Raw genomic sequence first — 144,179 nt, forward strand, 5'->3', positions numbered from 1 at the left:
AATTTAATAACTTTATTATAGAAACAATTGTAATTTAAGACTTTGTTGAAATTGGAGTTTTAAATTTTGCGCCATTGCTACACATGCTGTAATTGCTCGCAGCGCCTTTCAAAACGATACTCAAATAATCGTTGTTCTGAATGGAGTTCAACTACTCGACAACAGATGGCGCCACTACTTCACTTAATTTTCAAGTTAAGGAATTGGAAAAGCCCTTATATCTTTAAAAATACGCCCTTTAAGTTAAAACGGGAACTTTCTTGTTCGAAGCGGGATAAAGGGCTATTGCACTATATAAGTCCCTTTATCGTATCGGGAATCCTTTTTAAGTTTTATCGGCACACACATTTTATCAACTTAGTTTTATTATATATATGATATAATTAAAGTACGTACAATACATTAGAAACCCTAACAGCATTTTTCTATATCGAGTAGGTACATCATTAGCTTGTCAACATTAGTTTAACTTGCATATCACTAGTGACAGATGCGACACTAGCGCTATGCGCATACAAAGGAACTAAACGGTGAACCAAGGAGTGTCCTATCTGTCTTTGGACCTATCCAAGACATATCGTAGATCGTAGATAGAGAAAACTAGGTATAATTGATCTACGCGTGTAATAATCTAATTCTAAACATTAAACGTTTGTTAGACAAACCTAAAAAAATGTTTGTTCGGTGGTTTAATGGCTTATTTGGAATAAATTTTATTCATAAACCCTAAAAAGTACATCTGGTAGAAGCAATGCCCGAAACGAGTAAGATGTTACGAAGAGAATATGTGGAAGCTTTTAGTTCTGTTAATGAACGACCTGTGGATGATATTTCATTAGAATTCTTTTATAAACCACATACGCTATCGCTATTTGCTATTTCTATTGCGTCTGTCGTTTACACTGCATTTGTGAGGTATGGCTTCTGGACTTTAATTTGTTAAATTAAACGTTTACTTTTGCGGACTTCTGGCCAAAAGGTGTCTTGTATCGGCGTTTCCGGCGAAGGTCTCCTTCGCTACGAGACACTGCGACATCTAAATCCTTAAGTTAACATGCATAATTCATGCCTTTTTCCACTTGCCACTATATTTGAAAGAAAAAAGCTTTATTTGGCGCAAAAGGTAACATTACATTATTTCTGCATACTCCTTTCGCTTCATCCACATTCATAACTATTATGCAAGTTTAGCAGTTTATTTATGTACATACATACTAACATTAGTATGAAAGGTATGTATCTATTGGCCTTTAGTCCCTAAAAATAAATAAAAAAATGTGAAATAGGACCACTGCAAATTAATTAATTCGTGGACAACATCAGAGATGGTGGAGAAAAAAAAAGAGAACTTTTTTTGTTCTTTGATTCTTTTGGGGAGTAGAAGTGAGAAAGCTAATATCCTTCTCAAATCTATAACATAGTCAACCCTTGGCTTTAAATAAAGGGTGCCACTGGGAACCCACTTTCTTATTAATGTAAGCAGTATTTTAAATTGCAGATCTTTAAGTGATCTTTAAGTAAAAAAAACCCTTGGAATCATTATTTTATTTCAATGGATATTTTTTTATTATTGCAGAAATGAAAATAATGCGCAGGAAAATATTTGGTCTGGTATTTGCTGTGTAGTGTTCTTTTTCCTCATTATATCTGTACTTACATTTCCAAATGGACCATTTACCAGACCACACCCTGCAGTATGGAGAATCGTATTTGGCCTGTCTGTTTTGTATCTACTGGCTTTAATATTTTTACTGTTTCAAAATTATTCAACCATATATGACATAATGTATTGGTATGATCCCAAGCTACGAAGCTTCCACATAGATATGGACAAGGTTTGTAAAATATTGACATATTAATTACATAGGGTTAAGTGTAGATAATCTGCTCAAGCAGAAACAATACTTTAGTCTTGACAATATCAATCAATCATTAATACATAAAGTAAAAAAAGTTTGCATGTATATTGAGTATATTATCAAAAAAATAATATATTATGATGAAGCAATAGTTACCAAGTGTTTTTGTATGTTTATGTTTGTTTGTACATGCTAATCTCCGGAACTACTGAGTGGATTTGAATGAAATTTTTTTGTTGTATAGCTCTTATGCCTGGCCAACATATAGGGTATAATTTATTTTGGAATCTGGAACAGCTGATGTTGAACCCTAACAGCTCAGCTAAACTCTAAGAAATCTCTGTAATCTGCGATTTCTCTAAGATGGCGTATGGCGCCACCGTACCATAATTTTTAAGCATTAAATAAAATGTAAAAAATTGTATAACTTAAACCTAATTATTTAGACCTAGGTACAATTATTGCATTTTACGAGCGCTGCGGTCTTCTATCAGAACGCAACTTGCGATTATCATCGCGTTCGGTGCCGCCCGCGCCCGCTCCCTCAATCGCCTATTATTGCTTATTTTATACCATGCCTGCCTTTTTTTTTTCATTTAACAATATAGATATGACAAACTGGCACTACCTTACACTTTCTTGTGTTTTGTAGGTACTTAAAAACAATGCCTGCTCAGTATGTCTGGTATAAAAAAGAGTAGTGCCACTTAAATAAATATAGGTGTGTAGATAATATTTTTTCTTGTTTCAGGAATATGCAGTAAATTGTTCTGATATTAGTCTAACTAGGATCTGGTCATATTTAGATGTGTTTGCCTGGGGTCATTTCTTAGGTTGGACATTTAAAGCTATTTTATTTAGGCATGCGGGTTTATTATGGGCAATTTCTATCATGTGGGAGATAACCGAGATTGCATTTGCTCACCTGCTTCCTAATTTCTTAGAATGTTGGTGGGATTCTATTATTTTAGATGTCCTTTTATGCAATGGTTTTGGTATTTGGTGTGGTCTTAAAATATGTAAAGCTTTAGAAATGAGGGAATACAAGTGGGTCAGCATAAGGTAATTATTTTTATTTTTATACTTTGTGGCGCATTGATTGTGAGCTTCTCTGTGACACAGTAGGTCCCAGGTTCGAATTTGTATTACCCCCTATTTATTGTTTGTATGACCCCCCCCCCAAGTATTTTTTTTTTGCCGGAAGCCCCCCCTTTTTTATATGAATTTTTGAAAATCTTAAAAATTGCACTAAACAAAACGCAATATTTTCGTTTTGTCATTATAACTGTGTTAATTTAGTATTACATAATTAGTTTGTCCATTAAACATGTACAATACATTAATTAATATATTTTAGCACCAAAAAAAATAGTCAAAAACTTTGCTTAAAAGTAAAAACAAAAAAGACACTAACTATGAACGGAACGCAATCCGCCATTTTGGTTATGTGCTATTGTCATCTTATCTGCTGACTTTGAAAGTAGCTGTCGGTAAACGGACAGCGGGGGGTACAGGGGGCCCACCGACCCCCCGATACGCGGGGTCGGTAGGCCCCCGCATTGAAAAAAACAAATAGGTCACTAATCAAACTCGGTTCGGTTATGTTAGGTTAGGCTAGGCTGGTGTAAACCACCAAAGCGGAGCGTTCAAACTGAGTCAAAAAAATCTAGTATAGGTTAGGTTAGGTTTCACTTCCCTTCACCCCTTTCATCCCTTCTTACTTCCCCCCCCCCCCCCCCCTTGCCCATCTGGCGGTTAATGACCTTTAGCACACCTTTTATATGAAAACTTTAAAAATTCGTAAAAAAAAACTATAGGCTTCCGGCAAGGGGGGTCACGGGAGGGGGGATGTTACCCCATCCCCCTCCCCTCTCCGGCGGTGGCCCGTTTCAAGAGCTTTACCCCAGAAGGAAGAAGTATCTTATAACACCAGTCATGAAATTACTTTGAGGCTATCTCAATCTGTGTGATTTGTCCCATTTATATTATCAACATCAATAAAAGTGGGCTGCTCTTGTGGACAAACCGCTGAGGTGCCTTGCTAAAATAGGTGATGCGCAGGGAAGCACCTGCATAGGTTGCAGCGGTCATCCAAGAATCTCTTTGTGTAAAAGTGATAATTCAGCTCATAATTCTGATTCAAATATCACTATTGTCGTAGCAATAACTCATCAGTGTTATTCATGTTCGTTTGCTGGAATACTAAGTGTTACTTTTGAAGAATAGTTTTTGTAGCCAAAAGTATTCTAAACAACAGTCGATAAGAGACACTCAAATTCAATTGACTTTTGCAGGGACATTTCTTCAACAACTGGAAAAATTAAAAGAGCGATTCTCCAATTTACACCCGTTCAGTGGACGCCGGTACGGTGGCTTGATCCAACGTGTACTTATATGAGATTCTTTGCACTTGCGCAACTGGTTGTTTTTTGGCAAATATCAGAACTAAACACATTTTTCTTGAAACACATATTCGAAATGCCTCCATCGCATCCTTTGGTTATAGCACGCCTCTGTCTTGTCGGGGTGATAGTTGCCCCTTCCGTAAGGTACGTAGGTATTTATTATAAAATTTAAAAATATTGCTTGGTTATTGATTTGAATGTAAGTTGGTACTTATATTAATTTATAGGTTTTGACGACCTGTTTGGTTCAGTTGTCGGATTCTCGATCTGAACATAAGGTCGCGGGATCGATCGATCAGGTCATGTCATAATGGAAAAATAACTTTTTTTATTAGACTGGGTCTTAGATGTCCATCTATCCAAGTATTTATTACAAATTTATTGTGTCCTTTCGTCGAGTTAGTATCCCATAACAAGAGTCATGAGTAAATAATTTGTTGGGCCTAGCTTTATTTATCGCATATACATTTTAATTTACCTATTTGCCGGTAGCCGGTAGTTTAGATATGCATGCGTTAAGACTATGTACTATGTGTATAAGTACTAAGGCATGTTAATTATTTAGCTTTTTTTTTTGTTTTATAATGTTGCGATTTATGTTTGCAATTAGACTCTGTTTAAAGCGGTCGGATTGAATGGGAAATAAAAAGTTCCAATTGTCACCGTTGGGAACGAACGACATTATTTTATTCCACTCGTACCCAGTGGAGAAAACCGGGAGCAATCAGGGAACAATCTTCAAAATATTCTTTCTACATCTTTATCACACATTTTTCTCCTTTTAACCCTTTAATCGCCAAGAACGGATTAATCCGTCAAACATTTTCGGGCTCGAATCGCCAAGGACGGATATTTACGTTCAAATACCACTACTCATTTAATCTGCCTTTTTGTTTGATAGATTCTGTATTATATAAAAATAGGTGTCATTATTAGATGATGAAGTAATTAATTACTATTGATTACACTTAAGTTTCATAATTAGAAGACTTAAAATTAATGTCTAAAGTTAAAGAAATTACTGATAGTATTTATGGAAAAGTGTATTGATGTCCAACGCCAAGGCCGGAATATTCCGTTAGTAGGGATGGGGCATAAACGATAATTGACTGACACAAAAACCCACAAAATTTAAACTACTACTGTTTATATTTACTTATTTATTATAAAACAAATAGAGCAATTGTTACTCTAGAAATAAATGAGTTTATTACGTAATTCTTTTCAAAAAAATATTTTTTTATATGCTTTTGTTTCATTGTGTTATTAAGGTACCTACCAATATTGGAAATAAAATTACAATAAATTACAAAGTAACGCTTTCTATATATCTGTTACGATATTTACCTAAAATAGTAAGTTTTCGAACGAGACGCATGCCCCTTTTGAAAGAAATATCGATACCTATAGGTAGGTACTACTGAACATCTCTATTTGTTGTAGGTATTTATTTGTCATTTTAATGTGCCTGGCGCTGGGGGCACGACAACTAATATTAAGTGTGGCGGTTAAAGGGTTAAAACTACTACTATCGTAGTTTTTGATCCTGGTCAGATCTGTAGTTGTAGTTTTTCCACAGGTTGACTTTATAAATCTTTACCAAAGCTTTGTATTCCTTACGTACCATCTTCAATATCACACATCTCATCTACCTACGTCTTATTCATCGTTCAATCTATTTATATACTTCCTACTTACAAGTACATCCCTTGTTTGTAATTTTCTACTTTCTCCCTTTTTAAAGTACTGTTATGCTCCCTTACCAACTGATGAGAACGCAATAAGAACAGGTGTAACGATGTTCAAATGTATAACCATTTGTAAATTTTTGGCATTTTAACTAAATTCTAAAGGTCGCTTGTGATTTACGAACATAACTGGCAGCTGCTGGTTACTGGTATTTATCTTGCAGTGTTCAAAGTTTCTATAACTGTTTATTTTGTGATACACACAATAAATTTTTCTAGTGTACTAGTTTGTATGTGATGTTTAATAAATAGATACAAAAAATACCTCCTTTTTTAATCTACATAATTATGTCCATCAAGTAACAACCACTGCAATTTTTTTATTTTTTCGAATTTGGTTTGTGTTAATGATTTAATACTTTTACAGATGTTTTATAAGTTTAAATGAGTTTCGATGTAATATGATAAAAGACGTTACCTATTTTATTTCAGGCAGTATTATATCTATGTGACAGATCCAAAATGCAAAAGAGTTGGTACCCAGTGTTGGGTATATGGGGCCATAATGGTTACTGAATCTATGTTGTGTATAAAAAACAGGAAAGAACTATTTGAGCAAACTCAAGTATGGAATGTCATGGTTTGGCTTATCATTCAAATGTTAGTGTCAATTGGCTGTGTGTATGGAGTTGTGCTCTATCACAGGTATTTTGAGGTGGGCATATTTTGTTATTTATTTCTTTAAAGTTATTTTTTATTTATTTACTTAAACTTTATTCACGTAAAATGTACAACACATAGACTTAATGCCACAAGAATTTTTTTCTGTTATTTTAATATTTACTTATGGCTTTATACAGTTCAATATGGTATGTTGGTTTTTGGTGACTTAAAGCCTCTGAAAGGGAGTACTAAACATACTTGACCAAATTTATTTATTCTGTACAAGCTTCCGCTTATTAGTTATCGCGGCACTGTCCCCGTGAAAGTGCCCCGTGTCCTTTTCAGTACTCCTTATTTATTAAATACATGCAAAATTTCATTGACATTAACATTTTAATAAACGCAACGTTTTTTCCAGTCAAAAGATGCCTTTGCTGAAAGTCCAAAAAAAAGCAACTGAAATTTTGGTCAAAATTAGGCAGTATATATATCTCAAGACAACTCGAGATAGGTCATAAAGCCTAAAACGCTCAAATAAGGTTAGTATTAACTTTGTATACATACATACACACATACATACGGTCACGTCTATATCCCGTGGGATAGACAGAGCCAACACTTTTGAAAAGACTGATAGGCCACGTTCAGCTATTTGGCTTAATCATAGAATTTGTATTGTTATCAAAAATAAAAAAATACTTAGATAAAACAAGGTAGAAATTCTAGCTTTATCTAAATGAAATACATACGTATAACTCGTTTTTCCTTTAACCGATTTTGACGAAACAAAGTTTTGACAACGCTCCTAATTATATGTAAATCACCTGTGAAAAACCGTAGTGAAAAAAGTAGTTACGAAGTTATAACTTAGGTACCAGACCAACCGACAGGTTGCAAACCCGTCGCCTGAAAGAAAAATCCCAAGTTTATAAGCATATCCCTTAGTGACATTCATGTAAAAGAGATGGAGTGGTAGGGGAGCGAGGGGCTAGATGTAACAGGGGTAAGTAGTAACATGGATTTTTTACCTACATAATGGAAGAATATACTCTTGATTTCCAACTTTACCTCCTATTTAATACCCATTCTATCATAAAAGTGCAATCAGTATCCCACCAGACGGCGCAGGAAGCGGTGCTGTGCAGGCGCTCCGATGAAGCCAGGTAATGGATTTTTTTTTGTTTGCACAATATTGATTATCTTAGACATACAATTGTTTAGCAGTTGTTGATTTATACAGATACATTTATCATTTGTTTAGTGTGATCATAGTAATTGTATTTATATTTCAAGTAAGCGCCAATTTTTTAAATAGATTTTATTTCAAAAAACCTTGCCGTGGGGTATGTTGTAACACTTTTACGGGGCAAGTTGTAACAAGTTATTATTTTCATGTTTTGAATACTTTTTGTTGAACTTCATTGGTTCTATCTATTTCAGAATGAGAAACAACAAAAGAAAAACTGAAGGTGCTTCCCAAAGCCATGAATTGGCTTCTGCTGTAGTATTGAAAAATAAAACCAGTGTACGAAAAGCTGCAAAACGTTTAAATTTATGTCATGTATCGCTATATAGATATGTGAAAAAGAAGAAGAGTAACCAATCTTTATCAGTCGGCTAGTCAAACCCAGATTGGTTTTAAAGAGGAAGAAGAAGCTAAAATAGCTGAGTACTTGCTTACATGTTCTCCCCATCTAAAATAAGACCATAGATTCCATATTTTACCTACGTCAATCAAAAGGTTGATTACTTACTTAAGAAAGAACATGTTTTTGTAATTTTTTTAATATTTTCTATTAGATTAAGAATAAAGCTAAGCAGTTTAAGTTTGTTATAACATGCCGAAGATTTATAATGCTAAATACGATAAATGAATCAAAATTCAGATTACTGAAGTAGTTAAGATTATTATGGCTGTAGTAAGAAATCATGTTTGAAATATTTTTCTGTTGAAATAATAATTTAACTTAAAAGTCTGAACCAAATAGGTTTAGAGAAGTGTGGGTTATGTTTTTATGCCAAATAAATCGTTATAAAATATGAAACTAGTTTTTAATTCCTAACGTTACAATTTACCCCAAGCCTTGTTACAACTAGCCCCTATCGCGGGGTAAGTTGTAACACTCGTCAGTTTTTTTTTAAAGCCGTTTCTACAAGAAGTCTTTACAGGATTGATCAAAATTTTATTTGGAATCATTAGTTGAATAGTTTTTCATTAGAATAGTACTGTTAGATTTCCTAAATACCAAACAAGTAAGCGTTTATAGCCAAGAAACAAAAAAATGTTACAACTAGCCCCCCGCTCCCCTACTATATTTTTTTCTGTTGGTGCCGGGATCCACACGTCACTTACATATAATCACGTCCATATCCCTTGCTGTTTACGACATCCATGGGGCCATGGGAAAGAGATGGAGTGGAATCACAAAGTGCCGGAAACCTTGAGGAGTCCTTTTTAATATTCAATTTCTTTGGTTGCAGGTGTTAAGAAACTAAAATTGTAAAGCTAGAATATCTCAAATAAAGCTAGTTTTGGGCCATCCAAGACTTTATGATATTATTGTATTGATGAATTATACCACCAGATAATAAGTATTAGGTTTTTTTACCACATGGCTAGGACATATCATGTGTCGCCATGGTAAAAATATTTACCCATTTAAATGAAACTCCTATTAATACCATTATTATCCTAACATGTTCGTCTGGTTTTAAATTTTTATCTAGATAGCTAAATAACGTAAAACGTATTAAAATACGTTATCTTCAACCACATAATTTTAAAAGCTGTGTTCAAAGTTATGTGCTTCTGAGACTCCTACTTAATAAGACGTTTTGCCACGATAGATAATCGTAATACGAGTATACATAGTTTGAGGCGAACGAAGAATTAACCGCTAGTGTTAAAGTATTTATTTAGAATAAAGTTTCATTCCATTCTACCTTTCTTTTTTTTTTCTACACCTAATCCCAACGTACGTTGGTACGCAATGCATGCGCTCTTGCCAAACCGTCGAAACACGACGAATTACACTATCCGCCATGAGTCAAGAAAACAATGGCGTCGATTGCGCATGTTTTATCGCAGAGAAAAATAAAGTATTTTTTTTTTTGTGATTTTATTCGATATCCAGAAGAGGTTTATCAGCCTCTTTGCAGTTCTGGGGCCACGGTTCCTCAGGCATAACACATAGCCTGGCGATCTTTTTAAGGTGGTTGAGCCCGAATTATTGCTTTCGCTAGAGATTTATTTGTTCAGCGGCTTTAACTCTTTCCATGCGGCTGGCGTAATATCACGTATAACTAAAAACCGTTGGCGACACGGTGGGCGTATTATTGCGTCCAAGAGAAATCCTTGTGTTAAATGATTAGACCAATGTGACAGTTGGTTCCCCTGTACTGTAGTTATAAACTCAACAACCTTACGTGAAACGGTAGAAAAATACTTACTTATTATTATGTAGGTACGAGTGCATGGTTTACGCCGATAGTGTTGAAGCTTTTTATATTATATTCTCATAAGACTAATAAATGGAGAATAATATGAATGGTAAGTTTATTATTTATAATTCTTAATAATGTGTTTTACCTCGAATCCTTTTGTTTTCGATAATATTTTTAAAGATAAATCTTCAGATGAGACTCAAATTGACGAGCATGAACCATATTCGCAACCAAATTTTATCGACGATAATGAGATGTCGCAAAGTATTTTATCTAGAAAACGAGGAAGAAACAATGAAATTTCTCCCGAAACTATTGACGAGGTCAAAGAATCTCAAGTATTTAATTCAAGTATACCGCAACGAATTTTACAAAATAAAGTGAAATGTTATGATGACTCTCCAAATCCGATAACTCCATGCCCAATACAAACACTATACAATGTACAAGATATGTCAACTAGCCAGCCAGTCTCATAAATTAAATTTTAAGCTACCCTCGTTACATTTTATTATTACAATAGATTTTTTTTTAAAGGCATGATAATATAATATTATAAAAATGTTAAATGAGTATGTAAAAACTAAGTGTTAATTTGCTTATATGCTTGCTCGTACCCAGTTGCCCAAAAAATTATTATGATTAATAAAAATTTGATTTCAATATAGGTACTACATAATCCAGTATTTTATAAAAATATATTTGCAAGAAATTTTATATATTTGATTTTTTTTTTGTATTTTTGCAGCAATTGTTCATTATTCTTAATCATAATTCAATTTTGCTCATTTCTGCTTATAATGACGTTATTGTTTCAAGGTATGGCAACACCAAAATTGTCTATATAATTTTGAAAACGAAATAATACACCAACCGCGTCTAGCTAAAATTACAGGGCGCAATAATACGCCTTCCGTACAGTAGAACCATTTTTGTTAGGACGTGATATATCGCCCATCGTTTTATAGAAGGGCCCAAATACAAAGCCGTACAGAGACGGCGAAATTGAAATAATGCTTCCGCATGGAAAGGGTTAAGAGATGGTTCCTTCCATTTGAAACTGTACCGTTGGCAAGAAGCTAAGGGTTACTACAATAGAAATCTGAAAATAATTATTTTCAGATTTCTATTGTAGTACATACAATTATAATTGTATGTGTGTTTGTGTTTGTCGTTCTTTCACGTCAATTGACAATAGATCCAACTGTCTCGACGGCGCTGAAAGACTAGCACTTGGCACACTGAAAGTTCGCACGATTGTGCTTATTCCCTTATTCATCTAAGAAAGAAAACACAACCACAAACGACAACCATGGAAAGGGGATGAGGGGATATTCTAGTGTCTAACGGTCATATATTATTCAGATTTCTATTGTTGCGGATACGACGCAGGCGCGGATGATATTTTAAGGTTTAGAGAAACAATAACAATATTTAAATTTTATTTCAACCAAAAATTGCATTATTAAATTACCCCCGGTAACTTTCTTTCCAGGACATTATATATTTGTGTTGGCAAACTTTTAAATAGGCTATTTGACTGTAATAAAAATATACATTTCTTTTATGTCATCAGTCTTAATATTATTTTTTAGAGCGATTTGTAATAAGCGAGATAAAAATATTGCATTATTTTAACAAAATCCGTCTCCGAAAATTAGGGTTTTTTTTATGCAGCTGTCACGTGACTAAAAACGACCGTGATTGGCTATTTCTATTATGACGTTAATTACGCATAAACAGACTGTGGATCGCACCGTTCCTTGGTGTTCGCTATTATTTTTCAAGATTTTATAAGTGTTTTATCGCTCAGATAACATAGGTATTTAATAATGGAAACCAATTTCGAGAAAGCTGACAGTCGAAACCTACCAAAAGTGGACGCAATAATGGTTGGCGTCTACTTCAAAGACAATCCAGATTTTTATGCTGCCGATTAATAAGAACTTATCATCGTAAATACTCACATCAAAGTGGTCTTCACAAAAATGAGGACGTGTTTTGGTGATATATCATCATCAGCATTACGCCGAGCAAGCTGAAACCACTTCTTGCGAATATTCAAATCCATCGGCACAGAAAAAAACAGTTTCGTAGGAGTTTTTATTGTTGTATTAGTGCATTGAGGTACTGCACAACATTTATAGAAACTCATTTTAATAATTTTCAAACATATGACATGGCACAAGTTAAATAAAACGAGAAAATCAAAACTATTCGGAACACCAACAAGCTCTGTATGATATTTATGCGAAATTTACGTCACTGCATGCCATGGCCGCCATATAGTTAAAAGTCGCGTTTTGGCGGCATATTTTAATATTGCATTTTCTTTTTAGATTTTTTTATAAAATAGCTTAAATAAAGACAGAAAAGTGTTTTTTTAGGGCTCCTTATAAACAAATAACTACCCTAAAACAGTTTTTAGAACTTTGTCAAATAGCCTATGCGCATCAGTGAAAACTGCTGGATTTGATGCAAATACAAATACCCAGATAAGTATGTCAGTCACTGGTGCATGGAATAGTATGATCTACAAATAACATTTCAAAGGTTGGGCATGTGATTCAAACTTACTAGTAAATAAAAGCTTTACATACATCTTATACTTTACACGAGCAATATTTGTGTATAACTATAGTACCTGGGTATGACCGAGCTGTACTCGATGGATGTCAGAATAAATAAAAAAAATACCAAGAATATCAGAAAAACCATAAAAATTAGCAAAAACAAAGAAGTCACAAAAATTATAAAAATAGTATAAATAAAAAAAAAATCAATAGAAACCACCAGAAATGTTAATGCTAAAAACTAAAACAGTATGTTGCCAGGGACTAACTTAAAAGTCGAATCACTCGCTAACTGAGCCATCAGAGGGAATTTCATAGCGAAATTATCACTAGCCACCATTTTACTTTAAAATGTTCACAGAATATTAACTAGTTTGTATATTACCTTTCTAAATAAATAATTAGATGTGGATGAAGCGAAGGAAGTATGCATAGATCGTGGCAAGTGGAAAGAGGTAGTCTCTGCCTACCCCTCCGGGAAAGAGGCGTGATTTTACGTATGTATGTATGTATGTAAATAAATAATTAAATAACAATAAGGTACACAATAGGCTATTTTACACCATGTAAAAAAAAATATAAAAATGCACGTATCTTATAGATTTTGTAAAAAATAAAAGAAAAACATCGATTATTATTCATAAAAGTGCAATATGGATTTTATAATTCAATTTAAAAAATCCTCTTTTTTAATCTGTTCTTCAAAAGTCGAAAACGCTATCCATCATGTTGGGTACTGACGTGACGTCATACTTTTAGTAAACAAATATCGAATCGAAAACATATTGATGATGTCAGGCTCTGTTTATTTTGAAATTTTAAAATTTCTATCACGTTTTTGGGTATAATTCTGTATAATTCTTCATATCGTTTTCGAGCTAAAACATGAAATAAGTATATAATATGAAATCAACTCGCATCATAGGTTCATAACATAACCTAAAAGTACTCAAAGGTTGTTGGTGTTATATTAACATGACTTGTGGTTACTTTACTATTTACAATGAATGCTAACTTACATCAAAGTGGTCTTCACAGAAATACAATCTTGATTTTGTAGACAATGCCTTTGGATCTCTTCTTGCTAATTTCAACCAAGTGTTTCTCATTTTAATATCACTTGGCAGTGGAATCCACAATTTTTCTGGTGTTTTCATACTTGTATTCTTGCATTCAGAAACAAGACACCAACAATATGTATTGTAATTCATTACAATACAAAAATCTTTTTACTTTAGTCTTACGTACTTAGAGCCGTATTGTTTACTAAAAGTATGACGTCACGAGTCAAAACAGCATGGCGGATGGCGTTTTCGCGCGAAAATACAAAATCATAAATAATAAATCGTTTTTAGAGCACTTTTCGGCTTCAAAAAATTTTAATAAAAATTCTATAGGTATAACACAGTCTAAGGATTGATTTAAAACAGTTTTCAAAAAAGAGTGTAATAGCCTATTATTAATATGTATCGCCACTCCGGTTCTTTAGTCTGGACCACTGTTGGTGATACTCTCTCTGTCAGTGAATATGCTGCGCTGGATGTGTAGATCCCCACGGTAGGACCGCGTGAGGAACTCCCATATCCGCGGAATGTGACTTTCATGTTAGCAGAGCCGCCTACGCTGGTACGGTCATGTCTTGCGGAAAACGGCAGACTACTTGGGGAACATATATAAAACATATGTTCCCCAAGTAGTCTGCCGTTTTCCGTACATATTATGTATGGCCATGCCGCTATCGCCAGGCCCAGGTAGAAGGGGCAGGTCGAAAAGATTATGGCTGGACGTCGCAAAAGCCCATGGAATGAAATCCAAGGGCGCCGATATCCGGACCAAGTAGAGAGAAAAGTCGGAAGGCGGACCCCGGGCCCCGAATCACTTCTGTGGAGGGTGCAACCGGGAACCCGAAGAGATGAGAGGGAAGGTACATAATTATTAAAGGAGGCACCCATTCAACAAATGTTATTTTTAAGCAATTTTTTGGTCTATTATAATAAACAGGTAGAAACGTGAATACAAAAAAATAATATTTGAGTACCTACCCAGCAGTATAAATAATTACGGAACCCATCGTGCACGAGTCTGACTCGCACTTGAGCTGTTTTTTTGGTATTCTTATGTTTTTGGTGGTTTCATATATATGTATATATTTGTATTTTATTTTTATGGTTTTTGTGACGTCCACTGATTTTTGTTTTAAATTTTTTTCTATGTATGTATTAAGTAGCTCCATTTAACGGAACATAGTACAGTGCTTTCTCTATTTGCTCTGTACCGCAGTACTTGAGTTTGACATTATATGGAGAGTTAGCTCTTAAATTTAAGGATTTTTTTGGTAATATAAAAAAAGTCATCACACACTTTTTTGTTTTTTTATGGTTTTTCTGACATCCACCAAGCACCGCTCGGTCACTCGAGTACCTACTTTATAAATAAACTGTACATTAAATTCCAAAATAACTGTAATTAAACTTCTATTAGTTTCCCAGAACAACAACTACAGGGATAAAAATTCTTCAAATCCGTATTTATGAGATTGGGATCAATCAGATAATTGCTTTGTAGATTTGAAATTAAATACATGACCTTTTCAAGGTCACTTTTTCTGGACTCGTTTAAGAAGTACTTTGATAATTCTTGATCTTCGGCGAATCTTACTAGTAGATTACTTAGCTCTTTTATTTGATTTTGAAGCTTCCTGCATGCTTCTTGGAATATTTTTATTTGTGTATTTCTTTCTTCATCACGTTTTTTTAATAAACTACGTTGCTGTTGGTACAGAGCAACATATTCGCAAATAGTGTCAGTTTCATTTTGTAGCTGAAGAATTATATGTTCTAGTCTATGTTTCTCATCCGATAGATCAGCGACCTCACCCATAATTTTTAAAAATCGTTCTTGTAATTTCGACATTGCTTCATCATTTTTTATAATCAAAGATTCGTTTTCGCTGTTTGCGTCACTTAATTTTTTTTCATTTTCGAACAGGATATGTTTGTTTTCTCTGTTATTGATTTCTGTTTGCATATCAGAATCTTGTCGTTCAACCATTAAATTTTCCTGGCGTTCTTCGTTTTTCTTGAATTCTTTTTCTTTTATTTCTTTTGTTAATTGTTCTAATTGTTTTTCGGTAGAGCGAAAATTATTCTGCAGACGTATCATTTCTTCATCTTTGGCCATTATCTTAATATTCATATCTTTTGCTTTTTCTTCAATATCTGCTAATTTTATTGTTAGTTCTCTATTCAAGAATTTTTCTGCCGCAATCTTTTCTGTTAACTCTAATTTGTCCTTGGTCTGAAAATGCAAAAAGTATGTACTATTAAGTAATAATTTGGTATCAAACAAAAATTCGTTATCTCACAGTGACTATTTTGCTCTGTTGCGTTCACGACACGACTAAACCACTCAAATTAGTATATCTATTTAATATTCGTTTTCATTATACAATACAATAACACTTTATTTCACCACAATAAATCACAGCGAATTAAGCGAGACAATAAAGATTTATTATATTTATTTATAATTCAACAATCATGTATTAATAAAGCAGCACAGCAGCAAAAGCATGATGAGTTTATGAATACTTTGAAGTCAATAAAAAATAATTGATTTGATTATAAGTTGCATTGTCGTCATTATGTGGTACCTTGTATCCTTATTTAAAAATAAATCTTTTTCTATGTATCAGTGTTTTAGTCAAGACAGTGTTTGAGTCAACGTTTGACTTAAAGTATCGTTTTTACCATAAGGGAAGGGGGCCGATGTGTCATTGTTACGAAATACAGTGGTCTAAAAAGCAGACGTTTCATTTACACAGATTTACACAGATTAAATAAAGCCATCGGTACCATAGATGATGCTGCACTATTTAGGCGAGTCTAAAAACAAAATTCCATCGTGAGCCCAGCATATTTTTATGTGCTCAAATTCCCAAAGGGTAGTATGATTAAGATACCCCGTTCACTGACACGAGATGTATTTAATGTATATATACATACTTCATACGTACCATTTTGACGTAAGCTTCTTCGAGTTCCTGCATGTCTTTTTTCAGTTTCTTGTTTTGCTCTGTTGCTCGTTGTGCTGCAATCTTGTCGCTAGTCATGTCGGCTTGTAATTTAGATAAACTTATATCGTCTTGCTTGTTTTCAGATTCTTTAATTTCAGATAGTTCTTTCACTCTGGCTTCACTTGCAAAATATTTTTGTTTTATTTCTTCATACTGGACAAGAAGTTGTTGAAATCTTTCCTGAATAATTTTTGTATAATTAATGAAAGATAAATAAATCCAGAAACTCGTCGATTTTAAGGATTTGTACAGTATTACGAACCACTTTTATAAGTTACACCGTATCTGCACAGAAGTCTTATTTTTGTATAAAGCAGTTTAGAGTCAGAGCTAGCGAAGTGAACTGTCCGCTATTTGTACTAATATGAGTGAGATAGCAGAAGACATTTTTACTTCGGATTTGAAGTTTAATGTACTTGGTTTGATTTGGCGGTGGGTTGCGCTATTCTGCGCCGTCAAATGTTGCCGAGGTGACTTATAAACGTGGTAAAACTGCAAATCATTCAACAAAAAAAACTGCAGTGACACAGACAGGAAACGGCTGCGGGTCGTTTTCTTTAACGCGGTAAACAGTGAGAGGTTTGACATTGAAAAAAGTTTGTTCCAAAATCTTAAAACTTTCGACCTATTCTGAAAAGTTGTTTTGATAGATTTAAAAGGTCACAGTGAATTAAGGATGAATGCTATCTGAAAATAGGTGGTTGCCGCCTGTGCGCAGCAACATATCGCTGAGCTATAGCCCGTTTGTGTTACTGTTGCACACACTTGCATGCTTTTGGCTTTAAGTTTTTTTTTTATGTTTTGTGTCTTATTGTGTTTGTAATAGTTAATTTTTTATAACACGTCCAGCCGTTAATTTTAATTAAAGCGTGGTCGGTCTAATCTCACCGATGATCTGCGTGAGGGATGGCTTTCTACGGCGACGACTGAAGAAAACATTAGTGTTGTGCGGCGTATGATAGAGCCTGATAAAAGAGTTACCTATCAGCAGATTCGGACAAGTCTAGGCATTGGTATGAGCCAAATCCATAAAATCCTCTATGAACATTTAGAGGTCAGAAAGCTTTGTGCCCGGTGGATACTCCATAATTTGACTGAGGTCCAAAAACTCCGTTGTGTCAATTGGTGCTGTGATATGATTGAAAAATTTAAGGAAGTGACTCAAATGCCGTATTCGAAATACTTACGGGTGACGAAAGCTGGAATTATTGTTATGATCCAGAAACTAAAAGGCAGTGGGTGTTTCCGTTCGAGGAGTTGCCCACAAAAGTGAAGAGAGGTTGAAGTGTGTGAAAAAAGATGGTGGCTTCGTTCTTCAGAAGGACAGGCCATTACGCAACAATTGTTTCAGAGGATCAAAAAACAGTTAATGCAGAGTGGTACACCAATATTTGTTTGCCACTTGTCTTTGAAAAAGTTCGGGAGAAACGACCTCGCAGAAGAATCCTTCCTCACGACAACGCCTCGGCGCACACCGCCAGGCGAACCATCGACTTTTTAGAGATATCAAATGTGGAATTACTGGGTCACCCGCCATACAGCCCCGACCTTGCACCTTGTGATTTCTATTTATTCCCCAAAATAAAAGAAAAACTTCGGGGTAAACGTTTCGTGAACGCTGAGGAAGCAGTCGCTGCGTTTGAAAGGGCCGTCGAAGAGACATCTAAGGAAGAGTGGGCAAGGTGCTTCTCCCAATGGTACCATCGGATGCAGCGATGTATTGACGTAAAGGGACACTATTTTAAAAAGATATAATATAACTAATATTATAGTAGAATGCTCAGTTTTTGATTTTATAAAAACTTACAGTTTGACCCTCGTATTAATGTCGAGGTCTACAAGAACAAAATCTCGCTTGTTCGAGAAAATGGACTCATAAGACCTACATTCAATAGAAAAGACAAAAGACCCTACAAAATTGTCATAAGGAATTTGCACCACACTACACCAAAATTGTTACATAAGGGAAATATGGCCTGATAAGTTGCCGACTTCAACTTTCTTTGTAAACCTCCTTCCCGGTCCAAAAAAATAAAGCTGTTAGAGAAATAAAAGTGATTTTTCACCAGTCCATAATGAAAGAAGAGCCAAGGAAGAAAAAGAAACAATGAGCGAGGATTGTCCCCCCTGTACAGCTGGGTGGTTAAAATAGCTATCAAATGGCTGTCAAAATATACAACGGCCTCAATGAGGATATAAAGTCGCTATCCCTGAATGCCTTCAAAACTAAATTAAAACTGTGGCTTATCGAAAAATCTTTTTATACTGTTGACGAATATTTCGATAAAAAATAAATTTTGACAAGAACATTTAATATGACATAATTTTAATTCATAATCATTTAATTTAAATTGTCTGTATTTTTGCATGCCATGACTGGTTAATTGCGCGAAATATACATATATGCTTTGTAACAACTAAAATTGTACCGCATTTATAGCAAATAAAGTATTTGTATTTATTTGTATTTAACAACTACCACATAGTCATTCTAAGAGCGACAAAAAGAAAGGAGCGTATATTAGGAATTTATCTAGACGGCAGACTCACTTGAAGAAAACACATTGAATGTAAAAGAGAAGAATTAAATATTAGGTTCGAGGGTTTCAATAACTTCTTGGCAATAATTCAAACTTTCAATCGAAAAAATAACTCCTTGTTTATAAAGCATTAATAAAGCCAGTATGGGCATATAGCATCCAACTGTGAGGATCAGCATGTGGCTGCATACTCTTACTCATGGCTGAAGACTCCATACAGAAACATCTCGCTAACATACCATGGTTCATAAGAAATTCTGAGATTCATGAGTGTCTACAAATAAGAACAGTTAAGGTAGAGATGATAGTAAGTTTATAGAGTATAAGTAGATAGAGAAAGATTAGCCTTCATGCTTCTAACTACAAAACAAGCAGCCTTGCAGTTCAGCTAATAGTCCCTGATACTCTAGGAGTCTGAAAAGACCATAATTCAAGACCTTGACAATGAACAATACTGTAGTTTTCAAATAGAGGAGGTCTCCATTGGGAGAGCACCAGACTGATTGCATGAACAGCAAAAAATATCAATTCTACTCTCATGGTGAATGATATACTACACCTCAATACTTTAAATGTAAAAAATGTGTTAGACAATAAAGTATATTATTTTTAAATCAATAAAATATTCTTGGGATGTTGAATCAAGTGTTGTAAAACGAATTTCATTGTAAACTTAACAATAAAACACTAAATAAGCTCTTAGAATTAAAATAAATTGATGAACAAGGTATAACAAGTGAAAATGTATATTTATTTTGTTGCGATTAATGGTAATTAGAGATGTTACAATTTTTTATGTAGCAACTACTTTTGAAGGATAATTTGAAACATAACAATACATATTGCAGTACTTACTTGAATATTTTTATAGTTTTGTTCCAATTCTATATCATGTACAGTTTTGTTAGAATCCACCTCAACATATCGTTTCATTTCACTAAAATTTTGTAATCGTATCTCCATATCACTGATCTGTTCTACTAGACTGGACTCTCTAGAAGAAAGAGCTTGGATTTCTCTACTCATTTCTTCATTTTGTTTCATAACTAATTTTAATTGTTCATTTAGTTCTGCCACATAATGTTCATAATGAATGTTAATCTGATCCCTCTCTTTTTGTGATGATTTAAGTTGTTGTTCAAATAGTGAAATTTTCTGAAGCAACACTTCATTTACTTCTGAGATATCATTACCATTTTGAGACACTTTTATTGATGAACCATTTGTCAATTGTTGTAATTGCAGTTTCATTCCATCTAGTTGATTCTCAACCTGATTTAATTTACTAACTAGAGATGCATTCTCATTTTCTTTAGCAGTTAGCATGGTTTTAGTAACTTCCAATTGTTCAGTCATATGATTATTGTGCTCCAAGTAAGACATCTTGATGTCACTTAATTCATTTATCAAATTTTCTTTCTCTTGCAGCTCTTTTTTGACAGACATGTTATTATCATAATGAGCTTTAAGCTCAGTTTCTAATCTATGGATTTGTTTTTCTGATAGATTTAAACTTTGCATAGTTTGTATATGTTCCTTTTCTAATTGTTCAAACTTTACTTGTAATTCTGCAATTTGGAGTTCTAAATTTCTTTTGTTAGAAATAAGAATTTCTGTAACATTTATATCTCTCTTAGTATCCTCATTTCCATCATACACATTTTGATTGCCTAACTCATTTTTTGCATGTGCAGAACTTTCATCATGAGCACTTTTTTCTGCATAATTATTGATTATTGTTTGGCCTGCATCATATTGAATTTCTTCAGAGGCTATAATAGATAGGTCAGTTTTCTGAGTAGTTGTAACTTTTTTTCCTTGGTGATCCTTCAACTGAAAAATATAAAAAAAATGTAGTTGTAAGATTTAAAACATAAAATACATCTTTCAACTCTTGAACTTTATCCACTTATTTTCATGATTCTCATACAAGTTCATTGATTATTCCCTTGTATATTCATTTGTTTTGCCTTTGACAGCTCTCTCAGTAGTTAAATTCTATCTATGTCAATATATATCCTTTAAATATGTTGTAAAAAAATATTCAGATTGACATTTATCTACCAATACCTATAAATTTTTTAAGCACAAATTACACAGATTATGTAAGCCTTGTTTCAAGACATGCCTTATGAGATACTAATTCAACAATACTAAGTATATTTTATAACAAATTTTATAAAGAGAAAAAGTTAATAAGACAATCAGAAAAAGTTAATTTACCATCATACTCAAACCCAGGACCTACTGTGCAACAGACAAAAGCTGCTATCGCTGCCCCATAGAGGTCAAGTCAGTTACAAAGAATGTAACTTGACTAATCTCTACTTATTGAGCAAATTATTTTTTTACTCCGATAAATTAATTAATGTAGTGTTACCAATATCTTAATATGCAACAAACTTTATGTCTTATTAGGTATACATTGCAAAAACATTCTTGGATTATTTTGTAAGAAGATTTGGGCAACTATTTCATTCATTCTACTCAAATAAGGTATTTTTTTTTACTTCTTAATCTGATGAAGATTTAAAGGATTTATAAAAAAAAACTTTCAACCATTTTTTGCCATCCCATTCAAATTGCACTCAATTTGAATGGGATGGCAAAAAATCAGCTGACGATTTAGAAATTCAGAATTTTAGTAGGTATCTTACATACACTAAAATAATTTCCTTCTTTCAATTTGCCCTAATTTGTCAAAATTGCCAAAGTTTGTACCTATGTATACCTATTTGTTCAAAGTACTTAATCCATAACTTATGCTACAATCGAACAAAACCGCTGGAACAGCTAGTATGACCGTAAATTATTAAACCGGATGTTTGTAAAGGTAAGTTAGTAGAAAATCTTTCCGATATCACTCTGTTTGCAACTGTTGATGAACTTTTACTTACCTTCTTTCGAGCTAAAGCTAGTTTTGCGGCTCTGGAATCCATATCCACCACTTGATATTTTAAATCTTTAGGGTGACACGGTTTGGATGAATCCTTTAATTAAATGAAACATGCATAAATAAATATATAAATTTGTATGTAGGATATACTTTGGCGATTATTTTTTCGCAATACACAAGGCACGAGTACCTATCTGCAAACTAAACAGAGATACTATGTAAATACCTATTTTATCCTCTTTGGTACCTACCTAAGAATATTGTTGATAAATTCAATAAATGGTCAGTCAGTGACCACGATAACTATTGAGAACGAGTTAAGATTATGAACTAACTACGGAAATTAAGTGTAAATGAACCACAAACTAAATAGAGATATTGTAAAAGAACGAAGAAGTGAGATGACAGATACATGACTGACGGACGTGGCGGCTGTCGTTTTAAAAGCTTAGACCATTTGATAATTAGACTGTCTCAGTCTTACAACAAATAGTGTAATAAGAGTAAGAAGACCGGGCTCGACGCGGCTGTATGAATAGTGTAATAAGAATTACGTGGTCTGCGCTCGCGTCTGCAGGGAGTGGACGTGTCCGTGGGCTACGCATGTGTATGGCAAGGAAATGGATGGCGGTTGGTTCCCATTCAGTCACACAGCGATCTGTAACACTGTTACTCAATGGGAAAAAAATTCCCGTTGTGTAGCAGTGATACACATTGCAACTATCGTTTTCCCAATGAGTAACACTGTTACACAATGTCACTTTGTATTCCCGATCAGTAACACTTGCGAAGGTTAAATAAAACAAGCGGAAGGATTCAAAATGTATTTATAATATAGGTATAATTATGTGTAACAGAATAAGAGTGTAATATGATAGGAAAAATTATGTAGATAGAATATAAATAGACAATAAAAAAAACTATTCTTATGTTTTGTTCGTCAGTTGTTCTAAAATAGTACCGAAATAAATATGTATTTCAATAATTATTCAGTTCGCTTTAAGTAAATCAGATTTGTTGTTTGCCTCAAAGCAAAGTCTGTGTATATATATTAAATAAACAACATTATAAGAATAATGATTTAAAAACTACTTTCACGGTATCATAATCAGTCTTATCATCTCAAATTTTAATTTACTAAAATTAAACCTTCAAAACAATCAACAAAAAATAGACAACAATAAAAAAAAAATACAATCAATCAAAGAAATTAGTTTAAAAAATTGTAAGAGACGAAAGAAGATCAATACTTTAAATAAAAAACTACTTTAAATTATGTAATAATAAAAACTACTTTGACAATATCACAATCAGTTTTAATTATCATCTCCTATTTGACGTACTTTAAATTAAACCTTGAAAACAATCATCAAAACATAGACAGCAATAAACAATTTTAAAATATCAATCAATCTTAGGAATAGTTTTAAAAAAATTTGTGACAAAAGAAGACCAAAAACTTTTTTTAAATTATTTATCTTACTAATGTCGCAAAATTTCTAGTAAGTGGCCGACTCTTATTAAGTCCTCTATTTATGCAAGCTGCGCTTCTTGTATATTTTTTACACTAGTTACTTAGTACTAGTTTGTATTTAATTTCTTAATAAAGCAGCAACTTGCCGCTTTTTTACTAAATTATCTAGTTCCTTTATTGTTTTCCGGTTGACTGGAAGATCGCTTATCGAATAACTCCGCAATTGCAAGTGATTTTTTTACTTTGTAACTAAGTGCTATTTTTTGTAACTGCGTAAATTTCTGTGTAATAAAGATACTACAAACAAACAAACAAAAGAAATGTGATTGCAGAAATAAATTATTTCTTCCTTTTCAATATTGACTATATTTAAGATAAAATCGAACTCATCGTCGATTGGTTCCAACTGTATATAAGATAAACTGTATATAAGAAAAATTCATTGCAGAGAGTGCTACAGGCTACGACAATTTTTTGTGGCTTCGAAAGTACAGGTGCCATGCAACCGAAACCTAGGTCGAAATTCCCGTTTTTCAGACTATTGTAATAGCGAGCGGTCTAGTTAGACTCTCGGAGTCGCGTGCTGGATATTGAATGGTGTAATAGGGGTTTATGTTATCACTACGCTTTAAGAGTTGGGAGTTCCATATAAAAATAAGAAAATACTTTGGTATAAAACAATTGGGAACAGTTCAGCCAATATGAAGGCCGCAAATAAAATTGACAATGCAACATTGTACCAACATCAAGAAAAAAAAGGATAGCGATGTTATCACACTTATTATCGATTTATCGATATCAGTATAAATTTGTCAACCATAGGTACTCATACGTAGTTTGATCCATATCAGAAATTGTCGACAGTAGGTACTTAGGTTGTTAGGCACTTGATACAATTAAGACCGCTGTTTTATTTTTGGAGGAAATAGGTAAATAACACAAGTTTACATCACAAAATTTTAAAAATTAAAATAAAAAAATATACATAACATATTTATCATTTTTATTGAAATCTTTTGCAAAGAAATTATCACCACAGACATGTTTTAATTGATTTAATTTTCAATTGGCACATTGATCACATTTTTGTTTCTGGTAGCTGCTTTTCATTGTCGTTTATACTAAAAAGAAAAAAATTACATGCGTATTCTGTACTGCACATACATATTAATTTGCTCTATGATCTGAACGTAAACTTTGAGGTGCCCTTATCAGTAGTCATTATTATTAAGATATTTCGCTCAACATATTCATATTGTATGTTTCTACTACATATGTATTTTTTTTATTTAATTTTGGAAAAAAATGCAGATTTCTTGAAAATAAGCTCAGATATTTCCAATAAAACAACAAACAAGCGGGTAATAAGGATAAAGTCACGGAGAAATGTCAGTGCTTTAATTTAAAAATGGCGGCTACTATAATTCGACTAAATTCGAAATCAGCCAGTTGTCCTTTGAATTTTAATTATTGATGGGTCTTTCAAACATAAACGCCATAAAAATTCCCAATCGTTACATACAATCGTATTTTTTCTTGAGAGTTGCGCCAAGTTGTCAAAACCTGTGGTTGAATTCAAACATCAATCAAACTTTTAACATCTGTGCGTCAAACAACAACAAGTCAAGAACGAACAATCTTAGTCAATTTATGATTGTTTTTCATTGTTTTATGTTAAAGTTCTCTTATTTGGTCAATCAGAGCTGTTTACCAAATTTGTGACTTATAAGTGTGTTTCTTTAGTGTATGTATTATCGCTGCTTTAGCTATCAGTAGATTAGAAATATATCTTACTGGGATTCTTAGTAATTGAAAGGTAACTAGTTATCGGGTATTGTTCGTTGTGAATAATCCTGCCATAATTTATTATTAATAACTGTTGAACATTTTTGAACGGTATGGGTTTACCTTTGCCAATACCACCTTGTGCTAAAAGAGACGGTAATGTTGGATTGGGTCGTGAACGCTTTGAATATGCAAGCTGTATGGCTACCACATTATTAGCACCTGTGAAAACAGAACAACAGATTTTGGAACATTCCATGTATGAAGATGATCCCAATGCAAATATACAATTACCAAGTGAGGTTGGTTCAAAACCTCGCTGGGGACCTCGCCACCGTGGAGCTCAAGAGCTTGCTGAACTCTATAGTCCTGGTAAGTATTTGTCATAATTGAATCTTGTTATGTTTTGATCAAGTTTAATTTTTTATTTTTTATTAAATTGTATGTAATAAGTCTAGGGATTTAAAATACAACTAATAAGTTTATTGACATATTGTAAAAGGTGGCTGTGTTGGTGAGCATTAAGGCTAAATATGGTTTTAATAGTGTGAACTGAGGGAAGGTTATGATATTATAGTGAAGCCTGATAACTGATAAACAATTTAAACTACTGTTATATCTTGTCCAATTTGTTTATTTATTTCTTGACAGCTGCTGCTGCAGTCACTAGGAATATTTGATGTTTTGTGAAAACAAATTGAAATATTTTGTTAAAATAGTATTTTGATTGGAGAATCACATTTATCTGCCAACATTGTTATTTATTAAAGGCTATTATACATATATGTCTCAAATATCTTAGTTATTTCATATCACTGATAATAGCACTGCGTTGCATGATTTTGGTACCAGTAAAACTGATAGCTGCATTGAATAGGTAATGAGTCATAGATAAAAAGTCCATCATGTCTAGTTTTCGAGGTACATGTCAATCATTATTTTTACTACCCTCACTTTAGGCGCATAATAAACAGTTGAGGTTTTCAATGTATTTTAAACTTTTCTATGCAATAACCTCGATATCTCTGAGCATATTTATTAGAAAATTCAACATGACTACTGAACTATGTGGTCGTTGGAACTACGAAAATGCACCAAGTTTTGTTGTTTGTGGACAGTACATTGTGAAATCACAAACAAAAAATGTTTCCGAAAAAGTGAGAAGTGCATATTTACTTTATTTTGGATGTGCTTTTGATCAAGACAAACCATTGATACAAAAGTATTTTTGTGTTTCATGGTATGCTACTCTTATATCTGGTTTAATGGAAACAAGACGTCAATGCCATTTGCTGTACCAGCTTTATGGCGTGAACCTAGTAATCATTTTAATGATTGCTACTTTGGCATGACTGTCATATGTGGCTTATCAAAGAAAATCAAGCACAATATTCAGTATCCTGACGTTCCTTCAAAGTCGAAACCAGTACCTCACAGTGAAGAAATGTCTCTTCCGTTACCTCCTACCAAAAATGATGAGCAGGACAGGGATGTCAGTGATGAGCAGGGTGAAAGGTTCTACCAGGATATAAAGAAGCTCGAAGAACAATTTCAAGGCCGTTGGGACACAACTATGCTAGGCAATTACTGTTGGCGTCTAAAACGAGAAGGTCCTTCAAAACATAATAGACAAAGTTAAAATTTTAAGATATTCTTGGTTTAAATTGTATGAATTGATTTTTCTTGTATTTTTTATACTTAAATGATAAAAATAAACTCGATTGTTGTAAAAAAATCTGGTACGTACATTTTATTAGATTTCTTTACATTATGTTTGATTCTTTCAATTTTAAGCATAATTTGGCATATAGGGAAAAAATGAGACATGATGGAAAGAAAATACGTATGTATGTACATATTCTTACTAAACGATAGGAAAACATGACATTTCAATGCGGATATTTAATTTTTGTTTTTATGTGTAACGCACTGTAATTTTTGATAAGTAATTTATTTACATATTTAGGCACATCAAGGAAAAATAAAATTAGAACCTAAACTAAAGAGAAATTCAGTCCAATTTATTTATTTATTTAAACTTAAAATGTACAGGTGACTTTAATGCTACAAGGCATTCTCTGCCAGTCGAACCTTTGGACCAAACTGAGATGAATGTACGGGTGGTGCGATAACTAAAAAAAAAATAATATAAATATGAATAATGGCTAGCCTTACCCTGGCATGCGGGGCTCTGCTGGGGCGGACATTATTTTTCCCTTGCGCCTCGTGGGAATCGCATGATGCAAACTCTAAAAAAGCACCTAAATGGCGGCGATGGTGTCCGCACCCCATCACGTCTCGTTCCCGGCGAGAACGGTATGCGGTCTGCTGAAAACCGCTTTGCGACGATGAATGTAAGAGGAGGAATGAATTATAAGATTGAGGAAGTATGCCAGATGATGGATGAAAGACGTTTGGATGTGTTGTGCGTGAATGAAACGAAGCGGAAAGGATGCGACGCGACGCAGCACGGCCCTTACACGGCTTATTGGTCTGGAATTTCCAGTACCAGCGGAGGCTGTCAAGGGGTCGGTCTAATTCTTTCTGCACGAATGGCTGAATGAGTATGAGTGTGTCAGCCCTCGCCTGCTATGGATTAGGCTGAAAGTTGGAATCATTCGGATCTTCGTTCTAGGTGTTTATGCACCGTGGGATGTGGGTTGGAGGGGTACAACGACAGCAAAAAGCGAATACGAGGAGTTTTGGAATAGTGTAAGAGAAGTATTGAAAGTTACCAAGCCAAATGAGAAGATTATTATGCTAGGTGATTTTAATGGATGGGTGGGTGTAAAGCGTGATGGATATGAAAAGGTGCTTGGTGCGTTTGGTGACGAAAAGGTGAATGATAATGGAAGAAGTGTATTAGAAATTTGTCTAGAATGGGATCTTTTTGTGTCGAACACAATGTTTCGACATAAGGGTCTTTCTACGTTAAAGGAGCATCTGATATTAGGAAGAGTGGCACGATATAAATATTTGAAATAACATATTTTATCACTAAAGAACTATGTAAACAGATATTTTGTATACTTGTTACAAGAGTTTTTATGTAGGTACTTACCAGGGGAGATACAGGATCCAGGGTAGAGACATGAAGGCCAGGGTAGGATACTTTACCTTACAGGGGAAATATACATTGAAAGAAATACAATGAAAAACAATTTTATCCATAAGAATCAACTTTAATAATAAACTTTTTGTAATAGTTTACAACTATAAGAACAGACTTAAATTTCAATACAGTCTTTTAATGTTACTTTTATTATACGGACATTGAAAAAAATTTACTAAGTATCTACTAACAAAAATCATAGTATTTTTTTCTATTAGTTCTTAAAAAAAATACTTAAAATATTTAATGGCACATAAGTTGCATGTAATGCGATGTGATATAAAAATATAGAGCATGAATAGTAATGAATACTCTGTTAAATCATTAACATAAATTGGAACTTCCATTTAAAGAAATAAAATCATATGTTATATATATATTCTTTTTTGTAATGTGCCGTGTGGTTCCCGGCACCATTACAAAAAACAATAGGACCACTCCATCTCTTTCCCATGAATATCGTAAAAGGCGACTAAGGGATAGGATTACAAACTTGGGATTCTTTTTAGGCGATGGGTTAGCAACCTGTCACTATTTGAATTTCAATTCTATCATTAAGCCAAATAGCTGAACGTGGCAATTCAGTCTTTTCAGGACTGTTGGCTCTGTCTACCCCGCAAGGGATATAGGCGTGACCATATGTATGTATGTATGTATGTAAAATCATATAAAAAGATTCATGCAAAAGCAAATGAGATCATGGCTTTTCAAATACGTTAATACTATGGTGAAACTCATGATAAATATGCTGCCCTTTCATTTTTATGTTGGGGGTTGGTACCTTTTCTATAATCTGGTCCCATGAGATGAAAGAAACGTCGTTGTCATCAATCCTGAAATTTTTTTGTTGTCACAAATTTGACAGAATATTATTTGTTATTCATTATTTTCTTCAATCCCTGTGCACATAACTACATATCGATATTCTGTGTCTTTATGTAAAATTCTCACCAAGACCAAATCGCCATTGTTGAATTTATTAAGTCAGAAGTTGAAGGTTCGTTGTGGTGATATGCAACCTCCACATAAGCTTTGACACCTTTTATCATAAAACGAACATTTCAGTTCTGTCACATGTTCAAAGTCATACTGTATAATTTTATTGAATAAAGCCATATTTACTGAGAAATGGTTAGTTATTCTACAATTTATTCAATAAAATAAATAAAATAAATAATTATGGATAAGTATCTGAAACCAGAACGATTCGAAGCAGACCCGACAACAAACTCGGATAAATCTTGCGAATGGATTCATTGGAAACAAACATTCAATAATTTCACACATGCCATTGAAAATAAAGGAAATACCGTAAATAACGACTGCAAGTATCAACTATTAGTAAACTTTTTATCTCCACTCCTTTATACTCATGTCAAAGATACAAAAGATTATCTCTTAGCTATAGAGAGACTAGATGCGCTATTTATCAAACCTGTTAATAATGTTTATTCAAGGTATCAACTGTCTCAAAGAAAACAGGAGTCAGGAGAGACAGTTGATCAATACATTCAATCGTTGAAACTGTTATCAAAGAAATGTAACTTCCACTCAGTAACCGCGGAACAAAATGAGAGTGAATACATACGAGACGCCTTTATCGCAGGGCTATCGTCTTCAGCTATACGTCAAAGACTACTTGAGAATTATACACTCACTCTTGATGCAGCATACCAACAAGCACGATCCTTAGAAATGGCACAAATTCAAAATACAGAATACAACTATCAACAAACTCCAATAGTAAATCAAACTACTAATAGACCTTCTCCAAATACATCCACATCAAATGCTACAAGAAATGTAACTAAACACGAACCGTGCTATTTTTGTGGAAAACAAAGACATCAGCAGCGGTCTATGTGTCCAGCTTTTAACACTATATGCACTGGATGTGGCAAGAAAGGACACTTTTCTAAGGTGTGTCTAAGCAAAAGAACTAACCAAATATCAGCAACTGAGCAATTAGAAGATAATTACGACAATCAAGCACATACTTTCTCTTGTATATCATCTGCAGCAGATCTGAAAAGAGCTACGATACCTGTACTAGTTAATGATACTATTACAGCTAGAGCGTTAATTGATACAGGAAGTACAGCAAGCTTTATCGACCGACGCCTTGTGGATTTGTGTAAGCTGAACATTTCTCCATGCAACCAAAAGATCACAATGGCTACACACAATCTATGCACACAGGTAAACGGAATTTGTTCAGTTAAAATAACATTACAAAAACAAAACATCATGACTAAACTAATGATTATGGATGGACTTTGTGCTGATATTATACTCGGACACGATGTCCTACAGGGACACAAAGCTCTAGAAATGCAATTTGGTGGCTCCAAACCTACACTCAAATTGTGTGCTTTGAATAAAGCAAATATCGAACCAGTAAGTCTGTTCACTAATTTAATGCCTAATATTAAACCAATCGCAGTAAAATCTAGAAAGCATTCTGAAGCAGATTCTCAGTTTATTGCTGAAGAAATAAAGAAATTACAGGAAAATAATATTATCGAACCGAGCCGATCGCCTTGGCGAGCTCAAGTTCTTGTGACAGCTAACGAAAACCATAAAAAGAGAATGGTAATTGATTACTCACGTACAATTAATAGATTTACTCAACTAGATGCTTATCCTTTGCCTTCAATGGACGAACTGATTGCTAAAGTAGCGAAACATAAAATTTTCAGCAAAATTGATTTACGCAGCGCTTATCATCAAATTCCTATATTGGAAAATGAAAAACCATATACGCATTCGAAGCTTGTGGAAATCTTTATCAGTTCCGACGCATTCCATTCGGCGTCACCAATGGCGTGGCAGCCTTTCAGCGAGCAATCAATTCAATCATACAAAAAGAAAATTTACAGAGTGTTTATGCTTATTTGGATGATATTACAATATGTGGACACGATCAAGCGGATCACGATGCAAAATTACGCTTATTCCAAGAAGTCGTCACTCGTTACAATTTGACATTAAACTTACAGAAGTGCGAATTCTCAAAAACTGAGATAAATCTTTTAGGATATAATATTTGCAATAGCATCATCAAACCAGACCCAGAGCGTCTACGCCCTCTTTTGGATTTACCAATTCCGAACAACACAGCCTCACTACGCAGGACTATGGGCATTTTTGCACACTATTCAAAATGGATTCCAAAATTCTCAGATAAAATAAAATTTCTTGCTCGCACAGAGACTTTCCCACTATCACCAGAATCGATACAAGCATTTAACACACTTAAAAAGGAAATAGCAAAATCAGCTATTAAAGTCATTGATCCTAAGCTACAACTCACCATTGAAACTGATGCATCTGATTATGCTATCGCTGCAGCGCTCACTCAAGACGGGCGACCTGTAGCATTCTTTTCAAGATCTTTAAACAATCATGAACGAAATCATTCGGCGATAGAGAAAGAAGCAACTGCTATAGTTGAAAGTATAAAAAAGTGGCGCCAATTTCTTATAGGAAAAACTTTCCAACTTATCACAGATCAAAAATCGGTAGCTTTCATGTTCGATCAGAAACATGATTCTAAGATTAAGAATGATAAAATTCAACGTTGGCGCTTAGAACTTTCAAATTACGATTTTCAGATCTCATATCGCCCGGGCAAGGATAACATTGTGGCCGATGCCCTTTCAAGAGCAAATGTAATAGCATTAACAACAGTAGACAATGCTAAGCTTCTCGAGTTGCATAATAATCTGTGTCATCCCGGTATAACTAGAATGGTACACTGGATCAGATCAAAAAATTTACCATTCTCAGTTGAGGATGTCAGACGTATGACGTCATCATGCAATGTATGCGCTGAAATAAAACCACGATTTATTTGAACTCAGGGCACATTAATCAAAGCAACATCACCTTTTGAAAGAATTTCTATTGATTTCAAGGGACCATTGCCATGCGATAATACAAGAAATCGTTATATACTTACTGTGGTGGATGAGTTTTCTAGATTTCCTTTCGCTTTCCCGTGTGCAGATGTAAGTTCATCAACTGTGCAAAAGAAACTTTCTGAATTATTTGCCATTTTTGGCTTGCCATCTTACGTTCACTCGGATAGAGGTACCGCATTTATATCAGCTGAACTTAAAACTTTTCTGCACGGATTAGGCATAGCTACAAGCTACACTACACCATATAATCCTCAAGGCAATGGTCAAACCGAGAGATATAATGGAATCATTTGGAAAACTATACAACTTACCTTAAAATTAATTTGCCTATTACTCAATGGGAAACTGTCCTTGAAAAGTCACTTCATGCTATCCGCTCACTTCTATGCACAGCTACTGGATGTACGCCCCATGAGCGTATGTTTAATCATTCACGACGTTCTTCTCATGGACAATCAATGCCATCTTGGCTCACAGAAGCAGATAAAGCTTTATATCGAACCCCGGTGAGGAGAAGTAAATATGATCCTCTTGTAAAAGAAGTACAATTATTAGAAGCTAACAACCTTCATTCACACATAAGATTACAGAATGGACGAGAATTAGTAGTTTCAAACAGGCACTTAGCCCCAATGGGTACTTCGTCTGATACTGAGGAGGCTGATTCTGATTCATCTAATTGGGATTCAGCAGAGTCAAACGAAGAGACAACAACTGAAGAACAGGAACCAGTTAATTTGACTACAGATGCTACTACAACACAAAACCCTGAACTGCGACGTTCTACTAGAGACCGACGTCCACCGTCTCATCTTCAAGATTACGATCTTTCTTAAAACCTGGGGAGAATGTGGTGATATGCAACCTCCACATTAGCTTTGACACCTTTTATCATAAAACGAACATTTCAGTTCTGTCACATGTTCAAAGTCATACTGTATAATTTTATTGAATAAAGCCATATTTACTGAGAAATGGTTAGTTATTCTACATTCGTCTTCAAGTTGGCTTGCATTTTCGAAAAAGTGGCACAAGGAAGAGATGTTTGTAGCTGCTTTGAAAGTCTGTAGTTGATTAATGGCTCGTCGTCAGATTCAGACCCATAGACATTGTCAACATTAAGGCGCGGTCTCGTATTCTTTGATACAAATTCCATGGTACCAAGCATAAAGTGATCGCTGGCCTCAGGATTGCAGAAGCAACTCAAGCTATTCATCGTTAAGCGGTTGGGTAGAACTTATTGTATAAGTTAGTTGATGGACCTTAATGGTACCTGAGAAAGCTCCCTTTATTATATATATTATAGGTATAGGTATATGTGAAATTGAAAGAAGATAAGTAGATCATGCGTGGAGAGTTACAAAAAAACCTACTTGTTTACCACAGCCACTTTAATCTGAAACTATTAGGACTTCACTATTGAAATGTAGTAGGTAGGTAGATGTATTTTGGTCATTAAAAATGTTAATGAGGTTCCAATTTTTTTCAAAGTTTATTGTTCTTTAGAAAGACACTCTAACTTTTAAACTATCTAAGTGAAATATCTAAAAAACATTCCAAGTGCGAGTAAGACTCGCACACGAATGGTTCCGTACCATCATCATAGTAAGAAACATACTTACTTAAATTTTTATTTTTTATTTTATTAGCTGTTACGTGTTATCGGAAATACGAAGCCTATTAAATTAATTCAAATTCACCAAAATAAATTTCAACGAAATTTGGCATTACATAGTATCTATATAATTTGGAATAACAAAAATACTTTATTTTCCCGAAATCTCACAGCAGCGGCGAGCCAGGGCACATACAGTTGACAGAAAATATTAATCCGTACTAAAATTATATAGAAAACAAACATTCGTATTATTCGTATATTATCAGGTAAAACAACTTTTGCTAAGACGTCATTTCCGTACATATTAGAGAGTAGTTGGTCCCTTTGGCTGCCACATCACGTGATACAGATCTTCCATTTTTTTTTCGCCAAAAGAAAATGTTCGTCAGGTTGAACAACTTTTGTTAAGACATCTTTTGCCATAATTTGGATGATTTAGCTGGTATATAATAGTTCTGCATCAGGCACTAACTACTTATAGGACTAGAGAATTGCAACAGATGTTACGAGTTATGTGATAGGTATATTATTTTGTAATCATAAGTCATGTTCTTGTCCTTGACATTGTTTAAAATCGATTTTTTTCTTTGTCAACAGGGAAACGACTTCAGGAATGGGTATGCGTAGTGGCCTGCTGTACATTATGTATAACTGCGGGCATTTTAATGGCCAGACATATTCGGGCAGACGCCTCTCTATTATTGGCCGCTCTTGCTGGTGTTCTTACTGCTGATTTTGCTTCAGGGGTTGTACACTGGGCTGCAGATACATGGGGAGCTGTTGATTTACCAGTGATCGGCAAAGTAAAAACAGATTATTGCGTTTTCTTGCTACCTTTTTTCGTATTACACTTTTGTTTGTCATGCTAATTATCTGCTTACTTCCGTTAGTATTTTCATCCTTCGTTAAGTTTCTGTACTTCACATGTCAAAGCCTAATTCATACCTATAGGTACATAAAATGTACATTTCTTTGTTTTTGCCAATAGCAATCATTTTAAAGGTTGACTGTTGATAGAAAAAGCATATGGCTAGAAGCATAGAACCTACCTAGTATTCACCGATAAAAAATATGTAAGTATTTCATGTCATATATTTCTATATCACTATCATCTATTCATATCCAATAATCTCGAATGCGGAATAAATTAAAAAACTATTGGAACTATTTTGATGATATTTGGCACAGAGACAGACAATACCTTAGGGGTTACAGGCTATTTATGCAAAGTCCCCCTAAAGCGCAAAAGCTATCCTTAATGATTATTTTATCAATGTACAACTAAAGTTATATAATATTGTGCCTAAAGACAGAGCCAACAGTCTTGAAAAGACTAAATGTTCAGACCACGTTCAGCTATTTGGCTTGATGATAGAATTGAGATTCAAATAGTGACAGGTTGCTAGCCCATCGCTTTAAAGAGGAATCCCAAGTTTATACGCCTATCCCTTAGTCGCCTTTTACGACATCCATGGGAAAGAGATGGAGTTGTCCTATTCTTTTTGTAATGGTGCCGGGAACCACACGGCACGTGATTATATGTATGTAGGTGGATTTTATAAGATGTCATTGTCAGAGTTACTCAAAATGGAGAAATAAACCATGCACGCGAAGACCGACATCCGCGCGGACGGAGTCGCGGGGGGAAGCTAGTCATAAATAATATGTTAAAAATTTTAATTTGTCATCCAAACTTCAAAAATTGCTTTCATACCCGGACAATCTGGAAATATTCCAACGTGACTCTTTGCCACGTTGGTTTCAAAATACATTTCCATTCAATCGCCGGCTGGTCCTGCGCTGCAGCATGATACCAGTTTTTTTTATCAATCGGTATCAATATAATTTCTCGCGGTACTGACTGAAAGACAACGTTCCTTTGGAAGAATATTATGAGAGGATACCCTGTTTCCACGGGAACGGGAAATAAAAGAGATATTGGTAATACGCGGGCGGAGCTGCGGGCATATGATATGATATATACGAGAACTTCTGTTTGTGTACTTCTTATATTTAGTACTTAGGTACTTTAATAGGTACTTCGAACAAGGGTCAAGTCAAGGTATTGGTATGCACTTATATGTGAACTGGTGTTGCGTTGTATTGTTTTGTTTTCGCGTGTAGTTACTTGTAATGCTTATGTAAAAATGTCACAATATTGTTTGAGTATACTTATTTACAAAGTTAACAACTTCTAATTCAGCTTAGTTATTACATATTTTATACAAAGCTTCATAACTGTAAGTCATAGGTCTCTATCCCACGAGAAACGTGCTGTGTGCAGTTTTGTCCAGTTTAAATAGTGTAAAATTATACAGTAATCGGGCGAATGGAAGGATGTTAGGTAATTTCTGCCTGCACCTACTGGACTAAGGCGTGAGCGTGACTTAATGCATGTATGTAAAATTACACAGCATTATATACATAAGGTACCTACCTATTAGATAAACTGAGTCTGTAAGCACGTTATAGTGTATAGTAGGCGAACAATAAAACTATTTTTTACAGTTTTCGAAATACCACCATATCCTCTCCTTATTTATATATCTCGTTGGTCGTGATGAACTAAATGAAACAGAAGCAGTTTCCAGCCAGGGTGAGCAGTGCAATGATTCATCGACCAGGAATTTTATCTTTCTAATTTCATCAGTGATTCAGCTTTAAGTCTAATTTCATGTTTCAGAATTTTTTACGTCCTTTTCGCGAGCACCACATCGACCCCACGTCAATAACACGACATGATTTCGTGGAGACGAATGGTGATAATTTCGCCATCACAGTACCTGTTTTAGCACGTATTGTATGGCAATTGACGACTTATGATAATGCAATTATCGAAAAAGAATTTCATTGGATTTCGTACTGGTATTTGTGTTGCATCTTCGTGGCTATGACAAACCAGGTAAACATTTAACAAAATGCCTTTATTTTTAAAAGTTTACATACATACATATATGTATACAGTTGACTCTGCTTACCCAAAGGATATATCCTTTGCGAGGTAGCCAGAGCCAACAGTCTTGAAAATACTGAAAGGCCATACTCAGCTGTATGTTCTAGATGGAATTGGATTCAAATAGTGCAGGTTGCTAGCCCATCGCCTTAAAGAGGAATCCTAATTTTATAAGCCTATCCCTTAATCCCATTTTACGACATCCATGGGAAAGATATGAAATGGTTCTATTCTAATGTGCTGGAAACCACACTCTAGATTGTGACCTAGTTATTGCGGTAAAAAAGGCCAAGTTTTTAAAAGCTTTTATTTAACTTAATGTATGTATGTTCGGGTGAAATGGTAGAACTCAATTTTGAAGTACATATCATTAACCGATTGAGCTGAAATTTTGTATACACGTTAAGTTTGGACGAGAATATACGATATATATAATGTACGTGACTTCATTTTAAATCCAATATGGCGGGCCATCCAAGATGGCGGAATAGCTATTTTTAATGCACTTCTACAATATGGGTATCAAAAATGAAAGGGCTCGTTGAGAGCTACTAGAAAAATAATGTTACTATCATTGGTGGACCATACAAAATGGCGAAATAGCTATTTTAAAGCACTTCTACGATATGGGTATCAAATGAAAGGACTTGTTGAGAGCAACTCGAAAAATAATGTGACGTAATTCTAATTTTGCATACATAACATACATAAAATCACGCCTCTTTCCCGGAGGGGTAGACAGAGACTACCTCTTTCCACTTGCCACGATTTCTGCATACTTCCTTCGCTTCATCCACATTCATAACTCTCTTCATGCAAGCTCGGCGGTTTCGGGTACTTTTGACCTGACCCTTTACCAGGACGTCCTTAATTTGATCAAGATACGTTCGTCTAGGTCTTCCCACTCTGACCTTTCCCTCCACACTCTCTTTGTATATCTGCTTAGTCAACCTGCTTTCATTCATCCTCTCCACATGACCGAACCATCTCAACAAATACAACTTATATGATTATAAAAGCTTGTCGCGCTGATCCATATTTATTTAAATTGAAATTTTATCAATTTGAACTTAGCAGATTTTACATAAAACAATGAATAGATACTAGTTTTATAAAACAAGAAAATCGCGCGACAAGCTTTTATAATCATATAAGATGTTAAGTTAAAATTTAAAAGGAACGTTTATTTTTTCTTTTTAGATCGTTTAAATAAAAGCTTTTTTATAAAGTTTTTTTTTGCGTTTAATTTTATTGTAGTGTGCACACAACCAAAAAACATCATTGTCTGTGCACACACATTTCTGTAATCATGTCAATGCCCATCTACGTAGTGTAGCTTTTATCATACTTCAATATAGGTTAGGTTCCCCTTCAAAAGTTGCTGAGGTTAGACGGGGTCGCTTCGTGCGTCTTATGAAATCATCCATTTATTCTAAAGATAAACTCTCTGATTAAGAAGATGATTTCCAGGGTTTCATATACTGAATGAAATGCACGGAAATAGTTCTTGCTTTCAACGCGTTATATGAGTATTAGTGATTTTAAAATTTCGGGTTACTGACTACTAAACTGACTAACGCAATCCAGGACCATGGTCAAAGGGCGAATACCGTGGTCATATCCGGATATAGCAGAGAGTGAGGGGGTAACCGGGATTAATATCAGGACGAAGAAGAAGTCACAAAGTGTCTTATTTGGCACATATGGTCAATTTATTTACCCACTGAAACCGTAGTACAGGTAGGTACAGTAAATAAGGAACACATTCTCATTATGAATTTATATTTTCCAGATTCACAAGTGGTCTCACACTTATTTTGGGTTACCGACGTGGGTAGTCCTATTACAAGAATGGCACATAGTGCTTCCCCGGAAACATCACCGCATTCACCACGTGGCGCCGCACGAGACTTACTTCTGTATTACCACCGGCTGGTTAAACTACCCGCTAGAAAAACTACGCTTCTGGTCCACTTTAGAGACAATCATTGAAACTCTGACTGGGTGTAAACCGCGAGCGGATGATATGAAATGGGCACAAAAACGCTCCTAGGACTTGTTTCTCCACATTGGGGTAGCTTTTCTTTTCTACCGCGTGTCCACATATTATTTAAATGAAATAGTAATATAGTTTACTTTAGTGTTTAAAAAATAAGATGAAAGAGTTTATTTATTACTAGCTGTGCCCGCGACTTCGTCCGCGTGGAATAGTTATTTTGGGCATCATTGAAGCCTTCAAGGATGAATAATTTACCCCGTTTATTTCACATTTTCCATTCCAAAAGGCCTAAAGCCTTCCTCGATATATGGTCTATTCAATACAAAAATAATTTTTCAATTCGAGCCAAGTAGTTCCTGAGATTAGCGCATTCAAACAAACAAACTCTTCAGCTTTGTAATATTAGTATAGATTTGCTTGTTAAAAATGTGTATCGAGTTTACACGAGGCCTAGTGAAACTGATCTTAGGTAAAGAATCATCAGACTGTGCTATAAACAATATTTAGGAACCTACATCAAATATACATATTTGGCAAGACTGTTCATTTTAGGTTTTTGCCTTATTAACTAAATAAATGCAAGTTTGAAGTACAATATCCTGCAATAATCTTAGAGTTAAGAATAGGCACTAAAATATGATTAATTAGACCAAAGAATTTAGACGAGCGTTTTGTATCAAACCTACTTTTCGGTTATTCTCTCGGGCTTGTAAAATGAGGTACCTATACTTAATATAATTAAATTTTACAGAACTTTATGTTAGTAATTTGTCAGATCAAATTGTGTTAAATAACTCGAGTAAACTAAGTTTGTTTCATGATGCCTATAAATGTGTGTTCGAAGACCTCATCAATTATGACTAATTAATTCATACATAACTTAGCAATTTCACATTTAACCAGATATTTGAGTGTCGTCTGCTAGACTTTATGACGCCTTCAGACACTCAGCTGATTGGCGTGTTGTCGTCAATCAAATGCTTAAGCAGGTACAGTAACTTAATGCTTCTGCTTAATTAAAATAACTGTTCCTACACCTGCATAAGTAAATAAGTGGTTAAGTAACTGTGCCCACCAGGGCAAGGCTAAAAAGTAGCAGAATAATTCTAGTTACAGAAACAGCTGTTATCCTATCTCCATATCGCGTATCTAGTTAGATTTTCGATTTTTTTTACATCTATCACTCAATGATGCTTTTCATTCGATTTTAGCAGCCGATTCCTACTTATTAACTACAGCCAATGACAACAGAATTTGTCAGGATTTAAAATAAAAGAAAAAATATGAAACGATTTGGAAATAGGACTTAGTTTTGATAGTATGTGCTTAATTCAATTAATGTGCATACTCCATTGTACACCATTTATCATTTAATATATGTAAATGTAATTCTGAAAAATAAGACTTCTCGCGGAATCCCTAAAGATTCGTCAGGATCGCGTCATGACTGTTTGTCTGTGTTCGATTTTATGACGCGCTCGATTAACGCCTAAGGTCACCAACTACTTTTTAGTATATTATAAATATTACGTGCCCAGTATCTGCATATAACCACGATCCAGGTATGAATAAATAAGGTAATAACAGGAAACAATTCCCGTTCTCATCTGACCTCTGTGTGTTTATGTATATTTTTGATACCTACATTGCTTTGGCTCTTTGTCAATAATAATTACTTACAATAGCAACATGGTGTGCTATTTCAATTCAATAATGTCAAATGAGAAGCTGCACATAAATCATATTTGGGGTTAATAGAAATAATAAATCGGCGATAAGCCATGGACTGAGGAGTACCTACCTATTAAGTAGGTAATGTACCTAATAAACAGGATGCGCACTTTTTTCTTGAACCTAAGTGATGGGGGTGTCGGAGCCCTTCGCACAAATGTATACTCTCAAATCTTAGCTTCACTTTGTTTTTGAACGTTTGTTCGATTAAATAAAAAATCGAAGTAAGTTACATATAGGTACCGTGATTTCTCTGAACCCTGTTCCCAATGGGGCAGCTATTATAAGGACCTGGTCTATGAAGATTTTACTACATTCCTACGTAATGCCAGAGTGTGCCCGTCTCCTTGCTGTTCCGCGTTGGGAATAGGATTTTGAATATCGTTTGACCTATCGATAGACATTTAATGTTTATGCATGGTTCAACCGATCTATACGAGTATTAAAGTTTTAAGTAGTCATGTTTATATTTATTTTAATTGATAGTGTTTTTTTTTGTAATGTCATGTAGCAAAGTTGTTACATGTTAAGTGATCGGCCATTTAGATATCAGAATGAACGGTCACCCTAAAATGTTTCAATTCTATTAAATTACGACGGAAGCAATGATAAATGCAAGGCAGTATTGTTTTTGGCATAAAAAATAATACGCTCAATGTAAATCACCTTTAGTAGCCGTTCATGAGTGTGGTAGGTACCTAAAGTTTCGTCCGATGTATTGTTGTGATATCCGATGTATAATTTTGCAATCACAAATAAATTAAGTATATGCATAGCGTACTAATTAAAAAAGGAATTTAATTCTGTGATTTGTGCCTCAATTGTATAAATATTAAAAATGATATTTTAAAACGTTTTTATATAATTACTGAGTAAGCACTGTTAGATTATATAGAACTTATCAACTCAAAACTTTGTAACTTGGTACAATAAAAATGAATGAATGGAGAACTTAAATAATATTGAAATTGTTGAATTTTTACGTAATACCTAAGTGCCTAATTCAAAACAAACAGTTATCTCAATAAAATATCAAAATCTTTCAGTAAATTACTACTTTAGAATATTATATATACTATACATATACTATTCTGAAGTATATATATATATCTTTCTATCTATATAGATATAAAATTACTTCAGAATATTTTTTTGTTAATTCATTTTGTATTTCATATTCACCTAGTCAGCTTTGTTATTCCGCCGCTGATACGCGTATACTTTCGAATAAATTTTGTTAAATTCCATTCTGAACCTTACTGTCAAATTTAAATAAGACCTAATGGCATTAAGAAGTGTCCACTAAATGCATTAAGTTTAAACTTAATGCATTAGTCCAATGCATTTAATAAATAATAATAATTATAAATATATAGGTACGGGACAAATTACACAGATTGAGTTAGCCTCGAAGTAAGTTCGAAACTTGTGTTACGAGATACTAACTCAACGATAGGTACTATATTTATAATAAATACTTATATAGATTAAACATCCAAGACCCAGGACAATCAGAGAAAGTTCGTTTCTCATCATGCCCTGGCCGGGATTCGAACCCGGGACCTTCGATGTCACAGACAAGCGCACTACCGCTGCGCCACAGAGGCCGTCAATTTAGTTTACAAGCATTAAGTTTACTCTTCCCAATTTGCGGCAGGCCAATGTTGATATTGGTATAAGTGGTACCTAAAAGATAAAATTTTGTTGATAGTACTACATTCTTAGGAATAATCCGTTTGAAATTCCATGCCCATTTTCACTTTCTAAAGAGTTCTGCGGAATTCGCAATATATATATTATTTAGGCATTTGACGGATATGGCAACTAAATACGAAGCTAGTATATTTTAATTTTTTTCATAGTTTAATGTCGTATGGTCTACTGCTTTGGGGAGCAGCAGCACATATACAAACTATTTTTATTCTACAAAAAAGGACATCGAGCTATCTACGGTCTAAAACAAAGATTCGCTTAGAGAATTTTTGAAAACCTCTCAATATATGTATATCCGATAATATTATGCATCTTAGGAAAAACTTACTCTTTCAAGGAAGTAGGGTGAATGTACTACTTAGTAAATCATCGCGGAAAAAGGGGACAAGTGCTTCGTCTATTTTCTTGAATAACTTGGAAACTATTTATTTTATAATTACAAAAAAATACATTTAAGATCTTCTCAACAAGACCTTTCATTTGATATGCCACACGATGCAGTTTTCAGTTTTTTTTTTTAATTTTCCCCTTCCACCCCAATAATGACCCCCCATATACAGATTTCATCTGCTCACGTCACACCTCTGTGTTTGGGTCACAGGAATTGATATGTGTACCAAATTTCAACTTAATCGATCTAATAGATTCGGAGATAATTGACTGTAAGCGACGGACGGACAGACACACGGGTGATGATCCTATAAGGGTTCCGTTTTTGTATTCAGACTTACGGAACCCTAAAAATTATAAGTTATTGGTCCCAGAGCATTAAGGTAGGCTAGATAAGGTAGGTCGGGAAATCATTTCTTATTATTCATTATCATTGTATAAGATTTTATAATAAACTAGCTGTGCCCGCGACTACGTCTGCGTGGAATAGTTACGTTGGGCATCATTGAAGCCCTCAAGGATGACTAATTATTTTTTCACATTTTTCATTATCTGATGCGTGATGTTATATATATAGCCTAAAAAGCCTTCCTCGATAAATGGTCTAATCAACACAAAAAGATTTTTTCAATTCGAATCAGTAGTTCCTGAGATTATCGCGTTCAAACAAACAAACAGCTTTATAATATTAGTATCTATAGATTATCATTGTATAAGATTTTATAATGAACTAGCTGTTGCCCGCAACTTTGTCCGCGTAAAGTTCGAGTTGAATCATAATCATACAGTCAGATACAGACAGACAGACAAAAAATTAAAAAAAAAAATGTATCCGTTTCTGTCTAAATATTAAATGTACAGACAAAATATTTTTACCGTTTTATTATATGTAGTATTTTGATTTTCAGTTTTTTTAAATAAATTACTCAAACACAAAAAAATATTTTTAATAAAAAAATATATTTTGTTTTTGTTGGGACTCGAACTTGGACCGCCAACTTCACAGTCTCACGCGCTAACCACTGGACCATCGAAGCCGTTGCGGTGGTGTAAAGTAGACTACATACATATGGTCACGTCTATATCCGTTGCGGGGTAGACAGAGCCAACAGGCTTGAAAAGACTGAATGGCCAGGCCACGTTCAGCTATTTCGCTTAATGATAGAATTGAGATTCAAATAGTGATGTGTTGCTCGCCCATCGCCTAAAAAAGAATCCCAAGTTTGTAAGCCTATCCCTTAGTCGCCTTTCACTTATATTTATATATTATAGGTATAATGCTGTCGTATAATGATAAATGACTTTGAATTTTAAATTTCGTAACTTATCTGCAGGCAAACTTCTTCTTCTTGAGTTCATTCAAATGTCGATAACTTTTTTTTAGTGAACCGTTTTTGATGAAACAAACTTTAAATGTTTTTCTGAGTTAAAACAAAGCAACTGGTGAAAGTTTGAAGTAAATCGGTTCAGTACTGTCGGAGATTATCGTGATCATACCTACATACAGACAGACAAAAACTAAAAAAAAATAGTTTTGCTTTCTATTATTCATTCTAAGGTGAAATAATTGCTTGCGCGATTTAGGTTTTTCGCTGTTTATGACTGATAGCGTCGCGTGATTTTTTTTTTTATTCTTGTGATTTGTGGCGTATAGATTTCGCCACAGTACTCCCCCCCCCCAAGACTGGAGATCTGATGTCTTGATCTTGATGTGCAATCTGTGCTTCAGTAGCTTGCAAGTGCCAGTTGTCTTCCAATGAGTCGGTAGTTGCTCGAAGTCCTAGATTATAGCACCAAAATGATTCCTGGTGCATTCCTAAGTAAATTATACTTTAAATGGTTCTATGAGTGAGATTGTATTACTGTTACAATACTGATTAGTAACATAAAAACTCATGAATATACAAGTATTGGACTAAAAATATATATTGCTCTGTTACCTACTTCTTCTACGAATGGGTGAACACTTAGCAGTAATTAACTGTACAACGTAGATAAAGATAATTTATTTGCCAAAACACGTATCATACATTCTAATACATTGGTTGTTAAAATAATATACCTGTATGTATAGGTAGGTACATCATGTTTTATCATTATCGGTGTGCAAAAAGCTCATGACAGATGGGTCGCTATGGCTGAACTCTTAAAGGAGAGGCATTCTCTTGCTAACCTGCATTAAATGTCTTAATTGTCATACTAATACAAATTTAAATAGGAAAAATAACTTCAATGTCAACCAATCGAAAATTTCGCAAAACAAATTATAATGCATCACAAAAAAATCCCTAACGTCGTAGTTACACTTGGTAACCAATCAATTTTTTAACTAACTTTTAGTCATATTTAAATTGAGCTCTTTATATTCTTGAGGAATTTTATTGAATGTTTTAGGTGCCATACATACCACACTTTTATGTAAGTAGTAGGTACCGAATGCTGTGGTTGAAGGAGGAGCACACAGTTTGTCACGACCGGGTCGCCTAATTCTTATACATTGGTCGGATAATCGTGGAAATAATTTTGGATTCGATTTTACAAATACAACAATTTCAAATATGTATAAGCAAGGAAATGTTTTGAATTTTATGATCAATAGGTATAGAGTGGCTTACTGCTATCCGTAGTTTGCAGACCAAACATTGCACGAATACAGCGCCTCTGCAACTTGAATATATAATCAGTATTTGTTGAATTGCCGTAGAAATTATTCCGAATAGTCAGTCGAATACACCTTTCGAATAGTTCCGAGGATTTACGATAGTTAGCTAGATACCTCGTACTACTGTACGAGGTAGGAACTTTCGCTGGCAACTGGCAAGTACATACACTCTCTTACAGAGTTAAAAATATTTGTTTATAAATAGTATCCTTCTCATCCAATGCGAGCATCTACCGGGAGTACTGTTTAGATTTTGCTTGTGAAAGAATGTTTCACATCTTGGTGATTTTTTTGTATGTATAATAACTACTTTAGGAAACCTTTTTAGATCACAATTTAAAAATATGGTAAGTTTTCCATAAACATATTAATTTGACTGCAGTACCAAACATTAGGTAAATTTTTTTTTGTTTTGTATTGAAAGAGTGAAAGTATTAATACCTAGTGGCTGCTAAGCTTTATCAATTTGTGTTACGTGAATTGTCCGCTGACCTTGTCCGTTTAATTTTTCGTAGATATTACTAAAGAACTTTCCGCTTTCATTTATCGATGCGAACTTCTTGCGGCAGTAGGTATAGCTTTTATTGCGTAGTTAAGAGTAGGTAAATAAAAATACTATATACTATAGGCCGCCCGCGTAAGTGCATTACAGTCTAACAAGTAAATAACTCCTAGAGATATGAGTGGAACATGTAATTAGTGCCCAATAAGCTGTGAAGTGTCCAAAGTAAATTATTTATTAGTGTGTTTTGTAGTTTTGGAAAAATACCTGGTGAAAAATTAAATCCTAATATTTCAGTAACGGATCCCTAAATCGAGAAATGGTGTCCTACATACATAAATACATATAGGTAATCACGTCTATATCCCTTGCGGGGTAGACAGAGCCAACAGTCTTGATAAGACTGATAGGCCACGTTCAGCTATTTGGTTTAAAGATAGAATTGAGATTCAAATAGTGACAAGTTGCTAGCCCATCGCCTAAAAGAAGAATCCCAAGTTTATAAGCCCATCCCTTAGTCGCCTTTAACGACATCTATGGGAAAGAGATGGAGTAATCCTATTCTTTTTTTCTATTGGTGCCGGGAACCACACGGCAGCAACCGGAACCAAATGGTGCCCTCAGCCTCAATATGCTTAAAATATATTTTTTAAAAGATCTATTCAACGATACCTCCATACTGCACACGACGGGCTAGTGGAGAAAAAAATTACCCATACTTGTGGTTGGAGCTACCCTTAGAAACTGACTGATTTTTTGCTATTATTAATATATGTACATACCAATACCAAATCACTTTCTACCACTTACAAGTATAGTTTTTGATTTAAACCGCGGTCAGACAGACAGGAATCTATAAGGGTCTCTTGTTTACGGACCCTAAAATGACGCAAAAGTTTACAACATAAAATCGTTACTTTCTTGCTTCCCATCTGATAAACTTTCACGCACGCTTAAACCACAAAACCGGTTTTGATGAAATTGGTACAGAGATAGAGTTGACCCTCAGAAAAACCGTGATCATAGGCTACTCACGCGGACGAATTCGCGGGCATAAGGCTTCTGTAAAACATAAAAAGAAAATAACTGTTATCATTATTCTAAAAGCGATTATCTGATCGATCGATAATTTTTCTGGAAGAGTCGGTACCTACCTAAACATTTTTTTTATTTTTCGCTAAAACCTACTAAAACCGGGTTTATATACATATAATAAAACAGTAAAAATATTTTGTCTGTACATTTAGTACTTTTGACTGAAATGGATAGAGGGACACTTAAAATGAATAGTCGAAAGCAAAAAAATTTTTTTTAAATTTCTTGTCTATCTGTCTGTATGTATGATCACAATTATCTCCGAAAGTACTGAACCGATTTACTTAAAACTTTCACCAATTGGTTTGTTTTAACTCAGAAAAACATTTAAAGTTTGTTTCATCAAAATCGGTTCACAAAAAAATAGTTATTGACATTTGAATGAACTCAAGGCATGAGTTTGCCTGCAGATAAGTTACGAAATTTTAAATTCAAAGTCATTTATCATTATACGACAGTATAATACTTATAACATATAAATATAAGTGAAAATCAGTTTGATAATATTCTGGTTTTGCCGCACATGCATAATTCTCACGTAAAAAGATTTTATGTTTGTTAATCTACTTCAGTACCGTGTGGTTCCCAGCACCAATACAAAAAAGAAAAGAACCACTCCATCTCTTTCGCATGGATGTCGTAAAAGGCGACTAAGGGATAGGCCTACAAACTTGGGATTCCTTTTTAGGCGAAGGGCGAGCAACCTATCACCTATTTAAATCTCAATTCTATCATGAAGCGAAATAGCTGAACGTGGCCATTCAGTCTTTTCAAGCCTGTTGGCTCTGTCTACCCCGCAAGGTATATAGACGTGACCACATGTATGTATGTAGTCTACTTTAATTTTGACACTGCCGCAATGGCCTCTATGGTCCAGTGGTTGGCGCGTCAGACTGTGTTACCGGTACAAGTTCGAGTCCCAACAAAATCAAGAAATTTTTTTTATTAAAAATATTTATTTCTGTGTTTCAGAGATTATTTTTTTTTTCATTATTTGTCTGTCTGTCTGTATCTGACTGTATGATCAAGATTCAACTCGAAATTTACGCGAAGTCGCGGGCAACAGCTAGTATTAATATAAAGTGCAAGTGTAGAAGCAGCAGCGGCGGAATAAGGAAAAAACACTGTGTAAAAAATTGCTGTTAGAAATCGGAATACAAGTACCTCGTACATTGTTTCCTTCTCACGTAGAATGCCTACTTACTTACCTATTAAAATGTTCTTTCCAGGTGAACAGGTCCAGCTACTTGGGTGCCATGACTAGTCCCGACTCTCGTCATAAACAGCCGGAAAAATTGGAGAGTTTATCTATAAGCAAGTTAGGCAATTGGGTAGCCTTACAAGCAGAAATCCACATGATACCTATCGCCGCATTGGCACAAAAAGATATCAATGGTGGACATGAAACCTTAAATAATTATGTGAATATTATAAGAAACTATCTTAAAAGCAACGTGCCCTGGATGCTCCATGACTTGTTAGCTGACGAAGTAATTAAATCGTTGTCAGAGCTTCTGGAAAAAACTAAGCGATCTTTAGGATTTAGAGGTTCTATGGGAAAGTTCGTAAGTCAAATGAATGTGATTGTTGTTATGGCTGAAGTTTTATTTACAAAGTATTTGACTTATGTTTCTATTGAAAGAGTCCCTAAGATGTTACGTCATAGCTTTTATTCTAAATTGTACATGCTCAAGGGGCTTGTATACTTAAATCTTGGATCGCTGTCTGGTGGCTGGAAAACGGCAGACATGGAAGGAGCTGTTATTAAATCGTTAAAGGAATTACATTGCTTAAAATACCTTTTCATAAATTATGACTGCACCGACAATATTCTTAAATGTATATCAGAAAATTGTTTGCTTATTGAAAAAATAGATGTATCGTGCTCAAAGTGTATAACTAATGATAGTATTGCTATAATTTGTAAGTTAAAAAAACTAAGGAGTATTCAGTTATATAGGACATTCGTAACAGCAGATGGTTTTATAAAGTTACTCTTAACTTGTAAGAACCTAGAAGATATAGGAAGATGTGATGAAATTGGTTCTATTTTAGAAACTATCAATTTATCAAATTGGGAAGAAAGAAACTTTAATTTGAAAACCTATGTTAGTCGATACTCTACATTGCATCAGCTTCAGTTAGCTGTAAACATGTGTCCTCAAATACGGAGTATGACTGTCTTTCATAATACTTTACAAAGTGATTTAATGGTGCTCATTGGATTAAAAGATCTAAGAGAACTGAAACTATTATCATGTGATTTCTACGCTGATCAAGTAAAACATGTTCTTCAGGTAAAAGGCTGTAATTTAGCTAGTTTACACCTAGAACACGTTGATCAAATAGACTTAAATGCATTAATGTATATTAGTCAAATGTGTCCTTTGCTCGAAACCTTTACTTTATATAATTGTACACTTATACTACACACGTCACTCTATACGAAGAAGTTGGAAATATTACCCTTTAGAAATCTAAAGCGTGTTACTGTTGTATCCACCTGTACTGAGGATCATTTATTGTTTATACTTACAAACTGTTTAAATGCACAATTCATTCACATAGGGACAGCGATCCAGCTATCGGATGAGGTTATTTTTAAAATATTAGATAAAAATCCATTGATATATTTGAAAGAACTGCGTGTTATGCAATCTGATTTTTTAACAATAAATTCTGTAGAGCGAATAATTCAAACTTGTATGAGCTTAGAGGTATTAGTTGAGTTAGAAAGTTGGTCTTTACTTACAGAGAGCGATCGCGATTACATTAGGGATTATATAAAAATTAACAACCTGAAACTAGATATTGCGCCAATCCGGAGATATGATGTATAAGTATAACAGCATCAAAGTGATTTTGATAATAATCAATACCTACCTACATTGAGTGTAACGACTATAAATCATAGTGTGGGTTATATGATTATTTGGCGACTAACATTATTTATTACGAAATACATATTGAGCTATCTTAAAATTGAGTGGACATTATTTAGGGGAACTTGACTTTGTGTTAGGGTTTATTTTTTAATTTAATTTTTATTTCACCTACATATTGTTATGTTATTATTGTTGCCGAAAATTTTGTGGCGGCGGCTTGAAAACTCTTGACTAAGTGATCTATCCATCAATATTCTTTTTAATTAGACTTATACACACAGAAACAGATAGGATACACATAGGCACACTTATAACATATCTCTTTTTTTCTGATAAAATCGTCAATATTCTCAATCAGTGCGCTCGAATAGGTACTTATATTCGCCGACATTCGGTTCAACGCTTTCAATTCCCACAATTTTTAAACGGTCAACCGATTTTAATCAAACGTGTCTTAGAACACTTGCACGTAAATTACCTTTAATGAAAAAATAAATAATGCTTAATCCGTTTGTGAACTATGGTGTTACAAACAGACAGACACGTCACACTTAGGGCAATTGTGCTTACGATGACATACTTTTTCTGTCAGGATGAATATTTCAAAAAAATCAAGTCATGTGAGATCAGCATATTGCGTTTATTCTTAAATGTATCATAATTAACAACATTTCTTAAGTTTTAGAACAATTACTGTAATATAAAATAAAAAAAATCAACATAAGTTGCAGTGAGGTAAACGTTTGTAAGACGACATATCTATAGGGTAAAATGACATAGTATGTCATCTTGGACTTTAAAGGGTATGTCGTCTTAAATTGTAACAGTCTTATGAACATAGTTCGCAAACAAAATGTTTCTTTCTTGCAGGTATGCCTGCGCATAGTGTGTGACACCAATTGGAACATAGTTGACACTTCACCCAATGTTCTTTTGGCCTAGACTGGCTAAACATTTCATTGCAGTAAATGCAAGCTGGATCCTCCTCCTCTTCCGCATCTTTATGGGCATAAGGATCGTCCAAGACGTCGTCATCGTTCAAAATAACAGGCTGCGTCTGCTTTCTACTACGCGTAGACCTGTATTTCTTTGAGGAGGGCCCAGGGTCCATGTTAGGTATTTTTTCGAGGTTCTCATCATCGTCTAAATCAGGTTTTGTTCGCTTTGGACCTCGTTTGGATCTGAGTTTTTTTGATGCAGGCTTATAATTCACGTCATCATCTTCAAAAATAACGCGCTTCACTTTCTTTTGCTGTTTCAGAGATTTCAGATTTTCCTTTTCCTTTTTCTGCTGTATTGTTGATTTTATGTCATTCATAAATGGACTAGATGTGAAAACCTGAGCTCCACCGACTTTTCTCTTTGCTTTTAATCTTCCTGTAGCTTTTGGTAATGGAGAAATGTCGTTAAGTATGCAGTTAGTAGCAGAAAGTATTCCCGTTTGCAAAAGTCTAGTCTCTTCTTTGGCATTTGTGGATTTTTCAGAATTAGGCTCTAGGAGTGTATGCAGGGATTGAAACGGAATGTTTTTGTCATGATCTTTTAATAATTGCTCAACCATATTTGCCGCTAAAGTTTGAAGGGATAATGGATTATTTAAAGTAGAAGTAGCATCTTCACTCGGAGAAATAATAATATTAATTTTATCGCCGGCGTTATGAGGTTGCTTAGAGTCAGACTCTTGAAGTATAGGTTGGGACTGAAATTCAGTATTGTCATTATGGTGTTGTGATAAATGCGTAACTGTGTTTGGTAACAAAATTGAGGGGGATGAGGGACGACCTTCAACATCTCTAGAAGTGGCTTGAAAATCTATTTGCTCCTGAGAGTTGTCAGCTGCATTCTCCATTATCTGTTCCTCAGCGTCTGTTGATTCCGAGGAGTCTTCATTATTTAGCTCAGGCTGAGATGAAGTACTGGCAACCGGCTCTTCATCGTTATTCAATTCATTCTCGGTAACTTCGCTAGGTAAATACATTTCTTCTGGAAAAATGTTTGGATTAAAAGGAAAAATTCCAGTTTTCCCAAAACCACTCGTTATGTTCTTGACAGAGGCTGCATTTTCGTAGGCTCTTCCAAAAATTTGAGCGACTTGGTATAGGCCTACGGTTCTGCCAGGATGGTTTTTCATCCATGTTGCCATTTCGCGATCATAATAAGCCTGAAGTGGACCAAAAAAAGATACATCAGTAGGCTGCATTCGGTGTGTGCAATGTGGCGGCAGACAGAGCATTATCACACCGTTGGACTTGGCGAGTTCCAGTGCTTCTATATTTTTGTGGCTGGAGTGCCCATCAAGGATTAGCAATGCCTTATTTGTTACAGAAGCATTCACAAAACCTATAAAATGGCGCATCCACTTGAAGAATAAGTCACCAACCATATAACCAGAGGGATAGCAAAGCTCTAAAGTACCTGAAGGAGCACCATCAAAGTATTCAGCCTTATGATTTTTTCTTGGAATAATTAATGCAGGTGGAACAAAATTTCCAATGGCGTTAGCACAGGCAACAACTGTGAAATGTTCACCGCGTTCAGCACTAGTGACAGCGCCAACTTGTTTTTTGCCTTTGGATGCAAAAACTTTTGGGGGCTTTTGAACTGTGTTTAGTCCAGACTCATCCATGTTGAAAATTCTATGCGGCTGGATCTCGTTAGCAGTAACTTCTCTTTCCAAAAGAGCAAAGAACTTTGATACTTGAGACTTATTGAATGCCCTTGCTCTTGCAGCTGAGGTTGGCTCGGGAGCTCTGAGTGCAATATTTGGGTTGCGTTCTCTAAACCCCTTGAGCCAATCCCACCCAGCTATCTTCTCATTCTTATCAAATCTGTGATTCAGTCCCAATTTTTCAGCAAATTCAAAAGCTAATTTTCTTATTTCAGTCGTGTTAAAACCAAAAAGACGACTTTCAAACTCAAGAACACGATCTACGAGTGCTTTTTCCATATCTTTATTGAAGGTTGGCTTAAAACGACCAAGATTTACTGGAGTACTATGATAATGACGACGAAGGGTAGCTTGTGGCACGTTGAAATGTTTAGATGCTAAAAGCCAACCCATCCTATTATTTTTTACAGCTTCGATGGCCTTATCCATGTCTTCTTGTGACCAACTTTTTCGCGTCGATGTTCTTTTATAATTACCAGGCATCCTGCATTTAAAAAAAAAATACTCGAATCACAAATACTACAATGTCATTCAACAATAATCTTTAGACAAAAGTAAAACAAAATAATACCCTTCTACCAAATAATTATGTTTTGTAGACTTTCAAATGTCAAGAATACAATAATTTAAATGTGGGTAGAAATTGATTACATGTTGTCTCTAACTGCGATGAGAATGATATAGAGTATAAATTGTTACGATAAGAAATGTATACTACATTTCTTATTAAATGTATACTACATTTCTTATTTAATATATACCTACTACATTTCTTATTTAATGTATACCTACATTTCTTATTTAAAAGTAAAAGGTAGGTGTAAGATGACATAGTATGCCATCTTACACCTACCTTTTGTATGTCATCTTACCCAATGCATAATGCAAAATTCAACACAATTATCGTGACAGCAACTTTGAGGTTAGATTTTGCATTATTCAGTTCTTGTATCACATAATAACCGCATAATACATTTCAAATTAATTTAACCAAAAGATCTTTACCTTACGCGTATTTTCACCAACAAACAAAAGAGTAAAAAAACTTTTTTACATTCAAAATCACCAAATATGAATTACCACCGGCAACCGGCACTCACATTCCGTCATAACTAAATTGCAATAATAGCGACATCTATTAGGGACCCTCTAATACGTCACACGATCACTTTGCGCGAATATTTAAATCAATATGACTAGTGTGTCATCTTATCTGACTATGTCATCTTAAGCACAACTCCCCTATAACACCCCTCGTTTTCCGTCGAGGGTTGAAATATATACATAGCGCATACTTTGGAGAACAAGGTATTTACCTATTTAATTCCCTTTGGGTAAAGGGCAAAATTGATATCCGTTAGATAAATTAAGTATCTTGATGATGAAATAAATTTTATTACCTACCCAAAATGTAGCTTTTAATTTACTTATTTTTTTACATGTAAAACACCTTAAGGTTACTTAATTATAGAAGTTACATATATTGTATTGCGGGCTTATTATAGACTAGCTTCCGCCCACGACTCCGTCCGCGCGGATGTCGGTCTTCGCGTGGATGGTTTATTTCTCCATTTTGATAACTCTGACAATGACATCTCATAAATATCTATTGGACCCAAATACGGCAAGGCTTCGCCTAGATGTTTCGATGTTTTAGTAAGAGAAGATCGCTTAAACTGAAAAATTAGGATTTATTTATTTTCTACGTATTTTTCCAGGATAAAAAGTACTTATCCCATTTTATGCCCAGAATAAAAAGGAATAATTATACCAAGTATCATCGAAATCGAACTGTTAGTTTTCACGTGATGCCTGAACATACAGACAGACAGACAAAAATTTTTTTTATCACATATTTGGCTTTGGTATCCATCCAGTAACACCCCCAGCTATTTATTTTTTCAATATTTTCAATGTACAGAATTGACCCTTGTACAGATTTATTATATGTATAGATCTATTCTTCTTCTTAAATTTAACAGCTAACTACATATACATCTTCTTTATTAATTTAAATCTATCTAAATTATCTATCTAATCTATTAAATCTAATCTAAATTATAAATCTGAAGAGTTTGTTTGTTTGAACGCGCTAATCTCAGAAACTACTGGTTCGAATTGAAAAATTATTGCGTTGAATAGACCATTTATTGAGGAAGGCCTAAGGCTATATAACATCACGCTAAAATAAAATTATACTTACATAGAAATACTTATTTATACCGGCTTAAAAAATCTCGCGAGCCATTATAAAACTTTGCTTTATTGCCAGTATATTTTGTGATCATTAAGTTTTTTCTTGTTTAATCCGTTAGCATAAATTGAATATACGTAACATAATATATAATCACGTCTACATCACCTACTGGGTAGACATAGCCAACTGTCATCATAAGTCTGAAAGGCCACACCCAGCAGCCCGACAGAATTGAGATTGAATTAGTGACAGGTTGCCAGCCTTGCCAGCCTATCGCCTAAAAGAAGAATCCCAAGTAAGTATATAAGCCCATCCCTTAGTCTAAGCCTAAATATATGTATATGTTTGATTTAAGATGTGTTATATAATAATATTAATATAAAATTGTAGATATTATTATCTGACTAAAATAAAGAGAAAAGATTTGTATTTTTGTAAAATAAATTAGAATTCAGACAATTAATCAATTTTTATAATCCCGGAAAAAACGCGTCCGAAATCCTGTTCTTCTTGCACGCGCTGATCACGGTATTAAATAATATAGATTTTTAATATATCTATAAAAATGTCCACAATACAATATGTGTAACTTCTTTTATTTATTTTATATGTAAAAAATAATGTTGGTACCTACTATACGGTGCATTTGAGCTTTATCAATCCTACTACTATTATAAAGGCGAAAGTTTGTATGGATGTATGGATGTTTGTTACTCTTTCACGCTAAAACTACTGAACCGATTACCATGAAATTTGGTATGTAGGTAGCTGAAGACCCAGAATAACACATAGGCTACTTTTTATCCCAGAGTTCCCGCGGGATTGATAGGGTTTCCATGCGGACGAAGTCGCGGGCGGCCTCTAGTATTTTTAATATTTGAGTATTTGGCGATAAGTGAGTCCAATTACTTCGATACACAGCTTTGAAGAAAAACGGATATTCGACTTCAACTTCATTAAGACTTTGCCAAACATAGACCACAATCAAATTTTAGTTGATATTATTCGTACTACAGGTTGACTTCCAGCCAGCACTTAGAACCAAGAGATCAATTTCGATATTCATTCTTGTAAACAATATTTCGAGCTGTGGTAAGTTGACAAGATACTACGTATGTTCTGAGTGAAGACTGTCAAGCTATGTTTAAAATTATTTAATCTCGTTTTGAACCTCCTCAGGTTGGCAAAAATTTGCCTCGGCTGCCTTCAGTTTATTGATATAAGTATTCTATTACATCAATCAATGAATAGAATTTTAAAGATTTTTCTTTTTCAATATCACTTATTAATATTTTGTTTTTACAAATTTAAATGTACCTGAACTAAAGAAATGAAATAGGAAAATACTGATATATGTATGTGTAAAAAATTATGCTAGGAATTCGTGTAAAGCTGGACATCATGGCAGTGATAAGAAAACTACGTGCGGTATGGGACAGAAAAAAGAAGTCGTTAAAGGAAATCAATACTAGGATAGGACCTACATAACATAGCAATATTTTGTGAATGACTCAATTTACATATTCATACTGTGATTCATACACTAAATTTGGACATTTTACTTGTTCTCTATACATAAGTACATTTACTTAGTAGGTATACTGATGCAATTTTGAAATCACTCTGTATATGTAGATACCATATAAGATAAACATAAAAAATCACTTGACATAAAATATCACACTAATGTTAACAGGTGCTCTTACGGAGATTTTTGAAGGAAGATATTTTTATTTTTGTAAAAAATATAGTACTTACTTTTAGAAAATTTCTAAATCTATACCGTACTAATATTATGAAGCTGAAGAGTTTGTTTGTTTGAATACGCTAATCTCAGGAATTGAAAAATTCTTTTTGCGTTGAATGGACCATTTATATATATAGGCTTTAGGCTATATAACATCACGCTGCAACTATAAGGAGCAAAAAAATAATGGAATATGTGAAAAAAAAACATCCTTGAGGGCTTCAATGATGCCCAAAATAACTATCCCACGCAGAAGTCGCGGGCACAGCTTGTAATATATATATACATACGTACGTATATATCACTTGCGGGGTAGACAGAGCCAACAGTCTTGAAAAGACTGATAGGCCACGTTCAGCTGTTTGGCTTTATGATGGAATTGAGATTCAAATAGTGACATGTTGCTAGCCCATTTACTACTATAGTAATATATATGACTTACGATTGCGCTCGGAAACAGTAGGTAAATAAATACTTTGTATGCGCCATATATTGAATTTTAGCTGTTTCAACTGAATTCTATAATTAAATTTTTTTTTAGGTGAAATATCTGTACCTACTAACACAACTGATAAACAATAAAAAAATCTGATAAAAAAACCGCATTCAAAATGGAACAATATATTTTCTTGTGATGCGAGTAATAACATACAGACATACAATTCTAAATAAACATTTTTGGCTTCTGTTGGTCTTAATGTATGAATACATACATACATTAAATCACGCCTCTTTCCCGGAGGAGAAGGCAGAGACTGCTTCTTTTCACTTGCCACGATCTCTGCATTCTTCCTTCGCTTCATCCATGTGGAGAGATATGAATGTTCATAACTCTCTTCATGCAAGCTCGGCGGTTTCGGGTACTCTTGACCTGACCCTTTACCAGGACGTCCTTAATTAATGTATAAATCCATTCCCCATATAGATTTTTTGCCTATATCTTTCAAGTACAGACAATGGTTAGTCACCGAGGTCAGTTACTACCACTTTATTTTTTATTATTTTATTTTGATTAGGCTAAGCTGGAGCAAAAAAAGGATGTAACAATGTTGGTGGAAAATTCATTATAATAGGTACAATTAAATTAATACAACATATAATATTTGTTTTAATATGGTAGATACTTTCTGTTTGTTTGTCTGCAATACTAGCACATTAAACTGGTGTTGTATCTAACATCTCCTTTTCATAACTAGTGTCATTTGTAATAGGAACTAATGCAAACATATAAACTGGATATAATCCATTTGGAAAATTTGTTTGTATTGATTGTTTTATTCTCTTTAATTTTGCAGCTTTAAATAATTTCAAAAATTGTTTTAAAGGTCTTGTCACAGATGAATCTACTTCATCTTTTTCCACTTTCCCAGATGAAGTTACATTTTCTTTTATTACTATTACTCCATTTTCCGCCAAGGAATTCCTGAAAAGAAAAATAATAGGTTTATTAATTAACTATAACAGATCATAAACAACCATTATAATCATGTGAAAATAAATCTTTAAGTGTAAAATTAAGAACTGGGAACTAAACCTTGACCAACCATTTATTTTAATTTTGAAAGCTCATTTTGTGTTGTATTATTAAGGTACCATAGTGATTTATTGCGACAATCAATCATTCAAGAGCATGCTTTCAATTAATTTTTTTTTCTATAATTTTTAATTGACAGTACAGTAATAACATAGTGATAAGATTTGTCAAGCACTACGAAACAGTTACGTCCATTCTATGTTACTGATAACTGAGCACAAAATATTAACACTCACACTACTATTGGGAAATTAAAACCTTTGAAACATATACAAACATTTAATAAGTAACAAAGTTGGTAGATAAATGCGATTTTACAATCTGAAATTTTTAACAACATATTCAAAAGTTGATGTTCACAAAACGTTTATCACATTTACGTAAAATGGTACTGCAGCGGCAGCTGTCAGAATTAAATAAATAGTTGGACAACATTACATCACACCTCTTTCCAGAAGAGGAATGCAGAGACTATATCATTCCACAAGCCACGATCCCTGCATACTTCTTTTGCTTCATCCTCAATCGTAACTCTCCTCATGCAAACTCATCAGTTTCGGGTACTATTTACCTGACCTTTTGCTAGTACATTTCAGGTACATACATATAGGCATTCCTGCTCTAACAGTCCTATTCACACTTCCTTTGTATATTTGCTTATAGTCAACCTGCTTTCATTTCACTTCAAATAGTTTGACAATATATAGTCTTTGTTATGGTCCTTTATCTCCTCCATTCTTTTTTTAACTTTTTTGACAGCTGCCTCTGCAGTTACATTGCATGGAACCCTAAGATGCTTTTTCATATTCAAATAATTTTTTATTATTCATTATTATGGGACATTTCAACATCAATTAATAATATCATGTAATATCTTTTGGTTTCACAACATTGGTTGATGTCAAATAAATTACTTAAAACAAAGTTTACTGCCGCTTCCTAAGCGTCAAGTCGTCAAGTCAAGTCAAGTCTAAGTAAATGTCAGTTGGCCTGCCTTAATAGCATTTAAAATTGTTGGTGAACCAAATAGATATGGCCAACAATATATTAATAAATATATTTATTATATAGGTACTCACTGAAGTGACATTTTCATTAAGGCAACCTAACTTAAATATCAAAGAAGTATCAAACAGCACACTACGCTAGCCTGTTTTTCTGACCTAAAAGGCAGATCATTGACATATACCAAGAAGAGGAATGGTCCAAAATTGAGCCCTTAAGTACACCCATTCAGACGCTTGATGTGCTTGACTTTTTTATTGACCTTAAAAGAAAGGTTTTACCACAATTACTTACTTGCAACGAACTAAATATGAAACAAAATCATCGTCTGTGAGATAACCCAATACCCATTGATTCCATATGAGATCATATTTTTTATCCGGGGAAAATTCTTGAAGACTCTCTCTATACAGTGAACCAAGTTTTGTTCTGTTTTCGCCAACAAATTCAGGAATAGCTTTAATAAACTTTTCATCTGGTTCAATAATATCAACAGTGCCGAAATAAGGCAACAATACATATTTTGTTATTCTACCAATCCCAGCACCACAGTCTAAGGCTGTTCTTGAAGCAGGTGGATGTTCTAATGAAAATAACGCTTTCAAAAATAATAATGAACCATGTATATCTTCTTGCGATATATAACCAAATCCTCCAAGAACCCCATCTACAGTTGGTGGTACATCTGCCCAATACTCTAAAGATTTTTCATAACAAATACCATTATTACCACTCATACTGACAAAATTGGATAAGTATTATCATGGAATAAAACAAAATTTCAAAATTAATTAAATTTACATAAATGATCACAACTTAAAACAACAGATACTTATTTTAACACTAATACTGTAGCGAACCGTATGTACGATTCGTTATTCACGTGCGACTACCTATTCAGTCTAATTTAGTCAGACTCTAGGAATGTGAAAAAATTATCGATTAGGGAAATAATCAATTTTTTTTTAAAAGGAAAAATCGATTTTAATACCTGATTTTTTAAAATGAATAATCATTTTTTTATAATCATGCAATAAATGACATTACGTTTGGTCTTCTGGCTTGGAGCCCGGAACGCCAACTGCCAAAAAAAACTATCAAAGCTCCGCAATATTACATTAACTTGACTTAAGGTCCTATGCCCCCTAGCTGGGGCAGAGGGCATCCACAGTGCGTCGCCATCCCGCTCGGTCTTGAGCTTCGCGTTTTATTTCGCTCCAAGTCTTCCCTAGATTATTCACCTCTGCGATGATTGTCCGCCGCCAGGTCTGTTTAGGGTGGCCACGTTTACCCTTTCCTTGGGGATTCCAGTCTAGGGCTTGCCTCGGTATGTGTTCGGGGTCCCTTCGGAGCGTGTGGCCGATCCAGTTCCATTTACGGCGTTTGATCTGCTGGTCGATCGGAGTCTCACCGCAGCGTTCCCACAGGTCTACGTTGGAGATTTTCTCAGGCCAGTAAACACCGAGAATACGACGAAGACCGCGGTTAATGACGACTTGGAGACGGTGCGAGATGTCTTTAGTGACCTTCCACGTCTCACAGCCATACAGCAAAACGGTTTTCACATTGGACCGGAATATTTTGAGCTTAACTCTCCTAGTCAGTTTCCGTGATTGCCATACAGGACGGAGCTGTGCGAAGGTTGCTCTTGCCTTAGCGATTCTCGAAGTGATGTCCTCTTCGGTCCCTCCAGTTTCCGACACTACGCTACCGACGTAGGTGAACTTGTGGACTCTCTCCATAACCTCTGTGCCGATAAGCAATGGTAGCCGATAGCCAGTTGCCCCGCACCTCATCCTCCGCTTCCTGGGTCTTCCTGATATTCACTTTTAGTCCAACCTTCAAAGCCTCTCGTCGTAGGTCGTCCAGCTTGGCCTGCATGTCGGCGCATGTGTGACTCAACAGGCATAGATCATCGGCATAGTCCAAGTCTTCTAAGACATTGGAGAGGCCCCACTCTATGCCGCGGCGCTTGTTGTTGGTTGTGTCATGCATAATGCCATCGAGAACGACAAGGAAGAGGAGAGGCGAAAGAAGACATCCCTGCCGCACACCAGCATGAACCGGTATGTCCTCCGAGACGAGGCCGTTGTGGGTCACTCTACAAGAATAATTTCCGTAGAGGGCCCTTATCAAGTTCGTGATTTTCTCGGGGACTCCAATTTCACGTAGCCTGTTCCAGATACAACTCCATCTCAGCGTGTCGAAGGCTGTTTCGAAATCCACGAAGGTCAAATAAATTTCCCTCTGCCATTCTGATACCTGTTCGAGGATAATGCGCAAGGTGTTGATCTGGTCCGTACACGATCGATTGGGCCGGAAACCAGCCTGCTCTTTGCGAAGGAGAGGTTCTATGGCCCTCGAGAGTCTATCCAGGATGATATTGCAAAGCACCTTAGATGGGATCGAGAGCAAAGTTATACCTCTCCAATTGCCACATTCACTGAGGTCTCCCTTCTTGGGTGTTTTGTGTCCTAGAACGACGGAGCTGGTCTCTTCGTAGGCCATTTTAATGTGGTTCCACTCCGCGTTGACAGAAGAAGAGTCCATCTCGAGAGCGGAGAAGCGATTGCGCAGCTCTAGCCTAAAGGCGTCCTGTGTGTCTGGACAACAATTCCCACCAAGACCATACCCTATCTTCCTCCCCCCTACATTAACACCATCTGTGTATTCTTTCTGTGCTTTTAAAACAGTTTAGATGATTCATTTAATGAAACATTCACTTGATGGAGTTAGTCGATTAACTGTATTTTACCGACATTCTGTTGATATGTAATTCATTATTTGTTGCTGAAACTTCATTTCTCAAACTTGATTGTTTTAAAACTTTAATATGTGTTCATTAATAATAATAAGAACTTACTGTTACTGTTGTTTATTTTAAATTAATAAATCTATTGATATAATGTTTATGGCGTTTATTATGACATTAATTGAAAAATTTGAAAAAAAAATATCAATATTATAAAATCAATTATTTTCTTAAGAAAAATCGATTATTTATAAATCGATTTTTCATACTTAATAAATATGTCGATTAGATAAAAATCGATTTTTTTTATCAGCAATGTCACATCAATCAGTGTAATTTGTCCCGTATAAAAAAAAAAAACATCCCTATCAGACTCGAAGTAACGTTTCGTTGCTTTCGAATCTATTTCGTTACTCGCTTATTTAGGAATGATGCGTAGATACATGACGATGCGAGTGGCACAGGTTCACTTGTTCACTTTCTGGTGACACACTCAATCGATTCGGGCGATTGAATTCGGCGGGAGTGAAGCAAATTCCCAACTGTGCATATTCCCACCATATTGGCAACCTTGTATCAAGGTACTAAACTAAGCTTTAGCTTTATTGGCAATATTTTTTTTGATAGAAGTTTCTTCATTGTTACTTAGTGAAAATTCCCACTTTACTTCAATTTACTTATACATTAATTATGACATTTTCAAAATTTAAACATTATTTTCTATTTTTTTTTTTATATTTTGAAACATTTAGTTCTTATTGTTTAAACTTTATTTGTATCTTTTGTTTTCATTACTTCAACACCTATAATAATAAAAACGCACCAGCGCAAAACTAAAAGTAACCAGTACCGATACGATTGTAACAAGTACAGTTTTGTTTACTACCGAATACATGCAGGTATGCATTTTAACGGTACCTATATATCACTGATATCATTATAATATATAACCTTAAACTGACTACAACTAGAAACAGCTCAAATATTTTGTTTAAAGACAGGACACTCCTTGGTTCACCGTTCAGTTCACTAGTGAGTAGGTAGCAAAAATAGGGGAGTGCAACACTAGCGCCTATACGCATACATCGGAACTACAGGGTTTTGGGCGCAACTAGGAACGTGATCATTTAATTACCAGTATCAGAGTCAGACCAGAGTCCCAATCTCCCATATTAAATTTACTAGACTTAGGTATTTGGTGTCATTGACGGGGTTTAAAACTTACAGTTTATACAATGGAAAGGATGTATATGTAGAATAATTAACCATTTCTCAGTAAATATGGCTTTATTCAATAAAATTATACGGTATGTCTTGAGCATGTGACACAAATGAAATGTTCCTTTTACGATAAAAGTTTTCAATGGTGTAAAATAATTGAACCCCAATGAGGAGAAGTAAATAAGATCCTCTTGTAGAAGAAGTACTATTATTAGAAGCTAACAACCTTCATTCACACATAAGATTACAGAATGGACGATAATTAATAGTTTCAAACAGGTACTTAGCCCCAATGGGTACTTCGTCTGATACTGAGGAGGCTGATACAGATTCATCTAATTGGGATTCAGCAGAGTCAAATGAAGAGACAACAACTGAAAAAAAGGAACCAGTTAATTTGACTACAGATGTAACTACAACACAGAACCCTGAACTGCGACGTTCGACGAGAGACCGACGTCCACCGTCTCACCTTCAAGATTACGATCTTTCTTAAAACCTGGGGAGAATGTGGTGATATGCAACCTCCACATTAGCTTTGACACCTTTTATCATAAAAGGAACATTTCATTTGTGTCACATGCTCAAGTCATACGTATAATTTTATTGAATAAATTGTAGAAAAACTAACCATTACTCAGTTAATATGCCGTGTGGTTCTCGGCACCAATACAAAAAAGAATAAGACCACTCCATTTTCCATGGATTCCCATGGATGTCGAAAAAGGCGACTAAGGGATAGGCTTACAAACTTGGGATTCTTTTTTAGGCGATGGGCTAGCAACCTGTCACTGTTTGAATCTCAATTCTATCATTAAGCCAAAAAGCTGAACGTGGCCATTCAGTATTTTCAAGACTGTGGCTCTGTCTACCCCGCAAGGGATATAGACGTGACTATATGTATGTACGAAGGTAGATATTGTTAGCCTGCATTATAATTCTCCTTTGCCTTGAAATTAAAAAAACAAACGTCATCTAATGTTGCGAGAGCCTAATTTTGTCCGACACATGTTGATCGGATACAATCATGTGTGAATCATCCATTTGTGGTCTGATCTGAAACATATTCACTTACACTCGACCGAATCATTATATCCTCATAGCTGTAAATAAATTAAAAACTGGAGTCCTAGCCCATAAAAATAGTCAAAGTACAAAGAAGTACTTTGTACATATACAGAGACTATAGATATTTTACCTGTGACGGAAGCCTATTACAGCGAATGAAACATGGGAAAACATTTCCGAGACTTCGATAAAAATTCATCAGATGAGAGTGAAGACAATGAATCCAGCAATGATTCTTTTGGTTCTGATGATGGAAATGGTAAGTAATTATAATTTTATTCTTCGTTCTGATAGCAATCTACCAAAACGGTAGTTACCGGCTACTACGCCAACCTGCTTTAGCTTGTCTTAAACAAAGAGAATATAACCACTACGTTTTAGTCATAAGGCACCCACAACCGGCAGTCCAATAATCTCTTTCACCTAATTTTATTGTTTTTGTATTTTCGATCTTAGATATGAAAAGGCAGAGGCCACCATGGAGGGTGAAGGCAAATCCTGCGTTTTAAGTTTTTATTCATTAATTAAGTACCTATCTATTTTCTAAACTTTTTAAATTATAAATCCTTTTTTATTTTAGAGGGAATGGAAGAAGAAGATGAACCTAATGATGATCCATGTGAAGTTAAGGTGGAAGAAAGATCTGAAATTAATCTAAATGAAGATGATGATGATGAAGTTGTGAAAGCAATTCTTGCAGAAAAAAATAAGCAACGAGATCATCCCCCTCTCATAACATTAGAAGATTTTATTGTTGATATATCATTTAGTCCTATCAAAAATTTAATTGCTGTTGCTAATATTGTTGGAGATATATTGTTATATGAATATTCCAATGAAGAAACCAAACTTGTTAGTACTCTAGAGCTACATTTAAAAGCATGTAGAGATGTAGAATTTGATGATACGGGCCTCTCTATGTATTCAACAGCAAAAGTAAGTTATTTTTGATAACAATATCATCAATCAATACAAACCTATACAGCGGTGATCATTAAAATAAGTACAACCTTAAGAATCAGATATTTTTGCCTTAATCATGACATGTGTTTTTAGAAGTTACTAAAAGTTAAAATTACAAAGTTAGCCCAAAATATCAGGAATATTAATGAAATTCTTTAATTATTTTCATCAAAAAGCATACCTTTATTTTCCCTTCAGATACAGATATCAATAGAAATGATGCTGGAAAAAAAAAAGATTATTAAGAAAGGCATTAAGGAAAATGCTTTTAATTACTGCCCTACAGTAATGTTATCAAAAAAAAATTGTGTGCTATTATTCTAGAAACTGTAAATTTGAAACCTTTTTTCTTGACTTCAACTCAAAGATGTTTAATTGGGTTTAGATCTGGTGTATTCACTGACCCACATCACACAGATACTGATTGCGATGTGAGAAATTTGTTCAGTGTGTTTTAGACTTTGTATAATAAGCATTTGGAAATATCCAAATAACTGGTAGAACATCATCAACATAAGGTCACATTATTTCCCAGTATATATCTCTATTGGAATGATCCATGTTTCCTTCTTTCATTTGGTACTATGTCCAAAAAAGCCCCCCCATATTTTTATAATTCCACCATGCTGTAAAGTCTGTTTTGTGTATTTCGGGTTGAATGCTTTATTCAGTGGGCGCTCTTCATATCTTTTTCCTTCAGCATACCCTGTTTATTTTTGTCTCATGAGTAAAGTTTATTCAGTTGGACTGGTGATCAAAGAATGCGAATATCAAGTAGTGGAGGCTTGACGAGTCAAAGTCCCAAGATCTTGTCTCAGCTGTCGGGTCAAATGTGCCGCCGATAGCAACGACGAGTCTGTACAGATATGAAGGGACAGAGTTCAGTCTGTCAAAAAGCGGGCGTAAATCTGACGAGTGAAACTTGGTGGTGGAACAACACAGTCCAGAGAGAGGTTAAGGTTAAGATAGCCTTCTTCAAAACATGGCAGGCGTCCAGATCTCCAGTAGACTGCGACGCATATGGGGTTGCAAATCGTGCCGCTAAGAAAGCTGTGGCCAGGGCCAAACGGGACTACCTACAACCATAATGATAAGCTGAAATCGTCTGATGGGCAAAAGCTTATGTATAAATTGGGGCATTCTCGGGTATTAGCGACACAGGACATCTCCAAGTGTCGATGTCGATGCGTTAAGGATCCCGAGGGCAACTTTTAATGTGACGAGCATTCGGTGTCGAAGAGTTGCTGCTCATATTTCCATGAGCAGCAAAGAGAGGTACAGCCACCAACTCCCTCCAAATCAGGGACTAGTGACATCGATAACGCCTCTCTCTCATGCTCTTTGTCTCATGAAGAATCGGAAGACTGTCGGTTCCCCATCGAGGCCTGGAAGGATATGGGTCACCATGGTGTGGTATCTTAAAAAAAATATTCAACCACTTTCTCTGCACTGAAAAAATCCCTTACCAGTGGCGGCTGAGTAGTATTACTCCAGTATACAAGGGAAAAGGCTCAGTGCAAGAGTGTAGCAACTATAGCAGCATTAAGATCACGTCCCACATCATGAAATTCTTCGAGCGTCATGCTACGAGTAGTTTGTACATTTTTCATATTAAGTTCGAGTATTGATTGCCAGAGTTAACAGTTTAGTAATTTCTTTTGTGGTTAAGTAATAAAGAGAGTTCTAATTAAGGAGAAAAGCTAACAAGTTAAAATTTAGTGCCTACTTTGACTTGTTTATAAGCACAATGTTGATATTTCAGGATAAAGTGATAATGATCACAGATGTAGGAACTGGGAAATTAAAACAATGCTACGAAAATGCACACGATGAACCTGTTTATAAATTGCTATGTTTGGATAATTCAAAATTTGTTACAGGTATTTATAAGTTGTTTTTAAACTCTTTATTGCACATAAAGAAGATAGGTACCTACAAGAAAATTCTCCATGAGTGGAGAAATTAAATGTGGTAATTTTGAAACACTGAATATTTTCGGAATTTTTTGGATTTTAAAAGACACTTGATATTGGAGACTGGATGTTGTATTTGTTTACATTAGATATTTAGGAGACTAGACATTGTCAGCCTAAATTCTCTTGAGCCTACTTTATTTGGCCAAAAAATAGTTTGTATTTATGTTTATTTGTTCAAACCGTTGGTGTGATTTTAATGAACTTTAAGTTATGTAGGATCTGTCAGTAAAATTAAAAGTCATAGGGCATCAAAGTCGATTAAGTAGTTTATAAATAATCGCAATATTGAAAAAAATTGTGTTCGCGTCGCGAGGTTAAGTTCGCGGTGAACAATTAGTATCTTTAATTACACTGTGATAAATGTGCATGAAGCACGTAAAGGATATTACGTAAAAAATTTAAGATTTGGTTAAGAAATCTGTGAGTAGAAAGAAAGAAGAGTATAAGAAGACTTTCAGTCAAATCTGAAAGTATTCTGGAAATCCGTAAGGTCAGCCCTAAGAAAAACTATAACCGGAGAGCTGACCAGGATCAGAAGCCAGGATGGTAGCTTTGTGAAAGGAGAAGAATGTGTGCCTAAGATATAGAAGGAATATCTTGAAAGTTTGTTTGAAAAAAAGGAAGAAGGAATGCAAGATTTTGGTCATACTGAAGAAAAAGAGATGGAAGGCGAAATTGAAATGTACGAAGTATGAATTGAAGAGAGTAAAACTTAAACATGACAGCATGTATATTATGATAAGAGGAGAAAAAGTTGAGCAAGTGAAAGAGTTTGTATATCTGGGATATCAGTTTGTATATCTGATGGCAAGTGTGGTAGTGTTATTGAAAGGAGAGTGAACGCGGGGAACATGGTGAATGGAACGTTGCATGCCTTTATATCAGATGCAGCTGGCAGCATCTGGTGCTTGATTTTAATTCTGGAATTATCGCTGAAAGCGCTAAATTGGCAACACTGACAGCAGCTCAGAATAGTCGTTGCAAGTCATTGTTTGGTCTGCAGCCACATTTATATATACTTTTACGTTGGAAAATTCTGCAAATATATTCGCGGGTCCCGTGTGTCGTGTTATGTTACAGCAATTAATGAATATTATATTTTTCAGGTGATGATGGAGGAACTATTAAACTGTGGGACATGAGGAAATCCGATCCTATATTTAATATGAAGATTGGTGATGACTACATTTCTGACATGATCACAAATGATTCTCAAAAACACTTAGTTTGTGCAGGTGGTGATGGGGTTCTTACATCTGTCGATTTAAAAGCAAGGTAAAATGTGTATGGTAAACTGTAAAACACAATATCTTTCCCATGGATGTCGTAAAAGGGGGCTAATTTTGTAATAGACTGTTGGTTCTGTTTACCCCGCAAGGGATGAAGACATGATTAAAAATTATATTATTGCTAGCATAAAATTTAATAATGCTTTTTGGTAAATTAGTTTTATTAAATATTTTAACGATTGGTTTTAATGAGTAGTTAAATAATAAAAATGAAGTATATAATTTTTTATTTTAGCAAAATATATACAACGTCTGAAGAATATGATGCAGAGTTAACGTGTATGGGGCTGTTTCGTTCTGATACAAAATTATTAGTTGGATCTTCTAAAGGAAAATTTTACTTATTCAACTGGAGAGAGTTTGGACTTCACAGTGATGAATACATTGGCCAAAAACAGTCAATTCAGTGTATGGTTCCAATAACTCAAAATATTGTAGTTAGTTCTGGAGAGGATGGAGTATTGCGAGCCGCTCATATGTTTCCTCAAAGACAATTAGGTATTGTTGGACAACATCGGCTCCCGGTCGAGCGGTTAGACATCAGTTACGATGGTCAGTTTATTGCCTCTTGTTCCCATGATAATGATGTCAAATTCTGGAATATATCCTATTTTGAATCCCTAGATTCAATCATCGACCTGAATCACAAACAGAATAAAAAGAGAGATATGATAAATAACTTACCGTCTAGTACTATTAAAAATGCGTCGGATTTCTTTTCGGGTTTAGTATGATTTTTAAATTAGTTAAATTTCCTAATAAATATTTTGTTTTCAAATAGATTTATTTTTTCTTTTTAGGGTTCCGTACCTAAAAGGTAATAACGGGACCCTATTACTAAGCCTCCTGTCTGTTTGCCCATCTGTCCGTCACCAGGCTGTATCTCATAAACCGTGATCGCCAGAAAGCTGAAATTTTTACATATTTTCGTTGCCGTAAAAAATAAAAAAATATATATTTTTCAAAGGGGGCCCATTTATATTCATAAAATTATATGACTTGCGGGGTAGACAGAGCCAGCTACCTTGATAGATTAAATATATCACCTTCAGGCTAGCTAGGCTAGTCTGTTTTTACTTATTTTATGGTTTTTCTCATTTTTTTTTCAAGATTATATGTGAGGCGTCTAGTTTCAAAGTCCGCTAAAAGACTTTTTCATAAAAATTGAGGTAATAGATAAAAATGGCGCCAGGACGTATTCTTTTTATGATGTCATTATCATCTCTCATCAAAAACTGGCAAAACCTATAGAAATTTGCACTCAAAACTTTACATTCATTGCAAATCCCGCTAAAATACGTGTTGTTTACTTCAAAATCCGCTAAAAAGAAATTAGCCAATGACAGCGCGGTATTGTGATCACGTGTCATTCAAAACAGTATGGCAGTTTTTTTATCTCAGGTGAAAGGTTGCTCCGGTTTTTTTATTGTTTTTAATAAGAAAACATGGAGAATTTAGTTCAATTTGTGCAAAAATGTGATCCTAAGGAAGCGCGGAAGAAACTACGCGACATTCCTTCATGGAAACGCACTAAGGAAACTCGAAAACTGTAGGTAAAAAGTTACTGTAAAACTACTTTCAAAGTGTTTTGATGGTGTTATGCAAAATGAGTAATTAGTATAGTTATATATTGTAGGTACATTAATTTTTCAGTCAACACGTACTTACAAAGTACCTTCATTATATTTAGTTTTAATATTCACATTTAATTTTAATATCAACCTGATATTTAACGTTTAAGGATTGTTAAATTAACTACCGACTTCGTACTTAGTATTGAATACTGTTTAGCAAAAAAATAAATGATATAATGATGCGTATGACGGTCCACGCTTCTTGAAAATTAATCTGATAATAAACAATGGAATAAAATCGAATAATGCGTGGTATGTACTACCTGACATAATCCATTCACATTAATGCTTTTACCTGCTTTTTCCAATGATAGTATTAAAACTACTAATATTTTATTAATTATTTTGTTTTATTTTTAAAACCAAAATTTATTCACTTACTGTCTTGTCCGTATTGCATAACGCTTTTTATTGCTAGTCCCTGTTTGCAACAAATCCCTCTAAAACTCTTGACGTTTGTTTCAAACTCCCTTTAAATTGATTGTTCGTAGCAAAATACGCCATAATGAAAATATTTTACGTTATATTTAAAATTATAACATGCATTTCCAAATAATTAGGTTAGTTCCGGTATTACCAGAGTAGAATCCACAAAACCTGCTAGTATTTTTTGTCTTAGTGGTAAATTTAATATAAAAAAAACGTTTTTTATATATTCCTTAAATTTTTGAAACAGCATTTTAGCGGACTTTGATACTAGATGACTCATGTCACCTTTTCCAGAAAACTTGTATATGTTGCCAAATGAAAAAAATGAAATAAATTTGGTGTACGCTGGGATGAACATTGACAATTGCTGTACATATAAAAAAAATATATTTTAGACAAAAAATATAAAAAGATTTTTAATGATACAAAATTTTCACGTAAATTTTTATTCATTTCATATTCTATAAATAAGTTTAACGCCGGAAACTCCGACTTTGGCCCTATTATTACGTACGAATTTGTTTGCTCAACGATATTTGCTAATATGTCTAGTGAGAAACCTTATAAAAACTTTCCCTTATTCGGACACTTCTATAGTGCTGTTCTATATATAGCCCTGTGTCGAGAAAAACAGCTTTTTTATATTGATAGCTCAAAGTGAATTTTTCCTTTCATTATGTGCCGTGTAATTTCTGGCATTAACACATTCACTGCCACTGACACGCCTCGCGTGTTCGAGCTAATCTATGTTTATACGTCAAGAACACGCCAGGCGTGTTTTGAATGTTTCGGTAATATTTCTCAACCTAGGCCATATTTTTTGTCTAAATTAATAGTGCATCATTTTTAAGGGATGAGCTTTGACATATTGAAGCGGCCACCTTAACTACTATTAAAATTATATACGACAAAAAAAGGTTTCTTTGTAGTGCCGAGAACACGCTAGGCGTGTTTACTTACTGAAGCTACCTGTAGGTTCTCAAACTTTATGTAATTATTTTACCTAAGTCAATAGATGGCGCTCGCCATGATTATTTTTGCACATATGGTATAAATAGCAGATTTATTTTTTTCCATACGGCAAATAATTCTTATAATTAAAAAAAATTGTGTTTGTTAATGAGGTCCATTGGTTAGTTTGATTATCGTCGTTTCTTGTGTTGTAAGCTATTTGTACATAGAAAAAATAATAGTTAAAAAAAACTACGCTTTTATTTTTATAATTCCTTTGTCATTAATTTTTATTTTCTATTTTTTAGTTCGATTAGCAATAAAAGCGTAGTTTTTAAGTTTTTTTAAACTATTATTTATTTTCTATTTTTTAGTTCGATTAGCAATAAAACGCGTAGTTTTTTAGTTTTTTTATACAATTATTTTTTTGGAAGTTAACACTTCTAGTAAAACTATCTTACTAGAAAAGACTTTCGCAACCATGCGCCCATCGCTGGAGGTTTTCACAACTAAATTTCTTAAAGTTATACGTGGCCTGATTAGATTAAATCTCATAATATTCTCATAATGATGATTGTTAAACCCAGTTGAAAAGAATTTTACATACATACATACATACATATGATCACGTCTATATCCCTTGCGGGGTAGACAGAGCCAACAGTCTTGAAAAGACTGAATGGCCACGTTCAGCTATTTGGCTTAATGATAGAACCGGGATTCAAATAGTGACAGGTTGCTAGCCCATCGCCTAAAAGAGGAATCCTAAGTTTATAAGCCTATCCCTTAGTCGCCTTTTACGACATCCATGGGAAAGAGATGGAGTGGTCCTATTCTTTTTTGTAATAGTGCCGGGAACCACACGGCACGGAAAAGAATTTTATAGGGAAAAATCACTGTTAATAATATTTTTGACTATCCAGCAAACAATAATTTTCGATTGTGGCCTTGCCAGGAATCAAACCACAAGATTAAGAGGCAGATTGATACAGGAACAAAAATATTTCAAACATACCTCCACTGCCTTTACAACCAGGAACGCAACAATGTTTATCTGAAGACATCGTGGCACTTTTGTTGTAAAATCTGTCTTTCACAAAAACAAACACAAACTTGGGAGTCCTATCTCAAATAATCAGGTACTTTTTACAGGAGTCCTATCTTAAAATATCTGCACAACACAGTGAACACAGTCAGACATCAGTCATGATAAAATCACACGAATATCCGGAAGAACAAAGCTCGACTCAACGGAAGATTCCAAACTCCAAATAACGACAAGTTATCAGCACAAAACAAAAATACACAGGCACCGGTAAAAAAAAAACAGAAAGAAAGTTTACAGGTGTTCGAATCGAATTCAAAACTTACTGTCAAAACTTATTTGAAGTAAATAAACTGTCACTCATTTTCCAAACGAGTATTACAGTGTTGCTATTATAAATAGGCAAAAGATACCTAATGTTAATTCAAGAATTGCATTAATATGTTAAATACGTATTAAATATCGCAAAGTTCTGTAGGTAGTAACTTTATTATTGTATTATTGTTCAATTTTAAGTTTAAATTTAGTTGTTCAATTTTCATTTATTACTTTTGTTTTATTACTTAGATATTTTTTATTGTTTTAAAATATTCTACTAATTCTACTATTGTTTCTAATGGTAATTCTAAATGGAACGATGCGATGAAATAAAAAAGCCTCAGGTTAATAGTAACATTATATGGAAATATATTACATCTCTTTTTGGACTCGTTATACGTCAGAACTTCTCGGTTTCTTGTATGGAGATTACTGGCACTGGTGCTATCTCTGTCTCTCTTACTCTCCTACGAAGGATCTAAAAATGAATTTATTAATCCTGGCAGTTTTAATAAGGATAATGAGAAACTCTTTTCAAAATATTGCATTGTCATCGGTCCTTGATACGTGTGCAAAGTTCCAAGTTGATCAGACGTTTAGAAACCAGTGAAAATTAAGCTCAAAGAGTCCGTTACATACATACAACCCAAGCTAATAAAAGCGTAGTAAAAAAACACGAGTGAAGTACTTAAGTAGCACAAATCTATCCAGTTGCAAATTAAAGGTTGTGAACAGTCAAGTAGACTTGGCCAACCAACCAACATTACGATAATACGTGACTGTATATAAATAACGTAAACAAACTTTTTAAAAGTTTAATTATTTGAATGAATTACCTAACTTATATAAGATTGAAAATACGTTTAGAATGGACACTCAATATAATAGTAAAACAAATACAATTAACAATTCTAATATTAGAGTTTACAATAACAGCAAATTTAATTCATTTATGCGTGGGGATTTTAGTGAAACAAGTTTGAGAACCCAGTATTACTTAATAATGCAATTACTCACCATATAATCTATTTTTTGCCATAATTCCAAGTAATTAAACTCACCAAACTATTGTAAACACCTTTACTTTCGCTCAGAACAAGAAATACTAACCGGAAAACATTGCAAAACCCGAAAAATAGCCATATAAAGAATTTCTCTTCAGTCAGTGCCATGGACACGCGCGGCGTGTTCACTTTTTTTGAAGTGCAATGCCGTGAACACGCCAAGATCGAAGTTCATCGAGATGCCGCCTTATAAAACGGTGTCCTCCGTTTTATAAGGCGGCGTTATATAATCTCGATGAACTTCAAGAAAATCGTGGTGGCAGTGAATGTGTTAAGATCGTTTAGGGGCAGGACTGTGGGCTGAGGACGTTATGATATTTTATATCTAATTAACATAGAAGTGCTAGCTTGCATAGCCAAGCGAGGTGTCGCCGAGTTACTGGTTGGTAAAGGCGATGAAGGATTAGTGGATTTGCTCTGGCTTCTCTTAAGGAGGATTGGATTGACTATATGTCACTACTAAGTATTGATACTATACTACTACTACACTGATAATTTATTCCATTATATAATATGAAGACCGTTGGTGGTCGAATCGGTATTGGTTCAAATCCCACCTAGGCCATGTATCAATGACTTCAAAGTTATATAATATATACTTACATTAGTTTGAATACTAACTTGCCGATGTTCTTACGGCGAGGGAAATAATCACGAAACTGTGGCGACATCACTAATGTCACATCTACTATCAATCATCGTGAAGAAATTGACGCGCTTAGCCAATACGCGCAAACAACACGGATGGGAGCATAAATACAACTTCCGACTCAAGACCGTTGGAGCCGCTGTTTCCCAGGCATAACACCTAGCCCGGCTGGCCCGGGTGAGCCGAAACATCGCTCCCGCTACAAAACTATAGTTTTACCGGGATAATACACTATATCCTGCTCCACACTATGGATGTGCAAAATTTCATGCAGATCAGTTCAGTGGTTTAGCTGAAAACCTACCAAAGAGTCCAAACCGTTATGCTGATATTATTAGCTAATTCCCTGAACAAAATAAAACTGATTTTACTGGTGAGAGACCAGTTATTATGTTTTTTATCTTCTTTTCATTAAAGATATTTATTTTCAGATTATTAATGCAATATTGAAAAAACTCGACTATTCGGAAATCGATCTTTTAGATTTTGATTTTTTTGTGAATCGATTCGCCCGCCAACGATTCGCATCTATTTAAAAATCGACCTTTTTCGGAAAGAATCGCCATCCTTAGTGCCAACATCAAGAAAATAGGAGCTAGAGATGTAAATCACACTTATTACAATTAATAGGTACTAAATTTAATAACATTAAAGTTTTATATGTAATCCTCCGGCAAAGACAAATTTCAAAAGCCGCCAGTTGTCTATACTCTATTGAATTATATTCTTTCGAACACAAACGCTTTAAAAATCCCTAATCGTTTCATGCAAACAATTGCTTGTTTTCTTTAGAATTGCGCCAGGCTGTTTATTTCCGTACATTTACTGAACGAACTGTAATAATGCGAAAACATTTAATTGGATTCTTTTTATTATGTGCATTTTTGTCGAAAACCACAACTTCGTTGAGTTATGACAGAAACGGTTATATTGCTTACTGTCCATGCATGGGTAAGTTAAAAAGACCACCATAAAACTTAATTTATTGTCTATTAACTTTTGATAATGTGCATAATGTAAATTTTGTGTTTGATGTTTTTCTTCATTTAGTCTTAATTATTTTGGTGTTTTATTATATTATTTCCGGCCTAAGTGAATGTGTGTTTCTTCCCTCAGTATATTTAATGTACAAAATTCTGTTAGGTATATTATTATGATGATTATCATAATAATGAGATAATGATCTACCATTGGGTAAAGCAAAGAACTTATACCGAATTTAAATTTTTGTTGGTAAGCAATAATGACTATGTAAAGAATTAAAATAATTGCCAAAAACGAAATTTTCAAAAAACTATAAAGAAATAAATTTAAGAGAGTAATAGTAACAAGTCTTATGTTTCTTATTTATTACAGGTAGATTTGGGAATCAAGCTGATCATTTCTTAGGAGCCCTAGCTTTTAGCAAAGGCATTAACAGAACATTAATATTACCCCCTTGGGTTGAATACAGATATGGAGAGTCAAAGTCTATTCAGATACCTTTTGATACATATTTTAATGTTGACTCCCTTCAGACATTTCATAAAGTTATAACAATGGAATCTTTTATAATAGATATAGCACCTATACTTTGGCCGAGTAGTAAAAGAATTTCATTTTGCTACACAAAAAGAGCTGGTGAAGAAAATGAAAGTTGTAACGCTAAATCAGGAAACCCATTTGGACCATTTTGGGATACCTTTAATATTAACTTTGTTGGATCAGAGTTCTATGGACCATTGAATTATGATGCTCATAATAAAGACATGATGAATAAATGGAAAAATAAATATTCCTCTGGAGATTGGCCAGTTCTTGCCTTTACAGGTACAATTTTTCAAAAGCCTTATATTAAATTTAATTTATCATTGTCATATAGTTCACATTAGAAATGATAGTAACTTATTTATTTTCATTTATCTATTACAGGCTTATCCCAAAGAAACATTGCTTAAGTACTTATATGTAATATACCTTGTTTGTGAATTTCACGAAGGGACAGTTAAACACGTCCAAAAATACCTTCATGTAATTCACATGTGCAGTGCTCTAGTGCCAGGGGAGTATTCGGATAGATCTGTCCTCGATTGTGGTATTTTAAATCTTCTAGAAATAAACTCATCCGGCACTGACAGTTTTGAAGTATCTGGCTGTTGCAATTCATACATACATACATATGGTCACGTCTATATCCCTTGCGGGGTAGACAGAGCCAACAGTCTTGAAAAGACTGAATGGCCACGTTCAGCTTTAGTTCAGCAGCAGAATTGAGATTGAAATAGTGTTGCTAGCCCATCGCATTAAAAAGAATCCCAAGTTGGTAAGCCTATCCCTTAGTCGCCTTTTACGACATCCATGGGAAAGAGATGAAGTGGTCCTATTCTTTTTTGTATAAATATTGTTTTGCAATTAAGAATTTTGAAAACATATTTCATAAGGGTCACATTCAGACTTACCTCTAAACTGTAGTAACCTACCATCCCCAATACAAATTTATAAGCAGGAAAAAGGGATAAATGCAATACTGCTTTAGATACAAGAATCTAAGAAATTTATTTTGAATTTTTTCGATCATATATAAATTACTGCAATGTTTATCCCAATGGATAAAAAACCATGATAGTGGTATGCCAACTGATGTTGTATATTTTGACTTTGAGAAGGCCTTTGACTGTGTACATATCCAGAGACTTTTACATAAGTTACAACATCTAGCATACAGCATTTGTGGAAAACTATTCGCATGGATCAAAGATTTTTTGACTAGCAGATATTTTTGTGTCAGACTGGGCAATATCCTTTCAAGTCCGTGAGCTGAACTCAGTGGTGTCCCACAGGGCTCCGTTCTTGGACCGCTCCTCTTCATCCTATATTTGACGGATCTAAAACAAATGTTGCAGTTACCCATCTCACTGTTTGCTGATGACACGAAATTCTTTGGCAATCCCAACTTGCAATCCGCAGAAATACAAAAAGCGCTTAACGATATATCAAAGATTGGCTTTTGTCACTTAACGCTGACAAATACTGTTTTACACATAGGGAAGAAGAATCCTCGTAACAGATACTATCTGGGCAATAAAGAATTAAACTCTCTGTAGGCTCACAAAAAGATCTTGGCATAACAGTAACCAGTGATTTAAAATGGGAGACACATATAGTTAATATTGTCAAGAAGGCTAACCCTATGCTGTATCTTGTTCGCAAATCGTTTGTGACTCTCACATCAAAAATATTCTAGAAAATATATAAAGCGTTTATAAGACCATTGTTAGAGTTTACGTATGTGATCTGGGACCCATACTTTAAGAAGGATAAAACACTTCTTGAAAATGTACAACGTAGAGCTACAAAGATGGTAAAATCACTGCAAAATATGTCATATGAGTGTAGATTAAAAGAATTAAAATTAACAACACTTGAGACGCGAAGAAGCAGAGGAAGATTAATTGAAACTTATAAAATACTCATAGGATACTATACTGTGGCAGACCTTCGAGCACTGTTTCAACTTTCTACTAATAAGCGGCTGAGGAGCGCACGAAAGCTAAAAAGAATCCACTACAAAATTTTCTCCCTAATTGTGTTGTTACATACTGAAACAAGCTTCCTACGAGTGTCAAGACTGCTTCTTCAGTCAATTTTTTTAAAAATCGGCTAAACAAACTTTAAAAATATCCAAGCATCAAAACACACGCAACAGTTTAATGAGTGTACTAGTGTGCATGCTGCTAGTGTGTTTAAAGTATATAAAAATAATAATAATATCTTTATATTTGGTCTCATATGGATTCCATACAATAGCTCCGCTTTCTAATCTACTCCTTACAAGTGTGTTATACAAAGCCCATACAACGTCAAAACATCTTAGCTTCCATGCTGGTCTGGTAGCAGAGAAGAAAACCTTATGAGTGGAAAGGCTAAAGAAATTTGGGTTCTTCTAGGCGATGAGCTAACTACTTGTCACTATTTGAAACCCAATTATATTATTATGCCATATATCCAAACACTGTCAAAGTTTTTAAAAGATTGTTGACTTTGTAAGGGAAACAGACACAATTTCTATGTGTTTACAGGTGCTCCAGCAAGTTTTCCTGTTCAAAAGGAGAATATATATTTACAAAAGTATTTGTCATGGAGTGATGAATTCAAAACAAAATCTAAGAACTTCATAAAGAACAATATGAGTGGAGGTGGATTTCTTGGTATTCATCTTAGAAATGGGCCAGATTGGACTAAAGCATGCAGACACGTTCATGATAGTCCCATGTTGTTTGCTGCTCCTCAATGTGTTGGTTATAAAAATGAAAAAGGGCCATTGACAATTTCTATGTGTCTTCCAGATAAAATGGACATTGTTAAGTAAGTCCCTGGGATATGCTAATTAAGGCTACAGTTCTGTAATGTCTGAGTTGAGCTAATAAGCTCAATTCATAATCTGCGTATCGCCATTTAATAGATAATATATATTTTTTAGCAGTTGATTTCTGCTATGTTTTAAATGTTATTTTAAGCTTAAATTTTTGCGAACTCGCGACCAAGCATAGTTTCAATATTGCTATTTCACTTAAGTACAACCTTACCTAAACGGGCCAAGGGTCCTTTCCTTCATCGATATGTCAGTCAGTTTTGTTCATCTAAAATGTCAAGTCAAAGTGTCTGTCTGTCCATGGAGGCTGAACGGCCGCAACATTACGCTTGTGATCTCGTAAAAGGCCTAAGGGTAAGAGAGAGATTGGTCCTATTAATACCAAATTTTTTTTAACGAAGTGCCTGTAACCACACTGTACAAATTGTTCCACTCTTGTAGAAACTAATACTAATGCTATGTTTTGGATTCGTTCTGCCTGGTAGGCCCGCAACTCATAAATGCCTCTTTATAGCGGCAGGAATAAATTACATGCATACATATGGTCACGTCTATATCCTTTGTGGGGTAGACAGAGCCACATTCAGCTATTTGGCTTAATGATAGAATTGAGATTCAAACAGTGACAGGTTGCTAGCCCATCGCCTAAAAAACGAATCCCAAGTTTGTAAGCCTATCCCTTAGTCACCTTTTACAACATGCATGGGAAAGAGATGGAGTGGTCCTATTCTTTTTTGTATTGGTGCAGGGAACCATACGGCACTTAATAGAAATATAAGAAAATAGCAAAAATACGGTCTTTACAAATGAAACTCTAAATGTTTACAAACATAAATAAAAAAACAATTTAAGACCGTACCATTTTGGTATTACCTACGCTATACCTATTAATTTATTTATTTAACTATGGAGGGTATAAGTGTGTGGAGTACGGAGAAGGACTTTATGCTAGGCGAAAGCTATATATGTTTGATTATTTCCATTATTTTAGATTTTATTTTCTGTTTCAGACAAGTGAAGAGAGCTTTGAAAAAACTAAGCGACATTAAGTACATATTTGTTGCGTCAGATTCAAATCCTATGATTGATGATCTTAAACGTTCCACAAACAGTCTAGATATAAAAATTGTCACACTACAACCTTCCAATCCACATCTTGACTTGGCAATTCTTGGACAGGCAAACTATTTCATTGGAAATTGTGTATCATCCTTCACTGCTTTTGTAAAAAGAGAAAGGGACAGTAAAGGCTTACCATCAGAATTCTGGTCATATCCGTACCGTAAAAAAATGAAACACGACGAATTTTAAGACAGTAATAGTTTGGACATTTTTAACTATGAACGTATTTTACGCAATCTGAACTACGGCCGGCTCACACAGGCAGCGACTTCAATACTTGTACAACCGCAGGCTATCCTTGAAGAGTCTCACGTATTGAAAAGGCTGCTCTTTTTAGATTCTGATATGTAATTAAATTGTTTAGAGCTTTGGTTGTTGAATGGATGTGTCACCATCATCCAATATGGGTTTGATTCCTCTACAAAAGCTGAGATCAGGTGTCGCTTCGTGTAAAAATTTGACTTACCCAATCCTTTTCCATGGGTGGTGCAACCCGGGAACTCCAGAGAAGTCAGGGCCATACCGGGAATATTTCCCATCAAATATACATAGTTTTGGGAATATTTTACAAACTTTCGCCAGGAAAATCATGTTATTAAATGATTTTATCTGTTAATTGACTATTATTTTTTTATTTACATATTATCAGCATAGTCATATAAGTCTGCCGCCTTTGGCGCGAGGTGAGGTAAACGCACACCTAAGGAATTGTAGCGGCAGCAATTGGTTGTTGTGACTTGTGGCGTAGAGATGTCGCCACAGAATGTATAACACTAACATTTTGACCTCGCCAACTAGGTACGCACACAATCGAAATTCCCCTTAATTTGTAAGCCAAGAAGTAAGTGCGTTGGTTGTGTGTGTGTAACGAAAAGGCAAACATATGCATAAGTGTTATGTGAAACATAATATGCATAGTGGTATAACAGTCCAACTAAGTAAGTTTACTCAGTTACATTCTCTTAGTCTACCTCCCCGCCCGCCGCGCCGCTACCTTTAATTCTACACGGACGCGGTCTTTCAGTCTTCAAGGCAGTTAGGTGTCTACCTCGTAAAGGAAAAAGACGTGATTATATATAGTGAAATGTATATATTATGATGATTATTACGTTAAAGGCGTAGTAAAACAATTTACACTTATATGAATTCCATGCTCTCGCTACCTAGTTGTCCTAATAACAACAGACTAGTCGATATTACATACATTCTCGGTTGACGAATAGCAACGAACAGATGACAGTTATTAATTTAATGTCTTGTACAGATATCAACTTAAAAAATTAACTGACCGAATCTTAAATTATTTAAAAAAATGGCTTTCCTTAACGGCTTAAGCTAATTATTTTTATTTGTTCAGTAAAGTTGGTGGTAATAATAGTATAATTTTCGTTAAGATATTTCTAGCAAAATTTAAATTGGTTATACATTTACCTTTTTATTTTTACGAGATAGATTTTTCAACGTTTTAAATTAGACTAAAGCAGATTGTGGACAATTTCTTATGAACGTCAAGATGACGGAGCCACCTCTCAAAACATATATATTGTCGAACCAGCCCTTAGTACCTATATCAAAAAAGTTTGTACCTCAAAGAATTACAAAATATCGATTGTGATTCCTCCATCTTTACGTCAAAATGGAGGAACCACCTTCGTTTCTTATAAAAATATAATGTATACCGCCAAGATGACCACACGGACACTTAGTACCTGGTTAGTACCTCCCAAGATCTTATCGCTATAATCGTTTTTTAAGAAAATAAGTAACAAAAAGAAAATGACAGAAGTGCCTGTGATTAATAATAGCAAAATGAATTAAACAAAAACTTTACTTCAAAATAGTTCTAGGCGTTTAGGATTTAGTACAAAAAATTATATTTATTAATTATTTAACAGCACAATGTAAATGTTATGTTATTTAAACGAGTTGTAGATAACCAAATATATTTCAATAAGTTATAAATAATAGTTCTAATATTTAAATAAAACTATTTCTTACATTTAAAGAAATTATCTCAAAGTCGATAAAATTTATTTGATGGGCTATTCTACAATTTGAATCCTCGTATAATTTAATAACATAACATTAGCATTGTGCTTTTAAATAATTAATATATATAATTTTTTGTACTAAATCCTAAAGAGTTATGAGCTATGAGTTATAAGTTATGAGCTTGCATGAAGAGAGTTATGAATGTGGATGAAGCAAAGGAAGTATGCAGGGATCGTGGCAAGTGGAAAGAGGTAGTCTCTGCCTACCTTTTTAATATGATGATATATCGCAGCCTGTGAATAAATGGCCGCAAATTAGGGTTGCTAGCTGTTAAAAACTCGAGGTATCCGAGATAAAGTGAAAGAGAGTTAGCGCGTAACGCCACTTGTTAGACAAGGACGGCGAGTACCAGCTGTGCGAGTATTTGAAGCCATTGCGCACGCGTCAATAGATACTAGATCATAGATATGTATATAATAATCATATACATACTAGATCATAGATACAGTTATTTTTTTCATACATTCTCTATGGTATCCAAAATCATTAGTAGATTCAACGATTAAAATAATATCACAATATTTATATTTTTTGTTGCGGCGAAACATTAACATAGAGAAACACTTCTTAAAAGTTATTTCATTAAAATCCAGCACATTTTGAGTTTTACTACACAAAAAACACTTTTTCATTTTTACATACATACATTTACATACACATTGGTATACATTATATTTTTATAAGAAACGAAGGTGGTTCCTCCATTTTGACGTCATGATGGAGGAACCACATATCACAATCGATATTTTTGAATTCTTTGAGGTACAAAATTTTTTGATATAGGTACCAAAAGGTACAAACCAGGTACCTACTAAGGGCTGGTTCGACAATATTTGTGTTTTGTGAGGTGGCTCCGTCATCTTGACGTTCATGCCGGCTCGCATGGTTGGTCGATATCTTTCTGATTTGTGGATTTTTCTAATTTTTGCAGTCCATCGAATTAAATCGCCCAAGTGTAAAAAATTTAAGCGTAACTACTAGTTACGCTTAAAATTTTCCATCGGTTACTAGTTAGTAACTAGTAACCGATAGAAAATTGTGTGGCTCTTAAAAAAGTAAATCTAATTCTTAAATTAAAAAATAGTATTCTGATATAAGCTTAAAGTTTAAACGCCAACCCACCTCTAATTATGAGACCAATTTGTGAAGGCTGTTTGCAGAACGCACCAAGATCCTTTGATATGTGCTCAAAACGGACAGCACTCAGGTTGCCGGCTGTGGTGATATGCAACCTCCACATTAGCTTTGACACCTTTTATCATAAAAGGAACATTTCATTTCTGTCACATGCTCAAAGTCATACTTTGAATAAAGCCATATTTACTGAGAAATGGTTAGTTATTCTACACCGGCCAACGTTCGCGCCGCCTTATTCACATCACAAACATTTCACAAAATAACTCTACACGTCAGGCCAATGCGTTGGCCTACCATATACAGGGCACAGGGTCTTTAATGCATTCAAAAAAGGAAGGTATCTTGCTAGACGAATTTTGTGAAATAAAAGCACTAAATTTCTTGTAGTTATTTTAATTTAAGCCTTTACAGCATAAACTCTAGGAGGGAAAAGAGACTTTTTCCTGATCTCTTTCCTTGTCTTGATTTTGGCTTCATGTTTAGTCAAAGCTTTACGCATGGCTCTGGTCTTCTTAGGCCTCAAATCCAAGGGCTTATATTTCTTGTTTTTGTAATGGTTGCGAAGGTTAACCTTCATCTTTTGGTGATAAACAATGTATACACGGGCAATTGCTTTTCGTACAACACGTCTGTAAGGAATAAAAATATGTATTATTATTTATTTAATCATAAAGTCACAGAAATAATTGTGAGCAATTAAATTAATGGATAAGACAGAACACAAAAATATTTACTAGAGTACTGTCAGTGAGTCACTCAATTACTGATCACAAATCATTATTACCAATAATATTAAAAAAAAACCTAAAACGTTGGGAGACCTTTATTATGCATCACTTCATATTATAAAACAAAGTCCCCTGCCCTATCTGTTTGGGTTAACTCAAATAGTACTGGATGATTCCTGAGAAAGGGTTTTAGTTTTTAATAAGTATAGGTTAAGTTCACTCTGATAATATTATGTCGATTTTAGTCCAATATGTCTGAAAAAATAATGCCTATGGGGAGTTTACTTGAAAATGCTGTTAAAATCTTTGAGTTACCTACAACAAAATAATGTATGATGGCATTGTTTGTAGATCTTTAATAAAATTAATCTGTAAAATTTAATACAAAAGTCTGTGATAGTTGTCTATCTTCCAAGGATAACTCACAATAACCATTTTTTGCTTTTACACATTACAATAAAATGATGGGATTTTTACAAACTTATTTTTAATTTAAAAAAGTATTAATTCTTATTCATACATATAATCATGTCTATATCCCTTGCGAGGAAGACAGAGCCAACAGTCTTGAAAAGAGTGATAGGCAATGTAAAGCTGTTTGGCGTAGTGATAGAGTTGAGATCCAAATGGTGACAGGTTGTTAGCCTATCGCCTAAAAGAAGAATCTCAAGTTTATTCAATTAAGTAATTTCGTTAGATATCTTGTTCATTTAAGATCAAAATGTAACTATGAATAAAAAAAAATCTAATGAGTTTTCCCAAAATAACTTTATAAACATGTATGAAACTCTATTACTTGTTTGTTATTAGACATCCACCTATAACAATTTCATTTAAAATATTCTATCATAAGAAAGTTGGATTCCCTTTGGCAAATTTTTATCAGTATTAATCTATTGTTTCTTTTCTTTTATCAACAATAATTTATAATATGGACAGATAATTATGCCTCAATTCCATCATTTTTCATTGGTATTTGTTTGAGTAGCTTCAGAGGATATTGGTTGGCATGATTGGTTAATATTATCTTACTGATTTGTAGAGTGGTCTTATTATTGCAGTCTATTAAATAAAATTGCCCTAGTGTTAAAATGTTAAGCTTATGTAGTAAACATTAATAGATTAAAATAATTAATCAAAATTTGCATTAAAAATTAAATAATAGTATCATGATTTAAGCTTATTGTTTAAACACCACTCTCTAAAATGAATGTCTCTAAAACTACATTCTGATTGACTTACATTTTAGACAGTTTTGAAGCTACACCACCAGTAACTTTAGCCACCCTTAAGCTTGTTAGTTCAGTTTTGAGCTCTTCTAGCTGTTTGAAAAGCTCTTTTTTATCCTTCGTGCGCAACTCTGAACACTTCACTTTTCCCTGAAACCATACATCATTATTAAATACAGTTTTGTCTCTGCGATAATTTCAATTGAAATATTCTGCTATGAAGTAGGTACCTATTACCAGACTTTAAGCACACGTAAAAGCGACGTACCTAGCTCATGACTGAGCTCGGGTCTTGAATTAGGTAGGTATAAATTTCATAAAACTCAGGTAAGCTATTTACGTGTAAAAGCGTAACAGAACAGATTAGGTATCGCAGGTCAGACATAATTATGGATATAATTATCATAAATCAATATTATCAAATGAACATCAGAAATTCGGCATAAAAAGCTGAAAAACTAAGTTCAGGCTGACACTTCTGTATTTTAATAATAATAATATAATATTTATATTTATTTAACTAGGTAGATACACAACACTTAATATTGGTTTCCTTTTGTTTATGTTAAAAATATCTACATTTAAAATTGTATTTTCTCAGCACTTAGTTCTTGTTATAATTCTAACCTATATAATGCAAATCATAGAAATCTAAGTCTTTCCAAAACAAAGTGCTTAACATGACATGATTGTATCAAATATAAATAAAATATATTGGAAGATTAAATAGCAATAATAAGATTTTAAAACCACACTAACCATTTTTAAAACTATTTCGTCCGCACTTTACAACAAGCTTGACGTAAAAAAGAGCAACTGAACAGTGTTGCCATGCCAACCCAAAAAAGCTAAAAACAACTCGCCTAAAAAAACAGTAGAAAACAGAGAAAAAAAGGCAGATTTCATAATTTTGCTCATATAATTATAATTAATAAACAATTTTCTTAGTTACAAGAACTCACATACATTGACATATTTGTAATTACAAATACGTAATTACAATAATAGAACAAAAATCAAAGTAAAATTATTTTTCAGTTTCAATTGCCTCATCTTCAATATTTTCACAGTCATTATTATTTTTAAAAACATACAAATTTTTGTTGAATTTCTTCATGTGCCTTTCTGTGGCTTCAAATGAATAGCAATCGGTTTTTTCGGATTTAGTGTGTAATACTCCTTTAATAGTTGTAGTCGATATTCGGTTACGTAATTTGACTAAGGAATATACCATCTAGTGAGTGTCATTGTGGTTTATTATGTAATGGTTATCAATATCAAAATATGTTTGCACAGTAGTATAAAAGATGGCGCCGAACGCTAGTTGAAAAATAGTAGAAAATAGGAATCAAACAGAAAACAAGGACATCAATGTGTAACCGCAAATCTACTGTTAAAAGAGTAGGGTAACACTGCAACTGAACCAATCTAGGGATGGAACGTTTTTACGAGACCAGGTATTAAAACCAGGTCTTAGTTTCCTAGTACGTATACCAGATCGCAACCCGACTTACCTGTAACCCGCTTCAAAGTATTTTATTCAGACGCGCGCGATGCGCCTTGTACTTGTACTTGCACAGCCAATACGCTTAGAAACCTCATCAAAATTAAAAGAAAATTTATTTTTATTACCGACATGTTATGAATATTAGTCATGTGTGCCACATTTCTACTATTTTTATTAAAAAAGTTGACTAAATGTAATTATTACAATTTCTGTAATGTTAAGGCAAATGTTAAGGCTCACGAGTCTTAACTTTAGTCTTCATCTTGGTCTTGTCTAGGTAAATAGAGCGCAGTTTTTTCTAGCGATTCGTTCGAAATCATCCCTCTCGTCCGAGCATTAGAAATGAACAGACGTGTGTTGTGTCTTTTTCCATTAATTAATTATTAAAATTACTAAAATACAATATAAATTCGTGACGAGTACTAGGAGAGCATAAGCCCGACGTAGTGGAAGACAAGGACAGGACAGGTGAAACGAGCGAAACAAATAGTGAGTCACACTTCCTACTTTAACTACACTCGAACTGGTGGTCAACACCACAATAACTGTGGACCTGTCTCAATTTTTTTATAAATAAAAAAAAAAAAAAAAAAAAATAAATAAAAAAAAAAAAAAAAAAAAAATGCCTCGAGTAGAGAGATCACCTCCATCCACACCTGCTCACACTTCTGAGTCTGAGGCTGCCCCATGTGATGACAGAATAACGGAAGGTGTCACAAAACGACAAAAAAGAAAAAAGGATTCTCCTCCAAGTTCCTCAGGAAAACCACGAGATGATATCATGAATATGCTTAACAACTGGAAGTCCGGCCAGGATAAAGATATAAAAAACCTTTGTTCAAGTATGGCGGACATTTCAACACAGATGTCAAAAATGACGCAATCACATGACGAAATTATGAAACTGGTGGACTTCATCTCAAAACAATATGATGATATGAAGCTTAAAGTAGAATCACTGGAGAAAGAACGTAACCTTCAAAAAGAACACATCGTATCACTGGAAGCTAGGGTCGAGGATTTACAACGACAACAAAAATCTTCTCAAATTGAAATTCGCAATGTGCAGACAGCTAAGTTGAAAAGCAAAGAAGAACTTTGTGCGTTTACTGAAAAATGTTGCGAGGCCCTAGAGGTGCCAATCAAATCCTCAGATATCAGAGACATTTACCAGTTTAACGACAAGAAGGGAAATAGCACCATTGTGACCGAATTCCACTCAGTCCTCACCAAGGACAAAATAGTTGATGCAGCCAGGACCTACAATAGGAGATCTGCGACTGAAAAATTTAACTCCTCCAAGATTGGCTACAATAGCCCCAGTTTTCCCATATACATCTCCGAAAGCCTAACACCTAAGACCAAGAGAATGCTATTCCTGGCACGGGGCGTGGCAAATGATAGCGGGTACAAATTTTGCTGGACCGTGAGAGGGCGAATATTCCTGCGCAAGGACGTTGGCCTCCCTGCCATCGAAATTAGAAGTGAGTCACAGCTGCAAGCACTAAGAGAAAAAACCAAATGACTAGTCAGAGTCCACCAGCTAATCTGGCCCTTGACAGTGGGCATTTCCCCAGGCATGGTCCTTGGGTATGCTGTGTATTCGTACTACTATTTTACCTTCATACAATATTTGCAATTGTGTAGTTTTTTTGAATTTGTCTGTTTTTGTTTTCAACTTTCTTGTGTGGACTATTGTAAGGTTGTGCGCTTTGTGAGTAACTTATCTAAAATAATAGGACTTTTCTTTTCAAACAGTGAATTAACTAAAACGATTTTAAACTCAGAGTCGATTAACCCCAAACTTCAAAATTCGATTGTGTAAACCAACTTCTTAACAGTATTGACGATGTCTCTAATAATAATTCTAGCATGTGTAGCCCTGAGCAATGCCCTTCGTTGCCTTTCAAAAACAAACTGAAAGTAATAACGCAGAATATAAGAAGTGTATCGCACAATTTCGACCAATTTCAATTACTTTTAGCGCGAATAAAAGTAGAATTTGATATTGTTGTACTCACAGAAACCTGGAATTCTACAGTTGTTGTTTTTCCTACTCTTGAAAATTATACAATACACTTCACGACAAAATACAAAAATCAAAATGACGGTCTTGTTGTATACACAAAAGCTGACTTACCTTGTTCAATCGAGGAAATACCAATGATTGATGCCACGTGCATGACTATTAAAGTAAACTATGATACTCTTATTATTGCTATATATAGATCACCATCATTTAAAAACATTTCTAATTTTCTTGAATCATTAAATGACATTCTAACACGTTTTAAGTCTTTCTCAAATATTCTGATAACTGGTGATATTAATATTAACATCAAACCTGAAAGTACCAACACTGACTCATCCGACTACCTTAATTTGTTAGCTTCACACGGTTTGACAGCGGGGCATACTTTGTGTACTCGTGAAGATAGATGTCTGGATCACTCGATGGTTAAGTCTATAAATTCGACCACAAACATAGTTTTAAACCCCCCGATAACCGACCATAATGCAGTCATTGTTGGACTTGACCTTAGAGTAAAGAGAAACAAAGCTCAAACTCACATCAAGCACATCAATTTTGAAACCACTGTTACGGACATAAGCAACACTGATTTTAGTAGTATTCTATCGTCGAGTGATCCGGAATGGTCCGCCGAAGAACTCGTTAATATCTTATCTACGTGTATCACCAAAAACACATCCCTTAAAAAGATTCCGAGACAAAAAAGAAATATAAAACCGTGGATTACGCCAGGGCTAATGCGATGTATTTTAAAAAGAGATAAAATGCACATGCAATGCAGGTCAGAACCAAATAACCATACTCTAAAAGAAGAATACAATTTGTATAAAAATCATTGCAACGATTTACTTAAAAGACTAAAGAAACTATATGAAAAAAATGAACTTGAAAGACACAAAAACGATCCTAAAATGACATGGAAGACAATAAATTCAATCACAAATTTGAAATCTCAAAAAACACCGCCAAGGAATTTACTCAATATTTCGGCTACTCCTGAATCGTCCTTAGACCAAATAAACAACTATTTTGCAAACGTTGGAAGAAACTTGGCAGAAAAAATACCCAATAACGATAACTGCCCCGGTGCTTCAAATGGTGGAAACTTGGTATGTAACTCATTATTTTTGGATTGTACTACTGAATACGAAGTTGGCTCGATACTGTGCAAATTGAAAACCGATTGTGCTGTGGGTTGGGATGGCATATCCTCTAAAATTTTGAAAATGACTCACCCTAAATTAGTTCCAGTTATCACGCACATATTCAATCTTTGCCTATCTGCAGGTGTTTTCCCGCGGGTATTCAAAAAGGCACTTATCCACCCCATACATAAATCCGGAGATAAGAACGTAATAAGCAATTATAGACCCATCTCAGTACTCTCAGCTCTCTCAAAAATATTGGAAAAAATCATGAATAAAAGATTAGTAGAATACCTTAATAAAAATAACATCATTTCCAAAAAACAATTTGGATTCCAAGCTGGAATGTCAACTGAAGATGGAGTGGTCGAGCTTACAGAACATGTCGCAAAATTAATAGATAATAAAAAGAAATCCTTAGGCATCTTCTTAGATTTGGCTAAAGCGTTCGACACGGTCTCTATTCCTAAGCTCTTAAAACAAATGGAACGGCTGGGTATTCGTGGTCTGGCTCTAAAACTGTTTAGGGACTATCTTTCTAATAGAACGCAAAGAGTTGTCATTGATGACTATGCTAGCTCCGATGCTGCAGTAACATTTGGAGTACCACAAGGCAGCGTGCTTGGGCCAAGCCTCTTCTTAATATATATTAATAACCTGTGCAACATGAACTTATTCAGGGGAGAAATATTCGCATTTGCCGACGATACCGCACTAATATTTCATGGTGACACTTGGGAAGAAACTCGTAAAAACGCTGAGGTAGGGCTGGGACAGGTAATGAGTTGGTTATGTGCTAATACCCTTACACTAAATGTTAAGAAAACTAACTTTATTACATTTGGTATAAACCGTAACCAATTGCCATCCTCCTCAAAATTCCAAATTAAAGCCCACACCTGTAACCTCAATGCTCATTCAGGATGTGCCTGTAGCTCTTTGGAAAGATCTAGTAACATTAAATACCTAGGAGTACTTCTTGACGAAACGCTTTCATGGCAACCCCAAATAAATGCACTTACCGCGAGGATTAGGCGTCTAATACCAATCTTTAGGAAACTGAGGCACGTCGCTGATATTAAGCTTCTAAGATCCGTCTACTTTGCGCTAGGACAATCCATTTTAACATACTGTATAAGAGCATGGGGTGGTACCAGAAAGACAACTCTTTTGATTCTGGAAAGAGCACAGCGTAGTCTATTGAAGGTACTCCATTTCAGGCCATTCAAGTATCCGACCCAAGCACTATACACAGAAAGCGATGTCTTGAGTGTGCGACAGCTTTATGTAGCAAACATCGTTAAGTTTCAGCATAAAACAACACCCCTTAAACTTGATCAATATAATTAATTTGATGCGTAGAAAAGATAAAGTCTACCCAACATTTAGTCGTAAAACCTATTTTATTACAAAATTTCAATGTTTTACAGGACCTAAACTTTACAATAAAGTAAACGGAATAACTGAAATACACAACCTTAATAAATATCTAATGAAGAAAAAACTACAAAGATGGCTTAAAACCTTAAATTACGATGACACGGAAAATCTTCTATCAATCTTGTCATAATAAAGTTGTAATCTATATTAATATATAAATCATAATGATAATACTTAAATATTAAAAATACATTTTTAAATATCATATATATCCTAATTACATAACTTACTATATATACATATATTATACTTTACCACATAATATAAAACTAATAAAATACCTTTCAAAATCAAACTTAATATGTTAATAAACTTTGTACTAAACTAAAATACTAACAACCTGAATTTATATAAATAAAAGCGTTAACTTATTTGCCACACTCCATATTCTTCGTAGTCTAACTAAAATGAATTGAATGCTCACAGTCGCACGGCGCATGAGTCATGCTTGTTTACACCAATCTTGGGATATTTTGTACCTCCGTGGTAATTATGTAGGTAGTTTGAATTGTTTAATTAGTTAGACACCTTTATGTTCGTAATATATTATAATTTTGTACTTAACTTGAGAAAATAATAAATGTTCTTTCTAAATGTAAATAAATATTCCTAAAATGTTATTTTGTGAAGGGACCTAGTGTTTATAATACAGGCTCGGCCTAGTTAAACACTAGTGTGATGGACTCAACCAATAATTATGTGATTACGATTACCTAAATACATTATTACTGTACCTAATTAGACGTAAGTCCAAATATGTATGTTTTTATGAAATAAATAAATTATTATTATTATTATTATGTTGGTACATGTAAAATGTGCACGGGCCCATAGGGACCCGGTCATTTGGGAGGCGTTCATGGGGCCGAAGCCAACATGAAGAGGCCCTTTGGTACCTTTTGTTCTAGAGTGAGATGGCTGCAGCTGTGGAGATCTGTCCCTTGATGCACCATTGGGATACACCAACGGACAGCCCTCCCCAACTGCCAAACTATTGCCAGGTAGGGATTTACTTAGTCTGGGTCATGCGGATGGGATGCTAGTGGATTGGATTACTGGGCTATGGAGTGAGATACGGACATCTGCCTCGAAAACCTCTCACGTAATTTTGATTAGGCAGATGGTGACTCGCTGCTCATTGGCTATACAACAGCCTGTGGGCACCCTAAATAAGCCACCATGCGGCGGCCAGGGCGCAACACGTTAAAAGCAGCTATAGGATGCCGAGAGGTGCGGCCCCGGTTTCACGAGCACGAGGCATGACCCCGTGCTGGTTTCCCCGCTATTACGCCATTACGTGCAATACACTTCCATCCTGGAGCATAGGATCTGCTCTTGCGACTCCACTCTGGCCGGCCGACCAAGGCAAGCCAGAGGCGGGGAAAGTGTCACTGTGTGTATGTGTGTGTATAGCGCATGTCTGTATGTTCCCCAGGAGGTAGGGTCCGTGGTGTCGCCACTCACCAACGGCTTCGCCACAAGCCGCCCCGCGGAGACTGCCTGCACTGGGAAGGAAACCCTTCCACAGAGGGCGATGGGGTCGTCACGTCCCTACGCCTTATTATTATTATTATTATTCGAAACGTTAAAATTCGTAAATAAAATCATTGGACGACATCAATTTTGGAAATAGACATTGATGAGTTGATGATTGGAGCGTCGGTTGTCGAATCGGTAAGATGCCCGGTTAAAATGCGTGATGCGCAGAACGGCACAGGTTCAAATCCTACGCCAGCCATGTACCAATGACAATTTTCATAGTTATGTATGCTTGAATACTAACTTATGCTCTTACGGTAAGGGAAAATATCGTGAGGAAACCAGCACATTCAGGCAACTGGATGTGTAACCATGGATACAATACGGGTTGGGTATTCCTGCAAAAGTTGTGGAGGTCAGATGGGAGTCGCTTCGTGTAAAAACCTGACTCATTCAATCGAAGATCCACATAACACGTTGGTAAAATATAGCCGTTATGAACACCGTTAGTTTAGTAGCAGTAATAACTCTATTTAGTTTTTGTCAGGGCTTGAATTACCGTTAAAAAAATGCTATCGTTATTACTGTTAAACAGGGTTACCGTTATAAATTCAGTACCGTTATGTCTGGTATCGATATTTTTGAAGTAATTTATATTAAAACTGTTTAACGTTAATTAAAGGGAACCCAAGGGGCGCGTGCGCGACACGGATAGGCAACAACGCTATATAATGTAATTTAATGTCACACATGATATCACTTCTATAACGCTACTAGGTATCAGGTTAAGTTTTTACGGTTTATTTTGGTAACGTTAACAAGCCCTGCTACAAAGATTAGAGAAGTAATCACTACGTTTTAGTGCAGTAGGCGAATAACATAGTATCTCTATCTAGTTGGTGGTGAATAAGGTGAATGAATTCACATTTCTTTTACCGTACATAAAAAGTTGAGAAATTTGAACTCTGGAAAATATCCATATTTATATAAGTGCTTTAATTAAGCTATGTTTGGGTGGTTTGTTGAAGTATATTGTAAATCGAACACAATCCCAAGGTAAGTAGGTACTTAAGTATTTAATTATTTTGTAGTAATGACATCTGTGGCTTCCACTTTATATCTTCCTACGTACAACTTTTAAGGGTAAAAAATACCTGACCTTAGAAGTTTAAGTTAGACCCTATAGTAATAGTAGCAGGCAACCGACATAGTTTCACGGTCTCTTATATCACTAACTGCTGTTTTGATCTAACATCAATGACTTTTGTTTTTAAGATATTTTATTTTAAACCCTTCTTCTCAAAGTTGCAATGTTGACGTTTCAATAAAAAAATGCCAGGGCCTGAAAATTTTGCTGGAATTGCTGCCGGCAAGATTCCCAAAATGAGATTTTACTGGGAAAATTGATAAATAATTTTTCTTCTAATTAAATCTTGTGATTTTTTAGGCGATGGGCTAGCAATCTGTCACTATTTGATTCTCAATTCTATCATTAAGCCAAATAGATAAGCGTGGCCTGTCAGTCTTTTTAAGACTGTTGGCTTTGTCTACCCCACAAGGGATAAAGACGTGACTATTATGTATATGTATTCTAATTTAAGTGAAATATATTAAATTCACATATGTTTATGTTCGCTTTGATACTGGAATTATAAATTATTCATAATATATAATAAATCTGAGATTTCCCAGTACAATTGTTATATTCCTAGTAAAATTTCCAGTAAATTACCAGTAATATTTCCCATGCGATTGACAATTAATAATGAGGTTTTATTAAAAAAATCTTATATTTTACTGCCTTATTTACATAACCTGTTACATTATAGGGACATTTTTATTAGCTGTATTAGGTACATTTATATAGGGACATTTTTATATCATCATAATTACAAACCCCAAAAATTATTCTTAACGATGTCTTGCTTAGCCCATTTCAAATATGTAAACTTCACCATCATCAGTACTGTGTGGTGCCTGGCACCAATACAAAAAAGAATAGGACCACTCCATCTCTTTCCCATGGATGTCGTAAAAGGCGACTAAGGGATAGGCTTACAAACTTGGGATTCTTTTTTAGGCAATGGGCTAGCTACCTGTCACTATTTGAATCTCAATTCTATCTTAAAGCCAAATAGCTGAATGTGGCCTGTCAGTCTTTGCAAGACTGTTGGCTCTGTCTACCCCGCAAGGGATATTGACGTGATTATATGTATGTATGTATGTAAACATCACCAGATAATTGCAAGAATGTATAAAATCACTTTTTGGCATACAACGGCTATCATTTAAATGTGTTGTTGTAAATTTGCCACAAAGTTAATTTGTCACAAAAAAAGCATGTGGAATTTTTGCCACACCTTTTTACTACGCTTTTATATTAGCTTGGGTTGTATGTATGTATGTATGTATGTATGTATGTATGTATGTAACGGAATCTTTGAGCTTAATTTTCACTGATTTCTAAACGTCTGATCAACTTGGAACTTTGCACACGTATCAAGGATCGATGACAATGCAATATTTTGATAAGAGTTTCTCATTATCCTTATTAAAACTGCCAGGATTAATAAATTCATTTTTAGATCCTTCGTATGAGAGTAAGAGAGACAGAGATAGCACCAGTGCCAGTAATCTCCATACAAGAAACCAAGAAGTTCTGACGTATAATGAGTCAAAAAGAGATGTAATATATTTCCATATAATGTTACTATTAACCTGAGGCTTCTTTATTTTATCGCATTGCTCCATTTAGAATTACCATTAGAAACAATAGTAGAATTAGTAGAATATTTTAAAACAATAAAAAATATATAAGTAATAAAACAAAAGTAATAAATGAAAATTGAATAACTAAATTTACAATAATACTAGAATAAAGTTACTACCTACAGAACTTTGCGATATTTAATACGTATTTAACATATTAATGCAATTCTTGAATTAACATTAGGTATCTTTTGCCTATTTATAATAGCAACACTGTAATACTCGTTTGGAAAATGAGTGACAGTTCAGTTTATTTATGTCAAATAAGTTTTGCAGTAAGTTTTGATTGAATTCGATTCGAACACCTGTAAACTTTCTTTCTGTTGTTTTTACCGGTGCCTGTGTATTTACCTATTTGCACTTTGTTTTGTGCTGATAACTTGTCGTTATTTGGAGTTTGGAATCTTCCGTTGAGTCGAGCTTTGTTCTTCCGGATATTCGTGTGATTTTATCATCTGAGATTGGACTCTGACTGTGTTTACTGTGTTGTGCAGATATTTTGAGATAGGACTCCTGTAAAAAGTACCTTATTATTTGAGATAGGAGTCCCAAGTTTGTGTTTGTTTTTGTGAAAGACAGATTTTACAACAAAAGTGCCACGATGTCTTCAGATAAACTTTGTTGCGTTCCTGGTTGTAAAGGCAGTGGAGGTATGTTTGAAATATTTTTGTTCCTGTATCAATCTGCCTCTTAATCTTGTGGTTTGATTCCTGGCAAGGCCACAATCGAAAATTATTACGTTTGCTGGATAGTCAAAAATATTATCAACAGTGATTTATCACTATAAAATTCTTTTCAACTGGGTTTAACAATCATCATACATATAATATCATCATCATCATCACATATAATCACGTCTATATCCCTTGCGGGGTAGACAGAGCCAACAGTCTTGTAAAGACTGATAGGCCACCTTCAGCTATTTGGCTTTAAGATAGAATTGAGATTCAAATAGTGACAGGTTGCAAGCCCATCGCCTTAAAAAGAATCATGATGATGAGAATATTATGAGATTTAATCCAATCAGGCCACATATAACTTTAAGAAAGTTAGTTGTGAAAACCTCCGGCGATGGGCGCTTGGTTGCGAAAGTCTTTTCTAGTAAGATAGTTATACCAGAAGTGTTAACTTCCAAAAAATAATTGTATAAAAAAAACTAAAAAACTACCCGTTTTATTGCAAATCGAACTAAAAAATAGAAAATAAATAATAGTTTAAAAAAAACTAAAAAACTACGCTTTTATTGCTGATCAAACTAAAAAATAGAAAATAAAAATTAATGACAAAGGAATTCAGTAGTAGCAAGTCGAACAATCAGTTATAGTCAGTTGTAGTAGTAATTACCTCGGATTAAAATTATAACAAAATTAAATTTATAAACAAAACAATTTAAATCAGAGTAAAAAGCGTGGGGTGCATTTTACTTCATTTTCATAACTCTCTTGTCATAAATATATGCTAATAGAATGATTTTAATATTTACTACATCAGGCACCCCACGCTTTTTACTCTGATTTAAATTGTTTTGTTTATAAATTTAATTTTGTTATAATTTTAATCCGAGGTAATTACTACTACAACTGACTATAACTGATTGTTCGACTTGCTACTACTGAATTCCTTTGTCATTAATTTTTATTTTCTATTTTTTAGTTTGATCAGCAATAAAAGCGTAGTTTTTTAGTTTTTTTTAAACTATTATTTATTTTATTTCAAGTTAATTCATCACACTTTAATATAACACTTATTTCTTAATCATAGCTTTAGGTTTTCAACCTTATATCTAATACAAAAATCACAGATCAATTTGATGGATTTACATTTAGAAAACACAGGACAGGACACAAGGAAAAGCAAAACAAAGATTCATTTGTTGAACACCAAGGAATGTTTTTGATATGTTCAATAAATATCACAGCAATTAACAAACATATTTCTTAACTTCTACATAATCGTAAATAAGGATAAAATATTTTTCTTTTATTTTAATAAGTAAAGATATTCCTTTTATTGTTTATTTTATATACTTGGATGACCAACAGCAAGTTTTGCAATCATTAGATTTTTAATTTAGTTTACAACATATCTGTAACAACAACAACTCACTGAACTGATAACAAGTAAGATGCATTGACCGATAGGGTTGGTTGTTATGTCTAGAAAGAGATAGATGCAGCAAACGAGCGAGCGCATGAGCCCTCCCTCGCTTGCTATTTATATCATCTTTCCTTGCCTATAGCGTGCAAGAGAATAATCACTATACTTGCTGTTTTACTACTTGTGGCAAATTTACAATAATCCGAACCTACCTGTGCCGAATTTACACATACGTTTTAACGTATGTGACAATTTAACTTTGTGGCAAATTTACAACAACCCCTTTAAATCTTATATATTTAAAATTCTCGTGTCACAATGTTCGTTCCGTACTCCTCTGAAACGGCTTGACCGATTCTCATGAAATTTTGTGAGCAAAGTGAGTAGGTCTGAGAATCGCCCAACACCTATTTTTCATATCCCTTAGTGATAAGGGTTGTTCACCCTTAACATTTCTTTTTAATTAAACATTACTTAAAATTTATTTATACCCATGGCAAATTTATGTTTGCCGGGACAGCTATTATATCTATAGCAATATGACTATTTTCTTGTTTTGTACTTCTCTTTACTTATTCTTTTACGATTTATCGATTTTGGAGCCCTTACCGTGTCACTGATAACATACATACATAGGCACTTACTGTTTTGATCGTATGTGAATGTGAACGAACGCCACACCAGGCGAGCGGTAAAGGAGGGAGGGAGGGAGAGAAGGTAGACTAATCATCCAACACTCAACGCACTGCGATGAGAGCTCGCACGTGCAGTGTACACGCGACCAGCGTGAACGTGACCTACTATTGGCTCGTAAGACAACGTTGTTTACGGTCACGCGGCGGCATATTTTCCTGAATACGTTTCAAATAACTTTTATGCGAATCTTTTTACGTCAGTTAGGGGACCCCTTCAACTTTTTCTTTGACGTCGTTATCCCTGTGATGAGAAATTTGTTGTGTACCTATTAATTTCAACCGCGAAAATGTGTAACCTCAGTCGTGATTGTATTATCGTGCGGTGTGCTTTTGGTCTAATAATCAACAAAGAAAGTGTCCATACAGTATAAAGATTTTTTATATGTGAGTAAATTGATTTGATTTTAACCCAGTACCAAAAAGGAGCATAACTACTTTAAGTTAGATGTGCCTGTAGACACAATGAATGAATTTTGTTACCTACTTAAGAGAGAGGTAAATGAGGGACCCGTGTTACCTTTTGGTTACCGTTATGGTATCCAAAAAGTTACCATTATTCTCGGCAGCAGTACGTTCGAACCTAATTTATTTAGTAATTTATTATAAATAATAATATATTATAAATAATAAATGACCAAAAAGTGTTTTTGAAATGAATGATACAAAATTAAAAAAGAACATTAAAGATGAGCTTTGTAAGAAAGCCTATTACAGCACGAATTATACTAATGACTAGCTGTTCCCGCGACTTCGTTCGCGTGGAATAGTTATTTTGGGCATCAATGAAGCCCTCAAGATGAATAGTTTTCCCCGATTTTTTTCACATTCTCCATTATTTCTTCGCTCCTAATAGTTGCAGCGTGATATAATATAGCTTAAAGCCTTCCTCGATAAAAGGTCTTTTCAACACAAAATAATTTTTCAATTTGAACCAGTAGTTTCTGAGATTAGCGCGTTCAAACAAACAAACTCTTCAGATTTATAATTTTAGTATAGATAAACATGTGTGGCCCAAGCTTGACATAATGGCCTCTTTAAATGCTTATGCATTTTTGATATGGGGTTGACATAATTTGTACAGTGTGTACATAATTTATATTATCTTTACTTATTTGACGAATTATTCGTATTGAAATAATTCGTTCTACATTCATTAATGTTTTTTAATGTAGACAATGTGCATTCGTCCACGATTAAGATTTAAGAGATCTATAAGTACCTATTTGTAAATTTACGTCCGGTGAAAATCTGCAGTGTAGTTTGTTCCGCCGCTTCTTCTACACATGCGATTTGGAAGCGGTCTATTCCATTCAAATATTATAAATGCTATTTACGCATTTTACTTCGCTGTTTATTTATTTTTTGGTTTGTTTGTTACCTCATCATGGGTTATCTACTGAATTAATCTTCTTGAAGTATTACTATATAAAATTAAAAGTCTGAAAAAGGACAGAGGACATAATATTTTCATCTCAGAAAAAATTATAGTTCCCGTAATATTTGCGAAAATCTGTATTTTTTGTAGATGGCGTTCAATTCGATGATTTTCAACAAAAAGCGACGAATTTAATGCCGTCTAAAAATGTCGTTAAATTCTTTTACGCTTTTTGAAGATTTACGCGGGCTAAGCTGCGGGCAAAAGCTAGTATTATATAAGGTGGAATTAAAATCTTTCGAAGGAATTTAATTTTCCTACGATTACAGCACAGCACACACACACACACACACACACACACACACACACACACACACACAGCGCAATTCATTGTTAACTGCAACAAATCATTGAAGCTTTAAGAAATTAGTCGAGATAATCCCATGTGTTCATTATATATTATATATTTTTTTATTCTAGATAGAAGATGGAATGGGTACTCCGAAGCCCTCAGATACACAGCACATTTGGTAACCTGGGATTTACACATGGAGATGGGTATCACGTGAATGAAAACTGCAATGGTAAGCTTACACCTAATAATATAACGTGTCCTTTTAGACTTTTCAGGACTGTGAGTTCTGTCTTTAACGAAGGGATTAAGACGTAAATTATATGTATTACGTAATACAACCATTTAAAACGTAAATATCAAAGTTTCAATTAATACTTTTAGAATAAAGCTAGATTTCCTTATAACACCTCCCAGCCATTGTCTGGAAGTTGCTAAATAGGTTGTGTGCTGTCGTGGTCAGCATGGAGAATCGAAAAAGTGGGTTTCTCTAGCTAAGCGTGTACATGATGGATCACGCTGTCATGTCGAGCCCCAGCTCTTTCCTTACACTCATATACAAATGATGATTTGGCTTCGGCGTCTGAGTTGTTAAGTCAGACGCCGTAGCCAAATCATCATGTTTACAAAGAAGAATCATAGATCTGTATAGGTACTTATTACAAGAATAACACTCGTTTGTATGTATAATGTGCCGTGTCTCTCCTGACAATTTAAAAAATGGATCACTCTATCTCTTTCCCTTAGATGTCGTTATTAGTGACGCTACATTAATTTAGTGCAGTATGGTGTGTCTCAGCTGTCTTCTTGCGCAGATTGTAAAAGTCAAACAACGCTTATACACTTGGGATTAGTTTTTTTGGCGATGTGCTAGCACTTTTACTATCTGAATCTCAATTCCATCATTAAGCGATTCAACTGAACGTGACCTACGAATCTTTCCAAAATGATTTATCATATCCTATAAAAAGGGACAAAATTTTTTTTCTCATCGTAATGTTTTCATTTCAGCGGCCCTTGAGACGATCCTGCACAATATTTTAACAGAAGACAAGTATTTAAGATCATATCGTAAAAGTATTCGTTTTGGTGAAAATATAAAGAAAGACCTCATCCCATTGTTGATAAATGCAAAAAACGATACGACATTGGAGCTATTGATTAAAATATTGCTTAATTTGACTATACCTGTAGAATGTTTGCTCTCTGTGGAATTAATATCACAAACAGATTTTGGACGGCATACCGTATTTGAGATCAATAATTTGCTTACGGCTACGAAGGCAGCATTTACGGACCATCGAACAACTAGAGTTATCATTGATTTTTTAAAGAAATATTTAGATAATGAACAGAAATCAAAATTATCTATGGAACAGTGCACGAATATCAGCAATTGCCTTTTATTGCTGAGAAATATACTACATATACCTGAAGACAATAGTGGCCAAAGCCCTAGTTACAATGGAACAAATAGCTCTGTGCAAAACCAGATTCTGTGGAACATTTTTAGCCAAAGTATTGATAAGGTTCTTATTAAGCTGATGGTAATGCCTGATGCGGTAAGTGATTATTTGTTATTAACGTTGAAATTGCTTTTAAATATCCACCAGAAGTTGTTAAGTACGACCGTTTCGACACACGTTCATTATTTATTTTGTAGATAAATTATTAGCTACCTATTGAACTTCTTTAATGAAGTTTACAATTCGGAAAAATTCGATAAATAGTTCTTGATATTAAAAGGTAAATGAATTTTGAGGAGGGTTGCAAAAGATACAGCGTCATAACGATTTATTACTAGGCATATTTTACTAATTTACTAACAATACTAAAAGTGCTTTATGAAGATAATTATTTAATTAATAATTAAAAAAGTATTATTTAATGCAACTTGGGTGTTGTATGCTGAGTGCAAAAAAATAATCCTCACTTTATTGATGTACCTAATATCCCAACACAATAAATGCGAAAGTAAATTAATTTTTTTGTTACCTCTTCACGGGTTATCTACTGAATAATTCTTAAGATGTCACATATATATAATTAAGAGTCTGAAGAAGGACATACACCTTTTATCACAGTTTATATTACAGTTCCCGTGGGATTTGCAAAAATCCTGTATTCTTCTGTATGTGGCCCTTTTTATTCCTAGGTGGCGTTTGTAGTAGGTGCTAATTTCGAATTTTTGGTCCATGGCGTTAATTCGTCACTTTTTGTAGATGGTGCTAAATTCATACGGGCGAAGCTGCGGGTAAAAGTTAGTTTACTATAACTTTACTGTGTAATTTTAACGTTGTGAAGATTTTTCGCTTTTGTTTAAATAATAAGTTTATTTATTGTAATATTATGATTAAGTCCCTACTATTGAAAAAATGCCACATTTGATAATGCAGATATTTTTTTATTTTTTTTATAATATAGCATATTAGCTTTTACCCATTGCTTCGCCCGCGCCTATTAAGCGCCACCTACAATAGAATGTATTTACCTTTGTATGTGTGTCTACATTAGAAATAAGAATCCACCAAAAAAAAACCATTCCCATCTCTGTTCCGTCTTTCCCGGATATCATAAAAGGCGACTACGGGATAGGCTGGGTTTATTCTTTTAGGCGACAGGCTAGCAACTTGTCCCTATTGGAATCTCAATTCATTGGTTCATTGGGCAAAACAGCTGAACATGACCTATTAGTATTTTTCAAGAGTGGCTCTGTTTACCCCGCAAGGGATATAGACGTGATTACATGTATTTAAGTACAAGTGGAAACAGGTATTTCGTAAGTCCCATGGGAATTTTAGTTTTTACCGGGATGAAAGGTATGCCCTTCTCCAGATTCTTATTCAGATTTTATGAAAATTGATTTAGATGATAATGCTTAAAGAGGTAACAAACATTCAAACTTACTTTCGAATTTATATTTGACTAGCAGTGCCCGCGACTTCGTCCGCGTGGAATAGTTATTTTGGGCATCATTGAAGCTAAGGATGATTAATTTTCCCTGATTTTTTTCACATTTTCCATTATTTCTGCGCTCCTAAAAGTTGCAGCGTGATTTTATATAGCCTTAAGCATTCCGCGATAAATGGTGTATTCAACACAAAAATAATTTTTCAATTCGAACCAGTAGTTCCTAAGATTAGCGCTTTCAAACAAACAAACTCTTCAGCTTTATAATATTAGTATAGATTTGGATTAGTTTGGATTTTTTGCATTGGAATACAAGAAGCAGATAAAGAATTGATAATGCACTATTGGACTTATGTATTGTTTTTGAGCTTTTACCTATAGAACAGAACGAATATAACTATGTATTTATAGAACCTTTTACGAAAAATGTTTCCCTCCGTTTGTTCTACGAGAATGTCTGCTGTTTTTATGGCTCCGCCCATAAACATATTTGTTTTCATAGACGTAGAAAAAAGGAGGACGGAGTGTGTAATGGCGGCGTTGTATGCATGTGTGAGTAGAAAACTTGTCATGTCGTGAGATAATCTATGACGTAATGGCGACCAACTGTAGGGTTGCCATCAGTCCGGGTTTCCCCGGATTTGTCCTAGTTTAGAGGGCATCCGGGGAGCGTCCGGGGAAGGTTTCATTTGTAGACCGGGTTTTAAAAAATTAATAAATAAAAAAAATTTGGGCCGCCCGCGAGACACGCTCTATACTCGCACACCACGATCAACCGACGAACCAAGTATATTCACCGTAAAAAAGCTGATTTATATAAACAATTTGTAACAAATTGTAATATGATTCTGTGTTGTTAAAATAATGAATAAATAAAAAAGTGATTTATGACATTTTCAAATGTCTTTTATTGCATTGTATATATTTAAAAGATCTTGTTGACATGTCCGGCTTTCGGACTCTAAAATCCGGGGTTTTCGCGCGTCTTGTCCGGTTTTCCAAATTTTAGAGATGGCAACCCTAACCAACTGCCACACTATTGGTGAGAGTGTGTGCGTGAGGCGTGTATATACACAATGGGCATATACTTACATACTATTAGTGCCTTATTTTGCCGTACACTAAAACTCAATCTGTTTTTTTTCCGACGTCTATGTTTGTTTTCTTGTTCGTGTTGGATTTTTTTTTTTGGAATTAATTGATTTGTTTCATTTAATTTTGTGCCCAAAGCTGCATTCTGTTATGCTAACTGTATTGTGTGATTGTACAAATGAAAGGACTTGGTTGAAGTAACCCTGAAATTCTTTTCTTTTTATTTTCAAGAAAAAGAACACATTTAGGCGATGCAATGGGAACCTGTCGTTATCATTGAATTTTACTTTAATAATTATGCCATCCATCTAAACGTGGTTTTTGAGTTGTGGAACTTTTTGCTCTATCCTACACGTAAAGGATAAAAACGTGATAAGTGTATGTAAAAAACGTGATCTGTATCGCGACAGTGAAACTAGTAATGTTTTAATAACTAAAATAGGTAGGTGTGTTTTAGCGAGTTTTTTTCATTTGCTTAAATGAACTCCTTAAAATTTTTTGCATTCAGTGTTAATAATTAAGTATTAAGAGCACGCTTTTAATTTTTCATAATTTAAACATCAATTTTGTTATAAACGAAGTTGGTTTAAGGGTTGAGATGTGTGTTTTGTATTTCTTTTCTTTCCAGACCTACTGGGGAGTAACAATGGTACAACTTATAGCCTTACTTTACAAGGACCAACACGTCGTCACGCTGCACAAACTATTGAATCTATGGCTAGAGGCATCTTTGTCAGAAAGTTCCGACGACAATGAGAGTAATACTTCTCCTCCCGACCGAGGTAAACTGATTTTGAAACTATGATGATACATAAGTATAAACATACAGAGGGAATAAAAAATTGTTACTACTAAAAATACTGACTCTATTGAAATAAATGATTAAAATAAATTATTTTTATATCACGTAATAAATATATGACATTGGTTTGCCCATGGTTTTAAACTACTTAATGTATTTACAGGAAGTGAAGATTCATCTCCCATGTTGACTTCGGATCCTACTTCAGATTCCTCTGATACGGGTGGTAGTGGCAAAAGCAATGATGAACCCAATTCGGTAAATAACGGGTGGGACTCTACTGCTTCCATGAACAATATAAGTGAGAATGGTAATCAACCGTACCAAGAAACAACACTCGCTGAAACTAAAGTTACTATTCAAGACAAGAGCGATTCCATTGAAAATACCGTCGAATCTCAAAAATCTGATGACGTAATATATAATTTAATGCTACTTGTTTATTCATGCAAATATGCATATTATTATTATGATATGTCATAATATTATAGCTTTGTTTGTTTAAACAGGATACTCACACAAGCTTGGGCGAAAAAAAAGCAAAGAATCTATCGGAACAAAGTTCGCACGCTCAACCAGATAAAAAGAGTGAAAAGACTCCAGTGTCTGAAGCTTCTGACTGCGGGTATGGAACACAAATGGAAGTACAGGAATCTATATCTACATCAAGCAACGAGGATGAGCTCCCGACGAAGAAACCTGTCCATCAAAAGCCACATAATCCCAAGCAGAGAGCAAATAACAAAGTGCGCTCAGGTGTTATGTTGCAGTATAGAAAACGGAAGAAAATCGTAAAAAGGGGCAAAACGAATACGTAAGTATTATTATCAATGATCAAGTGTAATAAATAGGCATATGTATGTCGAAAATATGGAATAATTCATACATACATAGGTACATACTCGCACATACATACATATGGTCACGTCTATATCCCTTGCGGGGTAGACAGAGTCAACAGTCTTGAAAAGACTAAACGGCCACGTTCAGCTATTTGGCTTAATGATAGAATTGAGTGCTGAATGTGGCCATTCAGTCTTTTCAAGACTGTTGGCTCTGTCTACCCCGCAAGGGATATAGACGTGACCATATGTATGTATGTATGTATAGAATTGAGATTCAAATAGTGATTTTGCAAGCCCGTCGCCTAAAAAAAAACCTGAAAAAAGAATCCCAAGTTTGTAAGCCTATCCCTTAGTCGCCTTTTACGACATCCATGAGAAAGAGATGGACTGGTCCTATTCTTTGTTGTATCGATGCCGGGAACCACACGGAATAATTCAGTAGTAATTAATTTGTAAAATTTTGTAGTTCTATAGTAAATTTAAATTTGTGGATGGGGAAAAGAAAGTTTCAGGTCGCCTTCTTATGCGAACAAACATGTAATATTATGTATACTTATTGCGACATGTGATGTTTACAACACTCAATATTTTTATTTTATTATTCCAGCATAAATATCCAAGGTCTGTCACATAAAACACCTACAGACGACGATATATCCAATATCATGAAAGAGTTCACCGTGGTTTTCCTTTTGAAAGGATATAATTCCTTAGTTCAAACACTTCACGATCAAATTTTAACTAACAAGCAGGTAGAAATCGATACATCGCATTTCTTTTGGCTCGTCACATATTTTCTGAAATTTGCCACGCAAATAGAACTGGACTTGGAGCACGTTTGTTCAGTTCTCACATATGATATAGTATCATACTTAACTGCAGAAGGTGTTAATTTGTGTGAACAGTTTGAGCTGGCAATAAAATTAGATGGAAACGATTTGAAGCCTAGCCTAAGGAGACTGCATCTGGTAAGTAATTTTTAACATGTATTTATTATTAATTCGACACCTCTGGACGGATCATAATCTGATTACGTTTTTTTAAGGTTGTTACTGCCATACGAGAATTCGTACAAGCGATGGAAATATACAAAAAGTTGGGACATATGTGTAAAGATGACCAAGAAACATTATTAAAACTACAAGTAAAAATGTGTGAGACTGAAGAATTGAGATCATTACTAGTTCTTCTCTTACGTTATTATGATCCAAAATATCATTCAAAACAGTATTTACAGGTGAGGTCATAAGATTAAAAATAATAATAAATTTATTTATTTTACAACTTACAGTAGTATAAATTTCGTGAGCGTAAATTGTAAATGTATTCAATAAGCGAATGTGTTACCCTCTCGATCCGTTGTACCTATGACGCGCATATTATGCATCACAAAATGTTTTGCTTTTCAGGACTTGATTGTAACAAATCACAATTTGCTGATGTTCTTGGATAGCGTTATGAAGTTGCCGGAATACAGCGGCAGCACCAATATGAACGATCATATAAGGCAGTATGTATAATATTATTACCCACCATGTTGTAACCGCGCAATACAGGATTCCATAGTCGGCCACCACTGTATAACGACGTTTTGTGAGCGGCAATTGCGCAATTTTCCATTGTACTTGTACAATATCTTTATTTTGTCAATGTACGTTTTATGAGTAAGTCGATTGCGCTTTAACTCGTAAAGCCTTCGTTTCTGTGTATGTCGCAGGGACGACTACGGAAGAAAAGTTTGAAAAACCGGTCTAGAAAAAATAAATCTAAGGCGAGTGGATGTCAATCAGACGGCCAATTGTAAAATTACTTTCCGCATTTGATTTGAATATTTAAAAAAGTCACGTGCTATAATGTGAGATCCTGACTTTCAACGCTTGGCGGTTTAGTATACGCGTGGAAATACGAAAATACAACACAGAGAGGAAGATACTATCATTATTGTCTTATATCTTAAATAAATAAGTCGAATGGATATATTAGAATTTATTCCGTTACAAGATAACATCTTCATGTGTCGATAATTGGATAATTATGTTTTAAGGTTTGCGACACCTGAAATAATGTTTCAATATGGACTTCTATTGGAGGACTACGCTAGCAATGGCGAATTCGTAAACGATTGTATCTTCACGCTGATGCATCACGTTGGAGGCGAATTGGACTCACTTATTACTTTGTTTCAACCTAAGATACTAAAAACTTTTACTTCTATTTGGAAATCCGAATTTGAAATTTGTGATGTAAGTGCGCACGACCCATATCTATTTAATTAAGCCCGAATGGTAAGATAGACATATGGGTTAAGAGTTATTATTTTATTTTGGTCCCAGTGCCTTAGATAAAATGTGGATGGAAACTTCTCTGCAACGTAATAATAATATACATTTTTGCCGTTGCATTAATTATCTTCAAACTGAATTGAACTGAGTCAACCAACTATGCTCCATAAAATTTAAGATGGTTAGAATGACACCAGATAAGTTTGTGTAATACATTCCATATTCTTCTCGAATTCACAGAATTTCAGAATACACTAAAAGTACATTGTCTTTCTTCAGGATTGGTCTGATCTCATTGAGTATGTTATAAATACTTTTATCAAGAAACCGCACACGCTACAGAGCAACACTAACTTTAGACTAACTACGGAATGTTTCGACGACGATAAAATATTTGTCAAACCTGTGGCTACTCCTATCAAAGTGGTGAAACAAAACATCCATAACAAGGCTAAAAAAGATGTGAGTCCTTCGCCCGATTCATCTAAGGATAAGTGAGTACGATTATTAAATGCTTTTATGCTTAATAAATATACGGCGGGAAATTAAATTTTATCATCACTAACATACATACATAAAATCACGTCTCTTTCCCGGAGGGGTAGGCAGAGACTACCTCTTTCCACTTGCCACGATCTCTGCATACCTCCTTCACTAATCACTAATTTTGTTCTAATTGACCAATATACATACATATGTTAATTAATTTCGTGAGCTGACATTATCTTTATATATAAAGCTAGCCTTCGACTTCGGCCTGGACAACAAGTCCCGCTATGGAAGTTTTGTCACTCCTTGAAACGTGTCCGCAGAATGTGAGACTGTTCTACGGAAAATAGACGCTGCTTATTTCCGAGTTCTTGGAGTACACACCAAGCATTATTTTCCAGCACTACATCTCTATCGCGACTTATCTTCCTTCTCTCTACTTGTCGTAATGTCGGCAGCGTACAAAAATATGAGGAAAATGAGGGTACGCACAAATTGGTTTTTGTGGCCTTAGTGATATCACCTTTCCTCATATTATCCAAAGCCGATCTCTTGGCAGCAATTCGTCGCTTTTTCCCGTCGATACACCCGCCGTTATAACCTGTATGTAATATAACCTTTATTAATTATTTCTAGTTGGACGGAAGAAGAATTATCTTCATTGAGTTGGCTCTACATGCAATGTAGCAGTCTGTCAGATGTTATCGGAGAAATCATCAAACTTTACAAGGAAGACGGTATTATTAAGACTAGAAGTTCATTGATAAAGGAACTTTTGAAACAGAATCTCATTAATGATGACGAATATAAACAATATCAACAGCAGGAGACTGAACGCACTGCTAAGATACTTCAAGTTCACGAGGTGGCTAGAGATGACGAAATTAGCAAATTATGTGACCATTTAAAGAATGACGGAAAATCAAAGTTCTTGGATTGGGTACAGAAAGTTCTCCTTGACACGTGTTTTGCTAAACATTACATCGAAAAGAAGAACAATGAGCAAATCGAGACCCCGGCAGAGAATAAAGAATTTAAATTGATGAATTTCGAGCTGTTCAAAAAGAAATCGAGTAGATTGCCGGAAATGTCGCCCGTCTCTTATCATTCTTTACGTACGTATTACACTAATTGGGACAATTAATGTCTTTACAATACCTTCCGTAGAAGTTATGCAATTTTATATTTATTATCCACCTATCGTATTCATTGTTTACGCAAATAGGTTTGCTACTTAGTTGACGTAGAACAACTGATCTAGTGTATATATACACAGTGTGCCCATATTCTTCTCTTTTTTACTTACTATCCGAAAAAATAACTTTGGTTTATATGCATATTCCTGTCAAATTGCTTTAAAAGGAACAAGCTTCAAATGTGGGTGATATTCGCCAGATATATTTCACAAGCTTTAAATTTTATTGCATCGTATTTGCATAGCTCATAGACCGATAATCTTGACAAACTGGTAGTTGTTGGGAAAGTAGACGGTAAAAGACCAAGGGGCTGATCTCCTACCCGCTGGTTGGCCCAAGTCAAAACAAGTAATGGGACTTACTATAGCCACTGTCCTAAGAAAAGCCGAAGACAGAACAGCCGGAAACAGCTCGTTAGCGAATCCGTCAAACCGTTTCAAGTCGGACACTGCCTTCAGTAATGAAGAACACGATGAAGAAGAAATTTTATCATAAATATTTTTTTATTTCAGTGTTGAATCAGTCCGTGCCACTAGTTCCGTGGAACTGTGAGCAAGCATCTATTTGCAAGGATTTGAAGTTCCTTCAACTACTGCATAAGCTGGGTTTCCATATGCCAGTCGATTCCGGAAAAGTTTTTATTCGGATACCACATTTTTGGACTTCTAACTTCCTCTGCGAAGTAGCATCGAAAATATCGCCCATAGATACATGTACGTTATTTTTATTCATTACTACAACTGTCATTTATAAATGCAAAATCTGTTTTTGTAATAGGATTGAATTACTATTTTCACTATTGCTTGTAGCTTATAAATTTAAAAGTTTTAAATACTCTTCAATAAATATCGCCTTAGCAAGATAAACATATTATTGAACAACCAGATAGATGTCGAAATGAAACAGGCTTTTTTTGACACTCTTTGGAGTTAACTGCGCTCTTAAAACTTTTGTCCGACTTTTGTTTATTTTTATAACTCCATTTCAGCTAAACTGAAGTTTTCTTTGGACGATGTATTGAATGACGCCACACCTTGTACTCAAAACAGTTTTAGAATACCATCGGGCCTCGTTAGCGACATTACTATGATCGAGACGCCAGACAATTTTTATCAACAAAAACATCTCGCCGCAATGGTCAACTATACACCAATGTAATTACTTACTTACTAATTTACTTACTAGTTTTTACCCTTAGCTTCTTTAGAATAAATAAATAAATATAAATATATACGATTTTCTTAAGTGATAGAGAACTTATCTAAAATATTAATTTTGGGATTACAAATGTAAACCAATGTCCCTTCGCGATAAGTCATTACCGTGAAAACATAATAATTTTCAAGATGAAACACCACCCATCATCATAGATGTTGACAGCCTGCAATTGAATGGCATCGATTTAATTATTATTGTTTTCAGGCCCGGGTCATCTTTTAATCCCGAGAATGAAGAATTACATAGACAAAACTGGCTAGACGTAGTGCAAAAGTCACAGGAATATAATATGTCACTGGGGATGGGAAGGTGAACTGTCATTTCATTATTTATTATAAATCATTACCTGTTATACTCGCGTATTATCTTGCACGTACACGTCCTCGGGGCTTGGTGCTATGCGCCGAATATTGGAGCCGTTTAGTAAAGGAAGAGTACCATCATCATCCTTTAGGCATCCAATTCCGTTATCTCCAAGTAGCCCGAGGTTAGCTTATGATTATATAAAAAGGGGGATAATTCTGTTATTTACTCGATACAACTCCCGCTTGATGTGTCAACAGGGATTCCTTTGCTCGTCTCTTAGAAAATCCGTGAAAGAGATGGACTCTTTTATACAATATGTATCGAAAGCTCTGTCCGATTTGCTAACGTCATGTTGGAAAGCTAAGTATTTATCAGTTAAGAGCCAGAGAAGAGTATAAAATAAATACCTCACTGGATGATGTAGTCATTATAACTTGGAATTAGCTAAATATTGGCGAATTAATATACCTTAATTTCTATTTTGTTTTTAATTTATAACTTTTTATGTTTATCTGTAGGTATTTTTGTTACTTGGCAGACGGGTTTTATACTTATTGCTCTCTTCGGATTGGACAGGTTTTTGTTACATATTATAGGTATGTTAATTAAATTTTAGTTCTCTGGTTGAAAAAGATGAAAGATGCATGGACGCGGCTATGCAGAGAACCGCGGCCGACGTGATCGTAGCCACCCCCACCCCGCTATTAGACGATTTGAGAAATACCCCCACTCTCATGTCAGTTTCCTCGCTCGTCATGCCACCTATCATGAGCATGAAGCAGGACAATTCTAATTACCATCTGAACTTAGCCGAGTCAGAGTATTACAATAATAGGTGAGTACTTTTAGGAAAAGATTGCAATATCTACATCCCATTTTTGAAATCTCTAGAAATATGTCAGAACTACAAGTTTCAAGTTGAGACAAAAGGATAAATTATGATTCATTTTAGAGATTTTAAAAGTAGAGGTGAATCCTATAGATTTGTAGTAATTAAAACTTTTTGTAAAACAAATATCTCTGCGTTACAGCGTGTGTGAAACTGCATCTGTTACCTCCAATTTAACCAGAATGTACATGTCAGACGAAGACGATAAAGAAGTATTAATTAATCCCGTCATTGACGTTAGTACCATGTTGGACGACCAATTTTCAAGTGATTCCGAAAGCACTATCGCAGAAAAACGGCCGCGAGTTGAATTTTAACAGGTTTTTGCAGGTATTTTACTTAAGAGTAGGTTTTATAGAAGCTGGCATTGATGTATAAGTATTTGTTACAATTAAACTACAATTAAAATGAAACAAATCATGATGATATTTTTAGCTATGTACCTAAAATTAATAATAAATTAGCTATAAAATATACTTACAAAATGAGAGAATATAAAGAGTTCGAAACTAGTAATTATATTTACTGTTTTTTGTAATTTAAGGAATTGTTAGTGTGCATTTTAAAACATGTTATATACCTACCTAATAATAATAATAGAAGCGAGAGCTGTGTTTTTAAATAATTTATAAATTTTAATAATTTTTATTGTATTTTTCGTATAGCACCCATGAAAAGTTGTTTCTATTCTACTATAAAGAATTATGTAATAAGTAGATACATATTAGGTGTTGTAAAATAAAACAGTCACGTAATTCAAAACTTGTTTTTATTATTGTATAAATTACAATATTTTCAGCACTATACATCTAGCAACAACAATAAATCAATTCAACAGATAAATAGGCAAGGTATAAGACAGGGAGGTATTTACAAGGGAACATTCACATTCACACAGGCACGAGATATACATAATTCCAACAAAGCAAGTATTTGTGCGGTCGGCCGAATTCACTTGCATTGCGGATATGACTCAAACAAACAGTTTTAACGGTTACAAGTTTTAGTCATGCTAATGGTAATGAAAACCTTTGCTAGCACCGTTCTTGTTCAGTTGATTCTTTTCTAGGTAGTCCTTAATGGCTTTATCGTAGCTTTTGGTGTCATCGGATTCATTTCCGTCTTTACCCGTGTACCCGTAGTAGTTGGAAGCGGCCTCGCCGTATGGACTCCCGCTCGACCCCTCTGAGGAGTCGTCTTGGAAGTTTTGGTGACCCGAATTGTATCCGTTAAAGCTCTGTGGCGCAAAGTGTCCAGATTCATGTGCAGGCGTTTCTTGTACTTGGTAGAACTTATCCTGGTCACCTAAATGGGGACTCCCTTGGAATCCGGTATATCCGTAGTTTGCATTGTTAGAATCATGTTCTGGTTGGTCAGATTTGGTATGGACGATATGAGGTACTTTGATGATTTGCGGAACTGGAACAGGGTATGGCTTTGAGATGGGCACTGGATATGGAACTTTTTCTCTCACCTTGACAGGGTATGGCACTGGAACCTTTACAGCGATTGTTTTGGTTATCTTGATCACCTTTACTGGCGTTTCTGGAATTTCTACATGTTGGCCAAGATTTTCTAATTCAGTTTCATATCCTTCCACAGGTATCACGTGGGAGTGTTCTGATGCGTAGCAGTAGTATAGACAATAAATTAATGCAATTAATTTCTGTAACAAACAAAATACGAACGTATTAAAGTTAATAACTCACATTATAAAAGATGTAAGAAGAATTGGTAAGCTCGTCATCACAGTATTCATAACCGCGTCTGATCAAAAAAGCCGGAGACAAAATTACATAAATCGTTATATAACTTCGATATTTCCGTATTCCAAACAAAATACATAACAAAAACTATAAACGGCTTTGAACATAACTAGAGTGACCGCAGCAACGGATGGTTGTTCTTTTTCAACTAACCAGTAGTTCCATTTTTTCTCGTTGAGTGTACAACGACACGCGAAATACTATCGAGTGACTAGTGCAATGAGAGGCTTTTATATCGTGCATTCTCTTTTAAAGAGACAGGCCGAGCCGCACCATTTACTTTCTTTATTCAGAAGTTACATGCAAGCTCATGGAAGTCGGTCACATTAATGACAGAATTCGATTAAAATTTTTTCCTCAAATTAACTGGAATAGGGGCGTCAGTTGGTAAGATGCCGGAAAAAGGAGCATGATGCACACGCACAGGTTCGAATTCTATTGCGGCCAAGGTACCTACCTACTATAAAACAACGAACGACCCTGCCTATAAACATGGACTCTTATTCTGAGTATGATGTTGGTAGTTTGTATTAAGTTATTCAAATGTTTATTTTGATTTTTAATAGACGATTTTGTGTAGTCATGAGTGTCAGAGTCGCTTCTTATCTTACTTAATGCAATCCAAAATCATGGTCCTATGACCACAATTCCGAGTTAGTTAGTCATGCATAAATGTTTTTTATTTTGGGATGAAAATGGAACTTTAATATTTTTCGACAAAACGAATTTAATGTTATTTAGGTTTGCATTGTTCCAAAGGTCAGAAGGGATTCGCTTCGGTTAAAAACAGTATTTAGCCAATCCAGTAATAGGTGATCACGAACCGGGAATAACGCCGTGAGGGGGAATGATAATGGAAGTAAAAATCTTGAAAAAAAATTAATCCATTTATTTTACAGGTAATTTGATAATTTCTTTAAATGTTAAACTTAAATATTGAAATTTTAAAGCAACCTGCCACACCATTTGGTACTTTACTGAAAGCTGATTGATGAATTAATTGAGCTGGAACCTTGTTTATCTTTCTTATCAGAAAAGAAAAATGTGGTTATATTTAAACACGCATTCTATCAGATAGAACTCGAACAATTGAACCAGAACCCCCCACATTAAAGGCCTTTTCATGCCAGAGTAACAAATGGCCGCTGGAGCCCTCTGAAGGACACTCGAATCCTCTATAAATATACTTCATAAGGATATCAATGTCATCTGATGATAGACTGCTCACAGCCTCTTCAATTTGTCCAGACTTGATAGCAAGCAACACTTTCAATGTCAATGCCAGTGCATTGTCCTGCAAAACATAGGGTAATTAACTTATTTTTATTTATAGGACTTTGGAAAATCATATTCTTGTTTCTTCTGGCATTAATAAATATAAATATATACGGGACAAATTACACAGATTGAGTTAGGCTCGAAGTAAGTTCGAGACTTGTGTTACGAGATACTAACTCAACGGTACTATATTTTTATAATAAATACTTATATCTATATAACGAATTTTCTCTAATTGTCTATATAGTATTTATTATAAATATAGTATCGTTGAGTTAGTATCTCGTAACACAATTTTCGAACTTACTTCGAGGCTAACTCAATCTGTGTAATTTCTCCCGTATATATTTATATTTATATAGATAAACATCTAAGACCCAGGGCAATCAGAGAAAGTTCGTTTCTCATCATGCCCTGACCGAGATTCGAACCCGGGACCTCCGGTGTCACAGACAAGCGCATTACCGCTGCGCCACAGAGGCAGTCTACAAATCATTTAATCCTAGTAACATCCTTACCTCTCTCTTTCGAGAAGAGTCTCAAGGTGTTTTTTCACCACAATCCTGAATTGGGTAAGTTCTACACAAAGTGAAATGTGATTTCCTGATAACTGCAACCTTTGCAGTGGAACCTAACCCTTATTGGATCATGGCATTTAGGTACTGCCCTAAATGAATGTGCCTATTACCTAAGTCGCCTTTTACGACATCCATGGTATGATGGTGTGGTCCTATTGTAAAGTGCCAAGAACAACATGACACAGCAAAAATCATATTTTAAAGATAATATGTATTAGGAATGATAAAAATTGCATTTTAAAATGACTATACTGAAAATTCCGTACAAAAACATACTAGAGGTGAATGAATAGTACCTATATGAATAGGTATGATAATATTTTGCAAATCTACCTTCACTTGCTGGTTTGCTGACCCCAGTGGAGCATTGCTCAAAACAATTTGAAGGGCTTCAATATATCTACCTGTACTGTGGAGTTAAGGAATTTGTAACAAAATAAGAAAATTTTAACTTATTCATATCCTACTCTTGAGCCTTTTCGCAGTTGCATATTTTTACTAAGTTTATGCATTTGGTCATAGCTCTTGGATCACTATAATTAAAGTATTATTTACTACCACAAATTTTTGTAAATTTAAATTCTCTAATCTGGTGTTGGCATAAACTGCCTATTCTGAGGTGAACATGCCAATGCACATGTTCACATTCGTAACCAACCAACTAATAATATACAAACGAAAGTATCTCAATATGTAGAATCCAAAATAGGTGATGGTGACATCAAAGGAGCAGCACGAATTCTATTTTCCGATGATGCCGTCGCACCCAATACGCCGGAGACTCTGCTTTGCGAGATAAGCATCCACTTTCCGAAAATCTCCCACATAAACCTAATGACAGCGACACCCTCTGTCAATTTCTCCGTCTTTCAGAAGTGGCTCGGCCGGTGGTCTCGACGGCTTGTCGCCTCAACATCTTAAAGACTTGATAGGCGGCTATTGCGGGACCGTCAACAGCGAGCTTCTGAAGGATCTTACTAACTTGGTTAACGTGATGCTGGCCGGAGAGTAACAGCTTCCATCTATACTAATATTATAAAGCTGAAGAGTTTGTTTGTTTGAACGCGCTAATCTCAGGAACTACTGGTTCGAATTGAAAAATTATTTTTGCGTTGACCATTTGTTTGACCATTAAAATGTGAAATAAACTTTTATTAATTAAAAACAAAACAAGAATGATTCATCCTTGAGGGCTTCAATGATGCCCAAAAATAACTATTCCACGCGGATGAAGTCGCGGGCACAACTAGTTACAGATATATTGTACCAATTTATGTGCCTTAAAAAAGAAGGACGGCGGCGTCAGGCCTATTGCCGTTGGGATGTCTTATAGGCGTCTCACTTCCAAAATTTGCTGCAGATGTGATACATCTCTTCTTGGTAACTATTTTCAACCTTTGCAGGTGGGTTTTGCAGCTAAGTGTGGGTGTGAAGCCGCCGTCCACTCTGTCCAAACCTTTTTAGATAACCAAGAGGTAAAAAATGCTTTTAATCCTGTGGATAGAGGCGCTTTGCTGACGAGAAAATAATATAATCCTCCGTGATCTTCCAACCATTCATATTTCAGCCGCTCTAGAACCAAACAGTCTGGATCGGGATGATGGCAATAGACCGGATGGTATGACTTTGGTGCCCTGGAGATTGGGATGGCTTTTGGTGTGGGATGCTATTTGTGTCGATACACTTGCGCCATCTCATCTTCAAGTTACCAAATCTAAGGCGGGTGCTGTAGCAAATGAGGGGGAAAACCTTAAAAGGCGCAAATATGTAGGTATTGGTAAAAACGATATATTTCAACCTTTTGGGGTAGAAACTCTGGGATCGTGGGGCCATTGCCATTCAAAATGGCAATGCTGCCAGCCTTCTGGGCACACTCCCGCATATTGATGCTATACTGGGACTCTACAATTTGTAAATTAAATTTTAGTATGTAATCATCTTTTTTCTTTCTTTTTTATAAGTAGTTTTAGCTTTAGTTTTATAATGTATTAGATAATTTTGTAATTGTGTAAATATAATAATTATGAGTCTGGAGAAGGACATGGACTACTTTTCATTCTGATAAAAACTTAATTTTCTATGTTATTTGCAAAAACCCTGTTCTTTGTAAGGGGTATTAACTTTACGTGTGTAGGTGGCGTTAAATTAATTAACGAGAGCGGATAAAAGCTAGTTATTAAATAAATATCCAAGACCTTGGTTAAGTAAGAAAAAGATTACAATGTGTGACTCATTATGTTGTTAATATACAGGACACTTGAGTTTAAATTTGAAGGCGTGGCAATAATATTATTTAATATTGAAAAGGATATTGATTTAACAGAGCTGACACTTCATTTTCGTCAGGTCCAGTGGGAACAGATTGTTCAGCTTCTTCTTCTTTGAAATTGTCTTCATTATATTGATCTATATCAATTTTTCGGAAAGCAGAATTGAATGTGTTTTTAGCCATTTCAGTGCGAGCTTCACAAATGTAGATTATTTACTTATAGCTTTTTTCACAAAAGTTCAATTTTGTTTTATTTTCTTGTAAAAGACTCAAAACAAAACTAAACTAAATGAAGACAAAAATTGTTAATCAGAATGATTGACATTTGACATTAACTGTCAAAAATTTACATTTTTATACCTGAATATCGCACTGGCTCAGACCATCCATGGCACATATCCAAGGACACTGAACCGCAGCAGTGTAATGTCTTTGATTAGAAATAAAAAAGAAAATCACGAAAGTCTCGTGAGCTCAAGTGTCAAGTCTTAGGTCGTATTCATAAAATCGCGTACCAAGGTTACTACGTATCTGGTAAATAAATACCAGATATCAAAATACATGCAATTCCATAATGTGCTGCAATAAGGAACAAAAAGGTTTATATAAAATCTTTTGTAAAAAGGACCGCCTCCAATTGAAATCCTTTTGAAGTCAGTTAAATTTCTAAATCATTTTGTCAAGTGTGTTAAACTTGACACTTTTCTCAGTCTCGGTCAGCGAAAGGCTAAGTAATCGCAGACCTACATACTCGTACATGCCCAGCGAGCCGTCCGACAAAAATATAATTTTAAAGTAGGTAATTTACTGGAAAATAATACCAAAAGCAATATTTTTACATACAGGTCAAATTCGTTTGGGTAACGTAATGCTTCAAGTGTTTTAATTAAAGTTGAACACACAATGTTGTTAGTTATGCTATTAATAAGATTTTTTTCCAAGAGCTTAATAATCAAATGCAGTAGTATGAGTAACATGTGTCTGAGTAAAATACTTTTAAAATATTTTATGAGAAAATAGTCTCAATAGTTATTTAGACACAAAGCTTAGAATGGCAAAAAACAAATGCTTGATGGTTTAAGAGTTACACACACGACTACGGTCCGTAACTTGTTGGTAGGTAATAAACATCATTTTTTTATTAAAGGCACGTCGAGTACTTACAAGAAGTTACAAGTATTTCGGACTGAGCCCTGATTCACCTGATTGTCAGTGCAAGTAATAGGCACGTTCAACTGAGTAAAATACTTTGAAGTGGATTACAATAGGGATGTGACATTGCTGATAAAAAATCGATTTTTTTCTTATCGATTTATTTTTTAAGTATGAAAAATCGATTTATAAATAATCGATTTTTCTTAAAAAAATAATCGATTTTATTACATTGATAGATTTTTTCCAAATTTTTCAATTAATGTCAAAATAAACGCTATATACATTATATCAATAGATGTATTCATTAAAAATAAATAACAGAAACAGTAAGTTCTTATATAATCAACACAAATTAAAGTTTTTAACAATCAAGTTTGAAAAATGAAGTTTCAGCAACGAATAATGAATAACAACCGAATGTCGGTAAAATACTGTTCATCGACTAACTCCATCTAGAGAATGTTTGATTAAATTAATGATCTAAACTGTTTTAAAAGCACAGAAAGAATGAACAGATGGCGTTAATGTAATATTATGGAGCTATGATAGTATTCTTTGGCAGTTCGCGTTCCGGGCTCCAAGCCAGAAGACAAAAACGTAATGTCGGAGTGCATTTATTGCATGATTATAAAAATCGATTTTAAATCGATTATTAATTTTAAAAAAATCACTTATAAAAATGATTTTTACTTTAAAAAAATCGATTTTTAATCGATTTTTTCCATAATCGATTTTTTTTTCACATTCCTAGATTACAAGTATTACAGGCTAAACCCTGGTTTACGAACATGTAATTAAAAACCAGGACTAAAAACCTGGTCGCGTAAATACGCACATTCCTAGTATGCTTGACACTTGTCAATTTTGTCATCATCACTTTTTATCTGTAAAATTAAAAATTATACTTTAAAAAAGGTTAACAAAGAACATCTGTATCTTCTAAAATATTTATTAATTATAGTAAAAAATTATCAGTGTTAATATTAAAAGACATTTACGCTGACATTACAACACTTTCACAAATAAAGGCATCATGACAATGGGTGATGAACTACCAGTCACTTCTTTGGTTTTACCAGTTCTCATAAAACCCGTACTAACGCAGGTATGTTTATATTTTCATACAATCAGGCCTCATTTTCAGTGGGGTAAATCGATCGACACTATATCTCTCCAACGTCCGACCCCTGCGTTTGCTTTATGTATTCTCTTAATACCAGTTCGTAGTCCAGGGATTTCCTTTCAAACATGCTATTGCGTTCAGTCTTCTTTTCCATATTATTAAACTGTAAGTGTTCCCTCTATTCCTGTCATGTTATCATCTATTATATCACAACATTCCCTTATTTGTTATCAATTTACACTATTATTTTAAACTGTTTCAGTTAGAAAAATATGATTTGGGGGCTTCTCAAACACTACGTGCTGCTCTCACTAAAGCAGAAGCAGTTGTGCCAGGTTTGAATTATGACTTGGTTTCTGGTATTATGAGGCGGGCTGATATACCTGTAAATATGAATGAAAGTTTATTACGACTTCAAGGAACTCTAACAGAAGCAGAATGTAAGTAGAATCAGGCTGAATATAACAAAATATATTTACCTGAAATTATTCTCACACTTTAAGAAAATCAGAAAAAAAATTCAATATGAATAAGTATATTGAAATTAAAGGTCAAATTTTGAAGCGTAGTGCTAGATACTAAATACTTTTCTTGCCAATACAAAGTTTAATAAAAAGTTTAATTTTGACGGCCTCTGTGGCGCAGCGGTAGTACGCTTGTCTGTGACACCGGAGGTCCCGGGTTAGAATCCCGGTCAGGGCATGATGAGAGAAGAACTTTTTCTGATTGGCCTGGGTCTTGGATGTTTATCTATATAAGTATTTATTATAAAATATAGTATCGTTGAGTTAGTATTTCGTAACACAAGTCTCGAACTTACTTCGAGGCTAACTCAATCTGTGTAATATGTCCCGTATAAAAAAAAAAAAAAAAAATATCTAAGTAAACTAAATCTTCCATGTTAACAAATTTCCATATAACAGACATATAATTATTAAATTGCTTATTATTTAATTTATTTTGGGGATGAGTGACAGTAAAAAATTGTTTACATATTGGTATTTATGAGAATCACATAATATGTCAAGTCATGATTTGGAAATGTAAGAGAAAATATGTCTTTATGAAAAACTGAGTTGCTTTTTTCAACATTCACATGAAACCAGATGGTAAAATATATTCTATGTTTTTCTGCAGCTTCAGTCCTACAGGTATTTGCAGAAAATTGAGCTATGTTCAATTTCCCATTACAGGGATCCTATTGATCATAGTACTATTTATATTCATAATCCCACTTAAAAATTTTCACAATTAGTTGTTTGTTTGTCTGTTGGATAAATGGATCTTAGTTCATATATTATGCACACAATCCTCAAGTTTAAAACTCTGCTCATTCACTTTAAGCTGAGGCTTATATGGATTGTGTGTTTTATTGCAACATAATAAGGTCCTTTTTCCATGATATATATCTGTAAAAAATGATATATAAAGTGTGGACTATTTTTGGTTTGAATTTGCTCTTATCTGTGAATTTAGTATATAGTTATATTAGTATTAGTGTTATATATAGTTAATTGAATTGATATTGAATCTCAATTATATCACTCAGCCAAACAGTTGAATGTGGCCTATCAGTCTTTAAGACTTTTGGCTCTGTCTATCCAGAAAGGGATATAAACGAGATTATTATGTATGTTGATTATATTCATCAGGGGTTATCCATGAATGTGTAAATAGAATAAATAAGGCAGAAAAATTTTTTAAAAGGCAAAATATTTTGCAGGTGCCGATTTGAGACTTAATAGAAGTGAAGAGGCTTTTCAAGAATTGAATAAGAAATCAACAGCTTTAAAGAAGATATTAAGCCGTATTCCAGATGAAATTACTGACAGGAAGACATTTCTTGAGACCATCAAGTAAGATACTTTATTAACAGTTCAATACATTAGTCAAATGTTTGGCTTGTTTGTACTAGTTCTACAATATAACCTATGGGAAAAGTGTAACTAGTGGGTACAAGCCAGTTTATTTATTTATTTATTCATCAATTTTACTAGCATTTCAATTACATTACAGTATAAATAAATGTAAGTCTAAGCCTTGTGAATATAGTATCTGATAGCCTTGTAATCTAGTATGTATTTCTTGGTATGTAATAATGAATCTGAGCAGCTGAAATTAGTAAAGTTATTGTCATATAATAAAATGTATACAAAGACAATATTGCAATAAGTACTTCCTTAATAACAAATAATTCTAGTAACATGTTATCTTGTTTTTTTTTACAGAGAGATTGCATCGGCAATTAAAAAGTTATTGGATGCGGTTAACGAGGTCTCAACATATACTCCAGGACCAGGAAAACAAGTTCTTGAACAAAGAAAAAGAGAATTTGTCAAGTATTCAAAAAGATTTTCCAACACACTAAAGGAATATTTTAAGGAAGGACAGTAAGTAGATTTTATGCTTTTTTAACATATAACCCAATTTTGATTAAATTTTGACATATTATGAATATTTTGTATAACTATAGTTACTAGTCTGAGGTCAAACATAGGCTACTTTATTCTTTGAATTTTCAGATTCATATATTAATGACCTACTAGCTTTTGCGCGAAACTCCACTCCCGTGGGTATATGTAACTCCTATCTATTATGAGGAACATACATACATACATACATAAAATCACGCCTCTTTCCCGGAGGGGTAGGCAGAGACTACCTCTTTCCACTTGCCACGATCTCTGCATACTTCTTTCGCTTCGTCCACATTCATAACTCTCTTCATACAAGCTCGGCGGTTTCGGGTACTTTTGACCTGACCCTTTACCAGGACGTCCTTAATTTGATCAAGATACGTTCGTCTAGGTCTTCCCACTCCGACCTTTCCCTCCACACTCTCCTTGTATATCTGCTTAGTCAACCTGCTTTCATTCATCCTCTCCACATGACCGAACCATCTTAACATACCCTTTTCTATTCCTGTAACTACATCTTCTTTCACATCACAACATTCCCTTATCACGCTGTTCCTTATCCTGTCACTCAATTTCACACCCATCATACTCCTTAACGCTCTCATTTCCACTGCATTTATTCTGCTTTCATGCTTCTTTTGCCATACCCAACTTTCACTCCCATACATTAATGTCGGGACCAACACGCCCCTGTGCACAGCCAGTCGAGCCTTTTTGGATAGTTTCTGACTGCTCATAAAGGCATGCAAAGCTCCATTCACCATGTTCCCCGCGTTCACTCTCCTTTCAATATCACTATCATACTTGCCATCTGATGTAAACTTTGATCCTAGATATACAAACTCTTTCACTTGCTCCACTTTTTCTCCTCCAATCAAAATATTACATGCTGTCATTTCTTTCTCCATTTCAAAAACCAGTGTTTTAGTTTTACTTACGTTCACTTTCATTCCTTTCTCTTTTAAAGCTTCATGCATACAGTTTACCATCTCCTGTAACTCCTCCGCTGATGACGCCAGTATAACCTGATCGTCGGCATAGAGCAGACATTTGACGAGTAACTCATTCATCCTTAATCCACTTTTAGACTCTTTCAAATCTGTCAAACAGCTATCCATAAATAGGTTGAACAGCCACGGTGACGCAACACATCCTTGCCTAACGCCTTTCTCAATCTTAAACCACTTAGTGTGCGCTCCGTTTATCCTGACACAAGCACTCGAATCCTCATATAAGGATTTCAGTGCTCGTATTAAGAGACTGCTCACCCCATGCATAGAAAGTGCTGACCACAATTCATTCCTCTCAACTCTGTCATAGGCCTTTTCCAGATCTACGAATGTGCAATAGACTTTTTGACTCTTGGCCAAAAACTTTTCGGCTATGCACCGCAAGGAAAAGACCTGATCAGTACATCCCATTCCCTTTCGAAATCCCGCTTGAGCATCCCATATTTTGTCATCAGTTTCATTCCTGACTCTATTAATCAATACCTTAGCATACAATTTGCCGACGACGCTAAGCAGGCTTATACCACGATAATTTTTGCAGTCCAGCTGTGACCCTTTTCCTTTGTAAAGTGGCACGATAACAGCCTTACACCAATCTTTTGGTACTCGGCCGCTTCTCCAACACAAATTGAAAAGGCAGTACAACTGACTAGCTACTACGCCTTTTCCTGCTTTAAGCATCTCGACCGACACTCTATCACACCCAGCAGCCGTTCCCGCTTTCATACTCTTAAGTGCTTCCACAATTTCGAACATTTCAATTTCGCCTTCCATCTCATTCTCTTTTTCTTCGCTATAGCAGAAATCTTTCTTATTTCCTTCCTTTTTTTCAAATAAACTTTCAAAATAGTCCTTCCATATCTTTAGTACACATTCTTCTCCTTTCACAACGCTACCATCCTGGCATCTGATCCTAGTCAGCTCTCTGGTTATAGTATTTCCTCGGGCTGACCTTACGGATTTCCAGAATACTTTCAGATTTGACTGAAAGTCTTCTGATAGCCTTTTATCAAAATCCTCTTTATACTCTTCTTTCTTTCTAATCACAGCTTTCTTAACCAAATCTTTCATTTTCTTATATTCCTTACGTGCTTCATTCACATCTTCATCTATAACCTCTTGCATTCTTAAGTTAGCTTTTGCTGCTAACAAATCCAGCCATGCTTTCTTCTTTAATCGCACAAGTTCTTGCACATCTTTACTCATCCACGCATTTTTGTGATTTTTTCCTTTCCTTCTTCTACTTACACCACACACTTCAACAGCTACTTTCACAATTCTTTCTTTAAATTCCTTCCATCCATCTTCAATATCGCTCATTTCATCTAAATCTTCAAATTCATCCTTCAGTCTATTAATATACTTCTTACCTACATCCATATCTTGCAAATTTTCTACTTTTACTCTTTCCAAAGCGCTGGTTTGCTCCCTTACCCTGTGCCGCCAGCGATTGAAGATACCCCTTATCCGGGATATCACCAGTAAATGGTCCGAGTCAATGCCAGCACCGCGATATGCACGGGTATCCAGCACTTTGTTCTTCAATCTTTCATCTACAATCACAAAGTCTATCATACTTTTTAAAATACCTTCCACTCTTGTGTAGGTGTGGATCTCTTTATGTTGAAACATTGAGTTCGACACAAAAAGATCCCACTCTAGACAAATTTCTAATACACTTCTTCCATTATCATTCACCTTTTCGTCACCAAACGCACCAAGCACCTTTTCATATCCATCACGCTTTACACCCACCCATCCATTAAAATCACCTAACATAATAATCTTCTCATTTGGCTTGGTAACTTTCAATACTTCTCTTACACTATTCCAGAACTCCTCGTTTTCGCTTTTTGCTGATGTTGTACCCCTCGAACCCACATCCCAAGGTGCATAAACACCTAGAACGAAGATCCGAGTGATTCCAACTTTCAGCCTAATCCATAGAAGACGAGGGCTGACACACTCATACTCATTCACGCACTCAGCCATTCGTGCAGAAAGAATTAGACCGACCCCTTGACAGCCTCGGCTGGTACTGGAAATTCCAGACCAATACGCCGTGTAAGGGCCGTGCTGCGTCGCGTCGCATCCTTTCCGCTTCGTTTCATTCACGCACAACACATCCAAACGTCTTTCATCCATCATCTGGCATACTTCCTCAATCTTATCCTTCATTCCTCCTCTTACATTCATCGTCGCAAAGCGGCTTTCAGCAGACCGCATACCGCTCCCGCCGGGAACGAGACGTGATGGGGTGCGGACACCATCGCCGCCATTTATATGCTTTTTAAGGTTCATAATGCGATTCCCACGAGACGCTAGGGAAAAATTTTGTCCGCCCCAGCAGAGCCCCGCATGCCAGGGTAAGGCTAGCCATTACCTGGGGGTCGCCCAACCCCATGGCGGAAGTGGCACGCTCGAGACTAGGCTCGCCCCTAGCCATGCATCCATCGGCGCGGCAGACCTTAGATTGGCAGGGATTTACATTAAAGAGGAATCCCAAGTCTATCCCTTAGTCGGCTCTTACGACATCCGTGGGAAAGAGATGGAGTGGTCCTATTCTTTTGTAATGGTGCCGGGAACCACACGGCAGTTTTTATGAGGAAATTTGGACATTTATGTCCCAAATTTCGTCATTATTTTATATTAGTGTTTGAGTTTATTTGTTATAAACCAAAACACATGCATTTTCATTTTATAGTATGGTCACTAATAATTACTTATTTATTACAGGGCAAATGCAGTATTCGTGAGTGCTCTTTATTTAATTCATCAAACCAACCAAATCCTTTATACTGTCAAAAGCAAGTCAGAATAAGAAAAAAAAGGAATAATGAACTTGGAACAAGTAATACCTGAATCCTTTAACATTTTGTTATGTCAGCGTTAAACTATCTATTTGTTATATAATTTCGTTATTATAAAATAAATACTATTTAAAATAGAACATAGTTTTTAAGAGTTACTCTGGTTTGATCCCCAAATTCTGATAACCTAGTGGATCCATTTTATTTTAATTATTTCTATTCTATTTTGATCCATCGTCTCCACTGAACAGGGGAACAGAACGAAATAGAGAATATATTTGAAAGTGGATTAGATTGGACAAAAGTAAATAATAATGAAGAATGGAACTGTTTGGGAGATCAGATCGGAATAACTTGTTTTTAAAACCAATATAGAGCAGGTAAATATAAAAGCAAAATTCTAAGTTGATAAAAATAAATATAAACATATATGGGACGAATTATGTGCACAGATTTAATTAGCATCGGAGTTAACGATACTATATTTTATAATAAATACTTATATAGATAAACATCCAAAACCCAGGCAAAATAGAAAAAGTTCGGTTCACATCCAGGACAGGCCAGGGACCTCCTGTGCCAGAGACAAGTGCACTACCGCTGCGCCACAGCGGCCGTCAAAATTGATAATAATTGTAAAGATTTACTTCTTTTCAACGGTAGAAAATATCTTGTGTATTCTTTCAAAAGAATAAAAAAATATTTGTTTTGTTTCTATTATGTACCAATTATATAACCGAAAAAAATGTTACACTTTTACAATTTTACTAAATGAGCTAAAAATAATAATTAAATCTTCTATGTACTTAGATAGATTATATCCCCTGCGGGATAGATAGAGCCAACAGTCGTAAAAAGACAAATGTCAATTTATGAAAATGATCATGCGAGTGTATTTCTGTAGCAATAAAGAAGACACATTTAGATTTAATTGTCAATTTCTAAATCATATGTATACTTTCTATTGTGTTTTTTTTTATAATTTGAAAGAAATTCCTGTAATTGAAAGTTTAAATAGTAAGAATGTCTTGAGAATTCAGATCAATTTATCAGTGACAAATTAAAAAGGTTAAGGAAATTTGTTAAATTAACTTAATTTGTAATTTAATTAGAATCTAGAAAAAATCCTAGATAAGATAGAAAAGTACTTTAAAAAAATAAACCGTATCAAAATTATTTTAATATTCTTGTAATATTACTTAACTATAGAAAACTATATGCTCCTTAAATTGTATCTACCAAGACGTTTTTAATATGTATAATCTTGTATATATTTTAATGTGAAGGAGTGTCCGATACATACACGTTTCCCGTTGGACAGTTTAAGAACTATTAGTATATCCTTCCTACCAAACACTGATTGTGTTTAATCAACCCAAGGCATCTCGTTAAGCTCGTGAGGAATAAATATGAGAAAAACGGTATTTTACAAAAGGAAAAGACTTACAAAAGCTAAATAAAATAACATTTGGTCTTAATTTCTTTCGTGTGGAAAATATTATAGGTATAGATGCATCAAAATATTATTCTTTTTTATAAACCTCGTTGCAAGTTAATTTTAAAATTTACATTATTAGTGGTACGCGTCATCTGTTGTAATTAATGATGAATATTGTTAATAGATTATAATTAATGATTTTTTCTGATGTATAATCCAAATAAAAAAATATTTACCATAACTAATTGTACTTATTATTTTGTTGAGTTTTCCTTTAACCGTGGCCTAGATGTCTGAAAGTATCTAGTGTTTGCTGTAGTCCTCCAAATAATTTCAAAAATCTGTAAAATTAAATTTTTTATATTCTTATTAGTCTGAGAATTTTTTTTTGTTATAGGTACTATACTACCTGTACTGTGTCCAGCTAGACCAAATTGAAGTTTATACGAACAAGAAGTCATATAAATTGAATCATAAGTCTTTTGTTTTTGTGAATAACGTAATGGATTTGGTCGCTAGTCGATGTTTCTATGGCGAGAAGTCCTATTTTAGAAGCTATTTACACACACACTAATTCCTTAGAAATAGGAGTAATATACATATACACATGTATATATTTTATAGATACAAACAACCGAACAACAATACAGAATTCTGTATTTTACTTGTATGTTCGAATTCGAATTACATAGGTACCTATATTTCGCTCGCGTGAAAAGAATCCTATGTACGAGTATGTCCGTGCACCTACACACTACCTACATGTATTTATGGAAAATTTCTTGAAGATGCGTTTATTGGTTTTACTCTCTGTCAAGAGGTAGGTTAGAAAAGAGTCATTGGTATATGGCCGAGGTAGAATTTGAACGGTGCCCTTTGCCGCTCATTATAACCGGGCATCTTAACCGTTCGACCTTTATAAGTATTGTAAGTTAAATATCCTTCTAGCCACATATTTTCGTGTTATTCTTTACGGAGTTTTTGTTCGACCTCTTCCAATCAAATGATTCCCAAGTCAAGTGGTGTAAAAAGTTGTACGCGGAAAAATGCAGAGGTCGTGTAACTCAGGTTCCTGTGTCAAGTGTCACGGGCAGGCATAGCGGAGGCGCGACGAGGGCAGAAGGCACGACCAGCTATTGTCCGCCGTCGCACGACGAGACGAATCACAGCGCAGGCTTCATGACCCATTAAACACGGTCACGATATCATTTTACTGGACTCTTTCACTGACACCATCGGGGAAGTGGATCTGCTAAAACATACCTTGATAAATCAATTCCCACGGTTCCTTCTGAGAAAGAATTTCCATTATTCGTTATAACTATTACCTACCTAATTATACCTAAAAAGTCGATCCATACGAAAGTTTTAAAGTGAAAAGATTTTCATTTTTATTATACAAATGCTCATCCTAATTAATTCTGAATAGGTAGCTTCTTAATTATTCTAGGACGCACTTAAGTTGTAAAGCAATGTAGGAACCTACATAGTTTTGGCTTTGTAAAACGAGACTATCAAGTAATCTATAACACAGAGAGGTAAATATATTTTAAATTATTGATCTAAGCCGCTAGATACCTAGGTATAAAGCACATCAAGCTATTCGGGATGCTAATTTCCTTTTTTTCCGGAGTTACTGCAATACAAGGTGCAGTTTAATAAAATTGGATATTTTTATAATACCTAATATAAAAGTAAAAATAATTTAATTCACATGTTAAAATCAGGGTGTGGTATCATAATCTGATTGTAGTTCTGTATTTTCTCATCACATAGCTTACTTTCTTTCCAATTGAAATTCGAGTGTGTCGCTTATGACACCGTGCAACAAAGAGTCAATCATGCAGATCAGTTAAAATATTCATAGCTTTAAAGCGGAGGCGTAATCGATTTTAACTTGAACGTGTCGCACTAAAAGAATGAGGGTATAGATAAATAGGAAGCTAGGTTTAATTATTTCAAATTACACTTTACACCAAAGAAGAAATTGGAAGCATGCGTAACTGTAGATGAGCATTTTTCCTATATTATATCTTTATAAGAATCTATAAAAATATTATCTGATACTACATGCTATAAAGTTTATAACTACTTACATTGAAAATAAAAAAAGAATACCTATATAAAAAGAAATAGTACGTGTGTTAAATCCCAGTTTAAAAACTCACTGAATAAATTTTGCGTAGGTACAGCGTGATGTCATTCTATCAGATAGGCTACTTCATGTACTTGCACGGTTCTTGCTAAGTACGTATACCTAGTCCAGCGGGAAGAATTTAGTAGATAAACTAGTTCTCTTACTAGTGGATATAGAAACTTTTTTTTCGATGTCTACCACTGGTGGACAAATAGTGGTGATAATGTGTATTTGTCCACCAGTGGTGGACATCGAGAAAAAAGTTTCTATATCTACTAGTGAGAAGACTAGTTTACTAAATTCTTCCCGTTGTACCCTACTGGTGAACCTGCTACTGATGCGCGTACAATATGCCTTTGAGGCTACTAATAGAGTGCTGCGTGGCCTTTAACTGTCGTCCATTGTATTGATCTTACTCAGCATAAGTATCTTTCTGTATTAGGCATATTACCTATATTTTATGCCGGCGCTTTTGAATGGTTCGGCGCTTCGCCGCATTGCCGCCGCCGCCGTCTCGACCGATGAAAGCGTGCGATATGGGATGATCTTCTATACTGTACGGCAGTGCCGGTTTTAGCACTACTAGCGCCCTTGGGCGAGATTTCTTCGGCGCCCCCTAACTGCAATTCAATTACATACGAAAAATGGCAATGGGTACAATAAAATAACCATCTATTAAAAAAAACATAAGCAGGGGAAGCCACATTCTGATCAGGCAAAAAGGATTTCAGGCTCATGAGTTCATCACACAACATCCAACTATCTATATTTGATTTAGAATACACAGTTAATTTCAATTGGAGATCACTACAGAATTTGACAAGGTCAGGTTTTCAGGAATCTGTTTTATATCGTATAAAAAAGACCAGCAATCCGAGTACTCATTTAACTGTTCAAATCTTTCATTAACTGAAAATAATGTAGCGTCCAAGAGAGAGTTAAAAAATTCTACCTCAAAATTCTTTTCAGGAGAAACAATAGGCTCGTCGCGGGCAGTTTCATCAGCTTGACGTTTAACAAATCGAACTCTTTTTATGGCTCTAAACACAGGTTCTACTTCCAGTTCTTCAGCCAATTCTTTTGCAGTTGAAATAGCGCTTTTAAAGCCTGAATTTCTATATTCTTCCAAGAAAGTGCAGCATTTTTTCAACATTTCTGTGCATTTACTGAGATCTATATCTGGTGATTGTAGAGATTTACTAACGACGTTAATTTGAAAAGTATGTCATACCACAGAACCAATGAAACTATGAAACTGAAATCTTTTAACTGTTCAGCTAGAGTAGTAGCCTCATGAGAGACTTGAACATCAGTTTTCTGAGTTTCCAATTGCCAAAGTAATTAAAGCGTCATGGATGGCACTTATTTGATAACGAACTGCTTTGACACTGCTTATTCTAGCTTCCCAACGTGTGTCACTGAGCTTTTTTATAGTAGATATATAATCCCAGGCTATCAGTTAGAATTTTCCATCGAGTTTCCTTTCAATTCATGCTGCCAGTGAGGCAACTTGGAACCAAAAAATATCCCTTACGGTTCTTGTCTTTTTTCGCCGACCCAGTAGGCCTTGCTCAATGAGTGAGGAACCTATAAGGGAGCGCCTGTGGTAAATAATAGAGAATCAGAAAGAGGCACCGGATGAAAAAGGGCACCGCGGCCAGCGGCCTGCGGCGCCCCGTTTAGTCCGGCGCCCCTGGGCGGTCGCCCACCCGCGCCCTACCCTAACGCCGCCACTGTGTACGGTCGATACCTACAATGATTGCAAGTCGATGTCATAGCACACCAATTTACCTACAATTCGATCTCATATTCATCAGCGCTCACGACTAGGGTTTTTGCCCACTACTGCATATAGTGTTCTCTTCGTGGACGAAGGTCGAGGGATTTTAGTTGACCACCTAAACTAATCCAGGGCAAAAAATAAGTTGTACTGCCTAAAATTGAAGTTTCGAGACGATTCTTCTCATGCGTATTAAATAAGGACATATAAAATAGAACGATGAATGACTTTAACGGCGATCAATTTATTATCTATCGTTTACACATTAGCATCCCAGACTTTAAAAAAGCTAGTTGTCGATGCAACACATTCTGAATGTATACCCGGGAGCATCCCGTAATTGCTGCACATCAATCTCAGTTCCTAGTTGCAAAAACAAAGCATTTGTTATTGAAGATATTATCATGCGATAACCAAAACTGTTAACGTGATTTATATAGACGATTCAAATTGGAACATTATACAGGACGGAATGTGTGACAGTTCAACGACGATCTTCGCTCAATCCAGCGGATGAGGTGAAACAAATAGCTACATGATTACTGTGGCCCAAGGTACCGGTAGACTGTCAACACGTGTAACCTCTAGTCAATGGACTACGATAGTATTTAAATTACTATGAGCACTGCGCATCAATCAAAATGAGCTTATACAATTTACTTACTTAGATGATTTTTTATATATTCTGCGGTAATGTGTCATGCAGAAAAATAAGAAATGATTTAGTAAGTATTTATTTTAGTAATATAATGATTTCCAATAGATCAAAAAGAGAATGAGTAACAAGGAAAGCCCGATTGTATCCACTACGCTAACGATTTTCAGTAAGTGGTTAAAATACCACTGTATTTTCTGAAAAGAAAGCGAAACTAATTTACGGACTAAAACTAGTATAGGCAAAACTTCAAAATAATTTGTCGAGAAATAGAGCCTGATCTTTTTCGGATTAGGTACACATCTATGCTTATCCATACCATAGTTGGTCAATAATATACAGGTATTAATATATTCGACGATTAAGATTACGTACGAGGTACGATTTTAGTTCCTACAGTTTTGTAGATGATATCATGTATTAAATATATTATAGTTATACGTTCAATTATAAAATGTTTCAAGTAACAAATATTATCAAAGATGTACTTATAACTTATTCTAGCATAGAGAAGTTAAAATTAAAATTAAGATTTTGACGTGGATTTTGCTGACTCTACCATCCAGACAACAGACGTAATAGAAAATCTAGACATAAACGAATTATACATTCAGCCATGTCTAGATTTTGTATTCGTGACATAGAACATCTAAAGAGATATTGATAGACATCGATAGGTACCACATAAATTTCCGTAAATGTTTTCAGAAGTGACAAATTTCCATGTTTCCGCAGACAGATGTGTCGATGAAAAGTTTTATGGTATAGCAACCGGACTACAAATTGTGTTCAATGTTATGCGTGATAAAATATTTATAGAGCATCTGCCGTCGTCGCGCTGGCCTGTGCAGGCTGGGGTTACAGAAGTCAGCGACGCGATTACGCCCCTTGGTAGGTATTTGAAACTAATAGAACTTGAAAAACTTTCTTGTTAATATATAAAAACCATAAGTTACTTCTAAGACGCTGCCGAATAACACTGACAGTGTTTTGTTACCTTCTTCATCATCGCAAGTTCCGGTTACATCCTCACGTCTCTGGAGAGGAGCCCGCGGTGCGCTCTTTGTCCATGATCCCGGATGTTCTGTATTGCGTTAGCGACAAAGTTACCTACGTGACGTACCAGTAAATAATATTGTTGCACGTAAAACACCTACCCACAGTAGATACTCAGCGTGGTTACCCCATTTCTCACAATTTACCTTAGTATATAAGTTGTTGATTAAACTTAATAATTCATGCATTAAATATAAATAATTCTCTACTAATTTACTAATTTGAAATAAAATTTAAATTTTGAGGCGTGCGATTTTACTTTTCTATTTTATATTGGGCTTGTATATGGGTGAAAAATATATAAGAAGGTAGATCCTTGAGTGACGCCTGCTTCCGACTAATCTTCATAGCCATGGATACGTATTTACCTTAAAATGTAGAGTTGGTACTTAACCGAAGGATTTCGGTATGCTATTTTGATCTGCCGTGCCGGAAATCACTGGGATTTTTATCGTTTTTTGTGATGTGATTTGTTATGTCCTGAATATGAACAAATATTGGCATATAAATTCAAGAAATAAATATATATGGGACAAATTACACAGATTCAGGTTAGCTAGGTTAGATATCAGACATGAACCTAAAATCTTATAGCTCCATCAAAAATTTCAACCTTTAATAGAAAGTATATGTCCTGGAAACTACGATATTATTTCGATTATAAATATAAATTTCGACTTAAGAGACTTCCGTAAAATATCATTTTCATAATGGATATATATTTACTGTAGCCTCTGTCGAAGGCGCATATGCAATGGCGGCGTCTCATGCGACCACCACCGGGAAGCAATGAATGCTAATTCATCGTACAAAGTATAATAATGTGCTGTTTTGACGGGTCAAGTGTCTGTTTGTTGTATCGAGATTTATTACTAAGTCATACTTAGGCCAGGATTGTATTTCAGCGGATTACAAATAAAAAGAATGGTAGTTAAATATCTGGTTAATATACGTAGAGCCGGTTAAAAAGAGGACCGTCTCCAATCGATAGCCTCCTTTTTTAAGCAGTTAAAAAATAGGACCACTCCATATCTTTCCTATGGTTGTGGCATAAGGCACTGTCTACCCCGCACGGGATATACATAGATGTATATATATATCGGTCTAGAAGCAGAGTAAAAACGTTAAAAACCTAGTGGTCCTCTTCCCGCACATATTATTATAAGTAGCCTCCATAAGTCATTGTACTTAAAGTACTCATTGCCTCAAAAACACATATCCTTAGATTATATTTTCGATAGCTAGTTAGCAAGGTATGTTATTTATAATTTGTTTAAATCAACTAAGTAACTTTTACTCAAATATAATATGTCAGTGTAAAGCAAAGATATGGAAGACACAAAATTTATTCTTGTAAGGAAGCATTTAATATATTTTTCAAAGAAAATGAATAAGTAACTTACTTATTTCAGAAAAGGAGAATTGAAAAAAGGATTGAAGGGAAAGAGGCGTGATTTTATGTTATGTTATGTTTATTTCAGATTTATATGATGTGTGACGTAAGTAAGTACTTACCTACCTACCTTATTATCTAATAATAATAAATAAATTAACGTTAAGTATTATGCTTTAACAATTACGTATTAAATATACGTAAACAAACCTTTGATCGTTGGCAAGATTACCAAGTGTACCCTAATACCTAATGCTAACAATGTGCAGTGGCATTGTATTGTACAATATTGCAAGTGATGCACTGCCAAATTAATTCCCACAGCCCCATGAGGGTCACTCGTGAGACACCGCAGTGTCAGCGGCTGTGGCGGGCGCTCCCTGCACCCGGCATCTGTTCCCTGTCGTGGGAGTGCAATCGGGAACTGATCGCACCATCGCCAACAATAACACACAAATCAACGAGCCGGCCGTGGCAGGTCAGGACTCACCCCTCTGGAAGCTGTGGGAACCAAACAATTAATAATATCATTGGCGAAATCCCTATCTGAATCTAAACAAACTCGAGAGCAGTGGGGTGGCATAATAGTGAATTTTCAATGGGTGTACGCTGACCGGAAGCACTTTTGAATGCTTACAATATTACGCGTAGTAATTGGATTCATTTTGACATAAATTATTCACCTAAGCAAGATTTTTGAAAGTTGTAATCTTATATGTTGTGAAATCAGGTAGCTGTAGCTTTCTCATAGTATTTGATTTTATCATTTACTAGCGACCCGCCCCGGCTTCGCACGGGTGCAATGCTGATACTCAATACACTACAGAAGTCGGCCAGTACCGCCGCAAGCGCTACTTCCCGCAATTTTAAATCTGTAATATCTTCGAAAATATTCATATAAATCTTGTGCTGTAAAGGACCATATAGATCTATATTAAATCAACAATGTATTTAAGCTATTTAATTGGATAAGGATTAATGCTGTATTGGTTAAAATCGCATCAAAATTTGCCATTATTTGTCGTAAAAAAGTAAATGACAAAAAAATGTTATTGTGGGATATCCATGAGAGATAGACATATACCATCGCAGAGTTTTCTGTAGACCTTTTCAATGTGTACAAATTATTTGTAAATTATTTTGATAAATCTCGTAGGGTTCAGCCTGCGTTTGTAATGTAAGCGGAAAAAATATGATAATAAACGACATCACATTAGAAACCTCAAAAATAACAGTATTTCTCCACTATTTAATGGGTGTTATTATACATATAAACCTTCCTCTTGAATCACTCTATCTATTGAAAAAGAACCGCATCAATAGATAGTCAAATAGCTGAACGTGGTGTAGGTATCAGTCTTTTCAAGAATGTCGGCCATGTCTACCCCGCAAGGGATATAGACATACTCTACTCTTTTGAATGCAAAAATACCAGAGATATGCTGTAACACACATGAAAGAAATACGGTCGAATCGAGAACCTCCTCCATTTTTGAAGTCGGTTTAAAAAATATCGTAACTTTTTTAGCCGATTTGAATGAAATTAAAATATATACTTTATTTTGCAGAGAGTTCGCAGCTGTATATTAACGAATCACATTCAAATAGGCTCAGCTTTTTTTATTTATCGAGAACAGACAAACAGATAAACAAACAAAAAATCTAAAAAAGTATTGACCTCAATAGCATACAAATATTGCATATCACATAACTTTTTAGAAAAATATTCAGTGTATTTATTACAATGTAGTCGTGCACACAGCTCGTGATTTTATTATACGAGATATAGATTTCAATGAGAATAGAGAGAGAACCATGCTTAGGTAATATATATTTATTTATGCACAATCAATGCCTTAATCAACATTCGTAGATTAATAGCTTTTGATCCCGCATTTCTATGACTATCATTATTTATTACACTTTTTATTATAATAGAATTATGTCAGTATTTACATTTTGGAGTCAAATTGTAATTATTAGAACAAAGTGGATTATTCATTGGGCCGCGAGGGTGCGGCAACCACCTGACGCCGGGCCGCCGTGCGTGACCACCAAACACAAGTTCATTTACTACGGGCATCATTACTGCACCTTATGAATCATTGCCTGTCAGTCACTTATATTTGTATTGTGTAATTTTCTAATTAGCCAGACAGGGATAATATTAAATCTTTTAAAGTTTTATTTTAGAAATGTTAATCTGAACTGTTAAACAGTCTTAATGTGAGTTTCTAAGTGAATGAACGATTTTAGTACAAGCAAGGTTATAATATATTCGTATCTCTTACAATTAACGTATTGTGTCTCTGTCAGATCGTATGGTTGACTGGTTGCTAATGGTTCTAGCATTAAGTCCGCCAATTGAGTTGCAAATGTATTTTACACCATGCCACACACATAGTATAAAACAAAGTCGCTATTATTATTATTATATATAGTCTGTTTGTCTGTATGCTTAAATCTTTAAAATTACGCAACGGATTTTGATGCGGTTTTTTGTAACAGGTAGAGTGATTCAAGAGGAAGGTTTTTATGTGTAATTTTTCCGAATTTTGCACCCGTGCGAAGCCGGGGCGGGTCGCTAGTAAATTATATTAGTTACTATTTTTTACCAGAATCGATTAGGCAAGTCTCGGTGCAATACAAATAAACAAAGTATGGCCCAACAGTTGAAGTCACACAGGTGTATATTCCTAGCGTTCTTAAAAGAATGAATAAGTAAAATTCCTTTAAATGCACATGATAACTACAACATTTTAATATAATCTTTTTACTGAAGTATCTCTTATTACTATTTACATTGTATTTTTAAATATACCATAGTCATATTTAATACTACTTTTCATCACAACTTATGGTCTCTAAGGAGCAGCGTTGAGAAATGGCATCACAGCACAGAGCAGTAAACATGAGAGGCTCGTTACGGGCCATAAGTTTTTCGATTACATCGCACGCATGGCACGCGTCACACTGCGGGCGGACAGCGCACACGCTCGCCAACTCGCAACTGGCACCGGTCGCGTGCCCGCTTAATAAGCTCTTAATGAAATTAACGACTGTTACGATGTACCATATTGGGGGATGAGCAACAAAAACGTAACAATTACAAATTTCGTATGTTGTCTGATACTCTACCCCCGCATTGTTTAAATGACTGTTAATGTTACCTGAAAACGACCCCACTGTTGGAAATGGAATAGCGTATTAAAACGATATTGTTATTAGTTACTAAGTAGTACTTACATATTTAAATAAGCTATTTTACTTAATGTAACTTACTTATACATTGAATATCTACTGTCTGATTGACATGCAATGAATCAATGCAAAGCCCAATACCTATAATTATGTTGTTCCTTATATGCGGCTTAAGTGCGTACTAAGAAAGGATTTCACTAAAATCCTGCGAAAACGAAAATTAACGTGATTTCTATTTACGCGAGGATTGCAAGCGTACTCTCCTAACTCTCAGCTTCTTCGGCGAGAAAGCGATAAACACATTGCACAAGCTTTTTAAAATCTGTTTTGCGGATCCATAAAGGTTTATTTTTTACATTGAATTCTCGTACATATGTCTGATTTTACTTCTATTAGGTATCGGAGGAAGGAAGTGACATTTTATTTATTCGCATTTTGATCATCTTGCTTGACGCATGTGAAATCGCTATCAGTACATTTTTAATGCAATGTATATCTATGTAAATATGTGGGGAGCACAATGATTTTCTTTATAAATATTTTATGAAGGGAATGGGAATGACATACATACGAGGTGAAGCGTTGTTTGCTAAGGTAGGTAAGGTAACTCAATGGCGTCCCGGTTCCGGCCGGTGGCCCCCTGTCCGTAATATCTTAGAACCAGTGATTCCAAATCGTTACGAACTATCGTTTCGTTGTCTTATATTTAATGTGACACATACACACATATCACGTCTATGTATATACTTTACCTTTCCTTTCCTTTGATTGATTTTGAAAAATTTGAGTAAGATTTTACAAAACTTGTGTGTTTTTTCATAGAGGTTGTCGGGTGTATGAATTATTTGTCGCGTGATTCCGATATTGTGTGTTCCTGAGGAAAGTAAGCATATTTTTCAGACCGAACATGGATTCAAAGTAAACGCATAACTCATTCACATATACTCTACAATTTGAGAACAACTGGTTTCAGGATGGTGGACTTTCGTGATTGAACACGTGCGCACTTGCAAACACATGTGTCAGTATTCACACGTCGTCTTTTAGAGGTAGATAAGATACGGACGTTTCAATAATTAGAACTAGTCGCAATGTTAGGACTATATTCGTATCTTGGCGAAAGATAAAGATATGTGACAATTGGTATTAACCGTAATAATGAAGATTACACAAGAAGTATGAAAATATTATCTCAATCACATATGACGTCTGTATCCTTTAAGAGGTAGACACCTAGAGCCAGCAGTTATAAGACTCAAATGCCACTTTTAGTAGTGATATAGATAGTGACGGGTATTATCGTCTAAAAATTTAAAAAATATGTATATTTTTTATTATAATGGCGTCAGCTTCATGTTAATAAGATTTAGGAATGATTATTAAGTTTATCCGAGAAATTCTTTCTTATTATTATTATTTATTATATTCCTGTTGAAAATATGGTTGCTTAAGTGATATATACATTTTATACGGATGTCTACTGTTTGACTAAGTAGTCTAGGGAATCTGTAAATTTCTTACTACTTCTGCCATAAATTATAAAACATTTCTACGCTTATAACTGGAGTGATATTATTATTATCTACAGGATACAACAAGGATGAATCTTTGGTATTTCTAGATAAAAAGAAGGTATTATCAGGTTTTCCAAAAGTATCTTTTTTCAATAAGATCTGCCTGAAACATATGATAAAATACAAATTATTGTTTGCAGTTGCATTAAGTAACAAAAAACTCAGTTCTGAATACTCGTTTATATTTCTGATGGGATTCGTCAGTTATAATTAGAAAAAATAATAAAGGCATGTGCATAAGTGTTTGAACGATACGTTGTGAAGACGTAAATAATGATGAGTTATGAGTACATAAAATATACGAATGTGTCGCGAGAAGAGAGATAATTATGACTGTTTTCCTTTTCAACAGTGATCGTAGACGAGGCCATTGAACGCATCGATACTAAAAAAAATATTAAGGCAATAATGTTTAGTATAAACGTCAAAATTTGAGTACCTAATGAAGGTAACCTACCTACATATATTAAATGAAACGATTTTTTACCTAGTGAATCTGTAAAAGTCTAGTTACAAGTTCAACTACTTTAAAAGCTTGAAGTATTTACTAAGCTCAATGTCTTTGGTGAAAAAAAGATATTGAGTGTGAGAAAAACTAAAAAAGTATTTGCTATTCTTACTAAATAGATTATGATGGCGATAACATGTATTAGGAAGAGTCCTTGTGTGTCCTGGTCTAGTGTGTTCGTAATCGCTATCAGCGTGGAGTGGATTTTAAAAAGTTTTTGGCCATAAGCTGTAGATACCTTTTGTTTAAATAGAGTTCAACCAGTTCTTTAGATGTTCTTTAATATCAGAATTAACATTCATTAATATTTATGTACGTATCTTAATTATACCACGTCTATATCTCTTGGGAGGTAGCCAGAGCCCACAGTATTGAAAAGACCACGTTCAGCTGTAATATGGCTTTATAATGGAATTGAGATTCAAATAGTGACAAACTTCTAGCCCAGCGCCTACTAGAATCCCAAGTTTATTAGCCTATCCCTTAGTCTCGCCTTTAACGACATCGATTCTGATCCGTGTGGTTCCCGGCACTAAAGAATGGGATCAGAATTAAATATGAATATATTAAACGGATTGCACCTATTGCATATTTAGGCTTGCGTGCTGTGATTGCATTGCGTGTAAAAGGATCGATCTATATATAGACTATTCGAGGGACGTGCAACATGAAGTGCACATATCGCCAACGTAAAGAGTAAATATGCAGTTGACTTCGTGCGACATATGCCGCATCTCGCAACGCCTTGGAATTTAAGTGATCTTATTTTAGACTCTTACTTTACGCAGGTCTCACAGGTACACAACTCACGATTACTTAAAATTTATAACGTCGACAAATTGAATAAACAATTTCCAATGCAAAGACCCGCGGACATGAAACATAAAATATATTTACATGGTAAGCGATTTAAATTTCAAACAGCATTTGTGACCAACGAATTGACTATACTATTCGGAAAGTATATAGTCTCTTATCGTTATCATATTTTCAATTCTTATATCTACTTATCCATAAGTAATTTGGAAATATGACACAAAGAAATCTGTTGTAAGTAAGAAGTAGAAATAAGCAGTACTTACCCTTGTACTGAATTTCTTTTTAGTTTAAGTTCTATTCTTATTTTTTCCCTTGATGTTCATAAATAAATAAGAACCCTTTTTTATCATAGAAACGTCATCTACCGCTAACGAAAACACGGTTGGAAAGTTATGAAGTTTTCGAAAACTGAACGTGGCTTTGATTTATAGATGTTTTGTGTTAATTAAAACGACTAATGCATTTGTGCTCCACATCATACAGTTCATGGGAAACGGATTGAGCACACCTGCCTCAGCTTCCGATTGCTTTGACTTTCAAAGGGACACCCGTTCACGGTCCCGTCAGATTATTTTATCAAACAATTGGAAACGAGTTTATAATTAATTCAAAATAAATATGCACTAGTTTTCTGATCCGGTTTCTTTTGTGCATTTTGTCGATCAAATTCAGGGATTGATTGTATTATCAAAAATAATTTACATTTATGATAATAAGAATGTTACGGTTAAATATTAACATTCAAAAAGTTGCATCGATTATAGTTTTGAAGATACTGAATAATGTGATCGGGGAATCGAGTACTCTTGTAAATATAACTCCGATCACATTGCTTACCAAACATGGAGTAGGAAGTCGGAGGCAGGTGTGTTTGTTGATATCCCGTATCCACCTCTTTACCCTTACTGTTCCATTGAGTATGCTCATTAGGAATGGAAGGAAACATAAACTTATAAAGTTGCATTTAATATTAAACTTTTTTACATAATCACGCCTTTATTCCTTACGGGGTAGACATAACCAGTAGTCCCAAAAAGTGTATGGCATAATTATGGAATTGAAATAGTTCTAGGTTGCTAACTCATCTCTTCAAAGAAGAATCCCAAGTTTATTAGCCTTCACTTTGATTGGCTTTTACAAAGTAAGAGAAGCAGCTGGCATATAAGTACTATGCTTTTCTTCGCTACTAGAACAGCATAGAAGTTACACTAGGTAGATGAATATGCTTTTATTCTCTTAGTTGCCTCTTACGTCATCCATGGGAAAGAGATGGAGTGGTCCTAATTCTAAAGTGCTGGGAACCACACGACATTAATACTTATTTTTTATTATATATTCTGGGCGAATTAGTCCTTTTAGTTTTATGTTATCTTACCTTTTCAATCATATTTCTGTGAAAAGGACTATCCTTAGCTAATAAAATTTTGTGGCCTTCAGCCGCCTCTGTGCTTTGATATCCGGATGTAAGGAGTCGACAAATCGTATTTACCCAAGAGGCGTGGGCGCACATAACGCGTGCTCGTCACATAGGTGGTCAGGTAGAGGGGAACCAACAGCTGTTTCCACAGCAGTAACATGAAACCAAACTTGATCGTTGCACAACCACTTCTATAAAAGTAGCTGTTGCCCGCGACTTCGTTCGCCGTTAAGTTCTCTGACAATCTCAATACAAAAATCTGACCTCCTGTAGTTTCTTTCGTTAAGTAGTAAGTTCCTGCCCCCATCACTCTGAGTGAGTCAGAGTGATGGGGGCAGAAACTTTTACGTATGCCAGTTTTTAAGTTCGACATGTTTTAAACATGATTTTTGGCATCTGTAGGTTTTAAATAGTCCTTGTCGATTTTTTGGCAATATCTTTCAAGTACAGATATCATCGGTCAGTTACTGTTTAATTATATCTATGAATGGATATAGGTATGTAGGGATTGTTACATGTATGGATAGGGATAAACTCAAGCATAGGTACGAAAACAACTGCCTGATACCTTTAAGCTGTAAAAATCCTTTTTTAAATTTTTTCAACAAGTAGAAAATCAAGCTTGAAAGCATGAAAACCTCCCAGCATATTATTTAATGATAAATAGTTATATAAAATTTACTTACTTTCACTATTTCAGCTTTCTTTACTTATGTTAAAAAACTCTTTACTAATTTTAGACAGTTACGTTCGTTTTATAGGAAATCTATGTGTATAAATAAATAAAAGTAATGCTTATTAAGAATACCATCGTAAGTACCTACAAATATTAAAGTTCATTGATATTCAGTTCAGATCTTTGATTCCAGCCAATCAGTTACGTTCTGCATGCGTTATCTAAGTTAACAATTTCCTGATAGATTTGAATACATATATGTACAGTTGCACATACTTAATCTCTATTTATTTATGATGACAAAATCTTATGAATAATATATGTATGAATGATATTAATTTATGTTTATATATTATTACCTCCTGTATTATGTAACCATAATAATGCGGTACTTATTAAAATATGGACAATTTGTCTTTAATCCCTGTTAAATTTAGGGTTTAGAAAACTTTATTCGAAAGAAGTTATTTACTAGGCATAAGTATTAAAAGTAAGTTAGGATAGCGTTAAAAATGATAAATAAAATAACAATTCATTAAATAAATTTTTGGAATTATGTTTCTAGACTTAGTGATAATGAAAAAAATCTGTACCAGCTGCAGGTTATAGATAACGTGGCGGCACACACAGCTGATTTTCGGTGACTTTTGGTCAAAGCTTTGATTTCTCAGAAAACGAATGGTTCACTTGTCACGCTTCTTGCAAATCCCGCATTCTTTGGTATTGCCTTCTCTTTTCGCCCTAGCAAAAGCCTCGTTAAAAAGAGAGAAAGGTAAACCATGATATTTGGTAGATAGTAGTTTCATTGATTGAATAAAAGGATCCCGTGAATCCCGATTCCAGGCAGATGAATGGAGGTCGTCATGATTTTACGACATTTTTTGCGTCACTTTGCTGCATGCAACGAATAGGTTTATTTATTTTGTTAGAGAAAAAAAAGGCGTTTTATTCTATAGCTACCTGTGTATCAGCACAAGCCATTTTTTCTTTGCGTTAGGTATAGCGCCAACCAGCATAATATATTTATTCAGGCGCAGCCCATTTTTGACATTCTAAACTCAGTACGCAACAACGTACTGAGTTTA

At 34.7% G+C, this 144,179-nt stretch overlaps 13 protein-coding genes across 18 annotated transcripts; 7 read left to right on the top strand and 6 right to left on the bottom strand.

The window, feature by feature from the left end:
* The first annotated feature begins 534 nt into the window (after positions 1-534).
* On the top strand, positions 535-9,534 carry LOC106143185 (phosphatidylserine synthase). Of its 3 annotated transcripts, XM_060947215.1 has the most exons (8): positions 535-915; positions 1,577-1,835; positions 2,611-2,921; positions 4,154-4,408; positions 6,445-6,667; positions 7,034-7,154; positions 7,715-7,778; positions 8,056-9,078. In XM_060947215.1, the coding sequence occupies exons 1-6, from the start codon at positions 752-754 to the stop codon at positions 7,073-7,075; spliced, it is 1,254 nt and encodes a 417-aa protein (XP_060803198.1). In that variant the 5' UTR covers positions 535-751; the 3' UTR covers positions 7,076-7,154; positions 7,715-7,778; positions 8,056-9,078. The 3 variants fall into 3 exon arrangements, with proteins under 3 accessions (XP_060803198.1, XP_060803187.1, XP_060803193.1); XM_060947204.1 differs by lacking the exons at positions 7,715-7,778; positions 8,056-9,078 and adding an exon at positions 9,097-9,534; XM_060947210.1 differs by having other exon boundaries at positions 7,715-9,079.
* Positions 9,535-11,484: 1,950 nt separating this feature from the next.
* On the bottom strand, positions 11,485-22,578 carry LOC106143216 (golgin subfamily A member 2). The gene is made up of 5 exons (XM_013345241.2): positions 22,395-22,578; positions 22,145-22,237; positions 20,103-21,080; positions 16,648-16,887; positions 11,485-15,929 (listed from the first exon to the last, which is right to left on the bottom strand). Exons 2-5 carry the CDS (start codon positions 22,184-22,186, stop codon positions 15,099-15,101), a joined length of 2,091 nt encoding a protein of 696 aa, XP_013200695.2. The 5' UTR covers positions 22,187-22,237; positions 22,395-22,578; the 3' UTR covers positions 11,485-15,098.
* A 2,597-nt stretch (positions 22,579-25,175) lies between these two features.
* On the top strand, positions 25,176-41,985 carry LOC106143066 (plasmanylethanolamine desaturase 1). Of its 2 annotated transcripts, none has more exons than XM_013345037.2 (4): positions 25,176-25,774; positions 34,653-34,672; positions 36,739-36,957; positions 38,801-41,985. In XM_013345037.2, the coding sequence occupies exons 1-4, from the start codon at positions 25,516-25,518 to the stop codon at positions 39,059-39,061; spliced, it is 759 nt and encodes a 252-aa protein (XP_013200491.1). In that variant the 5' UTR covers positions 25,176-25,515; the 3' UTR covers positions 39,062-41,985. The 2 variants fall into 2 exon arrangements, with proteins under 2 accessions (XP_013200491.1, XP_013200490.1); XM_013345036.2 differs by having other exon boundaries at positions 25,180-25,774; positions 34,653-34,858.
* A 146-nt stretch (positions 41,986-42,131) lies between these two features.
* On the top strand, positions 42,132-57,902 carry LOC106143062 (uncharacterized). The gene is made up of 2 exons (XM_013345033.2): positions 42,132-45,850; positions 48,330-57,902. Exons 1-2 carry the CDS (start codon positions 45,848-45,850, stop codon positions 49,938-49,940), a joined length of 1,614 nt encoding a protein of 537 aa, XP_013200487.2. The 5' UTR covers positions 42,132-45,847; the 3' UTR covers positions 49,941-57,902.
* LOC132901895 (uncharacterized) lies at positions 50,815-53,759 on the bottom strand. The gene is made up of 2 exons (XM_060945048.1): positions 53,659-53,759; positions 50,815-53,137 (listed from the first exon to the last, which is right to left on the bottom strand). The coding sequence occupies exon 2, from the start codon at positions 53,134-53,136 to the stop codon at positions 50,815-50,817; it is 2,322 nt and encodes a 773-aa protein (XP_060801031.1). The 5' UTR covers position 53,137; positions 53,659-53,759.
* On the bottom strand, positions 57,647-60,037 carry LOC106143067 (alpha N-terminal protein methyltransferase 1). Its single transcript, XM_060945220.1, has 2 exons — positions 59,431-60,037; positions 57,647-58,020 (listed from the first exon to the last, which is right to left on the bottom strand). Exons 1-2 carry the CDS (start codon positions 59,871-59,873, stop codon positions 57,753-57,755), a joined length of 711 nt encoding a protein of 236 aa, XP_060801203.1. The 5' UTR covers positions 59,874-60,037; the 3' UTR covers positions 57,647-57,752.
* Positions 60,038-64,095: 4,058 nt separating this feature from the next.
* LOC106143063 (WD repeat-containing protein 55 homolog) lies at positions 64,096-69,187 on the top strand. Its single transcript, XM_013345034.2, has 5 exons — positions 64,096-64,436; positions 64,758-65,113; positions 66,903-67,020; positions 68,223-68,391; positions 68,641-69,187. Exons 1-5 carry the CDS (start codon positions 64,340-64,342, stop codon positions 69,137-69,139), a joined length of 1,239 nt encoding a protein of 412 aa, XP_013200488.1. The 5' UTR covers positions 64,096-64,339; the 3' UTR covers positions 69,140-69,187.
* A 5,944-nt stretch (positions 69,188-75,131) lies between these two features.
* LOC106143065 (GDP-fucose protein O-fucosyltransferase 1) lies at positions 75,132-80,584 on the top strand. Its single transcript, XM_013345035.2, has 4 exons — positions 75,132-75,446; positions 75,852-76,304; positions 78,554-78,839; positions 79,857-80,584. Exons 1-4 carry the CDS (start codon positions 75,338-75,340, stop codon positions 80,155-80,157), a joined length of 1,149 nt encoding a protein of 382 aa, XP_013200489.1. The 5' UTR covers positions 75,132-75,337; the 3' UTR covers positions 80,158-80,584.
* Positions 80,585-83,534: 2,950 nt separating this feature from the next.
* Positions 83,535-85,982, bottom strand: LOC106143068 (large ribosomal subunit protein uL29). Its single transcript, XM_013345041.2, has 3 exons — positions 85,874-85,982; positions 85,128-85,264; positions 83,535-83,786 (listed from the first exon to the last, which is right to left on the bottom strand). The coding sequence occupies exons 1-3, from the start codon at positions 85,874-85,876 to the stop codon at positions 83,555-83,557; spliced, it is 372 nt and encodes a 123-aa protein (XP_013200495.1). The 5' UTR covers positions 85,877-85,982; the 3' UTR covers positions 83,535-83,554.
* Positions 85,983-93,583: 7,601 nt separating this feature from the next.
* LOC106143119 (protein timeless) lies at positions 93,584-112,794 on the top strand. Of its 3 annotated transcripts, none has more exons than XM_060946647.1 (17): positions 93,584-93,777; positions 100,134-100,237; positions 101,017-101,567; positions 104,636-104,789; positions 104,973-105,223; positions 105,319-105,623; positions 106,262-106,622; positions 106,700-106,891; positions 107,064-107,164; positions 107,699-107,897; positions 108,216-108,430; positions 109,062-109,540; positions 110,134-110,334; positions 110,610-110,775; positions 111,044-111,148; positions 111,762-111,980; positions 112,177-112,794. In XM_060946647.1, exons 2-17 carry the CDS (start codon positions 100,141-100,143, stop codon positions 112,349-112,351), a joined length of 3,771 nt encoding a protein of 1,256 aa, XP_060802630.1. In that variant the 5' UTR covers positions 93,584-93,777; positions 100,134-100,140; the 3' UTR covers positions 112,352-112,794. The 3 variants fall into 3 exon arrangements, with proteins under 3 accessions (XP_060802630.1, XP_013200570.1, XP_013200571.1); XM_013345116.2 differs by having other exon boundaries at positions 93,584-93,773; XM_013345117.2 differs by lacking the exon at positions 93,584-93,777 and adding an exon at positions 98,317-98,662.
* On the bottom strand, positions 112,787-118,333 carry LOC106143120 (uncharacterized). The gene is made up of 2 exons (XM_013345118.2): positions 118,286-118,333; positions 112,787-113,700 (listed from the first exon to the last, which is right to left on the bottom strand). Exons 1-2 carry the CDS (start codon positions 118,313-118,315, stop codon positions 113,047-113,049), a joined length of 684 nt encoding a protein of 227 aa, XP_013200572.1. The 5' UTR covers positions 118,316-118,333; the 3' UTR covers positions 112,787-113,046.
* Positions 114,675-118,247, bottom strand: LOC106143121 (actin-related protein 2/3 complex subunit 5-B). The gene is made up of 3 exons (XM_060946656.1): positions 117,968-118,247; positions 115,990-116,061; positions 114,675-115,094 (listed from the first exon to the last, which is right to left on the bottom strand). Exons 1-3 carry the CDS (start codon positions 118,106-118,108, stop codon positions 114,855-114,857), a joined length of 453 nt encoding a protein of 150 aa, XP_060802639.1. The 5' UTR covers positions 118,109-118,247; the 3' UTR covers positions 114,675-114,854.
* Positions 118,334-119,920: 1,587 nt separating the features above from the next.
* Positions 119,921-127,271, top strand: LOC106129023 (programmed cell death protein 10). The gene is made up of 5 exons (XM_060945316.1): positions 119,921-120,185; positions 120,466-120,643; positions 121,927-122,059; positions 122,432-122,593; positions 126,367-127,271. Exons 1-5 carry the CDS (start codon positions 120,114-120,116, stop codon positions 126,449-126,451), a joined length of 630 nt encoding a protein of 209 aa, XP_060801299.1. The 5' UTR covers positions 119,921-120,113; the 3' UTR covers positions 126,452-127,271.
* The last annotated feature ends 16,908 nt before the right edge of the window (positions 127,272-144,179 follow it).

This window comes from Amyelois transitella, chromosome 2 (genome assembly GCF_032362555.1).
Source record: "Amyelois transitella isolate CPQ chromosome 2, ilAmyTran1.1, whole genome shotgun sequence".
NCBI classification, from domain to species: Eukaryota; Metazoa; Arthropoda; class Insecta; order Lepidoptera; family Pyralidae; genus Amyelois; species Amyelois transitella.

Excerpts from the sequence above, each read along its gene's own strand:
- LOC106143185 (XM_060947204.1), top strand. The coding sequence starts at position 752 with ATGCCCGAAACGAGTAAGATGTTACGAAGAGAATATGTGGAAGCTTTT. Across the intron at positions 2,922-4,153 it reads TACAAGTGGGTCAGCATAAG|GGACATTTCTTCAACAACTG; the intron begins GTAATTATTTTT and ends TGACTTTTGCAG. Across the intron at positions 4,409-6,444 it reads ATAGTTGCCCCTTCCGTAAG|GCAGTATTATATCTATGTGA; the intron begins GTACGTAGGTAT and ends ATTTTATTTCAG.
- LOC106143216 (XM_013345241.2), bottom strand. The coding sequence starts at position 22,186 with ATGGATTCCAGAGCCGCAAAACTAGCTTTAGCTCGAAAGAAG. Across the intron at positions 21,081-22,144 it reads TAGCTTTAGCTCGAAAGAAG|TTGAAGGATCACCAAGGAAA; the intron begins GTAAGTAAAAGT and ends TATATTTTTCAG. Across the intron at positions 16,888-20,102 it reads AAAACTATAAAAATATTCAA|GAAAGATTTCAACAACTTCT; the intron begins GTAAGTACTGCA and ends AAAATTATTCAG.
- LOC106143066 (XM_013345036.2), top strand. The coding sequence starts at position 25,516 with ATGGGTTTACCTTTGCCAATACCACCTTGTGCTAAAAGAGACGGTAAT. Across the intron at positions 34,859-36,738 it reads ATTTACCAGTGATCGGCAAA|AATTTTTTACGTCCTTTTCG; the intron begins GTAAAAACAGAT and ends TTCATGTTTCAG. Across the intron at positions 36,958-38,800 it reads TCGTGGCTATGACAAACCAG|ATTCACAAGTGGTCTCACAC; the intron begins GTAAACATTTAA and ends TATATTTTCCAG.
- LOC132901895 (XM_060945048.1), bottom strand. The coding sequence starts at position 53,136 with ATGCCTGGTAATTATAAAAGAACATCGACGCGAAAAAGTTGGTCACAA.
- LOC106143067 (XM_060945220.1), bottom strand. The coding sequence starts at position 59,873 with ATGAGTGGTAATAATGGTATTTGTTATGAAAAATCTTTAGAGTATTGG. Across the intron at positions 58,021-59,430 it reads TCATATTTAGTTCGTTGCAA|GAATTCCTTGGCGGAAAATG; the intron begins GTAAGTAATTGT and ends TTTTCTTTTCAG.
- LOC106143063 (XM_013345034.2), top strand. The coding sequence starts at position 64,340 with ATGGGAAAACATTTCCGAGACTTCGATAAAAATTCATCAGATGAGAGT. Across the intron at positions 65,114-66,902 it reads CTATGTATTCAACAGCAAAA|GATAAAGTGATAATGATCAC; the intron begins GTAAGTTATTTT and ends TTGATATTTCAG. Across the intron at positions 67,021-68,222 it reads TAATTCAAAATTTGTTACAG|GTGATGATGGAGGAACTATT; the intron begins GTATTTATAAGT and ends TATATTTTTCAG.
- LOC106143065 (XM_013345035.2), top strand. The coding sequence starts at position 75,338 with ATGCGAAAACATTTAATTGGATTCTTTTTATTATGTGCATTTTTGTCG. Across the intron at positions 75,447-75,851 it reads TGCTTACTGTCCATGCATGG|GTAGATTTGGGAATCAAGCT; the intron begins GTAAGTTAAAAA and ends TATTTATTACAG. Across the intron at positions 78,840-79,856 it reads GATAAAATGGACATTGTTAA|ACAAGTGAAGAGAGCTTTGA; the intron begins GTAAGTCCCTGG and ends TTTCTGTTTCAG.
- LOC106143068 (XM_013345041.2), bottom strand. Across the intron at positions 83,787-85,127 it reads GCTTCAAAACTGTCTAAAAT|ACGTGTTGTACGAAAAGCAA; the intron begins GTAAGTCAATCA and ends TATTCCTTACAG.
- LOC106143119 (XM_060946647.1), top strand. The coding sequence starts at position 100,141 with ATGGAATGGGTACTCCGAAGCCCTCAGATACACAGCACATTTGGTAAC. Across the intron at positions 105,224-105,318 it reads AATCTCAAAAATCTGATGAC|GATACTCACACAAGCTTGGG; the intron begins GTAATATATAAT and ends TTGTTTAAACAG. Across the intron at positions 110,776-111,043 it reads ATGGTCAACTATACACCAAT|GCCCGGGTCATCTTTTAATC; the intron begins GTAATTACTTAC and ends TATTGTTTTCAG.
- LOC106143121 (XM_060946656.1), bottom strand. The coding sequence starts at position 118,108 with ATGGCTAAAAACACATTCAATTCTGCTTTCCGAAAAATTGATATAGAT. Across the intron at positions 116,062-117,967 it reads TGTCAGCTCTGTTAAATCAA|GGTAGATATATTGAAGCCCT; the intron begins TATCCTTTTCAA and ends CTCCACAGTACA. Across the intron at positions 115,095-115,989 it reads CAGCAAACCAGCAAGTGAAG|GACAATGCACTGGCATTGAC; the intron begins GTAGATTTGCAA and ends TATGTTTTGCAG.
- LOC106143120 (XM_013345118.2), bottom strand. The coding sequence starts at position 118,315 with ATGGATGGTCTGAGCCAGTGCGATATTCAG. Across the intron at positions 113,701-118,285 it reads TGAGCCAGTGCGATATTCAG|AAATTAATTGCATTAATTTA; the intron begins GTATAAAAATGT and ends TGTTTGTTACAG.
- LOC106129023 (XM_060945316.1), top strand. The coding sequence starts at position 120,114 with ATGACAATGGGTGATGAACTACCAGTCACTTCTTTGGTTTTACCAGTT. Across the intron at positions 120,644-121,926 it reads AACTCTAACAGAAGCAGAAT|GTGCCGATTTGAGACTTAAT; the intron begins GTAAGTAGAATC and ends AATATTTTGCAG. Across the intron at positions 122,594-126,366 it reads GAATATTTTAAGGAAGGACA|GGCAAATGCAGTATTCGTGA; the intron begins GTAAGTAGATTT and ends TATTTATTACAG.